We start from the raw sequence: 132,689 nt of genomic DNA on the forward strand, positions 1-132,689 counted from the left end.
TCATGTCCAGGCATCACAAAGTGGATAAAACCAGTATAGTTTTTCTTGATTATACAAACATATTATCATAGAATCATAGCAACAAAGGACCACCGGGTGGAGTTTTCTCAATTCTCAGCCAAGATGGTTTAAGCTCCTAAGGGATAATCTCTGTTTCCTCTGAAGCCGGCCACTGTGCGCTTTACTTTGAAGACACTACCGATCTGGCCAGTCAGATACAGGCAGGACACGTATTTGCAGAATGGATAGAGCAGGAGAGAATGCAAGAGAGACCTCAAATTATCTTCTCGTTGTTACCCACTCATTATCTATCTGATTCCAACCATAATGCAGTTTCTTCTCTTATTGAAATAGTTAGTTTGCTATCATGTGATTAACTGCCCAATTACTGAATATGGTCACAGAAGCTGAGGAAGCTTCATTCGAGGTGCATTGTTTATAATGACTGAATTAAATGGTCTGTGAAGCCCTCTTCTCAGCCAGGGTCCATTGTCCAAAGTGATTGAGTTTAATAGCACAGTCCACACCCACCTGGACAAACACATTGGCCAGAGTTGTCCCATCCCGCCTGCTGCTGGAATTTTAGCGGGTGGGTTGCAGCGAATGTGAAACCCCGTTGACGGTCGGGTGGGAATTTCAGGTTTTTAAACCGGTGCGGTCGGAGAATTCTGCCCATTGTATCTGGATGTCTGTGAATAGTTCAGGGGATAGACCACTCTTGAATAAATCAATTTTCTGGGTGGGCTACTTTCAGACAGCGTAATTCCTTTCTAATGGTTTTGTAATTTTGCAAGGTGAAGTCGTATAAATATTTCGCTATTTTAAGAACTGCTGTTTAAGCCACCTGGGGACATTGACAAAGTACGAATGGATTTCCATTGACTTCGATTTTGTGAAGTCTCTTTGATGCAACACATGCTCAAATGGTACTTTGATGTCACGGGCTCTCATCTCATCTCACCTCTGGAGTTCAGTTCTTTTGCCCATGTTTAGACCAAGGCTGTAATATGGTCTGGAGTCAAGTGGCCCTTGCTGAACCGAAACTGAACATTAGTGAGCTGATTATTGCTGAGTAGGTGCCATTTGGCAGTGTTGTCAATGACACCTTCCACCATCTTGGTGAAAAGCAAATTGATGGAAATATAGTTGGCTAGATTGGATTTGTCCTGCCTTTTATGGACAAGAGATACCCAGGCAAAGTATGACATTTGTGCCAGCGTTGTAGCTATACTAGAACAGCTCATCTCGGAGCAGTTAGTTCCAGACCGCAAGTCTTCAGTACTACTATTGAGATTTTGTCAGTGCCTTCAGCAGGTAGGTGGTAGTCAGCAGGAGGTTTCCTACTCCACGTTTGACATGAAACCGCAAAACTTAATGGGATCCGGAGTCAATATTCAGGACTCCCGTGGTCATTCCTGAGTGCATAACAATGTACCGTCAACTCTGATGGGTCTGTCCTGCTAGTGGGGCTGGACGTACCCAGGTACGGTGATACAGCAGTCCGGGACATTGGTTGTAATCTGTAAATAAGCCATGCACGTTGACAAAAATGAGAGTGTACACTGGCTGGATTACATGTTCAAATTCTTGAGTTAGGTTTGAACCATTAACGTTCTGACAATGTGGTAAGGTTTCAACTATGGAGTCAAACTGTAAGCTATAGCATGCTTTACTATGTTAAAGATACTAAGTGCAAATAGGTGTTGTTGTAAATGGAACGTGCCATTTTTGAATCTATCGATCAGAAGATTGTTTACAATATTCAATTATGAAGGTCACAAAAGGTCTCAATGCACCCAGAGATCACCCTGCCTCCATCTGCTGGTGATGCTGTCTCAATGCACCCAGAGCCCACCCTGCCTCCGTCTGCTGGTGATGCCGTCTCAATGCACCCAGAGCCCACCCTGCCTCCATCTGCTGGTGATGCCGAGAGACACAAATACAGAGATATATACAGAGATACAGAAAGAGACACAAATAGTGAGAAATACAGAGACAGAGAGAGACACACGGATACACAGAGAGATATATACAGAGATACAGAGAGAGAGGCACAAAAAGAGAGAAATAGAGACAGAGAGAGGGATGCACAGATAAGCAGAGAGATATACACAGAGAGACAGAAAGACACAAATAAAGAGAAATACAGAGAGACAGAGAGAGACACACAGATACACAGAGATATATACAGAGAGACAGAGACAGACACATATAGCAATACAGAGACAGAGAGAAACACACAGATAGAGAGATATATACAGAGAGACAGAGAGGGGGGAGAGAGAGAGAGACAGATACAGATAGAGACAGAGAGATGTACAAGTAAGAAAGATGAAATAGAGAGACACACACGTAAATACACGAATCGAGAAATACAAAAAGAGAGATGGAATTAGGCAAAGTCAGATCTAGCTTTGCATTCAATGTTTATTTAAAAATTCAGAGAGTATTTTACAGGAAAATTGATTTTAAAGTTAACAAAAGTACATCTGTCCTTTTCAGCTTCACACTGAGATCAGAACCCATGCGATCTGAGCTGCCCGGTATCTGTACAACTGTAACAGAGACCAGAAAGAGAAAAAACAGAGCTCAACATCACGGGAAATGAACAATTGTGAATAAGGTACAAGAAAAGTTCTTTATTTATACATGAAACTTAAACTCCAAGAAAACTATTAACTACAATTACATTACAACAAAAATCCCCTTATACATTTCACACTGAAAACTGCAATCCTGTCCACGATTGTCTCAGTTCCAGATTCAGAATGACAAACAGAGACAATTTGACTGTTACAGTCACCGAGAGCAGATATTGTGTTTGTGTCACTCAGAGATCTTCATAATCAGCTGAGGGAAATCTACAGCGTCCAAAATTCAACCCATCACTTGATCTGTAAAAGAGAGATACACCAATGATCAGATATTTATGATGTGGGACATTAGAGTTTTTAATCAGTGAAACATTGAGAGATTTTTCAAATCCCTTCTGTCAGTTTAATAACCCAGTCTGACAGCAGTTCCATTTCACACTCTCTGCTCAGTCCTTGTGTTGGGGGGGGTGGTTAGTGTGGGATCAGTGTTTGCTTTTCTCAAACTGCAGTGAGATCCCCAACAAGGGTAACAGACGTTTAAAAACTTAAACATTACAAAACTAAACCAGACAGAGAGTGATTGGGCCTCCTGCCTTCAATACAGCGATCTTCGCTCCAGAGATTGTGGGTTCAGCTCAGAGCTGAAAATACTAGGCCCTTAGCATCAAAACACACAGACACACAGAGAGAAAAACACAGAGAGACAGAGGCACAGAGAAACACAGAGACAAGAGACACACAGAGAGAAAAACACAGAGAGACAGAGACACAGAGAAACACAGAGACACACAGGGAGAAAAACACAGAGAGACAGAGACACAGAGACAAAAAACACACAGACACACAGAGAAAAACACAGAGAGACAGAGACACAGAGACAAAAAACACACAGACACACAGAGAAAAACATAGAGAGACAGAGACACAGAGACAAAAAACACACAGACACACAGAGAAAAACATAGAGAGACAGAGACACAGAGACAAAAAACACACAGACACACAGAGAAAAACACAGAGAGACAGAGACACAGAGACAAAAAACACACAGACACACAGAGAGCAAACACAGAGAGACAGAGACACAGAGACAAAAAACACACAGACACACAGAGAAAAACATAGAGAGACAGAGACACAGACAAAAAACACACAGACACACAGAGAAAAACACAGAGAGACAGAGACACAGAGACAAAAAAACACACAGACACACAGAGAGCAAACACAGAGAAACACAGACAAGAAACACACAGAGACACAGAAAAACACAGAGACAGAGACACAGAGAAACACAGACAAGAAACACAGACAGAAAACACAGAGAGACAGAGACACAGAGAAACACAGAGACAAGAGACACACAGAGAAAAACACAGAGACAGAGAGACAGAAACACAGAGACAAGAAACACACAGACACACAGAGAGAAAACACAGAGAGACAGAGACACAGAGAAACAGAGACAAGAAACACACAGAGACACAGAGAAGAACACAGAGAGACAGAGACACAGAGACAAGAAACACACAGACACACAGAGAGAAAACACAGAGAAAAACACTGAGAGACAGAGACACAGAGAAACACAGAGATAAGAGACACACAGAGAGATAGAAACCAAGAGAGACACAGGTACACAGAGGGGATAGAGACAGACAGATATGGATACAGAGAAATAGAGAGATAGAGAGGCAGAGCGATAGAGACAGAGAGACACAGATACATAGAGATAGAGAGTCATAGATACAGAGAAATACAGAGACGCAGAGAGACACACAGATACAGACAAGGAAACAGAAAGAGACACAGATACAGAGAAATACAGAGACAGAGAGATACACAGATACAGACAAAGAGACACAGATACGGAGAAATACAGAGACACAGAGACACACAGATACAGACAAGGAAACAGAAAGAGACACAGATACAGAGAAATACAGAGACAGAGAGATACACAGATACAGACAAAGAAACAGAAAGAGACACAGATACAGAGAAATACAGAGACACAGAGATACACAGATACAGACAAGGAAACACAAAGAGACACAGATACAGAAAAATAGAGAGACACAGAGAGACACGCAGACACAGACAAGGAAATTGAAGATCCTCAGAGTTATGGACAGGTTAAAGAGTGAGAAACTCTTCCCTCTCAAGAGATGGTGATGAACTAGAGGGCCCAGATTGGAAATGATGGGCAAGTGAAATGTGGAAAATCACTTCACCAAGAGGGTGTTTGGAATCTGGAACAATCTTCCTGAAAGCCTGTTCCAATATTCAATAAGATCCTGGCTGATCTGTGATCGAACTCTTTCTCTTTACCCCTTTGGACTAAGGGAAATCTATCAAACCCCAGATTGAAAATAATAACAAGTGTCTGAGTATCAATAGCCATTTGCAGAAGATTGTTTCAAACTAACCCCACACCACATCTGGCAATGTTTTCATTCCTACAATTCTCAAATTCCAAACTGAGGCTAACCCCCAAATATTCCCAAATCCTGGAATCCCCAACCAGCAGGAAAAAACTTGTTCTTTATCAGCCTCTCCCTTTCCCTCATTGTTTTCAATGTTTGATTCAATCAGCCCCCAACTTCAATTCCAGCGGTTAGGAATAATGTTTAATCTGCACCCTTCCTCAAATGTTCCCAACACAAATCCTGGAATGGGCTAAATCCAGAGTCAAATTCCCTCTGCTCTGTCCAAGGAATGTTTCAGCACAGATTTTTATTTTGAAGTTTGGGAGAAAAAAAACAGGAATCAAATAGTTCAGCATCCCAGTGTGGCCTGGGGTTTATTTCACATTCAAACATGAAGTTGAAGCTTGGAATACTGTCTGTGGCAGCGTTTGTGGATTCAGTTGTTCTCCTGCTTTTTCACTTGCCTGAAGGCTTTGAATTGTAGACATTGTTTAATCATTCCTGTCTCTCAGCACATGGAACTGGGGAATCTTCAAAGCCGACAGTCTCATGTAATTAACATCAAACTGCATCTTTATTCATCCATCCATTTCCTATCTCTGAATAGATCCCACACATTTCCAGAATGCAGGAAGCTCTCAATGGAAACTGCTTCCAATGATTCCCCAATACAATTGTTCACACTTGCCTGGAAACTACATCCCACTGACATTCCCCAAAGCAGCCACAGAAAAGGGCCTGGTTATTTTAAACATTGAACCTGAACTCACTGAGTTTACAATTCACTCACATTGTACAGAAATGTGGATCCTGTTTTGATGAGAGTGATGTGGGTATGCCGGCGTTGGACTGGCGTAAACACAGTAAAAAGTCTGACAACACCAGGTTTTAGTCCAACCTAGAGTGATCAGATTAACTCTGGAACATGAAGGTAGCCTCCGGACTGAGATGAACCACATTTCCAACAGTTCCACTATATCAGAGACATTGCTGTGTGTATTGTGTGAATCCAGCTGTGAAATATCGGGACATTTGGAGCTTCCACGGTTTCTGTCTTTTCATCATTTATTAAAGTATGTTGTTCTATCCCTTTTCAATCTAAGTTGTGTCAATTTACATTTCCCTGCTCTGAAACATCACCACCAGTTTTGTCCATTTACTAAACATGAAAAACTCTTTGCAATTTGATATTTCCAGCTACACTGCTTACAATGCTGTCTCATTTTTTGTGTCTATGGCAAACCAGGATGTGAAGCATTCAGTCACATTAACAGGTCAATAAATACATCCAAACTACCTGTATATTTCTCTGTGTGTGTTTACCATGATCTGTTTGAGTGGGGGAGCAGGCTCAATGGGGCATTTGGCCTGAAACTGCACATAATTGAGATTTAAACACTCATACATGCTGACACACACACACACACATGCACAGACACACACTTATTGACAGAGACAGATGCACAGATGCACACACACAGACACAAACACAGATGCATAAACACACACACTCATTGACACAGACAGATGCGCACACACACACATTGACACAGAGACAGATACACACACACACACACATTGACAGAGACAGATACACACACACACTCATTGACACAGACAGATGCACACACACACTCATTGACACAGAGACAGATACACACACATACACACTCATTGACACAGACAGATGCATGCACACACACATTGACACAGAGACAGATACACACACACACACACACTCATTGACACAGACAGATGCACACACACACTCATTGACACAGAGACAGATACACACACACACACACACTCATTGACACAGACAGATGCACACACACACTCATTGACACAGAGACAGATACACACACACACACACATTGACACAGAGACAGATACACACACACACACACTCAGTGACACAGACAGATGCACACACACACATTGACACAGAGACAGATGCACACACACACACACACTCTGACGCAGACAGATGCACACACACACACACACTCATTGACACAGAGACAGATGCACACACACATACACACACACAGACACAAACACAGAGGCACTCACATAGAGACAGAGAGACACACACATATTCACAGAGAGACAGACACAGATACACACACACACCCAGACACAGAGAGACAGACATACACACACACACATTCACTCACAGACACAGAGACACACACACACTCACAGGCACACAGAAACACATGTTGACATACACACACACATACAGAAACACACAACCACTCACAGACACATAAGCTCACACACAGGGAGACACACAATCTCTCTCACACACACACACACAGGGAGACACACAAGCTCACACACACACACACAGAAATACGTGCAGACACTTAGAATCTCCCCCTCACACACACAGAAACACAGAAACATAACCACGCCGACACTCTCACACACTCATTCCTATTTCTGTTTTACTCCTCACTGCCCCCAGCTATAACGTACTGGGATCTGAGCTTGAAATGCTGGAACTGATCCTGGAGGAATGAGTGGGCTCTAATAGACACCCAGAGGGTCACTTGTGTGTGAATCATAGAATGGGGACAGCACAGGAGGCCATTCAGCCCGTCAATCCAGGATGGAGAGCCTGCAAGAGCAGTTTGACTATTCCCAGTCCCCGTAACCCTGTCAATATTTTCCCCTCAGCTTCCCATTCAATCTCTTCCTGATGGAATCTCCTTCCCCCTCCGGCTCAGACACAACATTCCAGATCCCAGCATTTCCCCATCACACAATCCCAGATTCCCACAGTGCAGGAGAGACCCCTCGGCCCATCGAGTCTGTACTGACCCGTCAGAACCACCTAACATCCCCACCCAACCCCATTTCCCAGCACTTGGCCCACAGCCCTGAATGTGATGATGGGCCCAGTGATCATCCAGGGACTTTTTAAAGGGTGTGAGACAACTTGCCTCTACCCCCCCCTCCCAGGCAACACATTCCAGACCCTCCCCACCCTCTGGGTAAAACAGTTCTTCCTCACATCCCCCCTCAACCTCCTATCCCTCACCTTGAACCTGTGTCCCCCTCATCACTGACCCTTCAACTAAGGGGATCAGCTGCTCCCGATCCACACTGTTCATGTCTCTCACGGTTATTACAATCTGGGCCTTGTATCAGTAATCTCTGCCCTAAACCTCTCTCAGTTATTACAATCTGGGCCTTGTATCAGTAATCTCTGCCCTCAACCTTTCTCAGTTATTACAATCTGGGCCTTGTATCAGTAATCTCTGCCCTCAACCTCTCTCAGTTATTACAATCTGGGCCTTGTATCAGTAATCTCTGCCCTAAACCTCTCTCAGTGATTACAATCTGGGCCTTGTATCAGTAATCTCTGCCCTCAACCTCTCTCAGTTATTACAATCTGGGATAGTATCAGTAATCTCTGCCCTAAACCTCTCTCAGTGATTACAATCTGGGCCTTGTATCAGTAATCACTGCCCTAAACCTCTCTCAGTGATTACAATCTGGGCCTTGTATCAGTAATCTCTGCCCTAAACCTCTCTCAGTTATTACAATCTGGGATAGTATCAGTAATCTCTGCCCTCAACCTCTCTCAGTGATTACAATCTGGGCCTTGTATCAGTAATCTCTGCCCTAAACCTCTCTCAGTTATTACAATCTGGGCCTTGTACCAGTAATCTCTGCCCTAAAACTCTCTCAGTGATTACAATCTGGGCCTTGTATCAGTAATCTCTGCCCTCAACCTCTCTCAGTGATTACAATCTGGGCCTTGTATCAGTAATCTCTGCCCTAAACCTCTCTCAGCGATTACAATCTGGGCCTTGTATCAGTAATCTCTGCCCTAAACCTCTCTCTGTTATTACAATCTGGGCCTTGTATCAGTAATCTCTGCCCTAAACTTCTCTCAGTTATTACAATCTGGGCCTTGTATCAGTAATCTCTGCCCTAACCCCCTCTCAGTGATTACAATCTGGGATAGTACCAGTAATCTCTGCCCTAAACCTCTCTCAGTTATTATAATCTGGGCCTTGTATCAGTAATCTCTGCCCTAAACCTCTCTCAGTTATTACAATCTGGGCCTTGTATCAGTAATCTCTGCCCTAAACCTCTCTCTGTTATTACAATCTGGGCCTTGTATCAGTAATCTCTGCCCTAAACCTCTCTCAGTTATTACAATCTGGGCCTTGTATCAGTAATCTCTGTCCTAAACCTCTCTCAGTTATTACAGTCTGGGTCTTGTATCAGTAATCTCTGCCCTAAACCTCTCTCAATTATTACAATCTGGGATAGTATCAGTAATCTCTGCCCTCAACCTCTCTCAGTTATTACAATCTGGGCCTTGTATCAGTAATCTCTGCCCTGAACCTCTCTCAGTTATTACAATCTGGGATAGTATCAGTAATCTCTACCCTCAACCTCTCTCAGTGATTACAATCTGGGCCTTGTATTAGTAATCTCTGCCCTGAACCTCTCTCAGTTATTACAATCTGGGCCTTGTACCAGTAATCTCTGCCCTAAAACTCTCTCAGTGATTACAATCTGGGCCTTGTATCAGTAATCTCTGCCCTCAACCTCTCTCAGTGATTACAATCTGGGCCTTGTATCAGTAATCTCTGCCCTAAACCTCTCTCAGCGATTACAATCTGGGCCTTGTATCAGTAATCTCTGCCCTAAACCTCTCTCTGTTATTACAATCTGGGCCTTGTATCAGTAATCTCTGCCCTAAACTTCTCTCAGTTATTACAATCTGGGCCTTGTATCAGTAATCTCTGCCCTAAACCTCTCTCAGTTATTACAATCTGGGCCTTGTATCAGTAATCTCTGCCCTAACCCTCTCTCAGTGATTACAATCTGGGATAGTACCAGTAATCTCTGCCCTAAACCTCTCGCTGTTATTACAATCTGGGCCTTGTATCAGTAATCTCTGCCCTAAACCTCTCTCAGTTATTACAGTCTGGGTCTTGTATCAGTAATCTCTGCCCTAACCCCCTCTCAGTGATTACAATCTGGGATAGTACCAGTAATCTCTGCCCTAAACCTCTCTCAGTTATTATAATCTGGGCCTTGTATCAGTAATCTCTGCCCTAAACCTCTCTCAGTTATTACAATCTGGGCCTTGTATCAGTAATCTCTGTCCTAAACCTCTCTTAGTTATTACAGTCTGGGTCTTGTATCAGTAATCTCTGCCCTAAACCTCTCTCAGTTATTACAATCTGGGCCTTGTATCAGTAATCTCTGCCTTAAACCTCTCTCAGTTATTACAATCTGGGCCTTGTATCAGTAATCTCTGCCCTAAACCTCTCTCAGTTATTACAATCTGGGCCTTGTATCAGTAATCTCTGTCCTAAACCTCTCTCAATTATTACAATCTGGGATAGTATCAGTAATCTCTGCCCTCAACCTCTCTCAGTTATTACAATCTGGGCCTTGTATCAGTAATCTCTGCCCTGAACCTCTCTCAGTTATTACAATCTGGGATAGTATCAGTAATCTCTACCCTAAACCTCTCTCAGTTATTACAATCTGGGCCTTGTATTAGTAATCTCTGCCCTGAACCTCTCTCAGTTATTACAATCTGGGCTTTGTATCAGTAATCTCTGCCCTAAACCTCTCTCAGTTATTACAATCTGGGCCTTGAGAGTAACAGAGAGAGAGCGCGAGAGAGAGACAGGATAGAGAGAGAGAGAGACAGAGAGAGAGACAGGATAGAGTGAGAGTAACAGAGAGAGAGAGAGAGACAGGATAGAGAGAGAGAGAGAGAGACAGACAGAGACAGAGAGAGAGAGACAGGTTATAGAGAGAGAGTGTGTAACAGAGAGAGAGAGAGACAGGATAGAGGGAGAGAGTAACAGAGAGAGAGTAACAGAGAGAGAGAGAGGGTAGAGAGAGAGTAACAGAGAGAGAGAGAGACAGGATAGAGGGAGAGAGTAACAGAGAGAGAGTAACAGAGAGAGAGAGGGTAGAGAGAGAGAGTAACAGAGAGAGAGACAGGATAGAGAGAGAGAGAGAGACAGAGAGAGAGACAGAGAGAGAGACAGAGAGAGAGACAGAGAGAGAGACAGAGAGAGAGACAGAGAGAGAGACAGAGAGAGAGACAGAGAGAGAGACAGAGAGAGAGACAGAGAGAGAGACAGAGAGAGAGACAGAGAGAGAGACAGAGAGAGAGACAGACAGGATAGAGTGAGAGAGTAACAGAGAGAGCGAGAGAGAGACAGGATAGAGAGAGAGAGAGAGACAGAGAGAGAGAGACAGGATAGATAGAGAGAGTAACAGAGAGAGAGAGGATAGAGAGGGAGAGTAACGGAGAGAGAGAGAGAGAGGAAAGAGAGAGAGAGTAACGGAGAGAGAGAGACAGGATAGAGAGAGAGAGTAACAGAGAGAGAGACAGAGAGAGAGAGACAGGATAGAGAGAGAGAGACAGAGAGAGAGAGACAGGATAGAGAGAGAGAGACAGAGAGAGAGAGACAGGATAGAGAGAGAGAGACAGAGAGAGAGAGACAGGATAGAGAGAGACAGAGAGACAGGATAGAGAGAGAGAGAGAGACAGGATAGAGAGAGAGAGAGAGACAGGATAGAGAGAGAGAGAGAGACAGGATAGAGAGAGAGAGAGAGACAGGATAGAGAGAGAGAGAGAGACAGGATAGAGAGAGAGAGAGACAGGATAGAGAGAGAGAGAGAGACAGGATAGAGAGAGAGAGAGAGACAGGATAGAGAGAGAGAGAGAGACAGGATAGAGAGAGAGAGAGAGACAGGATAGAGAGAGAGAGAGAGACAGGATAGAGAGAGAGAGAGAGACAGGATAGAGAGAGAGAGAGAGACAGGATAGAGAGAGACAGAGAGACAGGATAGAGAGAGACAGAGAGACAGGATAGAGAGAGACAGAGAGACAGGATAGAGAGAGACAGAGAGACAGGATAGAGAGAGACAGAGAGACAGGATAGAGAGAGACAGAGAGACAGGATAGAGAGAGACAGAGAGACAGGATAGAGAGAGACAGAGAGACAGGATAGAGAGAGACAGAGAGACAGGATAGAGAGAGACAGAGAGACAGGATAGAGAGAGACAGAGAGACAGGATAGAGAGAGACAGAGAGACAGGATAGAGAGAGACAGAGAGACAGGATAGAGAGAGACAGAGAGACAGGATAGAGAGAGACAGAGAGACAGGATAGAGAGAGACAGAGAGACAGGATAGAGAGAGACAGAGAGACAGGATAGAGAGAGACAGAGAGACAGGATAGAGAGAGACAGAGAGACAGGATAGAGAGAGACAGAGAGACAGGATAGAGAGAGACAGAGAGACAGGATAGAGAGAGACAGAGAGACAGGATAGAGAGAGACAGAGAGACAGGATAGAGAGAGACAGAGAGACAGGATAGAGAGAGACAGAGAGACAGGATAGAGAGAGACAGAGAGACAGGATAGAGAGAGACAGAGAGACAGGATAGAGAGAGACAGAGAGACAGGATAGAGAGAGACAGAGAGACAGGATAGAGAGAGACAGAGAGACAGGATAGAGAGAGACAGAGAGACAGGATAGAGAGAGACAGAGAGACAGGATAGAGAGAGACAGAGAGACAGGATAGAGAGAGACAGAGAGACAGGATAGAGAGAGACAGAGAGACAGGATAGAGAGAGACAGAGAGACAGGATAGAGACAGACAGAGAGACAGGATAGAGACAGACAGAGAGACAGGATAGAGACAGACAGAGAGACAGGATAGAGACAGACAGAGAGACAGGATAGAGAGAGACAGAGAGACAGGATAGAGAGAGACAGAGAGACAGGATAGAGACAGACAGAGAGACAGGATAGAGACAGACAGAGAGACAGGATAGAGACAGACAGAGAGACAGGATAGAGACAGACAGAGAGACAGGATAGAGACAGACAGAGAGACAGGATAGAGACAGACAGAGAGACAGGATAGAGACAGACAGAGAGACAGGATAGAGACAGACAGAGAGACAGGATAGAGACAGACAGAGAGACAGGATAGAGACAGACAGAGAGACAGGATAGAGACAGACAGAGAGACAGGATAGAGACAGACAGAGAGACAGGATAGAGACAGACAGAGAGACAGGATAGAGACAGACAGAGAGACAGGATAGAGACAGACAGAGAGACAGGATAGAGACAGACAGAGAGACAGGATAGAGACAGACAGAGAGACAGGATAGAGACAGACAGAGAGACAGGATAGAGACAGACAGAGAGACAGGATAGAGACAGACAGAGAGACAGGATAGAGACAGACAGAGAGACAGGATAGAGACAGACAGAGAGACAGGATAGAGACAGACAGAGAGACAGGATAGAGACAGACAGAGAGACAGGATAGAGACAGACAGAGAGACAGGATAGAGACAGACAGAGAGACAGGATAGAGACAGACAGAGAGACAGGATAGAGACAGACAGAGAGACAGGATAGAGACAGACAGAGAGACAGGATAGAGACAGACAGAGAGACAGGATAGAGACAGACAGAGAGACAGGATAGAGACAGACAGAGAGACAGGATAGAGACAGACAGAGAGACAGGATAGAGACAGACAGAGAGACAGGATAGAGACAGACAGAGAGACAGGATAGAGACAGACAGAGAGACAGGATAGAGACAGACAGAGAGACAGGATAGAGACAGACAGAGAGACAGGATAGAGACAGACAGAGAGACAGGATAGAGACAGACAGAGAGACAGGATAGAGACAGACAGAGAGACAGGATAGAGACAGACAGAGAGACAGGATAGAGACAGACAGAGAGACAGGATAGAGACAGACAGAGAGACAGGATAGAGACAGACAGAGAGACAGGATAGAGACAGACAGAGAGACAGGATAGAGACAGACAGAGAGACAGGATAGAGACAGACAGAGAGACAGGATAGAGACAGACAGAGAGACAGGATAGAGACAGACAGAGAGACAGGATAGAGACAGACAGAGAGACAGGATAGAGACAGACAGAGAGACAGGATAGAGACAGACAGAGAGACAGGATAGAGACAGACAGAGAGACAGGATAGAGACAGACAGAGAGACAGGATAGAGACAGACAGAGAGACAGGATAGAGACAGACAGAGAGACAGGATAGAGACAGACAGAGAGACAGGATAGAGACAGACAGAGAGACAGGATAGAGACAGACAGAGAGACAGGATAGAGACAGACAGAGAGACAGGATAGAGACAGACAGAGAGACAGGATAGAGACAGACAGAGAGACAGGATAGAGACAGACAGAGAGACAGGATAGAGACAGACAGAGAGACAGGATAGAGACAGACAGAGAGACAGGATAGAGACAGACAGAGAGACAGGATAGAGACAGACAGAGAGACAGGATAGAGACAGACAGAGAGACAGGATAGAGACAGACAGAGAGACAGGATAGAGACAGACAGAGAGACAGGATAGAGACAGACAGAGAGACAGGATAGAGACAGACAGAGAGACAGGATAGAGACAGACAGAGAGACAGGATAGAGACAGACAGAGAGACAGGATAGAGACAGACAGAGAGACAGGATAGAGACAGACAGAGAGACAGGATAGAGACAGACAGAGAGACAGGATAGAGACAGACAGAGAGACAGGATAGAGACAGACAGAGAGACAGGATAGAGACAGACAGAGAGACAGGATAGAGACAGACAGAGAGACAGGATAGAGACAGACAGAGAGACAGGATAGAGACAGACAGAGAGACAGGATAGAGACAGACAGAGAGACAGGATAGAGACAGACAGAGAGACAGGATAGAGACAGACAGAGAGACAGGATAGAGACAGACAGAGAGACAGGATAGAGACAGACAGAGAGACAGGATAGAGACAGACAGAGAGACAGGATAGAGACAGACAGAGAGACAGGATAGAGACAGACAGAGAGACAGGATAGAGACAGACAGAGAGACAGGATAGAGACAGACAGAGAGACAGGATAGAGACAGACAGAGAGACAGGATAGAGACAGACAGAGAGACAGGATAGAGACAGACAGAGAGACAGGATAGAGACAGACAGAGAGACAGGATAGAGACAGACAGAGAGACAGGATAGAGACAGACAGAGAGACAGGATAGAGACGGAGAGACAGGATAGAGACGGAGAGACAGGATAGAGACGGAGAGACAGGATAGAGACGGAGAGACAGGAGAGAGACGGAGAGACAGGAGAGAGACGGAGAGACAGGAGAGAGACGGAGAGACAGGAGAGAGACGGAGAGACAGGAGAGAGACGGAGAGACAGGAGAGAGACGGAGAGACAGGAGAGAGACGGAGAGACAGGAGAGAGACGGAGAGACAGGAGAGAGACGGAGAGACAGGAGAGAGACGGAGAGACAGGAGAGAGACGGAGAGACAGGAGAGAGACGGAGAGACAGGAGAGAGACGGAGAGACAGGAGAGAGAAACAGAGAGACAGAGAGAGAGAGAGAGTAACGGAGAGAGAGAGAGTAACAGAGATAGGATAGAGAGAGAGACAGAGAGAGAGAGACAGAGAGAGAGAGACAGAGAGAGAGAGACAGAGAGAGAGAGTGTAACAGAGAGAGAGACAGGATATAGAGAGAGACAGGATATAGAGAGAGACAGGATATAGAGAGAGACAGGATATAGAGAGAGACAGGATATAGAGAGAGACAGGATATAGAGAGAGACAGGATATAGAGAGAGAGAGTAACAGAGAGAGAGAGTAACAGAGAGAGAGAGTAACAGAGAGAGAGAGTAACAGAGAGAGAGAGTAACAGAGAGAGAGAGTAACAGAGAGAGAGAGTAACAGAGAGAGAGAGTAACAGAGAGAGAGACAGGATTGGGAGAGAGAGCAACAGATAGACAGAGAGAAAGAGGATAAAGAGAGCGAGTAATAGAGAGAGAGAGAGGATAGAGGGGGAGAGTAACAGAGAGAGAGAGACAGGATAGAGAGAGAGAGTAACAGAGAGAGAGAGACAGGATTGGGAGAGAGAGTAACAGAGAGAGAGAGGATAGAGAGAGAGAGAGAGACAGGATATAGAGAGAGAGAGTAACAGAGAGAGAGAGAGAGAGAGAGTAACAGAGAGAGAGAGAGAGAGACAGGATAGAGAGAGTAACAGAGAGACAGAGAGAGACAGGATAGAGAGAGAGTAACAGAGAGACAGAAAGGATAGAGGGGGAGAGTAACACAGAGAGAGAGAGTAACAGAGAGAGAAAGAGAGAGAGACAGGAAAGAGAGAGAGAGTAACAGAGAGACAGAGAGAGAGAGCGAGGATAGAGAGTGAGAGGACAGAGAGAGAGAGAGAGTATCCTAACAGAGCGAGAGAGACAGGATAGAGAGAGAGATTAACAGAGAGAGAGAGAGAGAGAGAGAGACAGGGTTACGGAGAGAGAGAGAGAGAGACAGGGTTACGGAGAGAGAGAGAGAGAGACAGGGTTACGGAGAGAGAGAGAGAGAGACAGGGTTACGGAGAGAGAGAGAGAGAGAGACAGGGTTACGGAGAGAGAGAGAGAGAGACAGGGTTACGGAGAGAGAGAGAGAGAGACAGGGTTACGGAGAGAGAGAGAGAGAGACAGGGTTACGGAGAGAGAGAGAGAGAGACAGGGTTACGGAGAGAGAGAGAGAGAGACAGGGTTACGGAGAGAGAGAGAGAGAGACAGGGTTACGGAGAGAGAGAGAGAGAGACAGGGTTACGGAGAGAGAGAGAGAGAGACAGGGTTACGGAGAGAGAGAGAGAGAGACAGGGTTACGGAGAGAGAGAGAGAGAGACAGGGTTACGGAGAGAGAGAGAGAGAGACAGGGTTACGGAGAGAGAGAGAGAGAGACAGGGTTACGGAGAGAGAGAGAGAGAGACAGGGTTACGGAGAGAGAGAGAGAGAGACAGGGTTACGGAGAGAGAGAGAGAGAGACAGGGTTACGGAGAGAGAGAGAGAGAGACAGGGTTACGGAGAGAGAGAGAGAGAGACAGGGTTACGGAGAGAGAGAGAGAGAGACAGGGTTACGGAGAGAGAGAGAGAGAGACAGGGTTACGGAGAGAGAGAGAGAGAGACAGGGTCACAGAGAGAGAGAGACAGGGTCACAGAGAGAGAGAGACAGGGTCACAGAGAGAGAGGGTCACAGAGAGAGAGGGTCACAGAGAGAGAGGGTCACAGAGAGAGAGGGTCACAGAGAGAGAGGAAGCGATTGAGATGGAGAGGGTCACGCAGTGTTCATAGAATCCCAACAGTGCAGAAAGAGGCCATTCAGCCCATTGAGGCTGTATTGTCACCAATCCCACCCAGCTCCTATCCCCATAACCCCACATATTTAATCCCCCGACAAATTTAGCACGGCCACTCCACCTAACCCGCACATCGAGAGCTTCAAGTTTTTAGGTGTCCAGATCCCCAACAACCTGTCCTAGTCCCTCCACACAAAACTATGGTTAAGAAAGCCTCACCAACGCCACTACTTTCTCAGAAGACTGAGGGAATTTGACATGTCAGCTACAACTCTCCCCATTTTTTACAGATGCCCCATAGAAAGCATTCTTCAGAGAGAGAGAGAGGGAGATCCAGAGACAGAGACAGAGACAGAGAGACAGAAACAGGATGGGATTGTGCTGTGCGTGTTACAGAGCTGACACTGAGACACACACGAGATGGACAGTCACAGACCAGAGTGAACCATTCTCTGTAACCTACAGTGTCCCGGACATGGACGGACGCTGACACTCACACACAACAACAACAACTTGCATTTATGTAGCACCTTGAACAGAATTGTCCCTGAGATGCTTCACAGGAACCAAGAGTGAAAAATTGAGTCACAGGCGAGTTTAGGGACAGACGCCCCACAGATTAGGTGAAAAGTGATTGGTTTTAGGAATGATCCTAATGGGGAAAGGGAGGTATTAAGTGGCAAATGTGAGGTTCTCCACTTTGGGAGCAGAAAGGGGGAGGCGGATTACTGTCTGAATGGCCATAAATGAGGAGCGGGGAATGTACAAGGAGACCTGGGTGTCCCTCACACACCAATCGCTGGAGGCAAGCACGCAGGGGCAGGAGGCTGGAGAAAAGGCCAACGGATGTTGGCCTCCATAGCGAGAGGATTGGAGAACAGGAACAGGCTCTTGCTGCAATTAGACAGGGCCTTGGTGAGACCACAGCCCGAATATTGTGGACAGTTTGGCTCTCTGTATCTGAGGAAGGATGTTCTTGCTCCAGAGGGAGCCCGGAGAAGGTTTACCAGACGGATTCCTGGGATGGAGGGACTGACGAATGAGGAGAGATTGAGGGGGTTCGGATTGTATTCACTGGAGATCAGAAGAGTGAGGGGGCGATCTCATCGAAATCAATAAAATTCTAACAGGACCAGACAGGGTAGGTGCCAGAAGGATGATCCCGGTGGTGGGGGTGTCCAGAACCAGGGCTCACAGTCTGAGGATACAGGGGAGACGGTTTAGGACAGAGATGAGGAGAAATCTCTTCACCCAGAGAGGGGTCAGCCTGTGGAATTCACCAACACAGAAAGTAGTTGAGGGCAAAACATTGAATGTTTCCGAGGGGCTGTTAGATACAGCACTTGGGGCAAAAAGGATCCGGGGAAGGTTCCCTTTCCTGGCTAATCCCCCCTAACCTACACATCCCCTGACAATCAGGGACAGTTTAGCACGGCCAATTCACCGAACCTGCAGATCTGGGGCCTGGGAGAGGAAACCGGAGCACCCGGAGGAAACCCACACAGACACGGGGAGAATCTCCGTACAGACAGTGACCCAGGGCTGGGATTGAACCCCGGTCCCTGGCGCTGGGAGGCAGCAGTGCCAACCACTGTGCCAACGCCTGCTCATCAAACACTTCCAACCCAAATACAGGACACAGAGTACAATTCCCTCTGCTCTGTCCAGGGAATTTTTCATTGCAGATTTTTAGATTTATTTTAAGGAGAGAACAAACAGAACTCAGATTGTTCAGCATCCCAGTGTGAACTCGTGTTTAATTCAACCAGGATCTCAGCTCCTCAGATTGCAACATGGAGTTGAAGCTGTGAATACAGATGTGTCTCTCTCTGTCTCAGAGTTTGTGTATTCTGTCTCTTACTCACTTTGAAACTTATCTGAAGAATTTGAACGATGAACATTGCTTAATCCTTCCTGTCTTTGAACTCATGGAACTGGGGAATCTTCAAAGCTCACAATCTAATGTCATTAACAAAGAACTGTCCCCTTTATTCACCCATCCATTTCCTATCTCTGAATAAATCCCACACATTTCCAGAATGCAGGAAGCTCTCAATGGAAACTGCTTCCAATGATTCCCCAATACAATTGTTCACACTTGCCTGGAAACTACATCCCACTGACATTCCCCAAAGCAGCCACAGAAAAGGGCCTGGTTATTTTAAACATTGAACCTGAACTCACTGAGTTTACAATTCACTCACATTGTACAGAAATGTGGATCCTGTGGGGGTGACAGTTTGGGAGTAACATTTGAGAGAAACACACACACACAAAGAGAGAAACACACGCACACACAAAGAGAGAAACACACACACACACAAAGAGAGAAACACACACACACACAAAGAGAGAAACACACACACACACAAAGAGAGAAACACACACACACACAAAGAGAGAAACACACACACACACAAAGAGAGAAACACACACACACACAAATAGATGAGCACAAACACACAAAGAGAGAAACACACACACACAGAGTTAGAAACAGACACACACAAAAAGAGAGAAACACAGATACACACACACACACAGAAAAATACACACATACAAACAGATACACAAGAGAGAAATACACACACACACACAAACACACACAAATAGAGAAACACAGAGACACAAAGAGAAAAAAAAGACACACACACACAAACAAAGAGAGAAACACACACACACAAAGAGAGAAACACACACACAGAAACACAAGCACACACATACAGAAACACACACACACACAGAAAGACACAGAGAGAAGCACACGCACACACAAAGCGAGAGACACGCACACACACATAGAAAGAGAAACACACACGCAAACACACACAAACACAAAGAGAGAAACACAGATGCACAAAGAGACAAACACAAAGAGAACACACACACACACAGAAACACATGCACACAGAGAGAAACACACACACACAAAGAGAGAAACACACACACATACAGAGAGAGAGACACACAGATACAGAGTGACACACATATACAGACAGAAAGAGAGAAACACAGGGAGAAATACAGTGATAGACACACAGACGTGGAAACAGAGAGACACAGAGAGAAAAACAGAGAGGGACACACAGATACAGAGACACAGTGATACAGGGACAGAGACAAACAGATACAGAGAGACAGAGAAAAATACAGAGAGGGACACATATATAAAGAAACACACAGATACAGAGAGACACAGATACAGAGTGTCAAAGAGAGAGACACACACACAGACAGAGAGACAGACACACACAACAGAGTGAGAGAGAGAGACATAGACACAGATACTGAGAGAGACAGACAGACAGATACAGAGAGAGAGAGACAGATACAGAGAAAGACAGACAGACAGAGAGGGAGAGAGACACACACAGATACAGAGAGAGACACACACACAGACACAGAGCGAGACAAACACAGAAAGAGACACACGCAGACACAGAGAGAGAGAGACAGAGATGCTGAGAGTGAGACAGATACAGAGAGAGAAAGAGACACACAGATACAGAGTGAAAGGGGCGACTCAGATACAGACAGAGAAACAGAGACAGATAGAGAGACAGAGAGAGACACAGATACAGAGAGAGAGACAGATAAACAGAGAGACAGAGACAGAGAGAGACACACCCAGAGACAGAGAGATACCCACCCAGAGAGAGAGAGAGAGACAGAGTGAGACACAGAGAGTGAAAGAGAGAGACGCAGAGACAGAGAGTGTCACACATACAGAGGCCGAGAGAGGGAGACAGAGAGAGAGGGAGACAGAGAGAGAAAGAGAGAGACAGGGGGAGAGTGAGAGAGAGAGAGAGACAGAGAGAAAGATAGAGCCACACACAGATACAGAGAGATGGAGACATAAAGGTAGAGCGAGAGACACACAGATACAGAAAGAGAGAGACACACAGATACAGAGAGAGACACACACAGTTACAGAGAGACACAGATACAAAAAAGACAGAGACACACAGATACAGAGTGAAAGGGGCGACTCAGATACAGACAGAGAAACACAGACAGATAGAGAGACAGAGAGAGACACAGATACAGAGAGAGAAACAGATAAACAGAGAGACAGAGACAGAGAGAGACACACCCAGAGACAGAGAGATACCCACCCAGAGAGAGAGAGAGAGACAGAGTGAGACACAGAGAGTGAAAGAGAGAGACGCAGAGAGAGAGAGTGTCACACATACAGAGGCAGAGAGAGGGAGACAGAGAGAGAGGGAGACAGAGAGAGAGAGAGACAGAGAGAGAGAGAGAGAGAGACAGGGGGAGAGTGAGAGAGAGAGAGAGAGAGAGAGAGAAAAAGATAAAGCCACACACAGATACAGAGAGATGGAGACATAAAGGTAGAGCGAGAGACACACAGATACAAAAAGAGAGAGACACACAGATACAGAGAGAGACACACACAGTTACAGAGACACACAGAAACAAAAAGACAGAGACACACAGATACAGAGAGACACACACATACAGAGAGAGACACACACAGTTACAGAGACACACAGATACAAAAAGACAGAGACACACAGATACAGAGAGACACACACAGTTACAGAGACACACAGATACAAAAAGACAGAGACACACACATACAGAGAGACACACACATACAGAGAGAGAGAGAAAGAGATAGAGAGAGAGAGAGGGACGCACACACAGATACAGAGAGAGAGAGACACGCACACACAGATACAGAGACAAACACACACACAGATACAGAGAGAGAGAGACACGCACACACAGATGCAGAGAGAGAGATACACACACACACAGATTCAGAGAGAGATAGACACAACAGATACAGAGAGGGAGACATACAGACAGAGTGAGAGAGAGAGACACTCAGATACAGTGAGACACACACAGATAGAGAAAGACACACACAGATACAGAGAGACACACAGAGACGCAGAGAGAGAGACACACACACATAGATACAGACAGAGCCAGATATAAAGAGAGAGACAGATGCAGAGAGAGAGAGAGATACAGGCAGAGAGAGACACAGAGAGAGAGAGAGACATGCACACAAAGAGGGAGAGAGATAGTGACAGGGAGAGAGACAGGGAAGGAGAGAGAGAGAGACAGAGAGAGAAAGAGACAGAGAGAGAGACATAGATAGAGAGAGAGACAGGGAGAGAAAGAAACAGAGAGAGAGAGACATAGATACAGAGGGACACACATACAAGAGACACAGAGAGAGAGACACACAGATACAGAGAGACACACATATACAGACAGAAAGAGAGAAACACAGGGAGAAATACAGTGACAGACACACAGACGTGGAAACAGAGGGACACAGAGAGAAATACAGAGAGGGACACACAGATACAGAGACACAGCGATACAGAGACAGAGACAAACAGATACAGAGAGACAGAGAAAAATACAGAGAGGGACACATATATAAAGAAACACACAGATACAGAGACACACACACTCAGAGACAGAGAGAGACACACACAACAGAGTGAGAGAGAGAGACACAGGCACGGATACAGAGAGAGACAGACAGACATATACAGAGAGCGAGAGAGAGATACAGAGAAAGACAGACAGACAGAGAGGGAGAGAGACACACACAGACACAGAGAGAGAGAGACAGAGATGCTGAGAGTGAGACAGATACACAGAGAGAGAGAGAGAGAGAGACGCACAGATACAGAGTGAAAGGGGGAGACACAGATACAGACAGAGAGACACAGATAGAGAGACAGAAAGAGAGAGAGACAGACAGACAGATAGAGAGAGACACAGATACAGAGAGATAAGCAGAGAAACAGAGAGAGAGACACACACACACCCAGAGACAGAGAGATACCCATCCAGAGAGAGAGAAAGAGACAGAGTGAGACACAGAGGGTGAAAGAGAGAGACGCAAAGAGAGAGTGTCACACATGAGAGACAGAGAGAGAGAGAGAGAGACAGAGAGAAAGAGAGAGAGACACACACAGATACAGAGAGATGGAGACATACAGATAGAGCGAGAGACACAGATACAAAGAGAGAGACACACACAGATACAGAGAGACAGAGACACACAGATGCAGAGAGAGACACACAGATACAGAGAGAGACACACACAGATACAGAGAGAGAAGGAGAGAGAGATACAGAGAGAGAGTGACACACACACAGATGCAGAGAGAGATAGACACAACAGATACAGACAGAGAGACATACAGATAGAGTGAGAGAGAGACACACAGATACAGAGAGACACACACAGATACACACATAGAGAAAAAACACAAAGAAGAAAAACACACACACACACAAAGAGAGAAACACACACACAGAGAAACACGGACACAAACACAGAGAAACACACATACACATACAGAAACACACACACAGAGAAAGAGAGAAACACACATACATAAACACACACACAAAGAGAAAAACATGCATACACACAAGAGAGAAACACACACACACACAGAAAGAGAGAAACACACACACACAAAGAAAAACACACACACACAGAAACGAGAAACACACACACACACAAAGAAAAACACACACACACAGAGAAACAAGAAACACACACACACACACAAAGAGAAAAAAAAACAAGGAGAAAAAACACACACACAAACACAGACAGAGAAACACACACACAGGCAGAGAGAAACACACACACACACACACTGAAACACACACAAAGAGAGAAACACATACACGCAAAGAGAGAAACACAGACACACAAAGAGAGAAACACACACACACACAAAGAGAGAAACACACACACAAGGAGAGAAAGACACACACAAAGAGAGAAAGACACATACACACAAGAGAAAAAAACGTAAAGAGAACAAACAGACACACAAAGAGAGAGAAAGACACATACACAAAGAGAAAACAACATAAAGAGAACAGACACACACACAAAGAGAGAGAAACACACACACAAAGAGAGAGAAACACACACACAAAGAGAGAGAAACACACACACAAAGAGAGAGAAACACACACACAAAGAGAGAGAAACACACACACAAAGAGAGAGAAACACACACACAAAGAGAGAGAAACACACACACAAAGAGAGAGAAACACACACACAAAGAGAGAGAAACACACACACAAAGAGAGAGAAACACACACACAAAGAGAGAAACACACACACAAAAAGAGAGAAAACACACGCACACACAAAGAGAGAAACACACAAGCACACAAATAGATGAGCACAAACACACAAAGAGAGAAACACACACACAGAGCTAGAAACAGACACACACAAAAAGAGAGAAACACAGATACACACACACACAGAAAAATACACACATAAGAACATAAGAAATAGGAGCAGGAGTAGGCCATCCAGCCCTTCGAGCCTGCCCCGCCATTCAATAAGATCATGGCTGATCTGTTGTGGCTCAGTTCCACTTTCCCGCCCTCTCCCCATAACCCTTAATCCCCTCTCTTATCAAGAACCCATCAACCCGCTTCTTAAAAATATTTAGCGAGGCAGCCTCCACCACTTCAACGGGCAGAGAATTCCAGAGATTCACCACCCTTTGAGTGAAGAAGTTCCTCCTCAACTCCGTTCTAAACCGCCTCCCCTTTATCTTGAGGCTGTGCCCCCTAGTCCTACTGTCTTTTTTGAGCGGGAAGAGTCTCTCCACCTCTATCCTATCCATCCCATTCATCATCTTATACGTCTCAATGAGATCTCCCCTCATTCTTCTAAACTCTAACGAGTACAAGCCTAGTTTATTCAGCCTCTCCTCATAGCTCAATCCCCTCAACTCCGGTATCAGCCTAGTAAACCTCCTCTGCACTCCCTCCAGGGCCAAAATATCCTTGCGCAGGTGCGGCGCCCAAAACTGCACACAGTACTCCAGCTGCGGCCTCACCAATGCCCTATACAGCTGCAGCAAGACCTCCCCACTTTTATATTCAATCCCCCTCGCTATGAAGGCCAGCATCCCATTCGCCTTCCTGACCACCTGCTGCACCTGCAAGCTGGGTTTTTGCGACTCATGCACAAGGACCCCGAGGTCCCTCTGCACCGTCGCCTGCTGCAGTTTTTCGCCACGTAAGTAATACAAACAGATACACAAGAGAGAAACACACACACACACACAAACACACACACAAAAGAGAAGCACACACACAGAGAAACAAGCACTCAAAGAGAAAAAAAAGACACACACACGCACACAGCGAGAAACACACACACGCACACAGCGAGAAACACACACACGCACACAGCGAGAAACACACACACGCACACAGCGAGAAACACACACACGCACACAGCGAGAAACACACACACGCACACAGCGAGAAACACACACACGCACACAGCGAGAAACACACACACGCACACAGCGAGAAACACACACACGCACACAGCGAGAAACACACACACGCACACAGCGAGAAACACGCACACAGCGAGAAACACGCACACAGCGAGAAACACGCACACAGCGAGAAACACGCACACAGCGAGAAACACGCACACAGCGAGAAACACGCACACAGCGAGAAACACGCACACAGCGAGAAACACGCACACAGCGAGAAACACGCACACAGCGAGAAACACGCACACGCACAGAGCGAGAAACACGCACACGCACAGAGCGAGAAACACGCACAGAGCAACACACACACAGGAACACACAGTCACAAAGAGAGAAACACACACACACAAAGAGAGAAACACACACACACACACACACACACACACACACACACAGAAACACACACACACAGAGGAACACACACACACAGAGGAACACACACACACAGAGGAACACACACACACAAAGAGGGAAACACACACACAGAAAGAATTACACACACACATATAGACGTACAGACTAACATACAGAGAGAGAGGGTGGTGGAGGGTGAGGAGAGAAGGCAGAGAGACCAGGGGGAGGGAGGGGGTAAGTCATAAAGTCACAGAGGTTTACAGCATGGGAACAGGCCCTTTGGCCCCACTTGCCCATGCTGCCCCTTTTTTAACTCCTAAGCTAATCCCAATGGCCCACATTTGGCCCATATCCCTCTGGACCCATCTTACCCATGGAACTGTCTCAATATTTTTTAGAAGACAAGATTGTATCCCTCTCTACTATAACCTCTGGCAGCTTGTTCCAGACACTCACCACCCTCTGTGTGAAAAAAATTGTCCCTCTGGACACTTTTGTATCTCTCCCCTCTCACCTTAAACCCCTGCCGTTTCTGTGTGTGTGTGTGTGTGCTTCTCTCTTTGTGAGTCTGTATGTGTGTGTGTGTTTCTCTTTGTGTGTGTGTGTTTCTCTCTTTGCGTATGAGTGTGTTTCAGTGTGTGTGTGTGTTTTCCTCTCTTTGTGTGTGTGTGTTTCTCTCTTTGTGTGTGTGTGTGTTTCTCTCTTTGTGTGTGTGTGTTTCAGTGTGTGCGTGTTTCAGTGTGTGTTTTTCTCTGTGTCTGTGTGTGAGTATTTCTCTCTTTGTGTGTGTGTGTGTTTCTCTGTGCGTGTGTTTCTCTCTTTGTGTATGTGTGTGTGTTCCTGTGTATGTTTCTCTCTTTGCGTGTGTGTGTGTTTCTCTCCTTGTGTCTGTGTGTTTCTCTCTTTGTGTGCGTGGCTCTGTGTGTGTGTGTGTGTGTGTGTGTGTGTGTGTGTGTGTGTGTTCTCTTTGTGTGTTTCTCTCTTTGTGTGTGTGTGTGTTTCTATGTGTGTGTGTTTCTCTATTTGTGTGTCTGTGTTTCTGTGTGTGTGTTTCTGTGTGTCTGTGTTTCTCTCTTTGCGTGCGTGTGTTTCTCTCTTTGTATATGAGTGTGTTTCAGTGTGTGTGTTTTTCTCTCTTTGTGTGTGTGTTTCTCTCTTTGTGTGTTTCTCCCTATTTTCTCTATATGTGTGTGTGTGTTTTTCTGTGTGTCTGTGTTTGTGCTTCTCTGTGTATGTGTTTTCTCTCTGTGTATCTGTGTTTCTGTGTGTGTGTGTGTTTCAGTGTGTGTGTGTTTCAGTGTGTGCGTGTTTCAGAGTGTGTGTTTCTGTGTGTGTGTGTTTTTTTGTGTGTGTTTCTCTGTGTTTGTGTGTTTTTCTTTTTGTGTGTGCGTGTGTTTCTCGCTTTATGTGTGTGTTTCAATGTGTGTGTGTTTCAGTGCGTGCGTGTTTCAGTGTGTGCGTGTTTCAGTGCGTGCGTGTTTCTCTGTGTCTGTGTGTGTGTTTCTTTGTGTGCGCGTGTTTCTTTGTGTGCGCGTGTGTTTCTCTGTGTGTGCGTGTTTCAATGTGTGCGTGTTTCAGTGTGTGTATTTCACTGTGTGTGTGTGTTCCTCTGTTTCTGTGTGTGTTTCTCACTTTGTGTGTGCGAGCTTCTCGCTTTGTGTGTGTGTGTGTTTCTCTCTCTCACTCTGTTTCTCTCTTTGTGTTTGTGTGATTTTCTCTTTGTGTGTGAGTGATTCTGTGTGTGTGTGTGTGTTTCTCGCTTTGTGTGTGTTTCTCTGTCTGTGTGTGTGTTTCTCTCTTTGTGTATGTGTGTGTGTTTCTGTGTATGTTTCTCTCTTTGCGTGTGTGTGTGTTTCTCTCCTTGTGTCTGTGTGTTTCTCTCTTTGTGTGTGTTTTTCTGTGTGTGTGCGGCTCTGTGTGTGTGTTTCTCTCTTTGTGTGCACGTGTTTCTCTCGTTGTGACTGTGTCTATGTATGTGTGTGTGTGCGGTGCTCTGTGTGTGTTAGTCTGCGTTGCTCTGTGTATATGTTTCTGACTTTGTGTCTGTGTGTTTCTCTCTTTGTATGTGTGTGTGTGTGTTTCTTTCTCTTTGTGTTTGTTTCTCTTTGTGTATGTGTGTTTCTCTCTTTGTGTGTTTCTTTTCGTGTGTGTGTGTGTGTGTTTCTCTCTCTTTAACTGTGTGTATTTCTGTGTTTGTGTGTGTGTGTTGCTCTGTGTGTGTTAGTCTGCGTTGCTCTGTGTGTATGTTTCTGTATTTGTGTGTGTGTGTATCTCTCTTTGTATGTGTGTGTGTTTCTTTCTCTTTGTGTGTGTTTCTCTTTGTGTGTCTGTGTTTCTGTGTGTGTGTGTGTGTGTGTGTGTGTGTGAGTGTGCGAAGGGCTAGATGGCCTACTCCTGCTCCTATTTCTTATGTTCTTGTGTACACAGCTCCAGGGACCCGGGTTCGATTCCCAGCTTGGGTCACTGTCTGTGCGGAGTCTGTATGTTCTCCCTGTGTCTGGGTGGGTTTCCTCCAGGTGCTCTGGTTTCCTCTCACAATCTGAAAGACGTGCTGGTTAGGGTGTATTGACCCTGCTAAATTCTCCCTCAGTGCAACCCGAACAGGCGCCGGAGTGTGGGGACTAGGGGATTTTCACAGTAACTTTATTCCAGTGTTAATGTGAACCTACTTGTGACACTAATAAATAAACTTTATAGAAAAGAAACTTTCTATCTTTGATAGAGAGGTTCAGGTGATTCCATTTCATATCTTCCTGCTTTGGGGAAATGGGAGTTCTCTTTACATTTACAAGGATACAGGAAGGGAGATGTTTGAATGGAGATTCAGCTTTTTGCATGATTAAAGTGTCAATTTGTTTCCAGAAGCTGTTTACAGGGATTGTCCCGAGAGGTTGAATTGTTTCAGTAATGTCTACGTCTCCAAAACTTCAAACAGAGGAAGGAAGCAATATACAAAAGGAAAGATTGGGGGAATCACTACATTGAAGGTGTGAGGTCTCACCACTCTCTGTCTGCTTTGGTTTTGTAATCTTTACATTTTTAAACACTGAAAGCTCTTGCCCTTGTTGAGAATCTCACTGCGGTTTGGGAAAAGCAAACACTGATCCCACACTAAACCCACCCCCCAACACAGGACTGAGCAGAGAGTGTGAAATGGAACTGCTGTCAGAGTGGGTTATTTTTATAGATGGATAAGAAACATTCCTCCATTTTCAAACCTTTCTCCTGTTTCTGTAGCGTTTCGGGCTCCCCTGTGTCCCTGACTCTCCATCTCTGGGGCAACTTGGAACACTAAGGGGCAACTTAGAAATACAGAGAGACACACAGAGAGACACAGATACAGAGACAGACAGACAGATACAGAGACACACAGATACAGCGACACAGAGATACAGCGACTGTCGTGGTTCCCCAAGACGACAACTTATTTAACCCGATTGAAACAGAGAGTCTGAGTTGTAATCCTCCAAGCAGTAGACTTTATTTTCCAGCACAAGAGAATAAAGCCGGGATGTCCGGAACATTCCACTGAACCATTCTGCTTACAGTCTTTTTATACACATCACAACATAATCACATTAAGTGGAGTGACTGAACAACAATCATTGTATAGCTAACTACATTAAGTAACATACATAAGAACATAAGAACATAAGAAATAGGAGCAGGAGTAGGCCATCTGGCCCTTCGAGCCTGCCCCGCCATTCAATAAGATCATGGCTGATCTGTCGTGGCTCAGTTCCACTTTCCCGCCCTCTCCCCATAACCCTTAATCCCCTCTCTTATCAAAAACCCATCAACCCGCTTCTTAAAAATATTTAGCGAGGCAGCCTCCACCACTTCAACGGGCAGAGAATTCCAGAGATTCACCACCCTTTGAGTGAAGAAGTTCCTCCTCAACTCCGTTCTGAACCGCCCCCCCTTTATCTTGAGGCTGTGCCCCCTAGTCCTACTGTCTTTTTTGAGCGGGAAGAGTCTTTCCACCTCTATCCTATCCATCCCATTCATCATCTTATACGTCTCAATGAGATCTCCCCTCATTCTTCTAAACTCTAACGAGTACAAGCCTAGTTTATTCAGCCTCTCCTCATAGCTCAACCCCCTCAACTCCGGTATCAGCCTAGTAAACCTCCTCTGCACTCCCTCCAGGGCCAAAATATCCTTGCGCAGGTGCGGCGCCCAAAACTGCACACAGTACTCCAGCTGCGGCCTCACCAATGCCCTATACAGCTGCAGCAAGACCTCCCTACTTTTATATTCAATCCCCCTCGCTATGAAGGCCAGCATCCCATTCGCCTTCCTGACCACCTGCTGCACTTGCAGGCTGGGTTTTTGCGACTCATGCACAAGGACCCCGAGGTCCCTCTGCACCGTCGCCTGCTGCAGTTTTTCGCCACGTAAGTAATAGTCCTTCCTACCATTCTTCCTACCAAAGTGGACCACCTCACACTTGCCAACATTAAATTCCATTTGCCATTTCCTGGCCCATTCGCCCAGCCTATCTAGATCCTTCTGCAGACTCTCCACACCCTCCGCACAATTTGCCTTTCCCCCAATCTTGGTGTCATCAGCAAATTTCGACACCCTACACTCGGTTCCCTCCTCCAGATCATCTATATAAATGGTAAATAGCTGAGGCCCCAGCACCGACCCCTGGGGCACCCCACTAGTCACCAACCGCCAATCCGAATAGCACCCATTGACCCCCACTCTCTGCCTCCTATTTGACAACCAATCCTCTATCCACGCTAACACCCTACCCCCAACTCCATGTCCTCTGACCTTCTGCAGTAACCTCTTGTGAGGTACCTTATCAAACGCCTTCTGAAAATCCAGAAAGACCACATCCACCGGCTCTCCTCTATCCACCGCCCTAGACACATCCTCATAGAACTCCAGTAAATTTGTCAGACACGACTTCCCTTTAATGAAACCGTGTTGCGTCTGCCCTATCAAGCAATTCCCTTCAAGATGCCTCGCAATTTCCTCCTTAATGACGGATTCTAACATTTTACCTACCACAGACGTTAAACTAACCGGCCTGTAATTCCCCGCCTTTTGCCTGGCACCCTTCTTAAACAACGGCGTAACATTAGCCGTTTTCCAATCCTCCGGCACTTCCCCGGAATCCAGCGACGTCTGGAAAATAACCACCAAGGCATCCACTATCACCTCCGCCATTTCTTTCAGAACCCTCGGATGCATTCCATCCGGTCCTGGGGACTTGTCCACAATCAGCCCCTCCAGTCTGTCGCGCACCACCTCTCTAGTAACAGTAATGTCATTAAGACCCTCCAGTCCTACCACCTTTCCATCGCTAACACCCGGCAAATTATTCACGTCCTCCTCCGTGAAGACAGAAACAAAAAAGTTATTCAAGACCTTAGCCATATCCCCATCCCCTACCACTAGGTCCCCTTTCTCATCCGCTAAGGGACCAACGTTCACCCTAGCCAGCCTCTTCCTTTTTATATATTTATAAAAACTCTTGCTATCCTTTTTTATATTAAGCGCTAGCCCAGCTTCATAGCTTCTTCTACCCTCCTTTATCAACTTTTTTGTCAATCTTTGTTGACATTTAAACCTTTCCCAATCCTCTTCTCGCCCACTGCTCTTAGCTACTCTAAATTCCTCCGCTTTTAATTTAACACTTTCCTTCACCTCCTTCGTTATCCACGGCTTATTACCTCTCTTCCTACTGTCCTTTTTAACCATCGGAATAAATTTCTGCTGAGCACCAAGAAAGATCTCCTTAAAGATCCTCCACTGCTCCTCAGCAGACCTACCTTCCAACGCGCTCCCCCAGTCCACATTCGCCAATTCTTCTCTCATCCTACCATACTCCCCTCTATTCAAACAAAGGACACGTGTCCGGGAACCCACTTTCTCCTCCTCCATCTGCAACAGAAACTCCACCATACAATGATCACTCTCTCCAAGAGGATCCTTCACCTCAAGGTCCCTAATTCTACCCGCCTCATTACATAGCACCAGATCCAAGATAGCTCGCTCCCTCGTCGGCTCCAACACACACTGTTCCAGGAAACTATCCCGGCAGCATTCCAAGAACTCCTCCTCGAGCCCACCTCGTCCAACATGGGTCGACCAATCAATATGCAGATTGAAATCCCCCATAACTACTGCCGTCCCATTCCTGCACGCCGCACTTATTTGCGCGTTAACAGCCCGCCCCACCTCCAGATCATTATTCGGGGGCCTATAGACGACACCCACCAGCGTCTTCCTCCCTTTGCTGTTCCTAATCTCCACCCACAACGATTCCACTTTCTGCTCTTTGGCTCCGATATCATCCCTTGCTACCACCTTGATGCTGTCCTTAATCAGCAGAGCTACGCCACCCCCTCTTTCCTCCTGCCTATCCTTCCTAAACACTTGATAGCCCTGTACATTCATCTCCCAGTCCCTGTCACCTTGCAGCCACGTCTCTGTAATGGCCACCAGATCGTATCCATTTGTGTCGATCTGCGCCACCAGCTCATCCACTTTATTCCGAATGCTTCGTGCATTCAGATAAAGCGCTTTCATCCCAGCCTTCTTCTGGACCCTATTTGCCATAACGCCGCCACTTGGGACATCCTCAGCCTCTTCCCTTACCTGTACCCTATCCTTAACTGTAGACCTCCTAACATCACCTACCCTCGCACCCTCCCCCCCCCCTAATTAGTTTAAAGCCCTGTCTACAGTCCTCTTTACTCGATTCGCCAGCACTCTGGTCCCAGCACGATTCAGACCAACCCCATCCCGCCCGAACAAGTCCCACCTACCCCAATACTGGTGCCAATGCCCCATAAATTCGATCCCATTCCTCCCACACCAATCTCTGAGCCACCCATTCACTTCCTTTATCCTGTCAACCCTACGCCCGTCTGCACTCGGTTCAGGCAGTAGCCCAGAGAAGACCACCTTGTCGGTTCTACTTTTTAATTCCATTCCCAGCTTCTCATACTCCCTCCCCAGATCCTCAGTCCGCACTTTGCCTACGTCGCTGGCACCCACATGTACCACCACAACTGGGTTCTCACCCTCCCACTCCAGGTTCCTCTGCAGCCCAGCTGCGACATCCTGTACCCGAGCACCAGGCAGACAACACACCCTTCTGTGCACTTTGTCATTGTGACAAAGGACAGTGTCAATACCCTTCACCCCACTATCTCCAATCACTACTACGTTCCTTTTCCCCTTCTCTTTGCCTATGTCCTGCTGCATCACTGTACCGTGTGCAGTTTGCTCACCAACCTCACCTGCCTCGTCCTCTTCCAGAGTGGAAGCAAGAACCTCAAACCTGTTATGCAGATTAAGAGGCTGAGGCCTCCGCTCCTCACCCCCCTTCCTCCTCCCAGCAGCCCCCTTTTGTTCCTGACCCTTAGATTTAGACAGTCTAGAGGGGGTGGATGTCACTTGCACCCCATTGACAATGGCACCCTCTCTCCCCCTGATGAGCCTCAGTGTCTGTAGCTCAGAGGCCAGCTCATCCACCTTGAGCTGGAGCTCCTCCAGCAACCTGCACTTACTGCAGACATGGTCACTGGGAAGGACCCTGGGGTCCACCAGTTCCCACATCATACAGGAACCGCACATCACATGTCCCTCCATTATTCAATATAATTTGTTGTGGGAAAAAATTTTTTCCTTGTTTCTTGCTGTAGTAGTTTTGAAAAAAAAATTTTTTTTTTCCTTCTTCTTTCAACCTGGCCTTTTTACCTTCCAGCCCTTTTTGATATTAAGCCCTAATAGCTCACTCTGCTTCCCTCTCACTCCGCTGCCCGCTATCTACACCAGGCCTCCTTTTAAACTTGGCGCTGATTTAAAGCTGATGGGCCACAACTGCCTGATAATCACTCCCTCACAATTCTTAAAGCAGTAAATACAATAAGTAAATGCTTTAAACAGTTCTACAAAGAACAAAGTGCTTTAAACTTATTTTAAACAGGTTTTTAACAGGTAAAGTCTCAGCTTTCTCTCTGATGCTCCTTCCTCGTCTGCTCCAGCAAACAATGTAAGGCTTCACCGTGTGGACACTTGATAATTAAAGCTGATGGGCCACAACTGCCTGATAATCACTCCCTCACAATTCTTAAAGCAGTAAATACAATAAGTAAATGCTTTAAACAGTTCTACAAAGAACAAAGTGCTTTAAACTTATTTTAAACAGGTTTTTAACAGGTAAAGTCTTAGCTTTCTCTCTGATGCTCCTTCCTCGTCTGCTCCAGCAAACAATGTAAGGCTTCACCGTGTGGACACTTGATAATTAAAGCTGATGGGCCACAACTGCCTGATAATCACTCCCTCACAATTCTTAAAGCAGTAAATACAATAAGTAAATGCTTTAAACAGTTCTACAAAGAACAAAGTGCTTTAAACTTATTTTAAACAGGTTTTTAACAGGTAAAGTCTTAGCTTTCTCTCTGATGCTCCTTCCTCGTCTGCTCCAGCAAACAATGTAAGGCTTCACCGTGTGGACACTTGATAATTAAAGCTGATGGGCCACAACTGCCTGATAATCACTCCCTCACAATTCTTAAAGCAGTAAATACAATAAGTAAATGCTTTAAACAGTTCTACAAAGAACAAAGTGCTTTAAACTTATTTTAAACAGGTTTTTAACAGGTAAAGTCTTAGCTTTCTCTCTGATGCTCCTTCCTCGTCTGCTCCAGCAAACAATGCGTTGACCTGACTGATCATGCTGGTCTGACTACTATACTAATTATATTATATACTAATTGTATCAGGTAGCCTACATTGAGTTGGTTAATCATGCTGCTCTCAGCACATCTCACATTTTGAACCTCCTTTAGCATACCCATCTTAATTACAACGTTCAATACAAGTTCTCATACATGAGTACAAATTCTCTATTACAACGTTCAATACAAGTTCTCATACATGAGTACAAATTCTCTATTACAACGTTCAATACAAGTTCTCATACATGAGTACAAATTCTCTTACACGACACAGAGATACAGCGACACAGAGAGACACAGATACAGAGACAGATACACAGATACAGAAAGACACAGATACAGAGAGAGACAGATACAGATACAGAGAGAGATACAGAGTGTGTGCGAGAGTGAGTGTGCGTGCAAGAGAGAGTGCGCGAGAGAGAGTGTGTGCAGGAGAGAGTGTGTGCAGGAGGGAGTGTGTGCAGGAGAGAGTGTGTGCGAGAGAGAGTGTGTGCAGGAGAGAGTGTGTGCAGGAGAGAGTGTGTGCAGAAGGGAGTGTGTGCGGGAGAGAGTGTGTGCAGGAGAGAGTGTGTGCAGGAGGGAGTGTGTGCAGGAGAGAGTGTGTGTGTGACAGTGTGAGCTAATGTGTGTGTGTGTGTGTGTGACAGAGAGTGTGTGGGTGAGAGTGAGAGAGAGACTGTGTGAGAAAGAGTGTGTGTGAGAAAGAGAGTGCATGTGTGAGAGTGTGTGTGGGTGAAGAGAGTGTGTGTGAGAGAGAGAGAGAGAGAGTGAGAGAGCGTGTGAGTGTGTGTGAGAGAGAATATGTGAGAGAGAGTGTGTGTGTGTGTGTGAGTGGGAGTGTGTGTGAGAGTGTGTGTGTGTGTCAGAGTCTGTGTGTGAGAGACAATATGTGTGCGAGAGAGTGTGTGTGCAAGGGATAAAGTGTGTGCGAGAGAGAGTGTGTTTGAGAGAGAGAGATAGAGAGTGTGTGTGTGTGGAGAGAGAGTGTGAGAGCGCGTGTGCGAGAGAGTGCGTGTGCGAGAGAGAGTGTGTGTGTGAGAGAGACAGAGTGTGTAATGTGTGTAAGACTGAGTAAGTGTACAAGAGTGAGTAAGTGTACAAGAGTGAGTGAGTGCGGGTGGGAAAGTGCAGGAGTGTTAACTTTAAGTTTATTTACAAGTGTCACAAACAGGCTGACATTAACACAGCAATGAAGTTACTGTGAAAATCCCCTAGTCCTGATATCCAAGGATTTCAGTGTAAAATCCCATTGCAGATCCCGGGATAAGAATGGGATGTGATTTTGCCTGGATTCAGTAATTAGTGACTACATATCTCACAGGGAGAGAAATAGTTTTAGACTCCCCTACCTTTGGGAAAAGATATTGACGTGTGTGTGTGTGTTTCCCTCTTTGTGTGTGTGTGTGTGTGCTTCTCTCTTTGTGTGTGCGTGTGTACTTCTCTGTTTGTGAGTGTGGTTGTTTCTCTTTGTTTGCGTGTGTGCTTCACTTTGTGTGCGTGTGTGTTTCTCTTTGTGTGCGTGTGTGTTTCTCTTTGTGTGTGTGTTTCTCTCTTTGTGTGCGTGTGTGCTTCTCTTTGTGTGCGTGTGTGCTTCTCTTTGTGTGTGTGTTTCTCTCTTTGTGTGCGTGTGTGCTTCTCTTTGTGTGTGTGTGTGTGTTTCTCTTTGTGTGCGTGTGTGCTTCTCTTTGTGTGCGTGTGTGCTTCTCTTTGTGTGCGTGTGTGTTTCTCTTTGTGTGTGTGTGTGCTTCTCTTTGTGTGCGTGTGTGTTTCTCTTTGTGTGCGTGTGTGTTTCTCTTTGTGTGCGTGTGTGCTTCTCTCTTTGTGAGTGTGTGCTTCTCTTTGTGTGCGTGTGTGCTTCTCTTTGTGTGCGTGTGTGTTTCTCTTTGTGTGCGTGTGTGCTTCTCTCTTTGTGAGTGTGTGTTTCTCTTTGTGTGCGTGTGTGCTTCTCTCTTTGTGAGTGTGTGTGCTTCTCTGTTTGTGAGTGTGTGTGCTTCTCTCTTTGTGTGTGTGTGTTTCTCTTTGTGTGCGTGTGTGCTTCTCTCTTTGTGTGCGTGTGTGCTTCTCTCTTTGTGAGTGTGTGTGCTTCTCTGTTTGTGAGTGTGTGTGCTTCTCTCTTTGTGTGTGTGTGTTTCTCTTTGTGTGCGTGTGTGCTTCTCTCTTTGTGAGTGTGTGTGCTTCTCTGTTTGTGAGTGTGTGTGCTTCTCTCTTTGTGTGTGTGTTTCTCTTTGTGTGCGTGTGTGCTTCTCTCTTCGTGAGTGTGTGTGCTTCTCTGTTTGTGAGTGTGTGTGTTTCTCTTTTGTGTGCGTGTGTGTTTCTCTTTGTGTGCGTGTGTGCTTCTCTCTTTGGGTGCGTGTGTGCTTCTCTTTGTGTGTGTGTTTCTGTCTTTGTGTGCGTGTGTGTTTCTCTTTGTGTGTGTGTGTGCTTCTCTTTGTGTGTGTGTGTGCTTCTCTCTTTGTGAGTGTGTGTGCTTCTCTTTGTGTGCGTGTGTGTTTCTCTTTGTGTGCGTGTGTGCTTCTCTTTGTGTGCGTGTGTGCTTCTCTCTTTGTGAGTGTGTGTGCTTCTCTTTGTGTGTGTGTGTGTTTCTCTCTTTGTGTGTGTGTGTTTCTCTTTGTGTGCGTGTGTGCTTCTCTCTTTGTGAGTGTGTGTGCTTCTCTGTTTGTGAGTGTGTGTGTTTCTCTCTTTGTGTGTGTGTGTTTCTCTTTGTGTGCGTGTGTGCTTCTCTCTTTGTGAGTGTGTGTGCTTCTCTGTTTGTGAGTGTGTGTGTTTCTCTCTTTGTGTGTGTGTGTTTCTCTTTGTGTGCGTGTGTGCTTCTCTCTTTGTGTGTGTGTGTTCTCTTTGTGTGTGTATTTCTCTCTTACTGTGTTTCTCTCTTTGTATGAGTGTTTTTCTCTCTTTGTGTGCATGTATTTCTTTGAGCGTGTGTTTCTTTCTGTGTGTTTCTCTCTTTGTGTGTGCGCGTGTTTCTCTCTTTGTGTGTGTGAGTGTTTCTCTCCTTGTGTGTGTTTCTCTTTTTGTGTGTTGCTCTCGTGTGTGTGTGTTTCTCTCTTTGTGACTGTGTGTATTTCTGTGTGTATGTGTGTTGGTCTGTGTGTGTTTCTGTCTTTGTGTGTGTGCGTGCATGCGTTTCTCCCTTTGTGTGTCTGTGTTTCTCCCTTTGTGTGTGTTTCTTTCTCTTTGTGTGTGTGTGTGTGTGTGTGTGTGCGCGCGCAAAGGGCTAGATGGCCTACTCCTGCTCCTATTTCTTATGTTCTTGTGTACACAGCTCCAGGGACCCGGGTTCGATTCCCAGCTTGGGTCACTGTCTGTGCGGAGTCTGTATGTTCTCCCTGTGTCTGGGTGGGTTTCCTCCAGGTGCTCTGGTTTCCTCCCACAATCTGAAAGACGTGCTGGTTAGGGTGTATTGACCCTGCTAAATTCTCCCTCAGTGTAACCCGAACAGGCGCCGGAGTGTGGGGACTAGGGGATTTTCACAGTAACTTTATTCCAGTGTTAATGTGAACCTACTTGTGACACTAATAAATAAACTTTATAGAAAAGAAACTTTCTATCTTTGATAGAGAGGTTCAGGTGATTCCATTTCATATCTTCCTGCTTTGGGGAAATGGGAGTTCTCTTTACATTTACAAGGATATGGGGAGGGAGATGTTTGAATGGAGATTCAGCTTTTTGGATGATTAAAGTGTCAATTTGTTTCCAGAAGCTGTTTACAGGGATTGTCCCGAGAGATTGAATTGTTTCAGTAATGTCTACGTCTCCAATACTTCAGACAGAGGAAGGAAGCAATATACAAAAGGAAAGATTGGGGGAATCACTACATTGAAGGTGTGAGGTCTCATCACTCTCTGTCTGCTTTGGTTTTGTAATCTTTACATTTTTAAACACTGAAAGCTCTTGCCCTTGTTGAGAATCTCACTGCGGTTTGGGAAAAGCAAACACTGATCCCACACTAAACCCACCCCCCAACACAGGACTGAGCAGAGAGTGTGAAATGGAACTGCTGTCAGAGTGGGTTATTTTTATAGATGGATAAGAAACATTCCTCCATTTTCAAACCTTTCTCCTGTTTCTGTAGTGTTTCGGGCTCCCCTGTGTCCCTGACTCTCCATCTCTGGGGCAACTTGGAACACTAAGGGGCAACTTAGAAATACAGAGAGACACACAGATACAGAGACACAGAGATACAGAGATACAGAGACAGACAGATACAGAGACACAGAGAGACACACATACAGAGACAGACACAGAGATACAGGGACACAGAGATACAGAGACAGACAGATATAGAGACGCAGAGAGACACAGATACAGAGACAGACACACAGATACAGAGACACACAGGTACAGACACAGAGAGACACAGATACACAGATACAGAAAGATACAGAGAGAGACAGATACAGAGACACACACAGATACAGAGAGAAACACAGATACAGAGAGAGACAGATACAGAGAGAGACAGATACAGAGACACACATAGATACAGAGAGACACAGATACAGAGAGAAACACAGATACAGAGAAAGACACAGATACAGAGAGAAACACAGATACAGAGAGAGACACAGATACAGAGAGAGACACAGATACAGAGACAGATACAGAGAGAGACAGATACAAAGAGACACAGATACAGAGAGACACAGATACAGAGACAGAGAGACACACAGAGACACACACATAGATAGACAGATACAGAGAGAGAGAGAGAAAGACACACACAGAGATAGAGAGAGAGAGAGAAACACAGATAGAGGGAGAGTCACAGAGAGAGAGAGACTCACACAAACACAGAGTGAGACATACAGATACGGAGACAGGCACAGATAGAGAGGGAGAGAAAAACACAGAGAGAGACACGGATAGAGAGAGAGAGAGAAACAGATACAGAGAGAGGGACAGATGGAGACACAGAGAGCGAAAGAGGGAGAGACACAGAAAGAGAGAAATGGAGAGACATAGACAGAGAGAGACACACACAAAGAAAGAGATAGAGATAGATAGACAGACGGAGAGAAATGCAGGGAAAGACATAGAGAGAGACAGGGAGTGAGAAAGACAGAGAGAGGGACACACATACAGATACAGAGTGAGACATACAGATACAGAGAGAGACAGAGAGGGAGAGAAAAACTCAGATAGAGAAAGACACAGATGGATAGAAAGAGAAAGGGAGACACACACAGATACAGTGAGACAGACAGAGATACAGAAAGAGACACACACTGTTAGAGAGAGAGACACACACACAAAGATAGAGAGAGACACACATAGAGAGAGAGAGAGACACACACAGACAAAGAGAAAGAGACACAAACAGAGAGAGAGATACACACACAGATACAAAGAGAAAGAGAGACACACAGATACACAGAGAGAGATACAGATAGAGAGAATGAGAATCACAATAGAGAGAGGCAAATATAGATACAGGTAGAGAGAGAGAGAGAGATACATGCACAGATACAGAGTGAGACATACAGATACAGAGAGAGAGACACACACAGATGCAGGGAGAGAGATACAGATAGAGAGACAGAGAGAAAAACACAATAGAGAAAGAAAGAGACAGACACAGAGAGAGGGAGAGAGAGATACAGATATACAGAGAGAGACAGGTGCAGAGAGAGACACACAGATGCAGAGAGAGACACACACACATACAGATAGGGAGAGAGAGAGATGCAGATACAGAAAGAGAGAGACAGACACAAAGAGAGAGACAGGTGCAGAGAGAGAGACAGAGAGACACACACAGAAATACAGAGAGAGACAGAAATAGAGAGATAGACAGACAGACAGATAGAGAGAGACAGATATATAGAGAGAGTGTTTGATAAGGTTCCCCATGGTAAGATACTGTAGAAAATACGGATACATGGGATTGAGGGTGATTTAGCAGTTTGGATCAGGAATTGGCTCGCTGATAGGAGACAGAGGGTGGTGGTTGATAGGAAATATTCAACCTGGAGTTCAGTTACTAGTGGTGTACCTCAGGGATCTGCTTTGGGGACACTGCTGTTTGTCATCTTTATAAATGACCCTGATCTTGGGATTGGACATAGCTCAGCACAACACTGAGGGCTGAAGGGCCTGTACTGTGCTGTATTGTTCTATGAGAGAGAGAGAGAGAGAGACGCACACAGACAGAGAGGGAGAGAGAGAGAGAGAGAGTGTGTGTGTGTGTGTGTGTGAGAGAGAGAGAGTGTGTATGTGTGTCAGAGAGAGTGTGTGAGAAAGAGAGTGCGTGTGTGAGAGAGTGTGTATGAGGGAGGTCGTGTGAGAGAGTGTGTGAGAGAGTGTGTGTGAGAGAGAGTGTGTGTGAGAGAGAGTGTGTGTGAGAGAGAGTGTGTGAGAGAGAGAGTGTGTGAGAGAGTGTGTGAGAGAGAGTGTGTGTGAGAGAGAGTGTGTGTGTGAGAGAGAGTGTGTGTGAGAGAGAGTGTGTGTGAGAGAGAGTGTGTGTGAGAGTGTGTGTGAGAGTGAGAGAGAGAGTGTGTGTGAGAGAGAGTGTGTGTGAGAGAGTGTGTGAGAGAGAGTGTGTGTGTGAGAGAGTGTGTGTGTGAGAGAGTGTGTGTGTGAGAGAGTGTGTGTGAGAGAGTGTGTGTGAGAGAGGGAGTGTGTGTGAGAGAGAGAGTGTGTGTGTTAGAGAGTGTGTGTGAGAGAGAGTGTGTGAGAGAGAGTGTGTGAGAGAGAGTGTGTGAGAGAGAGTGTGTGAGAGAGAGAGTGTGTGTGTTAGAGAGTGTGCGTGAGAGAGCGCGTGCATGAGAGAGAGCGTGCGTGTGAGAGAGCGTGCGTGAGAGTGTGTGTGAGAGAGATGTGTGTGTGAGAGAGATGTGTGTGTGAGAGAGAGTATGTGTGTGAGAGAGAGTGTGTGTGTGAGAGAGACAGAGTGTGTGAGAGAGACAGAGTGTGTAATGTGTGTAAGACTGAGTAAGTGTACAAGAGTGAGTGAGTGTGCGCGGGAGAGTGCAGGAGTGTTAACTTTAAGTTTATTTACAAGTGTCACAAACAGGCTGACATTAACACAGCAATGAAGTTACTGTGAAAATGCCCTAGTCCCCACACTCTGGCTCCTGTTCGGGTTACACTGAGGGTGAATTTAGCACGGCCCAACACACCCTAACCAGGCCGTCATTCAGACTGTGGGAGGAAACCCACGCAGACACGGGGAGAACGTGCAGACTCCACACTGACAGTGACCCCAAGCTGGGAATCGAACCCGGGGACCCTGGCGTTGTGAGACAGCAGTGCTAACCCACTGTTGATAAAGGGAGAGTTAACAGAAAGTAGCTGGTGAGAATATACTGGCCAGTTTGAATCGAATCCAAATGATTCGATTCAATGATTTTCTGCAGTACATCTGCATTTTCTGCAGTACATCTGCATTTTCTGCAGATGTACTGCAGAAAATGCAGATGTATGGGATTGGGGGTGATCTAGGTAATTGGATCAGGAATTGGCTAGCAGATAGGAGACAGAGGGTGGTGGTTGATGGTAAATATTCGTCATGGAGTTCAGTTACGAGTGGTGTGCCTCAGGGATCTGTTTTGGGGCCACTGCTGTTTGTAATTTTTATTAATGATCTGGATGAGGGTATAGTTGGGTGGATTAGTAAGTTTGCTGATGACACCAAAGTCGGAGGTGTGGTAGATAGTGAGGAAGGGTGTCATAGTTTGCAGGAAGACTTAGACAGGTTGCAGAGCTGGGCCGAGAGGTGGCGGATGGAGTTTAATGTGGAGAAGTGTGAGGTAATTCATTTCGGTAGGAATAACAGATGTGTTGAGTATAGGGCTAACGGGAGGACTTTGAATAGTGTGGAGGAGCAGAGGGATCTAGGTGTATGTGTACATAGATCCCTGAAAGTTGGGAATCAAGTAGATAAGGTTGTTAAGAAGGCGTACGGTGTCTTGGCGTTTATTGGTAGGGGGATTGAATTTAGGAGTCGCAGCGTCATGTTGCAACTGTACACAACTCTGGTGCGGCCGCACTTGGAGTACTCTGTGCAGTTCTGGTCCCCACATTACAGGAAGGATGTGGAGGCTTTGGAGAGGGTGCAGAGGAGGTTTACCAGGATGTTGCCTGGTATGGAGGGGAGGTCCTATGAGGAGAGACTGAGAGATTTGGGGTTGTTTTCGCTGGAAAGAAGGCGGCTAAGAGGGGACCTTATTGAAACATATAAGATGATTAGAGGTTTAGACAGGGTAGATAGTGATAGCCTTTTTCCTAGGATGGAGAAAGCTAGCACGAGGGGGCACGACTTTAAATTAAGGGGGGGTAGTTATAGGACTGATGTCAGGGGTAGGTTCTTTACCCAGAGGGTGGTGAGGGACTGGAATGCCCTGCCAGCTGCAGTTGTAAATGCGCCTAGTTTGGGGGCGTTTAAGAGACCTGTGGATAGGTTTATGGACGAAATGGGATTGGTTTAGATTAGTGGGTTAGTGTTGTTGTTGTTTTTTTTCAAAAAAAGCTGGTCGGCGCAACATCGTGGGCCGAAGGGCCTGTTCTGCGCTGTAATGTTCTACGTTCTATGAATGAATGGGAAATGTTTAATCTAAGGAACTGATACCCGAGGATTTCAGTGTAAAATCCCATTGCAGATCCCGGGATAAGAATGGGATGTGTATTTGCCTGGATTTAGTAATTAGTGACTACATATCTCACAGGGAGAGAAATAAAACGATATTTTTCCCCCAATTGATAGGGGAGAGCTGAGTGGACAGAACTGGTCTGAGAGAGGGGGCCAGTCCTTTGGAAATGGGGGCTGTGTTCAATTCCCATTCTTTCCCTGTCTTCAGCAGGATGGGGACAGGAATTGTGAGCAGAGAGATGGCGGGGGGGGGGCAGATAGATAGACAGACACTGGCACAATCTCCAACCCACTCACTCACACCTCCCCATTCCCCCCCCACTCCACTCGCTGGGGTTGTGGGGACCGGCTACAAGGATTTTCGGGGCTGGTGTGTGGGGAATGTGGTCGGGGGGGTGTTTGAAATAGACCAACGCCACCTACCGGAATGTGGGGGGGGGGGGTGGGGGTGGGACTATGAAACTAATCGAAAGACAGGGGGTGACAGAATCCATTTCCACCCCTGCATTAACACATCAAGAGTCAGTCTGACATTGCCCCAAACTCCCCTGGGGTTGTGGGGTGGGGGGAAATTAGCATCTCATTAGAGAGACAGACATTGTAAACATGTCAGAGACTCAGTGGGGGGGGGGTTTGTATCCAGCTCACTCAGGATAAATGGGAGTCTGATAGTTGTCAGTCCCCACACCAATAATCCCCCTGTACTGAACACATTCCCACTCTGATTCAGTGTGTGTGTGTCTCAATCCGCTTTTGAACCTGCACTTTGCTTGTGTGGATATGATGCTGAATGGATTTGAATGGAAATGCTGGAACTCTGCGCTCTGAGAGTTTGTGTGTTTTATTCTGAAAATGGCCTCATGTGTTTTTTTTCCTCTCTCCCTATAACCAGTTTTTATCTCTTTTTCTCCCTGAGGAATTTTGAAAGCTGGGGACGTGTCGAGGATCCGAAGGACGGGAATGTGTGTGACGGGGACGAGGGAGAGGAGCATCTTCCAGAGGGAGGGCTGACTGAGGTCTGTCCCCCAGATTCACCCCGGGGGCGGGCTGGGGAAGGGGTGAGCTGTGTCTGTTTCTGACCCTGATCCGGATTTAATGTTTAATATCAGAGGCAGTGAGATCTGAATGGGAGTGGGATAGAGAGACAGAGAGAAACACACAGGGAGGGAACTGTCCCAATCTTTCTTACTCTCTGCTTCACAACGGACTTGTTGTGTTTGGATGCTACTGAGAGATTGTGTCACTGAGAGGGGAGATCCTGGGGGTTTGGCTGTGCTTTTTCATAGAAATATTTTCTTGTATTTTAATTATTTTCTCTCTCTTTTCCCCAAGAATGAATATTACTGAGAGATAGTGTAACTGAGAAGGGGGAATCCTGGGCTCTTGTGCTGTTTAATTTAGAAATGTTCTTTTATTTTAATATGTTTCTGTTTCTTCCCCCAAGAATTAATATGTAGATGTTACTGAGGTGGGGGAAGTCTGGGTTTCTGTGCTACTTAATTTAAACCATTTCTTGTATTCAATTAAATTTCTCTCTTTCCCCAAAGAACTAATGTCTAGTTAGACAATCTCTCTGTAAGATCTGAGAAGGGGGAATCCTGGGCTCTCGTGCTGTTTAATTTAAACCTGTTCTTGTATTTTAATGAATGATTTTCTCTTCTCCCCAGGGATTTGAATTGTGAAGACTGCAATGGGACTGGGAATCCTTCGACAAGGGGCTTTTCTCCAGCCACCTGCAAATTCCCCTCCAAGCCACTCACCACTGTAACCAAAGCTTCCTACTTACCAGCTGTCCCTTTGCCTGCCACAGAGTCCCCCTAACAACTTTTGAAAGTTTCTGTCTAATACCATCAAAATTGGCCTTGCCCCAATTTAGAATTTTAACTTTTGGACCAGACCTGTCATTCTCCATAGCTATCTTAAAACTCTTTCTCTAGCTTCCCTTTTGTTCCTAAGATATGTAAAAAATGACATTACACTACCTCTTTATGCCTTCCTAACTCCCTGTTTGAATCTTTTCTACTTTCCCTGTATTCTTCAAGTGTTTCATCTGTTTTAAGTTGTACCTTATGTATGTATCCTTTTCCTTTTTAGAACATAGAACATAGAACACTACAGCACAAACAGGCCCTTCGGCCCACGAGTTGCACCGATCACATCAACACCTACCAATCTATAGACCTATCTATAACCCCCAATCCCATAAAACCCCATATACTCATCCAGAAGTCTTTTAAAAGACCCCAGTGAGTTCGCCTCCACCACCACTGACGGCAGCCGATTCCATTCACTCACCACCCTCTGAGTGAAAAACTTACCCCTTTTGACTAGACTTACAATTTCCCTGGTCATTCACAGTTCCCAAATTCTGCCTTTCTTGTCCTTCCCTTTCACAGTCACATGCCTGTCCTGCAATCTGATCAACTACTCCTTAAAAGACTTCCATATGCCAGGTGTGGATTTACCCTCAAACAAAGCCTCCAAATCCTGCCTAATCCAGTTGTAGATGGCCTTTCCCTAATAAGCACCTTAACCCTTGGACAACACTTGTCCTTTTCCATGAGTATTGGAAACCTTACGGAATTGTGGTCACTCTTCGCCACACGTTCCCTCACTGCAATTTTGATGACTTAGCCGGTCTCATTCCCGAGTACCAGGTCCTTCTCTAGATGGATTGTTTACTTACATAGAACATAGAACATTACAGCGCAGAACAGGCCCTTCGGCCCACGATGTTGCGCCGACCAGCTTTTAAAAAAACAACACTAACCCACTAATCTAAACCAATCCCATTTCGTCCATAAACCTATCCACAGATCTCTTAAACGCCCCCAAACTAGGCGCATTTACAACTGCAGCTGGCAGGGCATTCCAGTCCCTCACCACCCTCTGGGTAAAGAACCTACCCCTGACATCAGTCTTGTAACTACCCCCCCTTAATTTAAAGCCGTGCCCCCTCGTGCTAGTTTTCTCCATCCTAGGAAAAAGGCTATCACTGTCCACCCTGTCTAAACCTCTAATCATCTTATATGTTTCAATAAGGTCCCCTCTTAGCCGCCTTCTATCCAGCGAAAACAACCCCAAATCTCTCAGTCCCTCCTCATAGGATCTCCCCTCCATACCAGGCAACATCCTGGTAAACCTCCTCTGCACCCTCTCCAAAGCCTCTACATCCTTCCTGTAATGTGGGGACCAGAACTGCACACAGTACTCCAAGTGCGGCCGCACCAGAGTTGTGTACAGTTGCAACATGACGCTGCGACTCCTAAATTCAATCCCCCTACCAATAAACGCCAAGACACCGTATGCCTTCTTAACAACCTTATCTACTTGATTCCCAACTTTCAGGGATCTATGTACACATACACCTAGATCCCTCTGCTCCTCCACACTATTCAAAGTCCTCCCGTTAGCCCTATACTCAACACATCTGTTATTCCTACCGAAATGAATTACCTCACACTTCTCCACATTAAACTCCATCCGCCACCTCGCGGCCCAGCTCTGCAACCTTTCTCAGTCACCCTGCAAACTATGACACCCTTCCTCACTATCTACCACACCTCCGACTTTGGTGTCATCAGCAAACTTACTAATCCACCCAACTATACCCTCATCCAGATCATTAATAAAAATTACAAACAGCAGTGGCCCCAAAACAGATCCCTGAGGCACACCACTCGTAACCGAACTCCATGACGAATATTTACCATCAACCACCACCCTCTGTCTCCTATCTGCTAGCCAATTCCTGATCCAATTCCCTAGATTACCCCCAATCCCATACATCTGCATTTTCTGCAGAAGCCTACCATGGTGAACCTTATCAAACGCCTTACTAAAATCCATATACACCACGTCAACTGCCTTACCCCCATCCACCTCTTTGGTCACTTTCTCAAAGAATTCGATAAGGTTACTTACGGTTCCAAAAGACTTCCTGACACTTAACAAATTCCTCACCATCCAGACCTTTAGCCCGCAGGGATTTCCAGTCAATATGTGGAAAATTAAAGTCTCCCACTACAACAACGCTATTATTTCTACATCTATCCAGAATCTGCTTACATATCCATTCTTCAACTTCCAGTAGGCTGTTGGGAACCTGCAGCTCACCCCCATCATAGTGACTGCCACCTTCCTGTTTCTCAGCTCTACCCACAGTGTCTTGTTACATGATTCTTCCAAGCTGTCTTCTCTCTGTACAGCTGACACTAGTATTGCAACTCCCGCACCTCTTTCGCTTTCCCCTCTGTTTCATTCAAAACACCTATATCCTGGAATATGTAGTCCTCTTTTAACCAAATCTCCGTTACCGCAACCACATCCAAGACGCTGGAAGATGTGGGCCACTAGGCTATCGGCCAGAATGAAGACCAGCAAGAAATACATTTGATGAAGCTCCAGCATTTTAAGTCGAGTTCCAACTCAAGGGGAGAAGGGAGTTAACACAATGTTTGCTGTTATTACTCTCCAGTACAGGCGGGGGCAGCAGAGTGTTGTCGTCGCAGGTTCGCTTGTTGCGCATGCGTGTGAGTCGAACTGAAGGCTTGCAATGGCGGACAGCGGGTGAGTTGAAGGGGCCTGAATTCAATCGGTCGCCATCGGCTGCTGAGAGAGACCGCACGGCGAGCGGAGTTGGCGTGGGTAACGATTGTGCGAATTATGGGCTTTTCATTCCTGTGAGGGAACACGATGACCCTCGCGGTCGTGGATGAGGCGGAGGACGCCCGGAAATTGTAATATCCAAACCGACCAGGCACATTCCCTCATAGTCAACAGCTAAGGAGTGCAGCACTGTCAGAGGGTCAGTGCCGAGGGAGTGCAGCACTGTCAGAGGGTCAGTGCCGAGGGAGTGCCGCAGAGTCAGAGGGTCAGTGCCGAGGGAGTGCCGCAGAGTCAGAGGGTCAGTGCCGAGGGAGTGCCGCACTGTCAGAGGGTCAGTGCCGAGGGAGTGCAGCACTGTCAGAGGGTCAGTGCCGAGGGAGTGCAGCACTGTCAGAGGGTCAGTGCCGAGGGAGTGCCGCACTGTCAGAGGGTCAGTGCCAAGGGAGTGCAGCACTGTCAGAGGGTCAGTGCCGAGGGAGTGCAGCACTGTCAGAGGGTCAGTGCCGAGGGAGTGCAGCACTGTCAGAGGGTCAGTGCCGAGGGAGTGCCGCAGAGTCAGAGGGTCAGTGCCGAGGGAGTGCCGCACTGTCAGAGGGTCAGTGCCGAGGGAGTGCAGCACTGTCAGAGGGTCAGTGCCGAGGGAGTGCAGCACTGTCAGAGGGTCAGTGCCGAGGGAGTGCCGCACTGTCGGAGGGTCAGTGCCGAGGGAGCGCAGCACTGTCGGAGGGTCAGTGCCGAGGGAGTGCCGCACTGTCGGAGGGTCGGTACCGAGGGAGCGCCGCACTGTCGGAGAGTCAGTGCAGAGGGAGCGCCGCAGTGTCGGAGGGTCAGTGCCGAGGGAGCGCCGGAGGGTCAGTGCCGAGGGAGCGCCGCACTGTTGGAGGGTCGGTGCCGAGGGAGCGCCGCACTGTCGGAGGGGCGGTGCCGAGGGAGTGCCGCAGTGTCGGAGGGTCAGTGCCGAGGGAGTGCAGCACTGTCAGAGGGTCAGTGCCGAGGGAGTGCCGCACTGTCAGAGGGTCAGTGCCAAGGGAGTGCAGCACTGTCAGAGGGTCAGTGCTGAGGGAGTGCAGCACTGTCAGAGGGTCAGTGCCGAGGGAGTGCCGCAGAGTCAGAGGGTCAGTGCCGAGGGAGTGCCGCACTGTCAGAGGGTCAGTGCCGAGGGAGTGCAGCACTGTCAGAGGGTCAGTGCCGAGGGAGTGCAGCACTGTCAGAGGGTCAGTGCCGAGGGAGTGCCGCACTGTCGGAGGGTCAGTGCCGAGGGAGCGCAGCACTGTCGGAGGGTCAGTGCCGAGGGAGTGCCGCACTGTCGGAGGGTCGGTACCGAGGGAGCGCCGCACTGTCGGAGAGTCAGTGCAGAGGGAGCGCCGCAGTGTCGGAGGGTCAGTGCCGAGGGAGCGCCGGAGGGTCGGTGCCGAGGGAGCGCCGCACTGTCGGAGGGGCGGTGCCGAGGGAGTGCCGCAGTGTCGGAGGGTCAGTGCCGAGGCAGTGCCGCACTGTCAGAGGGTCAGTGCAGAGGCAGCGCCGCACTGTCGGAGGGTCAGTGCCGAGGGAGCACAGCACTGTTGGAGGGTCGGTACCGAGGGAGCGCCGCACTGTTGGAGGGTCGGTACCGAGGGAGCGCCGCAATGTCGGAGGGTCGGTACCGAGGGAGCGCCGCATTGTCGGAGAGTCAGTGCAGAGGGAGCGCCGCAGTGTCGGAGGGTCAGTGCCGAGGGAGCGCCGGAGGGTCAGTGCCGAGGGAGCGCCACACTGTCGGAGGGTCGGTGCCGAGGGAGTGTCGGAGGGTCGGTGCCGAGGGAGTGCCACAGTGTCGGAGGGTCAGTGCCGAGGGAGTGCCGCACTGTCAGAGGGTCAGTGCCGAGGCAGTGCCGCACTGTCAGAGGGTCAGTGCCGAGGCAGTGCCGCACTGTCAGAGGGTCAGTGCCGAGGCAGTGCCGCACTGTCGGAGGGTCAGTGCCGAGGGAGCACAGCACTGTCGGAGGGTCGGTACCGAGGGAGCGCCGCACTGTCAGAGGGTCGGTACCGAGGGAGCGCCGCACTGTCGCAGAGTCAGTGCAGAGGGAGCGCCGCACTGTCAGAGGGTCAGTGCCGCAGTGTCGGAGGGTCGGTGCCGAGGGAGCGCCGCAGTGTCGGAGGGTCGGTGCCGAGGGAGCGCCGCAGTGTCGGAGGGTCGGTGCCGAGGGAGCGCCGCACTGTCGGAGGGTCGGTGCCGAGGGAGCGCCGCACTGTCGGAGGGTCGGTGCCGAGGGAGCGCCGCACTGTCGGAGGGTCGGTGCCGAGGGAGCGCCGCACTGTCGGAGGGTCGGTGCCGAGGGAGCGCCGCACTGTCGGAGGGTCGGTGCCGAGGGAGCGCCGCACTGTCGGAGGGTCGGTGCCGAGGGAGCGCCGCACTGTCGGAGGGTCGGTGCCGAGGGAGCGCCGCACTGTCGGAGGGTCGGTGCCGAGGGAGCGCCGCACTGTCGGAGGGTCGGTGCCGAGGGAGCGCCGGAGGGTCGGTGCCGAGGGAGCGCTGCGCTGCCTGGGGGAGGGTCAGTGCCGAGGGAGCGCTGCGCTGCCTGGGGGAGGGTCAGTGCGGAGAGAGCGCCGTGCTGTTGGACGGTTAGTGTTGAGGGTGCGCTGCGCTGTTTCCGCAGGTTATCGCCGAGGGCCCACTGTGCTGCGCACGTGGGCCAGCGCCGAGGGCACGTTGCGTCTCTCCAGGGGTCAGCGCAGAGGGAGTGCCATGCTGTTGAAGTCTGAGGAGCTGAACCTACGTGGAGTGTTGAGGGCACTGCACAAACATTTCCTGCAGAGTTGATGAGGCCTAGATTTTCTTGAGGATCCCAAATAATTTGCGTAATTTTGCAACCTCTGAATCCTTGTGCCTTCTGTCTGCACTGCATCCATAGTATTTTGTTTTAATCTTTCTTGCTGTTCCTCTTTACTTAAATGGCTTTCATTTCAGGTTCTCGTTTTGTTAATGAACTTGCTCTGTGAGATAACACTCTGTATTTTTCAGGGAGAAGAGGAAAATCCCACTTGTCCCAGAGAACCTACTAAAGAAAAGGAAAGCTTACCAAGCCATTAAAGCCACACAGGCTAAGCAAGCATTACAAGAAAAGCGGAAGGTTTGGAATTATTTAAAGGCACAGATAACTTTGTTTTGTACTGTCTGATTAGTTCCTTGTAGTCTCTCTACACCTCAATTCATTGCCACTCTGCCTTGCTGCCTCGAAGCCTTTCTGTTCCTGGGCCAGTCCATCAGTCTCCCTCATAGTCTTCCTCCATCACCCGTCCCTTAATGTTCCTCTCTGCATCCCCAACAGCCCCCATCTCCAGCATTCATTCCTGCCCTATCCCACTGTTGCCCATATTCGTGTGTGTCCCTCCCCTCTCCCTTTGTACCTCTTTGATTTGATTTATTATTGTCACATAAATTAACATACAGTGAAAAGTACTGTTTCTTGCATGCTATATAGACAAAACATAGAGAAGGAAACGAAAGAGTGCAGAATGTAGTGTTACAGACATAGCTAAGGTGTAGAGAAAAATTAACTTAATGCAGGGTATGTCCATTCAAAAGTCTGACAGCAGCAGGGAAGAAGCTGTTCTTTAGTCAGTTGGTATGTGATCTCAGACTTTTCATCTTATTCCCAAAGGAAGAAGGTGGAAGAGAAAATGTCCAGGCTGTGTGTGGTCCTTAATTACGCTGACTGCTTTGCCAAGGGAGCGGGAAGCGTAGACAGAGTCAATGGATGGGAGGCTGGTTTGCGTGATGGATTGGGCTACATTCACAACCTTTCATTGTTCCTTGTGGTCTTGGGCAGAGCAGGAGCCATACCAAGCTGTGGTACACCCAGAAAGAATGCTTTTTATGGTGCATCTGTAAAAGTTGGTGAGAGTCATAGCTGACATGCCAAATTTTCTTAGTCTTCTGAAAAAGTAGAGGCGTTGGGGGCTTTCTTAACTATAGTGTCAGCATGAGGGATCAGGACAGGTTGTTGGTGATCTGGATGCCTAAAAACTTGAAGCTCTCAACCCTTTCTACTTCATCCCCATTGATGTAGACATTCTCTTTACGCTTCCTGAAGTCGATGACTATCTCCTTCGTTTTGTTGACGTTGAGGGAGAGATTATTGTTGCTGCACCACTTCACCAGATTCTCTATCTCATTCCTGTACTCTGTCTTGTCATTGTTTGAGATCCAACGCACTATGGTGGTGTCGTCAGCAAACTTGAAAATCAAATTGCAGGGGATTTTCTCTCCTGCATTTTCCCTCCAACCGACCCCTGTTTGAGATGTACTTAGCCAGTTAGCTCTGCTATTAAGAACATAAGGAATAGGAGCAGGAGTAGGCCATCCAGCCCTTCGAGCCTGCCCCGCCATTCAATAAGATCGTGGCTGATCTGTCGTGGCTCAGTTCCACTTTCCCGCTTTCTCCCCATAACCCTTAATCCCCTCTCTTATCAAAAACCCATCAACCCGCGTCTTAAAAATATTTAGCGAGGCAGCCTCCACCACTTCAATGGGCAGAGAATTCCAGAGATTCACCACCCTTTGAGTGAAGAAGTTCCTCCTCAACTCCGTTCTAAACCGCTCCCCTTTTATCTTGAGGCTGTGCCCCCTAGTCCTACTGTCTTTTTTGAGCGGGAAGAGTCTCTCCACCTCTATCCTATCCATCCCATTCATCATCTTATACGTCTCAATGAGATCTCCCCTCATTCTTCTAAACTCTAACGAGTACAAGCCCAGTTTATTCAGCCTCTCCTCATAGCTCAACCCCCTCAACTCAATTACCCGGTTGTTTCTCTGTCTCTGACTAATGACAATATCCTGTAAAAGGTCCGCACTGCTGAAGCTGAAAGGTCCAAAGGTCTCTTTCAGCCCAATGTATCCCATGCTCCATGAACTGTAACCTTTTAAGTTAATGTTAATCATTCATAGAATCCTAGAAATTTCAGCGCTTAGGATCATTCAGCCCATCATCACATCTCCTCTCTTTTAAAGAGTTCACCCTTATCCCATCAATTCATACTTGTTCTTCCCATAGTCCTATTCACCAGACATGCTTCATTTCCCAGAACTGAACCGAGCAATTCTCTTTCTCTTCTTGGAGTAGACCTGATTTTAAAAAAAGGTGAGGAGCTGAATAACTGTCCCCATGTTTCTGTCCAAATCACAATGTTGTCTGATTTTTCCACATGAAGATTTTTTTATGGGAATCACAACAAGAGGAGCATTTATTTCTCATTTTTAATACCCTTGAGATGATGGTGACCCACTTTAAATACAACTGACTTAATGCTGAACCATTTCAAGATCAGTTAAAAGTCAGCCACATTGAAATCACATATAGGCTAGACCTACAAGGACAGAAAATAGAATGGAATCATAGAATAATTACAGCACCGAAGGAGACCATTTGGCTCATTGTGCATGTGCCTGCAAAAGCAACTCAGGTAGCCCTCCTTCCACTTCTTTTCCATGTAGAGCAGCAGATTCTTTCTTTTCAGGCAACTATCTAGGATCATTTAAAATTCATGATTGGATCTTACTCCACACCACCAATGCATTTCAGATCCTAAGCTTACTGTGTAAAAAATATTTCCTCAGGTTCTTTCTTTGGTTTGAATTGGAAGCAAGAATATGTCACTTGGCCCCTCAAGCTGACCTAATTGTAACTTTGACTTCACGTTCCCATCTACCTCTGATAACTAATCACTCACTTGCTAATAAAGAATCTATCTAGCTCTGCCTTAAAAATATTCAGAGACTCTGCTTTTGCCACCTTTTGAGAAAGAGGGTGAATAGTAGAAAGAGAGGTGAATAGTAGGAAGAGAGAAGAGAAGGTTGAGGACAGCACAGAAGTTAAAGAGAGCACATTAAATAGTAAAGGCAGTGTTAGTAATCCTAATACTTGACAGGTCAGGTAAAAGCAAAACAGAGAGCAAGGCAAGTCCTGATTAAACTGCATTTACTTTAATACAATTCCATTAGGTTTAAGATAGCTATGGAGAATGATAGGTTAAAGTTAAAATTCTAAATTGGGGCAAGGCCAATTTTGGTGGTATCAGACAGTTAATTGGAGGAGTCTGTGGGAAGGCAAAGGATCGTCTGTTAAGTGGGAGGTTTTCAAAAGTGTGAAAAGTGTGTTAGTTATGGTTCAGGGTAAACACATTCCTATTAGAGCGAAGGGCAAGGCTTGGCAAGGCAAGGTAAAGAAGTAGGGAACCCTGTATGACTTGGGATATTGAGGCCCTGGACAGTAAGAAGGAGGCATATAACACGCATAGGCAGCTGGGATCAAATAAATCCCTTGAAGAGTATAGAGGTTGTAGCGGGTAGAGTTAAGAGAGAAATCAGGAGGGAAAAAGGGGACACAAGATTGTTTTGGCAGGTAAGGCAAAGGCAAATCCAAAAAGTTTCTACAAATACATAAAGAGCAAAAGAGTAACCAGGTAGAGAGTAGGACGTCTTAAGGATCATCAGGTCATCTATGTGTAGATCCACAAGAGATGGGTGAGATCCTAAATTAATATTTCTCATATAGAACATAGAACATTACAGCACAGAACAGGCCCTTCGGCCCACGATGTTGCGCCGACCAGTTACAAAACAATGACCCACTAACCTAAACCAATCCCTTTTCGTCCATAAACCTATCCACGGATCTCTTAAACGCCCCCAAACTAGGCGCATTTACAACTGCAGCAGGCAGGGCATTCCAATCCCTCACCACCCTCTGGGTAAAGAACCTACCCCTGACATCCGTCCTATAACTACCCCCCCTTAATTTAAAGCCATGCCCCCTCGTGCTAGATTTCTCCATCAGAGGAAAAAGGCTATCACTATCCACCCTATCTAAACCTCTAATCATCTTATATGTTTCAATAAGATCCCCTCTTAGCCGCCTTCTTTCCAGCAAACACAACCCCAAATCCCTCAGCCTCCCCTCCATACCAGGCAACATCCTGGTAAACCTCCTCTGCACCCTCTCCAAAGCCTCCACATCCTTCCTGTAATGTGGGGACCAGAACTGCACACAGTACTCCAAGTGCGGCCGCACCAGAGTTGTGTACAGTTGCAACATAACGCTGCGACTCCTAAATTCAATCCCCCTATCAATAAACGCCAAGACACCGTATGCCTTCTTAACAACCTTATCTACTTGATTCCCAACTTTCAGGGATCTATGTACACATACACCTAGATCCCTCTGCTCATCCACACTATTCAAAGTCCTCCCGTTAGCCCTATACTCGACACATCTGTTATTCCTACCAAAGTGAATTACCTCACACTTCTCCACATTAAACTCCATCCGCCACCTCTCGGCCCAGCTCTGCAACCTGTCTAAGTCTTCCTGCAAACTATGACACCCTTCCTCACTATCTACCACACCTCTGACTTTGGTGTCATCAGCAAATTTACTAATCCACCCAACTATACCCTCATCCAGATCATTAATAAAAATTACAAACAGCAGTGGCCCCAAAACAGATCCCTGAGGCACACCACTCGTAACCGAACTCCATGATGAATATTTACCATCAACCACCACCCTCTGTCTCCTATCTGCTAGCCAATTCCTGATCCAATTCCCTAGATTACCCCCAATCCCATACATCTGCATTTTCTGCAGAAGCCTACCATGGTGAACCTTATCAAACGCCTTACTAAAATCCATATACACCACGTCCACTGCCTTACCCCCATCCACCTCTTTGGTCACTTTCTCAAAAAACTCAATAAGGTTAGTAAGGCACGACCTACCCGCCACAAAACCATGCTGACTATCTCCAATCAATTCATTACTCTCCAAATAACTATAAATCCTATCCCTAATAATTTTTTCTAAAACTTTGCCCACAACAGAAGTGAGACACACCGGTCTATAATTCCCGGGGAAGTCTCTTCCCCTTCTTAAACAATGGGACAACATTCGCTAACCTCCAATCTTCCGGTACTATACCAGAGGCCAACGACGACCTGAAGATCAGAGCCAGAGGCTCTGCAATCACTTCTCTTGCCTCCCAGAGAATCCTGGGGTAAATCCCATCCGGACCAGGGGACTTATCTATTTTCAGACCTTCCAGAATATCCAGCACATCCTCCTTATCAACTGTAACACTGTCAATTCTACTCCCCTGCAACCCAGTGTCCTCCTCAGCTATATCCATGTCCCCCTGCGTGAACACCGAAGAGAAATATTGGTTCAATGCCTCTCCAATCTCCTCCGGTTCCACACATAACTTCCCTCTGCTGTCTATAACTGGCCCTAATCTTGCCCTAACCAACCTTCTGTTCTTGACATACCTATAGAACGCCTTAGGATTCTCCTTAACCCTATCAGCCAAAGTCTTCTCATGTCCTCTTTTAGCCCTTCTTAGCTCACTCTTCAACTCCCTCCTAGCCAATCTAAAGCTTTCTAGTGCACTACCCGAGCCCTCACGTCTCATCCGAACATAAGCCTCCTTTTTCCTTTTAACCAACGAATCAACTTTTTTGGTGCACCACGGTTCCCTAGCCCTACCAATTCCTCCTTGCCTGACAGGGACATACCTATCACAGACTCGCAGTAGCTGCTCCTTGAAAAAACTCCACATTTCGGACGTTCCCAGTCCCTGTAATCTCCTAGTCCAACCTATGCTTCCTAATTCTCTCCTAATAGCCTCATAATTACCCTTCCCCCAGCTAAAACCACTGGCCCGAGGTTCATGCCTATCCCTTTCCATCACTAAGGTGAACGTAACCAAATTGTGGTCACTATCACCAAAATGCACACCAACTTCCAAGTCTAGCACCTGGTCTGGCTCATTTCCCAGCACCAAATCCAATATAGCCTCACCTCTAGTTGGCCTATCTACATACTGAGTCAAAAAACCTTCCTGCACGCTTTGTACAAAAACTGACCCCTCTAACGAGCTAGAGCTATAACAATTCCAATCAATATTAGTAAAGTTAAAATCCCCCATAACAATTACCCTATTACTTTCACTCCTAACCAGGATCGTCTCCGCAATCCTTTCCTCAACCTCTCTAGAACTTTTAGGAGGTCTATAAAAGACTCCCAACAGGGTGACCTCCCCTCTCCTATTTCTAATCTCCGCCCATACTACCTCAACAGACAAGTCCTCATCAAACTTCCTCTCTGACACTGTGATACAGTCCCTGACCAATAATGCTACCCCTCCCCCCCTTCTACCTCCTCCTCTACTCCGACTAAAACATTTGAACCCCGGGACCTGCAGCAACCATTCCTGACCCTGCTCTATCCATGTCTCTGAAATGGCCACAACATCGAAGTCCCAGGTACTGATCCACGCTGCAAGTTCATCCACTTTATTGCGAATACTCCTCGCATTAAAGTATACGCATTTCAAACCCTGCTCCACCCCACCCCTGCGATGCTGTGCATTGCAGTCCCCATCTATGCCCCCCTCACTTTCAACCCCTCTACTCAGGATCCCACCCCCCCTCCGAATCAGTTTAAACCTCCCTGCATAGCCTTCACTGTTGAGAAAATAGCATTCACTGTTGAGAAAAGCATGGATGTTAGGGAACTTGGGAAATAGTGATGTCTTGAGGGGTGTACACGCAACAGAGAAGGAGGTACTGGAATTCTTGAAGTGCATCAAGATAGACAAATTCCTGGGACCTGATGAAGTGTATCCCAGGACATTGTGGGAGGCTAGGGAGGAAATTGCAGGTCCCCTAGCCGAGATATTTGAATCATTGAATGTCACAGATGAAGTGCTTGAAGATTGGAGAGTAGCAAATGTTGTGCCTTTGTTTAAAAAGGACTGCAGGGAAAAGACTGGAAACTACAGGCCAGTGAGCCTCACATCTGCGATGGTTAAATTGTTGGGGGGTATTTTGAAAGACAGAATCCACAGGCACTTAGTGATGCAAGTACTGATTAGGGACAGTCAGCATGGCTTTGTGAGTGGAAAATCATGTCGCACAAATTTGATTGAGTTTTTTGAAGGAGTAACCAAGAAGGTAGATGAGGGCAGTGCAGTTGATGTTGTCTACATGGACTTTAGCAAGAATTCTCTGCCCGTTGAAGTGGTGGAGGCTGCCTTGCTAAATATTTTTAAGATGCGGGTTGATGGGTTTTTGATAAGAGAGGGGATTAAGGGTTATGGGGAGAGGGCGGGAAAGTGGAACTGAGCAGCGACAGATCAGCCATGATCTTATTGAATGGCGGGGCAGGCTCGAAGGGCTAGATGGCCTACTCCTGCTCCTATTTCTTATGTTCTTAATATCCTTTATACTGTCACCATGTCCTTTTCACAACTTGCTTTCCTACTGACCTTTGAGTCATTAGCAAATTTAGCAACTTCAGTCTCTCGTCCAAATTATTTGTATAAATTGTAGAAGGTTGAGGCCCCAGCACTGATCCCTGTGGCACACTATTCCTGCCAACTAGAAAATGACCCACTTATCTAGCTAATCTCCTATCCAGGCTAATAAGTTTCAACCTTGCAACATGTCTTTCTATTTTCTGCAATAACCTTTGATGTGACACTTCATCAAATGTCTTCTGGAAATATAAGTACAGTACATAAATCAGTTCCCCTTTATTCGCAGCACGTTAATTCAAATATTTTTAAATTGATTTAACAAAATTTTCCTTGCACAAAATCACATTGTCTGATTATCATCAATTTTTCTAAGTGCGCTGATATAGCTTCTAGCATTTTCCCTGTTGTTAGTTAAATGTTCGTTAACTGGCTTGCAGTTTGCTACTTTGTGACTTCTCTTTTTGAATCAAGGTGTTACATTTGCTGTGTTTCATTCTAATAAAACATTCCCTGAATATTGGCAAATTTTGGAAAATTCAATCCAATGGATCAACTATCTCACTGCCACTTCTTTTAAGGCTTTAGGATGAAGTCCTTCAGGCCACAGAAACTTGTCAGGCTACAGCTCCAACAATTTGTTCAGTACCACTTCCCTGACTATAAAGTCGTGGTCCTTCCTCCTTTCCATTTTCTGATTTCCAGCTATTTTTGGGAAATTACTTGCATCTTCAAAGTGAAGACTAATGCAAAATATCTGTTCAATTCATCTGCCATCTCGTTATTTTCTATTATTAATTCCCAGACTCACTTCCTGTAGAACTGAAGCTCAGTTTGTTAACTCTTTAATGCCCTGCCTGCTGCAGTTGTAAATGTGCCTAGTTTGGGGACGTTTAAGACATCCGTGGATAGGTTTATGGATGAAAAGGGATTGGTTTAAGTTAGAGGGTCATTGTTTTTTAACTGGTCGGTGCAACATCGTGGGCCGAAGGGCCTGTTCTGCGCTGTAATGTTCTATGTTCTATGTTCATTGCAGATTGTTGTAAAAACCCATCTGGTTCACTAATGACCTTTAGGGAAGGAAATCTGCTGTCCTTAGCTGGCCTGGCTTACACATGCTCCAGATCCATAGCATTGCAGTTGACTCTTAAATGCCCTCTAAAAAAGGGCAATGAGGCATAGGCAATAAGTGCTGGCCTAACCAGTGACACCCATTCCATGAACAAATTAAAAAAATAGATGGTAGGCCCTCTTCTTGGAATGTAACTATTCTGTGCATTTTGAGACATCCCCTTAAATGTTTGCCACTGTAGCACTATAGATCTAACCTTTCATCCACTTTACCAGTTCACTTTGTCTAGCTCTTTTTCATGCCTTTCCTAATTGCCATTATTTAAGTTCAGGCCCATTCTTTTGCCTCCTAAACTAAATGTAAAGCTCAATCATTTGATCACTGCTACATGCAGGTGCCTTCACTATTAATGAACCTTATCTCGTTGCCCAATACAAGGTCTGTTAGAGTCTTCTGTCTGGTTGGTGCCAGAATGTGCTGTTCTAAGAAACCAGTTATAATACAATTGATTCCTGAGAACTGTATTGTAACTCGGAAAATCATAAAACCGAACCAGTCTCTCTAATGTTATAAATGCGAATTGGTTCCTGAACCAAGACATGCTATCCTATGTTCAGTGAAAATAGAACATAGAACATTACAGCGCAGAACAGGCCCTTCGGCCCACGATGTTGCGCCGACCAGTTAAAAAGCAATGACCCTCTAACCTAAACCAAACCCTTTCCATCCATAAACCTATCCACGGATCTCTTAAACGCCCCCAAACTAGGCGCATTTACAACTGCAGCAGGCAGGGCATTCCAATCCCTCACCACCCTCTGGGTAAAGAACCTACCCCTGATAGGATAAATTTTGAGATCTTGTCGCAATGTAATTGCCTTACAATAGTGTATTTTCCATGATATAGTGGTGCTTACATTTTTAAAAACACTTCTGTACTGCGAGAACTAATTTGCCCTTCGTGAGCTTGTGAAAGGTGGAACATAATGGAACAAAGCAGTTGGCAAGGACCAACAGTTCACTTGCGTGGCATCATAAAGTTGAAATCGACATTGTAAAGTCAATACAGGGTGTCAGGATTTAATCGTAAGTGTGGTTCAAATCCAGGACTGCCAGTATTTGGAAAACATTCAATGAACCCCTCATTTTGGCTCTTTTGCCATTCCGATTAAATTGTCCTCTAGTGTTTGACCCTTATGGGAATGCTATGTCCCTGTGTTATATGTCAGCCCCCTTGTAATTTTGAACACTCCTTTCAAATCTTTTCTCCAGCTTTTCTGATCTGTTGTCTGAAACCCTCATCCTTGAAACCATTCTTGTAAATCTATTCTGCATTATCTCTATTGTATGGTACCTACAATTAGACACAGTGCTGCAGTGTTTTATAACCTTGCTTTTGTACTCTGTACTTGCTCCTTTCTGTGAAACCATGATACTATGTGTGGTTGCCATATAAAACCTTTTCTCAACTTGATCTTCCACCTTCAATGATTTTGTGCACGTTTTCCCCTAAGTCTCCCGCTTTAGAATTGTCTTTTATTTTGTATTACCTCTCCTTGGTCTTCACACTTATCTGCATTCAATTTTATCTGTCACATGCCGACTCATTCCATCATTCTGCATAGGTCCTCTTGAAGTCAATCACTATTGCCCTCATAGTTCACAATACTTCCAAATCTTGCGTCATCTGCAGAGTTTGAGATAGTGCCTTGTGTACTTCAATTGAAATCACAGATATAGATCAAGAAAAGCAGTGATGGTAATATTGAACCCCTGGGAAATCCCATAATATGCCCTAACGTAACCCTTCCTCTAGCCTGAAACCACAATTCTGTTCCCAGTCACTCAGTCAACTTCATATCCATCCTGTCATTGTCCCTTTTATTCTATGCATTGCGTAGCCCTTTATCAAAACTTTTGCAAGTCAGTGAACAACACAGCACAGGAACAGGCCCTTCGGCCCTACAAGCCTGCATCGATCATATGTTCCTAACTAGCCCATCCGTTTGAATCCCTGTATTCCCAGTCTGTTCATGTGGCTATCTAGATAAATCTTAAATGATCCTAGCGTGTCTGCCTCAACCACCTTGCTTGGTAATGCATTCCAGGTCCCACCACTCTCTGAGTAAAATACGTGCCCCGCATATCTGTATTGAACCTTTCTCCCCCTTACCTTGAACTTGTGACCCCTTGTGTTTGTCATTTCTGACCTGGGAAAAAGCTTCCAACTGTTCACCCTATATATGCCCCTCATAATTTGATAAACTCCTATTAGGTCGCTACTCAACCTCCATCTTTCCAGGGAGAACAACCCTAGTTCACTCAATCTCACCTCATAGCTAATACCCTCCATACCAGGCAACATCCTGGTAAACCTTATCTGCACTCTTTCCAAAGCCTCCACATCCTTCTGGTAGTGTGGCGACCAGAACTGGACGCAGTATTCCAAATGTGGTCTAATCCACGTTCTATATAACTGCAACATCATATGCCAATTTTTATACTCTGTGCCCCGTCCAATAAAGGCAAGCATGCCATATGCCTTCTTCACCACCCTTTCCACCTGTGTTGCCACCTTTAAGGATCTGTGGACTTGCACACCCAGGTCCCTCTGTGTCGATACTCCTGATGGTTCTGCCATTTATTGTGTAGCTCCCCCCTGTATTAGGATGCATCACTTTGCATTTATCTCGATGAAATTTCATCTGCCATTTCTCTGCATAATTTCCAAGCCTATCTATATCCTGCTGTATTCTCTGACGATGTCCATCGCTATCCGCAACTCCAGCAATCTTTGTGTCGTCCACAAACTTACTACTTACTAGTAAGTCATAAGAACATAAGAAGTAGGAGCACGAGTAGGCCATCTAGCCTTTCGAGCCTGCCCCGCCATTCAATAAGATCATGGCTGATCTGAAGTGGCTCAGTTCCACTTTCCCGCTTTTTCCCCATAACCCTTAATTCCCTTGTCTGCCAAAAACCTATCTACCCGTGTTTTAAATATATTTAGCGAGGTAGCCTCCAGCACTTCAATGGGCAGAGAATTCCAGAGATTCACCACTCTTTGAGTGAAGAAGTTCCTCCTCAACTCCGTTCTGAACTGCCCCCCCCCTTATGTTGAGGCTGTGCTCTCTAGTCCTGCTGTCCTTTCTGAGCGGGAAGAATCTCTCTACCTCTACCCTATCCATCCCTTTCATTATCTTATACGTCTCTATAAGATTCCCCCTCATCCTTCTAAACTCCAACGAGTACAGACCCAGTCTATTTAGTCTCTCTTCATAGTCCAACCCCCTCATCTCCAGTATCAGCCTGGTGAACCTCCTCTGCACTCCCTCCAAGGCCAAAATATCCTTGTGCAAGTGTGGCGACCAAAACTGCACACAGTACTCCAGCTGCGGCCTCACCACTGCCCTGTACTGTTGCAGCAAGATCTCCCTGCTTTTATATTCTATCCTCCTCGCTATAAAGGCGAGCATCCCATTTGCCTTCTTGATCACCTGCTGCACTTGCAGACTGGGTTTTTGCAACTCACGCACAAGGACCCCCAGGTCCCTATGCACCGTAGCATGCTGCAGCTTTTCGCCCTTTAAATAGTAATCCCTCCTACTATTATTCCTGCCAAAGTGGATAACCTCACACTTGCTAACATTGTACTCCATCTGCCAGGTCCTCGCCCACTCGCTCAGCCTATCCAGATCCCTCTGCAGACTTTCCACACCCTCCGCACAATTTGCTTTTCCACTCATCTTCGTGTCATCAGCAAATTTCGTCACCCTACACTCAGCCCCTTCCTCCAGATCATCTATATAAATGGTAAATAGCTGCAGCCCCAGCACCGATCCCTGCGGCACTCCACTAGTTACCAACCGCCAATCAGAATAGCACCCATTGATACCAACTCTCTGCCTCCTATTAGACAACCAATCCTCTATCCACGCCAACACCTTACCCCCAACTCCATGCCCCCTAACCTTCTGTAACAACCTTTTGTGCGGCACCTTATCAAACGCCTTTTGAAAATTGAGAAACACCAAATCCACCGGTTCCCCTCTGTCTACCGCACTAGTCACATCCTCATAGAATTCCAATAAATTTGTCAAACACGACTTCCCCTTAACAAATCTGTGCTGCGTCTGCTCTATCAAACAATTCTTTTCTAGGTGCCTCGCTATTTAGAACATAGAACACTACAGCACAAACAGGCCCTTCGGCCCACGAGTTGCGCCGATCACATCAACACCTACCAATCTATAGACCTATCTATAACCCCCAATCCCATTAAATCCCATATACTCATCCAGAAGTCTTTTAAAAGACCCCAGCGAGTTCGCCTCCACCACCACTGACGGCAGCCGATTCCATTCACTCACCACCCTCTGAGTGAAAAACTTACCCCTAACATCACTTCTGTACTTGCCCCCCTGCACCTTAAATCTGTGTCCTCTCGTAGCGACCATTTCAACCCGGGGAAATAGCCTCTGAGAATCCACCCTATCCCTCTCAACATTTTATAAACTTCTATCAGGTCGCCTCTCAACCTACGCCTCTCCAGGGAAAAAAGTCCCGGCTCCCTCAACCTGACTTCATAAGGCATGCCTCCCAGTCCAGGCAACATCCTTGTAAATCTCCTCTGTACCCTTTCAATAACTTCTACGTCCTTCCTATAGTGAGGCGACCAGAACTGCGCACAGTACTCCAAATGAGGCCTGACAAGGGTCTTATAAAGTTGCAGCATTATCTCCCGATTCCTAAACTCAATCCCTCGATTAATGAAGGCCAGTACACCATACGCCTTCCTGACCACATCCTCCACCTGCGAGGCCGATTTAAGAGTCCTGTGGACCCGGACCCCAAGATCCTTCTGCTCTTCAACACTACTAAGACTCCTGCCCTTGATAGTGTACTCGTTCATCCCATTGGTTCTGCCAAAATGGACGACTACACATTTATCCGCGTTGAAGTCCATCTGCCACTTCTCCGCCCAGTCCTGCATCCTATTTATGTCCTGCTGCAACTTTTGACATCCTTCCAGACCATCCACAACACCACCGACCTTCATGTCATCAGCGAACTTGCTTACCCATCCCTCCACTTCCTCTTCTAGGTCATTCATGAAAATGACAAACAGCAAGGGTCCTAGAACGGATCCCTGGGGCACTCCACTGGTGACTGACCTCCATGCCGAAAAAGACCCATCCACAACCACTCTCTGCCTTCTGCAGGCAAGCCAGTTCTGGATCCACAAGGCCAAAGGCCCTTGGATCCCATGCCCTCTCACCTTCTCAAGAAGTCTTCTCTAGAAGTATTTCTTCTTTGATGATGGATTCAAGCATTTTCCCAACAACAGACGTTAAACTAACCAGCCTATAATTCCCTGCCTTTTGCCTGCTACCTTTTTTAAACAACTGCGTAACATTAGCCGTTTTCCAATCTTCCGGCACTTCCCCATGTATATTACAATCCATGTATATTACAATCATCAACTTTCTCTGTTAACCTCATTATAAAAACTCTCACCCAAGTTAGTTAGACATGTTTTGTCCTTAACAAAGCTGTGCTGACTTCCTTTTAATTATCCACATTTATCCAAGTGACTTCAATTTTGTCATGGATATCCTTTCTAAATGCTTTCCCATCACTGGCATTAAATTTACTACCCCTTTTTTAATAAGGATGTAATATTTGCAGTTCTCTAGTTCTCTGGCACCATCACTGTATCAAAGGACAATTGACAGATTATGGGCCAGTCCTTCTGGAATTTCCATGCTCACTTCCTTCAGCAACCTTGGATGTTTCACATCTTATCAGCTACAAGTATAGTCAGCCTTTTGTAAATTCCTCTATCAGTTTTTAGCCCATTCAGTGTTTCAAATACCACTTCCTTCACTCTAATTTTAGAAGCCATGATGCGGAGATGCCGGCATTGAACTGGGGTGGGCATGGGAAGAAGTCTCATGACACCAGGTTAAAGCCCAACAGGTTTCTCTGGAATCACAAGCTTTCAGAGTGCTGCTCCTTCATCAGATGCCTGATGAAGGAGCAGCGTTCTGAAAGCTCGTGACTTCAAATAAACCTATTGGATTTTAACCTGGTGTTGTGAGACTTACTAATTTTACTACTTGATAAAGGCAGATGCAAATTATTAGTATCTTAGCCATATCCCTTGATCCCCGTCCTCGCCTAAAGGACAGTAGTGAATCAATTTGGCATGTGTATGGTTACTATTACTGGTAATAGGTTTTCATTTTGGGTTTTATTCAATTGAACTTCATTCCTCAGCTGATTTGATGGGATTTCATTTTTTGTCTCGGGATCATTAGTCCAGGCCTCTATGCCAATATATCCACACATAAAAATGGTTAAAATGTATTGAATCTATTCTCTGTCTTATCTTTGGGTCAGATTGTGTAAAACAAGCATAGTATTAAGGGAGTGCTGCATTGATCTTTCAGCTGGAGCATTGAATGAGGCCTTGTTTGCAAAAGTAGCTAATAAGGGAGAAACATGGGTAGAGTAGCCGATCTGTGTGTTTTATGAGGCGCATTGCCTAAAATTCATAGGCTATACCTGATTGCACATCATACAAAACCTTTCAAAATAATGTTAATTAATTTTAATTTAGATTTTTGAGTTGATTTTTAAAATGCCTTTGAGTGAGGCACTGAATTGTTATTTGTTCATTCGCTTATTGAAACCAATACTAGTTGCACATGTATCATTCCAGCTTCAGAAGGGGAAACAGATTCGGTTTAAACGAGTTGAGAGTTTTATAAGGGACTCCAGGCAGAAATATCGCGATGAAGTGCGATTCATTCGAATGGCAAAAAAGCCAGGCGTAACCGAAGTACCTGTGGGACAGAAGTTGGTGTTTGCAGTGCGGCTCAGACAGTGAGTATCATACAGGGAAGATAAATGTTTTCCATTTGGCGGATTTCTGATATTCGCTTCTCGAAATCTGCCATTTTAAACATATGACCTTCAGGGCTAGTCCAAATGCAGGAGTTTAAAAAAGATCACAGCTGCGCTGTCACATGGTGGTGAAGCGATAATGGCACTGGGCTTGTAATCCAGAGGCTCAGGCAAATGCTGTGAGGACTTGGGTTCCATCCCTCCACAGCAGTGGTAGAATTTCAATTCAATTAATAAAATTTGGATTAAAAGCTAGTCTCAGTAATTGTGACAGTGGAACTATCATTGAAGTTGTAAAAACTCAATCGGTTCATTAATTCATGAATGTCTTAGGGAAGAAAATTTGCCATGCATAGCTGTTCGGGCCTACATGTGACTCCAGCTTAACAGTAATGTGATTGATTCTTAACTGCCCTGCGCGATGGCCTAACAAGCCACTGAGTTCAAGGGCAATTAGGGATGGGCAACAAATATTGGCCTTCCCTGCGACACCCATATCCCATGAAAAGTCACTGAGACCAGGGACTGACTGCAGTTATGATTATGAAATAAATCCCTTCACCAAAATCCTTTCGTTTACAACTCTAACTGAAGTACAGAGGGTTCTGCCAGGCAGCAGTCTACCTCCAGGGGTGTCAAGAGGAACTGACACTACCAGTTAAGTATAAGGCAAAACTCCCTGGTTGGCCCATCAATTGGATTCTTAATCAAGGAGTTCATATTCCAATAGGCCAACTTCAATGGCCTGATTGAAGTCGTAAAAAATAGAATGAACCTATTTCTGTCAAACAGCAGTTACTGTGGCTGGTTCTGCTTGGCCTGATCCTATCTGGTCCCTCACCCTTGATTCACCCTCATTTGCTCTCTCACCCCCTGCCTCTACTCATCTGTCCCTTCTACCCCAATTACCTCTTCCCCCATCTCCTCCATCTGTTATCCCCTTTGGCCTACCACCTCCTTCCTTTCACTCCCACCTGTCTGTCCACTGTTTGTGACTAGTGCCTGATCTTTACTTCAATCAGCTAACTGTGCTCGGTTTTGGCAGGATTCACGGGGTTAGTCCAAAGGTCCGGAAAATTGTTCAGATGTTGCGGCTCCGCAAACTCTACAGTGGGACCTTTGTCAAATTGAACAAGACATCGTTGAAAATGCTGAAAATGGTGGAGCCCTATGTTGCCTGGGGGTAAGGATTCCTATAAATCTAACATCTTTGGCTTACTCATGAACTGTTAGTTTATATTTTATACACTTCATGAGAACAACAATCTAGAGTCCAAGACCTGATTTGTTGAGGAATGCTATATTTGCCTCTGTGTAAGATTGCTATTCAACAATAGAACAATGCCTGTTGTCAGATAACTGCCAATCGCACAGTAGTGGCCTGTGTAATCTGTGAAATGCTGAAATTTCTCCCATCACTATCACTGTAAACCATTTGTTTATGAGTAAATTGTAAACCGAGTCAAGAAGGAATTCAAGGATTTTGGCCCAGCAACAGGGATGAAGGAACAGCGATATAGTTCCAAGTCATAAGGTGATCCATAATGTGGAGGGGGAGCTAGAGTGTGTTGCTTTTCCATGTATCAGCTTGTTCTTATAGATGGTAGAGCATGGGTCTGAAAGGTATTGTTGAAGCATAAATGAGATTTCATGGAGTCCAGGCTTAATATTGAGGAATCCCAGACCCACCTGGGTATGCAAGTCCACAGGTCTTTGAAGGTGGCATCACAGGTGGAGAAGGTGGTGAAGAAGGCATATGGCATGCTTGCCTTTATAGGACGGGGCATAGAGTATAAAAATTGGCATTTGATGTTACAGCTGTATAGAACGTTGGTTAGATCACATTTCGAGTACTGTGTCCAGTTCTGGTCGCTACACTACCAGAAGGACGTGGAGACTTTGGAGAGAGTACAGAAAAGGTTTACCAGGATGGGGTATGGAGGGTCTTAGCCGTGAGGAGAGATTGGGTAAACTGGGCTTGTTCTCCCTGGAAAGACAGAGAATGAGGAGAGACCTAATAGAGGTGTATAAAATTATGAAGAGCATAGATAGGGTGAACAGTGGGAAGATTTTTCCCAGGTCGGAGATGACGATCACGCGGGGTCACAGGTTCAAGGTGAAGGGGGCGAGGTTTAACTCAGATATCAGAGGAATGTATTTTACACAGAGGGTGGTGGGGACCTGAAATGTGCTGCCAAGCAGGGTGGTGGAGGCGGACACGCTGGGATCGTTTAAGACTTATCTGGATAGCCACATGAACAGACTGGGAATGGAGGGATACAAACAAAAGGTCTAGCTGGACCAATGAGCGGCGCAGGCTTGGAAGGCCGAAGGGCCTGTTTCCTGTGCTGTTTTGTTCTTTGTCCCCACTATAATCATGTCTCCCATTTAAAGCACGTTCTAACAGTACCTTTTCGTTTTAGTCTAGTTGGTGCATTAGGGGCCTTCTGTAATGCACTGCTGCCATTTTCATTTTAGTGTGGTTATTGAGGGTACGACGTTGTTCCACCCATCGATTAGTGTGGTGAGATGGGAGTTAGCATGCAAAGTTATCAGATTTGTACCCCGGCACCAAACGGTTTTCTATCTCCCCAGCCCGCTTCGCTATTAGCATGAATTTGAATGCATTTCAGTGTGATATTGCACCCCTGCCCCCCCCTCACCACTGCTGCCGCCGCCCTCCAGAATCTCCCCACCTCACCAGTGAGAGATCATGCTGGCGTGAACCTTTACCGCTCTATAAAAGTCTGATTCAGGCACAGCAGAACCGAAGTGGAACAAGGTGAGTACCACTGAGCACCAATCCCCGGGATGCAGAGGGTTGCCTCAGCTGCTGCCAGGGTGCGGATGGGGTGGGAGGCTTGAATGGGTGCAGGGGTCTTTTTAAAAAGCTAATGTCTGCTTGCTGCCTCTCTTCACCTCTTCCATTCCCCAACCCTCCAGCTTTAGCAGCACTAAAGAGCGCTAACTGAATATTACAGTGGTGCTACCTCTGAATATCCTGCTACTGGGACAGGACATACCTGGGAGTGGTGATGGAGGAGCTGAGAAATTGGCTGTAAGAATTTATTCAGTGAATGACTATTAGAGGCTGTTGCTTGACTGGCCTGTGGGCTGGCTCTGTCAATTTTGGCGTAAGTCACCAGAAGTTGGTAAGAATGTGTTGAGCAAACCTGCATGTTTTAACCTCTACTAGCGAATAAAGACTCACAGTCGACTTTAAATACTTAAACATACAAGTTCCTATATTTTGTAACTACTTAGACAATAGTCAATCCTTGCAATACTTAAACCAAATACTCTCTGTTGTTACTTAACTTAAGATTGATTTCCACTTGCATATGAAACCTGGCCTGGATTTTGCCACATGGATATCAGTCTTTCTCTTAATGTTGTCTTCTTCCTGTGAGCTTTGGTTCCTGGGTTCTTACATTGCACATAAGCACTTTGTGTTAGCATTCTTATATCTCAGAAGTTCCTCGGCAACCTGTCAATGAATTGATCAGAAACCCGATTGTGATGTTCGATTAGGCCAATCGAATAGAGTCAGCACAGAAGCTCCATCATGTTTGGGCCTTAAGTGCATATAGTTTACAATGTTCCAATGCCTATATAAAAAACACTGGCTCCAAACGTTCTACAAACACATTCTTCTGCTGGGGACAAGCCATTACATCTAATACCTTGGGCAGGATTTTCTGGCCACGCTCACCCCAAATCTGGAAATTTCTAGCCAAGGTCAATGGACCTTGGACTTTTGCATGGTCCATTCCTCTCTCTCTCTCTCTCTCTCTCTCTCTCTCTTCCCCCCCCCCCCCCGTATCCTTTGATAAATTTCAGACCAGCTTGGCCGCAAGACATCCCAGCATACTTAAAAACAATTTTGACCAAGAAACAGGCTTGTTTGATTGAAAATCTTTCAGCATGCTAAAAGTTAAATCTCTGCAGGCCATTCGGTCACAGATGGTTTTGAATGGTTGATTGGAAAAGACCGTCCTTGTTGTTTACCATACTCAGTGCCCAGTAGTCTGTCTGCTTTCATTCCTCTTTGACTTTTTTTTGCAGCAGTTTCATAAACTGAGAGACTGGGCCATTTTAGTGAGCAGTTAAGTTAAATTTCTTTGGGTCTGGAGTTACATTTAGACCAGAGTGGATAAGGAAGGCAGATCAATTTTACTAAAGGATATTTGCGAACTAGGTGGGTTTATGATCGATTGTTTCATGGTTATCGTTGCTGAAACTAGCTTTTTATTCCAGATTCATTTAATTAATTGGATTTAAATTCCCCAGCTTCCATGATGATCTTTTGAACTCATGTTTCCGGTGTACAGTCCAATAATATAATCACTGTATGACCATTCCCAAAAAGAGGATTCCTCTGTGCATAAGTTGGGGAATGTGGTTATAAATGAAGGAGCTATGTAGATGAAAAAGCCCTTCTGTGACAGTGGGGAGACGTGGTCTGAATGAGAAGGGCCCTCAATGCACCAGGAGAGGACTCTATGAATGAGGAATGTTTTGTGCTCCTAGAATGGAGATGGCTTTGTGGATGTGGTGGGGCCCTAGAGAGATACTGAAGGCATTCTGTGACCTTGGTCCAAATTTTGTTCCTGTGGGACAATGATTGTAACCTGCTTCATGCTCGATGCCAACAGTGCACCAGAAAGCACATAAAGAAACACTTGCGTTTAGAAGTGTGTCTCAGCCTCAGAATGTTCCAAAATACTTTACAGCCAATAAAGGGCTTGGAAGTAAAATCACTATTGTAATATAGAACATGCAGCTTCCAAATTGTGAAGAGTATGCTCCTTCTAAGAGCAGACCAGATCATATTAGCTGAGATCCGCCAGGAAGTCCTTGACTGTAAAAGCAAGGCATTCCTGAACTGGCAGCTCTCCCAAAACTCAAGTGAGAAGAAACAAACCTCAAAGAACCCATGACCTAAAGAACAGATGGTGAGTGGAAAGAGCGCAGACTCAGTAAATTGCTAAGATCCACGACGCGTGCAGCCTCAAGGCAATTAAAACTTCATCTGGCAAAACTTGGACCTCTGTACTGGCCTCTTGTGTATCCCTGATTTTGATTTCTCTATAACTGGTAGCCATACCTTCAGCTGCCTGAGCCCTAAACTCTGGAATTCTCACCCTAAACTTCTACAATTCTCTGCATTGCTTTTCTATTTTAAGATCCTCTTTAAATCTTTGTTAGAGATTTTGGTTACCCATCCTTATGGGGTTTGGTGTTAGATTCTGTTTGGTAGTGCCCTTGTGAGGTACTTTGTAATGCTTTACTGCTTTTTTAATTCATTCGTGGGACATGGGCATCGCTGGCTGGCTGCCCTTGAACTGGGCTTGCTAGGCCATATCAAAGGGCAGTTAAGAGTCAATCATATTGTTGTGGCTCTGGAGTCACATGTAGGCCAGACCAGGTAAGAATGGTAGATTCCCTTCCCTAAAAGACGTTAGTGAACCAGATGAGTTTTTCCAACAATCGACAATGGTTTCATCATCATCAGTAGATTCTTAATTCCAGAATTTTATTGAATTCAGATTCCAACCCCTGCCATGGGGGATTCGAACCCAGGTCCACAGAACATTAGCTGAGTTTCTGGATTAATAATCTAGTGATAATACCACTAGGCCATTGTTTGCTGTTATATATATAAATGTAAGTTGTTAGTTCCAGAGCTCAAATCTGTGAAGTAGAGGTTGAATCCATGACCTGAGTCTGGCAATTGTGCTCTTGACTGAACCATAGATGACTGTGTAGAGTTAGACAGTCCAAATTACCACGTGAAAGCAAACCATGATAAATGTACAGAGAATCTGTGTATGGTGTGGTGTGCCTTGGGAACTATATCAGTGAAGTGGTTGTACTTAATTGCAGTAATGTAATAACATTAATTTGTGCAGTTAATATCTGCTGCATTATTTAGCATTTTACAGCTTGTTTTGAACTCCTCGTAGGTTTCCCAATTTGAAATCCACCCGTGAACTGATTCTAAAACGAGGCCAAGCAAAAGTCAACAAAAAGCGCACACCTCTAACTGACAACATGATCGTTGAACAGCATCTAGGTGGGTATTGATGATAACGTAACACCATCGCCAGAGGGAGTAGAGAGATTAGTTTGGATAAAGTAGAAAGAATGTACGAAATAGATTGGTATTATTCAACATTACCAAGTCTTCTTATCCAGATGAGATGCATCCTGAGTTGCTGATGGAAACTGGAGTGGAAATGTTTCCTAAAATCTTTCATTCCTTCTTCAATATGGGGCTAAAGGATTGTACATGTTGCATGCCTGTGGAATAAATCTTGTAACCACAGGCTTATCAGCCTAATGTCAGTGGGAGAACTACCAGAGATCATTGTCAAGGGCAAATTAACTCTCACTTAATAAACATAAACCTCACACCCTCCTTCCACCTCACCCCAGTAGTAAAATACTCCTGCTCCTCAATTTCATTTTTGAGATCATCAATGACTTGATTCATCTGTGTTTTTCTTCATATGGATGATGAGCTGTTTTTGACAATCCTGCAACTGATGTTTCAACGATTCCAGAACTGGTTCCAATTCAGTCAGCTGTATTTACATCTGTCTTTGCACTTGCTCACTTTCTTTATTCACATCATTGTTTGTAACTGGTTATCTTTCTTCACCTTCACCAGTTTTATATGATTGATCGAGGCTTTCGGCTGCTGCATCTCAGACTGAATAAACATCAGCTTCTCTTTCTGAACCTGTGCCAAATTGAGAGGATCAAGTCCATACGGATATTGCTCGGTTGGAACAGCATTTTTTACAACTGCCTCATTCACACAATCATTTTAATACTTCCCAGCTTATTCCCATATATTACTCCATGTGATTTTAATAACTCGTTCAGGTCATTTTGATTTTTATTCGGAAGGTAACTCGATAATTTATCCAAATTTTGATAACTTCCCGCATTTAATTTGGGGAATGCCAAACTCAGAATCACCTGGATTCATTTTTTCTCTGAGCTGTAACCACTACCACATCCTCTTTCTGCTTTTCTTCCCTATCAAAATACCATTCATATTCACATGGTGCACTCTGTAAGCTTTCCTTCTATCTGGCCGTTTTTAATCAAATAATTCACCTCAATCAATTTCCTTTTGATTTGAAAAGGCCAACTAAACCTTGCTTTTAAAGGTTCACCTACCATTGGTTGTAATACTAATACTTTATCCACACTAGCAAAACTACGAACCTTGGATTTCTTATCTGCTTTTTGTTTTATCACACACTGAGCCACTTTTGAATGCTATCTAGCCAACTCACCAATTCTTTTTCAATCTTGACCTAAAATTTTACACGGTCCAATAATGTAGTCTCAGAACACTGACTCATCAATTTTTCTTTAATCAATCTAAGTGGTCCTCTTACCTCATGACCAAAACTTAATTCAAATGGACTGAATTTAGTTGATGAATTAAATAACTTTGATGTAAAATTTGATTCTCGATTGTATTTCTGTGGGTAGTCCATATTTTCTAAAACATTTAAGTAATCCTTCTGCTATCCCTCGTGTCAGGGGATTACAAAGAATAGTATAGCACAAGAACAGGCCCTTTGTCCCTACAAGCCTGCATCGATCATGTGTTCCTAACTAGACCATCCATTTGTATCCCTCTATTCCCAGTCTGTTATATGGCTACCTAGATAAGTGTTAAATGATCCTACTATGTCTGCCTCAACCACCTTGCTTGGTAGTGCATTCCAGCCCCCACCACCCTCTGTGTAAAAAAAAAGTCCCCCACATATCTGTATTGAACCTCCCCCCCCCTTGAACTTGTGACCTCTTGTGTTTGTCATTTCTGGCTTGGGAAAAAGCTTCCAACTGTTCACCCTATGTATGCCCTTCATAATTTTATAAACTTCTATTAGGTCACCCCCTAACTTACGTCTTTCCAGGAAGAACAACCCTAGTTTACTCAATCTCACCTCATAGCTAATACCCTCCATACCAGGCAACATCCTGGTAAACCATTTCTGCACTCTCTCCAAAGCCTCCATGTCCTTTTGGTAGTGTGGCGACCAGAACTGGATGCAGTATTCCAAATGTGGCCTAACCAACGTTCTGTATAATTGCAACATCATATGTCGACTTTTATATTCTATGCCCTGTCCAGTAAAGGCAAGCATGCCATATGCCTTCTTCACCATCTTTTCCACCTATGCTGCCATCTTTAAGGATCTGTAGACTTGCATACCAGATCCCTCTATATGTCTATACTTCTGATGGTTCTGCCACTTATTGCATAGCTCCCCCTGCATTAGATCTACCAAAATGCATCACATAAGAACATAAGAAATAGGAGCAGGAGTAGGCCATCTAGCCCCTCGAGCCTGCCCCGCCATTCAATAAGATCATGGCTGATCTGAAGTGGCTTAGTTCTCATCCTCCATCTGCATCAAAAACTCCACCATATAATGATCACTCTTCCCAAGAGGATCCCTCACAACAAGGTCCCTAATTCTACCTGCCTCATTACATAACACCAGATCTAAGATAGCTCGCTCCCTCGTCGGCTCCAGCACACACTGTTCAAGGAAACTATCCCGGCAGCATTCCAAGAACTCCTCCTCAAGCCCACCGCGTCCAACATGGGTTGACCAATCAATATGTAGATTGAAATCCCCCATAATTATCGCCGCTCCATTCCTGCATGCATCATTTATTTGTGTGTTTATAGCCCGCCCCACCTCCAGGTCATTATTTGGGGGCCTATACACCACACCCACCAGTGTTTTCCTTCCCCTTGCTGTTCCTTATCTCCACCCACAACGACTTCACGTTCTGCTCTTTGGCACCTATATCTTCCCTTACAACCACCCTGATACTATCCTTAATCAGCAGAGCTACCCCTCCCCCCTTTTCCTCCCGTCTATCCTTCCTAAACACTTGATACCCCGGACATTCAGCTCCTAGTCCCTGTCACCCTGCAACCATGTTTCCGTAATGGCCACCAGATCATATCCATTTGTGCTGATCTGCGCCACCAGCTCATTCACTTTGTTCCGAACGCTTCGTGCATTCAGATAAAGTGTCTTCATCCCAGCCTTTATCTGGACCCTATTTGCAGGAACGCTACCAACCTTACGCGTGCTCCCTACTCCATTTATTAAAGAACAAAGAACAACCCAGCACAGGAAACAGGCCCTTCGGCCCAACGAGCCCACTCCGCCATTTCAACAAAGCATTTTCCTACACCTACCCTGCCCCGTGTGTTTGGGTATTACTGGGACATCCTTGACCTCTTCCCGTACCTGTACCCTCTCTTTTACTTTAGACACTGTAATTTCATCTACCCTTGCACCGTCCCCCCCCAGTTAGTTTAAAGCCCTATCTACAGTCCTAGTTATACGATTCAAACAAGAACAAAGAACAACCCAGCACGGGAAACAGGCCCTTCGGCCCAATGAGCCTGCGCCACCGCATCACCCTACACCTATTCTACCCTGCGTGTCTACGAATGGAACCCCTAACTTAGCCAGATTCAGGGGAGAATAGTGTCAATTTGGTAAACCAATCAGCCTAAGAGCACATCTTTGGGGTGTGGGAAGAAACCAGAGCGCCCGGAGGAAACCCACGCAACCACAGGGAGAATGCATAAACTCCCACAGACACAGGCCCAAATCCATGTATCTGCACAGCCAGCAGTGCTAGTCACTGAGCTGTTGCGGCGCCTGTCTACCGGTCCAGGATCAAGCACACACACCGACACGAAGTACTAGGCCACTCCCGGAACCTCCAAGAGCAGCCCACGCACGACCCACCGTGTGCATTCCCCTCGTTTGACAGCGAGGTGGACCTCCACCTGCGGAATAAAAAGACAAAAACGTTAACTTACAAGACTGCATTTCCGGTGTCTCCCGAGGTTCTGACCTTATTTAATAGCCCCTACTATAACCCTCCATCCTCGTTTCACTCACGTGTCTGTCTAAGTGAACCTTAAACAAGTCCAACGTTCCTGCCTCCACCACCCTACTCAGTAGCGCGTTCCATACCCCCACAACTCTCTGCGTAAAGAACCTTCCTCTCACATCCAAATTATACCTCTCCCCCCTCACCCTTCGCCAGATTCTCGTCCCAGCACAGTTCAGACCAACACCATCCCATCTGAACCATCCCCATCACTTTGTATTTATCTAGATTAAATTCCAATTGCCATTTCTGCGCCCAATTTTCCTAGCCTGTCTACATCCTGCTGTAATCTCTGACAATGTTCATCACTATCTGCACCTCCAGCAAACTTTGTGTCATCCGCAAACTTACTAATCAGACCAGTTACATAGAACATAGAACATAGAACATAGAACACTACAGCACAAACAGGCCCTTCGGCCCACAAGTTGCGCCGACCACATCACCTACCAACCTACAGACCTATCTATAACCCTCAATCTCATTAAACCCCATATACTCATCCAGAAGTCTTTTAAAAGACCCCAGCGAGTTCGCCTCCACCACCACTGACGGCAGCCGATTCCATTCACTCACCACCCTCTGAGTGAAAAACTTACCCCTAACATCACTTCTGAACCTCCCTCCCCGCACCTTAAATCTGTGTCCTCTCGTAGCGACCATTTCAAACCGGGGAAATAGCCTCTGAGAGTCCACCCTATCTATTCCTCTCAACATTTTGTAAACTTCTATCAGGTCGCCTCTCAACCTTCGTCTCTCCAGGGAAAAGAGTCCCAGCTCCCTCAACCTAACTTCATAAGGCATGCCTCCCAGTCCAGGCAACATCCTTGTAAATCTCCTCTGCACCCTTTCAATAGCTTCTACATCTTTCCTATAGTGAGGCGACCAGAACTGCGCACAATACTCCAAATGAGGCCTGACAAGGGTCTTATAAAGTTCCAGCATTACCTCCCGACTCCTAAACTCAATCCCTCGATTAATGAAGGCCAGTACACCATACGCCTTCTTGACCACCTCCTCCACCTGCGAGGCCGATTTAAGAGTCCTGTGGACCCGGACCCCAAGATCCTTCTGCTCCTCAACACTACTCAGACTTCTGCCCTTAATAGTGTACTCGTTCATCCCGTTGGTTCTGCCAAAATGGACGACAACACATTTATCCGCGTTGAAGTCCATCTGCCACTTCTCCGCCCAGTCCTGCATCCTATCTATGTCCTGCTGCAACTTTTGCCATCCTTCCAGATCATCCACAACACCACCGACCTTCGTGTCATCAGCGAACTTACTTACCCATCCCTCCACTTCCTCATCCAGGTCATTTATGAAAATGACAAACAACAAGGGTCCCAGAACAGATCCTTGAGGCACTCCGCTGGTGACTGACCTCCATTCAGAAAAAGCCCCATCCACAACCACTCTCTGCCTTCTGCAGGCAAGCCAGTTCTGGATCCACAAGGCCAAAGGCCCTTGGATCCCATGCCCTCTCACCTTCTCAAGAAGTCTTGCATGGGGGACCTTATCAAACGCCTTGCTGAAGTCCATGTACACTACGTCCACGGCACTTCCTTCGTCAATGTGTTCAGTCACATTATCGAAGAACTCAACTAGGCTTGTAAGGCACGACCTGCCCTTGACAAATCCATGCTGACTATTCCTGATCATGTCAAACCTCTCCAAATGTTCGTAAATCTTGTCCCTCAGAAGCCTCTCCATCAGCTTACCAACCACTGAGGTCAGACTCACCGGTCGGTAATTTCCCGGGCTATCTCTGTTCCCTTTCTTAAAAATAGGAACTACATCCGCAATCCTCCAATCCTCTGGAACCTCTCCCGTCTCCATTGACGACGCAAAGATCATCGCCAGGGGCTCTGCAATCTCTTCCCTCGCCTCCCACAGTATCCTGGGGTACATCCCATCTGGTCCCGGCGACTTATCTACCTTGATAGAATTCAAAAGTTCCAACACATCCTCCTCCTTAATATTCACGTACTCAATCCTTTCCATCTGCTGCAAATCCATAACAAAATCTCCCAGATCGGCTTCCACCGTGAATACTGAGGCGAAGTACTCGTTAAGCACCTCCGCCATTTCTTCTGGTTCCACACAAACTTTTCCCCCCTCACCTTTTATCGGTCCTATCCCTTCTCTTCTTATCCTTTTACCTTTCACATATTTATAGAAGGCCTTGGGATTCTCCTTAATCTTACTCGCCAAGGTCTTCTCATGACCCCTTCTGGCTCTCCTAATTTCCCTTTTAAGTTCCCTCCTACAGTCCTTATACTCCTCAAGATCTTTAACATCTCCTAATTCCCTGAACCTCTTGTACACCTTCCTTTTCTTCCTGACTAGGTTCAACACATCCTTTGTGCACCACGGTTCCCTCGACCCACCAAACCCCCCTCGTCTCATCGGAACGTTGTCATTCAGAGCTCTAGACACACATTCCTTGAATATCTGCCACCTTCCTTCGGTACCTTTCCCTAAGAACGCCTCCTTCCAGTTTATTTGTCCAAGTAACTTCCTGACTTCTTCGTATCTCCCCTTACCCCAGACAAACGCCTTCCTAGCCTGCCTGATCCTATCTCGTTCCAACGCAATTGTGAAGGAGATAGAATTATGGTCACCATATCCAAGATGCTCTCCTACCGAAAGATCCATCACCTGCCCTGGTTCATTCGCCAGTACCAGGTCAAGTACAGCCTCTCCCCTCGTAGGCTTGTCCACATACTGCGTCAGGAAACCCTCCTGAACACACCTAACAAACTCCTCCCCATCTATACCCCTTACCCTAGGGATATTCCAGTCGATGTTTGGGAAATTGAAGTCTCCCATCACGACAACTCTGTTATTAAAACATCTCTCCAGAATCTGTTTCCCTATTTGCACTTCAACTTCCCTGTCACTATTGGGCGGCCTATAGATTACACCCAGCAAAGTTTTTGACCCTTTGCTGTTCCTAACTTCCACCCACAGAGATTCTGTAGACAATCCCTCCACGACATCCTCTTTCTCTGTAGCCATGACACTATCCCTGATCAACAGTGCCACGCCACCACCCCTTCTGCCACCCTCCCTGTCCTTCCTGAAGCACCTGAAGCCTGGCACCTGAAGTACCCAGTCCTGTCCCTGAGACATCCAAGTCTCCGTAATGGCCACCACATCACAATCCCAAACAGCTATCCACGCCCTAAGCTCATCTACCTTATTCACTATACTCCTTGCATTAAAATATATACACTTCAGCCCCTCAGTCTGGGCATTTCCCATCTCCACCACCTGTCTAACCTCCCTCGCATACTGCCTGCGGTCCTCCCCTACCTGGGAGCGAACCTCCTCCGTCCCAGTTTCCCCAACACAGTTCCCTCCCCCCATCCTTTCTAGTTTAAAGTCCCCCCGGTAGCCTTAGCCAGTCTTCCCGCCAAGATACTAGTCCCCCTGGTATTTAAGTGCCACCCGTCCCTACTATAGAGGTCCCACCTACCCCTAAAGAGGTCCCAGTGATCTAGGAACCGAAATCCCTGCCCTCTACACCAGTCCCTCAGCCACGCATTCACCCTCCACCTCATTTCATTTCTTCCCTCATTCTCCCTTGGCACAGGCAGTAATCCTGAGATTACTACCTTCGCTTTTCTCTTCCTCAGCTGCCTACCCAGTTCCCTATAGTCCTTTTTCACAAGTGCCTCCCTCTTCTTACCTACATCAGTAGTACCTATATGTACTACTACCTCCGGTTCCTCACCCTCCCCTTTCAGGATGTCTGGGACCCGCCCAGAGACATCCTGGATCCCAGCCCCAGGGAGACAAACCACCATCCGCGACTCCCTTCTACGTCCACAAAAACGCCTGTCTGCGCCCCTCACTGTGGAGTCCCCTATTAATACTACCTTTCTGCTTCCCTTTTTGATTTTTTGGCTCACTGGCTCAGCTCCAGAGAGCTGGCCATCGCTTCCTCCCTCAGATGAGCTGTCCCCCCCAGTAGTACTCAGGCCAGAGTACTTATTTTGAAGGGGGACATCCACCGGAGTGCTCCCCATCACCCGTGTTTTCCCCTTCCTAATGGTAACCCAAGTGCCCTCATCCCGTTGCCCTGGTGTGACTACCTGCTGGTAGCTCCTTTCTATAACGTCCTCACTCTCCCTAACTAGCCGAAGGTCCTCGAGCTGCATTTGCAGCTCCTTAACCTGGTTTCGTAGGGCCTGCAACTCCACACACCGAGCACAGGTGTGGATGTCTGGCAGGCCAGGAGCCTCCAAGACCTCCCACATGTTGCATTGGCAACAACATACAGGTCTCACACCCATACTTACCCCTTATAGCAACCCAGAGGAAAAAAGGAAAAAAAAAACTTACAACTTACCTTATCTCTTTGGCCCTGTGAGCCAAAGCACTTACAGCACACACAAATACAAAAGCAGTCTTACCAGCTCTCAGACAGAGCCCCTCTCTCTCTCTCTCTTTTTTTTTAGGTTAGGGGAGGGGGGAGGGCTGGGATACTCTACCCGTGTAGAGTATCGGGAAACCCCTCCGGTCTAATTTATAGTTGGAAAAAAAAACGCGACCCGAGTGCCCTCGCAACTACTTCCGGGGTCAAACCGGGGTCAAACTTAAAAAAAAACAATCAAAAAAAAAACCACTAAAAAATAAAGTTATTTTCTAAAAGAAAAAGTCGCTTTTACTCACCCACAGCTCTCCACTCTCAAATCGCAGCCTCTCTTCAATGCTCCCACGGAACAATGAGGCTGGACCCCCGAGGTGAGTAAACTTTTAAAGGTGAAAAAAAAACGCGACCCGAGTGCCCTCGCAACTACTTCCGGGGTCAAACCGGGGTCAAACTTAAAAAAAAACAATCAAAAAAAAAAAACCACTAAAAAATAAAGTTATTTTCTAAAAGAAAAAGTCGCTTTTACTCACCCACAGCTCTCCACTCTCAAATCGCAGCCTCTCTTCAATGCTCCCACGGAACAATGAACATATTCTTCCAAATCATTTATATGTATCACATAACAACATAAGAAATAGGAGCAGGAGTAGGCCATCTAGCCCTTCGAGCCTGCCCCGCCATTCACTAAGATCATGGCTGATCTGAAGTGGATCAGTTCCACTCTCCTGCTTTCTCCCCATAACCCTTAATTCCCTTGTATGTCCAAAACCTATCTACCCGTGACTTAAATATATTTTGCGAGGTAGCTTCCACCACTTCAACAGGCAGAGAATTCCAGAGGTTCACCACCCTTTGAGTGAAGAAGTTCCTCCTCAACTCCGATCTAAACTGCACCCCCCCCCTTGTCTTGAGGCTGTGCCCTCTAGTCCTGCTATCCTTTCTAAGCGGGAAGAATCTCTCTACCCTATCCATCCCTTTCATTATCTTATACGTCTCTATAAGATCCCCCCTCATCCTTCTAAACTCCAGCAAGTACAGACCCAGTCTATTTAGTCTCTCTTCATAGTCCAACCCCCTCATCTCTGGTATCAGCCTGGTGAACCTCCTCTGCACTCCCTCCAAGGCCAAAATATCCTTGGGCAAGTGCGGCGACCAAAACTGCACACAGTACTCCAGCTGTGGCCTCACCAGTACCCTGTACAGTTGCAGCAAGACCTCCCTGATTTTATATTCTATCCCCCTCACTATAAAGGCCAGCATTCCATTCGCCTTCTTGATCACCTGCTGCACCTGCACCTGGGTTTTTGCGACTCATGCACAAGGACCCCCAGGTCCCTCGGCACTGTAGCATGCTGCAGCTTTTCGTCCTTTAAGTAGTAGTCCTTCCTACTATTATTCTGCCAAAGTGGTTAACCTCACACTTGCCAACATTGTATTCCATCTGCCAGGTCCTCGCCCACTCGCTCAGCCTATCTAGATCCCTCTGCAGACTTTCTACACTCTCCGCACAATTTGCTTTTCCACTTATCTTTGTGTCATCAGCAAATTTCGACACCTTACACTCAGCTCCCTCCTCCAGATCATCTATATAAATGGTAAACAGCTGAGGCCCCAGCACCGATCCCTGGGGCACTCCACTAGTCACCAACCGCCAATCCAAATAGCACCCATTGACACCTACTCTCTGCCTCCTATTTGACAGCCAATCCTCTATCCACGCTAATACCTTACCCCCAACTCCATGCCCCCTAACCTTCTGTAACAACCTTTTGTGCGGCACCTTATCAAACGCCTTCTGAAAAATCAAGAAACACCGCATCCACCGGTTCCCCTCCGTCCACCACACTAGACACATCCTCATTGAATTCCAATAAATTTGTCAGACACGACTTCCCCTTAACGAATCCTTGCTGCATCTGCTCTATCAAACAGTTCTTCTCAAGGTGCCTCGCTGTTTCTTCTTTGATGATGGATTCAAGCATTTTTCCTACAACAGACATTAAACTAACCAGCCTATAATTCCCTGTCTTTTGCCTGCTACCCTTTTTAAACAGCAGCGTAACATTAGCCGTTTTCCAATCTTCCGGCACTTCCCCGGAATCTCTTCCGGAAGAGATTGGAGAGGCATTGAACCAATATTTCTCTTCGGTGTTCACGCAGGGGGACATAAATGTAGCTGAGGAGAATACTGGGTTACAGGGGTGTAAACTAGACAGTATTGCAGTTGATAAGGGGGATGTGCTGGATATTCTTGAGGGTTTGAAAATAGATAAGTCCCCTGAGCCGGACGGGATTTATCCTAGGATTCTCTGGGAGGCAAGAGAGGTGATTGCAGAGCCTCTGGCTCTGATCTTCAGGTCGTCGTTGGTCTCAGGTATAGTGCTGGAAGATTGGAGAATGGCGAATGTTGTCCCATTGTTTAAGAAGGGGAACAGAGACTTCCCCGGGAATTATAGACCGGTCAGTCTTTCTTCTGTTGTGGGCAAGGTTTTAGAAAAAATTATTAGGGATAGGATTTATAGTTATTTGGAGAGTAATGAATTGATTGGAGATAGCATGGTTTTGTAGCGGGTAGGTCGTGCCTTACTAACCTTATTGAGTTTTTTGAGAAAGTGACCAAAGAGGTGGATGGGGGTAAGGCAGTTGACGTGGTGTATATGGATTTTAGTAAGGCGTTTGATAAGGTTCACCATGGAAGGCTTCTGCAGAAAATGCAGATGTATGGGATTGGGGGTAATCTAGGTAATTGGATCAGGAATTGGCTGGCAGATAGGAGACAGAGGGTGGTGGTTGATGGTAAGTATTCGTCATGGAGTTCAGTTACGAGTGGTGTGCCTCAGGGATCTGTTTTGGGGCCACTGCTGTTTGTAATTTTTATTAATGATCTGGATGAGGGTATAGTTGGGTGGATTAGTAAATTTGCTGATGACACCAAAGTCGGAGGTGTGGTAGATAGTGAGGAAGGGTGTCATAGTTTGCAGGGAGACTTGGACAGGTTGCAGAGCTGGGCCGAGAGGTGGCGGATGGAGTTTAATGCGGAGAAGTGTGAGGTAATTCACTTTGGCAGGAATAACAGATGTGTCGAGTATAGGGCTAACGGGAGGACTTTGAATAGTGTGGATGAACAGAGGGATCTAGGTGTATGTGTACATAGATCCCTGAAAGTTGGGAATCAAGTAGATAAGGTTGTTAAGAAGGCATACGGTGTCTTGGCGTTTATTGGTAGGGGGATTGAATTTAGGAGTCGCAGCGTCATGTTGCAACTGTACACAACTCTGGTGCGGCTGCACTTGGAGTATTGTGTACAGTTCTGGTCCCCACATTATAGGAAGGATGTGGAGGCTTTGGAGAGGGTGCAGAGGAGGTTTACCAGGATGTTGCCTGGTATGGAGGGGAGGTCCTATGAGGAGAGACTGAGGGATTTGGGGTTGTTTTCGCTAGAAAGAAGGCGGCTAAGAGGGAATCTTATTGAAACATATAAGATGATTAGAGGTTTAGATAGGGTGGACAGTGATAGCCTTTTTCCTCGGATGGAGAAAGCTAGCATGAGGGGGCATGGCTTTAAATTAAGGGGGGGTGGTTATAGGACGGATGTCAGGGGTAGGTTCTTTACCCAGAGGGTGGTGAGGGATTGGAATGCCCTGCCTGCTGCAGTTGTAAATGTGCCTAGTTTGGGGGCGTTTAAGAGATCCGTGGATAGGTTTATGGATGGAAAGGGATTGGTTTAGGTTAGAGGGTCATTGTTTTTTTAACTGGTCGGCGCAACATCGTGGGCTGAAGGGCCTGTTCTGCGCTGTTATGTTCCATGTTCCCCGGAATCCAGCGAGGTTAGGAAAATAATCACTAGGGCATCCACTATCACCTCCACCATTTCCTTCAGAACCCTGGGATGCATTCCATCCGGTCCTGGGGACTTGTCCACCATCAGTCCCACTAGTTTGTCAAGCACTACCTCTCTAGTGACAACGATCTCATTCAGGCCCTCAACTCCTACCATCTTTCCATCGTTAATACCCGGCAAACTATTCGCGTCCTCCTCCGTGAAGACCGAAGCAAAAAACTTATTCAAGGCCTCAGCCATTTCCTCATCCCCCACCACTAAATCCCCCCTCTCATTCTCTAAGGGTCCAACATTCACCCTAGCCAGCCTTCTCCTCTTTATATATTTATAAAAACTCTTACTATCCTTTTTTATATTTAGCGCTAGTTTAGATTCATAGTCTGTCCTTCCCTTCTTTATGAACTTCTTCGTCATTCTTTGTTGATTTTTAAACCTCTCCCAATCCTCTACTCGCCCACTACTTTTAGCCACTCTAAACGCATCAGCTTTTAATTTAATACTTTCCTTTATCTCCTTCGTTATCCAGGGCTGATTATCCCTTCTCCTACGATTCTTCTTTACCATTGGAATAAATTTCTGCTGAGCACCAAGAAAGATCTCCTTAAAGATCCTCCACTGTTCCTCAGCAGTCCTACCGACCAATCTGCGCCCCCAATCTACATTTGCCAATTCCTCTCTCATCCTATCGTACTCCCCTCTGTTCAAACAGAGGACACAGGTCTGGGCTCCTACTTTCACAAACAGCAGAGCTCCCAATATAGAGCCCTTCGGAACTTCACTAGTCACAGACCACCAATCAGAAAAAGGCCCCTCCACTGCTACCCTCTGTCTTCTATGGCCAAGCCAGTTCTGTACCCATCTAGCTAGTTCACCTTTGATCCCGTGAGTTTTAACCTTTTGCACCAGCCTGCCATGGGGGATCTTGTCAAATGCTTTACTTAAATCCATGTAGACGACCACCACGGCCCTTCCCTCATCAATCATTTTTGTCACCTCCTCAAAAAGCTCAACCAAATTTGTGAGGCATGACCTCTCTCGTACAAAACCATGTTGTCTATTGCTGATGAGACTATTCAGTTCTAAATATATATAGATCCTATCTCTAAGAATCTTCTCCAACAATTTCCCTACCACGGACATCGAGCTCAGTGGCCTACAATTACCCGAGTTATCCTTGCTACACTTCTTAAATAGCGGGACCACATTTGCTATCCTCCAATCCTTAGCAGGGTAAATATTTGGGGTTATGGGAATAGGATCTGAGTGGGATTGTAGTTGGTGTAGATTTGGTGGGCCGAATGGCCTCATCCTGCACTGTAGAGATTCTATTCTGTAATTCTTTTAGTTGTCATAGAACATAGAATACTACAGCACAAACAGGCCCTTCGGTCCACAAGTTGCACCGATCACATCTATACCTACCAAGCCATAGAACTATCTGTAACTCCCAATCCCATTAGCTCCCATATACTCATCGAGAAGTCTTTTAAAAGACCCCTGCGAGTTTGCCTCTACTGCCATCGACGGCAGCCGATGGTGGTCATATTGTGTAATGGGATGGCCTCTGGAAATCTAATAGACACATCCATTACGGTCAACAAATTTTGGTTCCCACTTTTTGTATTAGGATGGGGTTCTACGTGATCAATTTAGGCCTTTGTAGAAGATTTCTCAAATGCTGGAATGGGTATTAAGGTCCTTCTTTTATCACATCCTGAGATTTTGCTATCACATCACGTGTGACACGACCAGCAAAATTCAACCACAGCTTTATGCAGACCAGGCCATAAAAATGTTTTGTATTTTAGCTTGTGTTTTCCTTACTCCCAAATGATCTCCAACTGGTACCTTATGAGCTATTTGCAACACCTCCTTTCTATCTGCTTCATAACCTACCAGTAATGCAACTTATAGAGTCATAGAGGTCTACAGCATGGAAATAGGCTCTTTGCCCCAACTTATCCATGCCGCCCTTTTTAAGTCCCCTAAACTAATCCCAGCTGCCCGCATTTGGCCCATATACCTCTATACCCATCATACCCATGTAACTATCTAAATGCTTTTTAAAAGACAAAATTGTACCCACGTCTACAAACACCTCTGGAAGCTTGTTCCAGACACTCACCATCCTTTGTGAAAAAATTGCCCCTCTGGACCCTTTTGTGTCTCTCCTAACTCACCTTAAACCTATGCCCTCTAGTTTTAGACTCCCCTTCTTTTGGAAAAAGATATTGACTAGCTGATCTGTACTCATTATTCTATAGACCTCTATAAGATCAACCCTCAGCCTCCTACGCTCCAGAGAAAAAAGTCCCAGTCTATCCAGCCACTCCTTATAACTGAATCCATCAAGTCCCAGTAGCATCCTAGTAAACCTCTTCTGTACTCTTTCTAGCTTAATAATATTCTTTCTATAATAGGGTGACCAGAATTGCACATAGTATTCCAAGTGTGGCCTTACCAATGTCTTGTACAACTTCAACAAGACATCCCAACTCTTGTATTCAATGTTCTGAGCGATGGAACCAAGCATGCCGAATGCTTTCTTCACCACTCTGTCCACCTATAATTCCACTTTCAAGGAGCTATGAGCATATACCTCTAGATCTCTTTGTTCTGTAACTCTCCCCAGTACCCTACCATTAACTGAGAAAGTCCTGCCTTGGTTCAGTCTACCAAAATGCATCACCTCGCATTTGTCTAAATTAAACTCCATCTGCCATTTGTCAACCCACTGGCCCAACTGATCAAGGTCCCGTTGCAATTGGAGATAGCTTTCTTCACTGTCCACTATGCCACCTATCTTAGTGTCATCTGCAGACTTACTAACCATGCCTCCTATATTCTCATCCAAATCATTAACATAAATGATAAATAACAGTGGACCCAGCACTGATCCCTGAGGCAAACCGCTGGTCACAGGCCTCCAGTTTGAAAAAGAATTCTCCTCAACCACCCTCTGGCTTCTGTCAAGAAGCCAATTTTGTATCCATTTAGATACTTCACCTTGGATCCTGTGAGATTTAACCTTATGCAACAACGTACCCTGTGGTACCTTGTCAAAGGCCTTGCTAAAGTCCATGTAGACAACATTAACTGCACTGCCCTCATCTACCCCCTTGACTACCCCTTCAAAAAACTCAGTCAAATTTGTGAGACATGACTTTCCACTCAGAAAGCTATGCTGACTGTCCCTTATCAGTACTTGCATCTGATGAACTTGTGTTGATTTTTTCATCCACTTGAATATGTAAAGGTCCCCATTTTCTCATTAAGACATCATTTTTAGGGTAATGACATTCTGGTATGCACTTAGATTCTTCTTCCATGTCTGCTTTCTGATACAATTGTTTTATCACCACATCTTTCTGTTGTAATACTGCTAACTTTCCTGAACTAAAAATACTTACGTCATTCTCCACCTGTTTTTGTTCTTTTCTCAATCATTTGATCAAAAGTTGTTTCTGATTATTGAATTTCAACTTCCTTATCTTAACTCTTTGATTTCTCTTCTTCCCTTAACCTGTGGCTTTGTGAGCTTGTTACTACACGTTGATTGGGGAGCAAGTGGCCTGGTGGTATTATCGCTAGACTATTAATCCAGAAACTCAACTAATGTTACGGGGACGCGGGTTCGAATCCTGCCATGGCAGATTGTGGAATTTGTATTCAGTTAAAAAAATCTGGAATTAAGAATCTACTGATGACCATGAAACCATTGTTAATTGTCTTAAAAACCCACCTGGTTCACTTGTGTTCTTTCGGGAAGGAAATCTGCCATCCTTACCCAGTCTGGCCTACATGTGACTCTACACAGCAATGTGATTGACTCTCTCAACTTCCCTCTGAAAGGGCCTAGCAAACCACTCAGTTCTAAAGACAACTAGTGATGCCCATATCCTACAAGTGAATTTGAATAACCCCAAGATATGCTTCCTTTAACACCCCTGTGATTCGTTTTTGCAATAGTTTTTTCAACCACAGTCGGCATCACTCTGACCTGTGATCCAGCTATTGCTTTACCCAAGATAAACTATATCCCTGGGCAAGATAATTTCTCTATTACTTCTACGATCACTTCACTTTTCACCAGATTCTCCAACTTCATCTTACATAATGGAACTCTACTCTTCTCATGCTGAATTCCACTGCCTTTCTGGCAGTGCTCCTTCCAAGCTACATAACTCCTCCTCTCTCACCACCAAAGATTGACTTACCCTTTTATCTCTTTAAATTTCAACTTTTTTACCTACTCCTCCTGGTGCACATAAGTAAATCTTACCTATACAAGTAAATCCTTTAAGAGATCTGGCATTTTCTTTTCAATCAACCCTTTTTTTTCCTCTTCCACCCTTGTGTTTTCATTTTAACTTGAGATGAACTGTCTTTACTATCTCCCGCAAGATCCCTTTGCCTTTACCACCTAAAGATTTCTCTTTTTCCCAGTTCCTATTCTTCACAGGCTGAAACTGATGTCAGGAACCAAACTTTGATTTATGAACTAATGCATAATTTCGTGCTCTTTTTGCTGATATTCTCGCAGTTTTACGCATTTTCATTCTCATATTTCAATTTCAAATTGATTTTCCAGTTCCTGAAATTCTATTACTCTCTTTTTTCCTTTCCTCTGTCTCTTTTTCTTTTTGTTATGCCAGCGCTATTCTTTTCCTTTCTTTTTTCCATCCCCTTAATTTAAGCAGTTTTAATTCTTTTGCTTGTTGTTTCTCTGTCCTTGCTTTTGCTTCTAATTCAAGTAGTTTCATTTGTGATTGAATTCGGGCCATTTCCAATTATTCTAACTGGGTTTCTGGTTAATTTAAATGTTGAATTATCACTGCAATTATCTCCACTTTTCTCACCCCTTCAGGTAATATCAGCTGCACCTTGTTTGCCAATTCCAAAAGCTTTGCTTTAACCAGCTTTTGTGAACACTCTGAGTGACTTCTTCCACACTCAGAAAACGTTATGTCACTGAAAGAGCCACTATTCCATCAGGCACTCCCTATTGAAACCAATCAAATGCCACATCTGAAAAGAAAATTACACAACAGGAACAGGCCCTTCAGCCCTCCAAACTTATGCCGACCATGATGCCCTAACTAAACTCAAGGAAAAACCCTTCTGCAGTTATTCGATCTGTATCCTTCTGTTCCTTCCCTAGTCACGTACCCATTCAAATGCCTCTTAAATGTTGCCACGTACCTGCATCCACCACCTCTGGCAGCGCTTTCCAGGCACCACCACTTTCTGCATGAAAAACTTGCCCCGCACATCTCCGTTAAAATTTCTCCCCCTCAATTTGAACCTGTGTCCCCTTGTAATTGACACTTCCACCCTGGAAAAAAAGCCTCTGGCTATTCACCCTGTCTATGCCTGTCGTAATATATCAAAGAACAAAGAAATTTACAGCTCAGGAACAGGCCCTTCGGCCCTCCAAGCCTGCACCAACCATGCTACCTGACTTAACTAAAACCACTACCCTTCTGGAAGCCATATCCTCCTATCCCCATCCTATTCATGTATTTGTCAAGACGCCCCTTACAAGTCACTACTGTATCTGCTTCCACTACCTCCCCTGGCAACGAGGCACCCAGTATTCTCTGTAAATAATCTGCCTTGTATATCTCCTTTAAATCTTGTCCCTCGCACCTTAAACCTGTGCCCCCTAGTAATTGACTCTTCCACCCTGGGAAAAATCTTCTGACTATCCACTCTGTCCATGCCTCTCATAATCATGTAGACTTCTATCAGGTCACCCCTCAACCTTTGTCATTCCTGTGAGAACAAACCAAGTTTCTCCAACCTCTCCTCATAGCTAATGCCCTCAAACCAGGCAACATCCTGGTAAATCTTTTCTGTACCCTCTCCAAAGCCTTCTCATCCTTCTGATAGGGTGGCAACCAGAATTGAACACTATATTCCAAGTGCGGCCTAACTAAGGTTCTATAAAGCTGCAGCATGACTTGCCAGTTTTTAAATTCAGTGCCCCAGCAGGTGAAGGCAAGCATGCCGTATGCCTTCTTGACTACCTTCTCCACCTGCATTGCCATTCTCAGTGACCTGTGTACCTGTACACCCAGATCCCTTTGCCTATCAGTATTCTTAAGGGTTCTGCCATTTACTTTATATTTCCTTCTGTATTAGATCTTCCAAAATGCATTATCTCACATTTGTCTGGATTAAACTCCATCTGCCATCTCTCCGCCCAAGTCTCCAACTGATTTATATCCTGCTGTGTCCTCTGATGTTCCTCATCGCTATTTGCAAATCCACCAACCTTTGTGTCATCTGCAAACTTACTAATCAAACCACTTACATTTTTCTCCAAATCATTATGTATGTATATATATATATATATTACAAAAAGCAAAAGTATCAACACTGATTCCTGAGGAATGCCACTTGTCACAGCCCTCCATTCAGAAATGCACCATTGCACTGCTAGCCTCTGTCTTCTTTGACTGAGCCAGTTTTCTATCCAGAAAGGTGGCAACACAGGGTCCAGGCCTTCATCAGCTGAGCTATTGTAGACCTCTATCAGATCTCCTCTCAACCTCCATCCTTCCAGTGAAAACAATTCTAGCTTATTCAAACTCTCCTCATAGCCAACACCTTCGAGATTCGGCAAATCCTGGTGAAGCTTCTTTGCACTCTCTCCAAGCTTCTATGTCCCTTTGGTAGTGTGGTGACCAGAACTGCACGCCGTACTCCAAATGAAATATTTTATAAGCTGTAACATGATTTCCTAACTCTTGTACTCAATACCCCAGTTGAAGAAGGCATGCATGCCGTATGCCTTCTCAATCGCCTTGGTCACCTGTGTTGCCACCTTTATGGAACTATGGACCCGCATGCCCAGTTCCTTCTATATGTCAATATGCGTAAGGGTTCTGCCATTTACAGTATAATTCACACTTAAGTCTGATCCTCCAAAATATTTGTCCGGATTAAACTCCATCTGCCATTTCTGTGCCCATGTCTCCAATCCATCTATGTCCTGTAGTAACCTCTGACAACCCCCAGCACTATCAGCAACTCCATCAAACTTTGTGTCATCCACAAACGTAATAATCAGACCCCCCACATTTTCCTCCAGTTCATTTATATATACTAAGCACAATAGAGGTCCCAGCACTGATCCCTGTGGAAAACCACTAACTACAGATCTCCATTCTGAAAAACACTCTTCCACTGCTGTTCTCTGTCATCTATGACCAAGCCAGTTCTGTATCCATTGAGCCAGCCCACTCCAAATCCCACGTGATTTTAGTTTTTGTACCAGTCTGCCATGTGGGATCTGATGAAGGAGCAGTGCTCTGAAGCTTGTGATTCCAAATAAACTTGTTGGACTTCAGTCTGATATTGTGAGACTTAATATGTCCACCCCAGTCCAACATTGGCATCTCCACTTGGGACCTAGTAAACATCTTATTAAACACCATAAACAGCCCTTCCCTCATCATCAGGTGACTGTCTGTGTAGAGTTTGCACATTCTCCCCATGTCTGAGTGGGTTTCCTCCAGATGTTCCACTTTCCTCCCACAGTCCAAAGATGCGCAGGTTAGGAGGATTAGTAAGGTAAATACTTGGGGTTATGGTTTAGAGCCTGATGCAGGGTAAGGTGCTTTGTTAGAGAGTCGGTGCAGACTCGATGGGCTGAATGTCCTGTTTCTGCACTGCAGAGACTCTATGATTTTATCAATTATCTTTATCATGTCAACTCAATAAAGTTGGTGAAACGTACAAAACCATGCTGCCTGCCACTAACTAGTCCATTCTCTTCCAAATGAGCATATATCCTGTCCCTCAGTATCTTCTCCAGAAACTTCCCCACCACTGATGTCAAGCTCACCAGCCTATAATTTCCTGGATTATCATTGTCTAGTTTCCAGTCCTCTCGGACCTCACGTGTGGTCAGAGAGGATGCGAAATATCTGTTAAGCCCCCAGCAATTTCTTTCCTTGCCTCCCACAGTAACCTGGAATAGATCCCATCAAGCCTTGGGGACCTGTCTACTTTAATACATTTTAGGATACTCAACACTTTGCTATTTTGACATTCTCTAGAGCATTCACACACCTGTCCCTGACCTCAACATCCCTCATGTCCTTGTCCTTGGTGAATGCCAATACAAAGTATCATTAAGGATCTCATCCACTTCCTGGGGCTCCACGCATAATTACCCTCCATTGTCCTTGAGTGGGCCTACTCTTTCTCTTGCTACCTTCTTGCTGCTAATACTTGTATAAAAAGCCTTGGGATTCTGTTTGACCCTGATTGCTAAAGACATTTCATGGCCCCTTTTAGCCCTCCTAATTCCACGTTTAAGTTCCTTCCTACTTATTCATTATTCATTCGTGGGACATAAGAATGTAAGTAATAGGATCAGGAGTAGGCCGTCTAGCCCTTCAAGCCTGCCCCGCCATTCAATAATTTCATGGCTGATCTGAAGTGGATCAGTTCCACTTACCCGCCTGCTCCCCATAACCCTTAATTCCCTTGTCTGTCATGGGCATGGGCATTGCTGGCTGGCCAGCATTTAATGCCCATCCCTAGTTGCCCTTGTGAAGGTGTTGGTGAGTTGCCTTCTTGAATCGCTGCAGTCCATGTGCTGTGGGTTGACCCATAATGCCGTTATGGAGGGAATTCCAGGATTTTGATTCAGCGATTGCAAAGGAACGGCGATATATTTCCAGGTCAGGATGGTGAGTGGCTTGGAGGGGAACTGGCAGACTGTGGTGTTGCCATGAATATGCTGCCTGTCCTTCTAGATAGAAACGGTTATGGGTTTGGAAGATGCTGTCTGAGGGTCTTTGGTGAATTGCTGCAGTGCATCTTGTAGATAGTACACTGCTGCTGTTGAGCGATGGTGGTGGAGGGAGTGGATGTTTGTAGATTTGGTGCCAATCAAGCAGACTGCTTTGCCCTGGATGGTCTCAAGCTTCTTAAGTGTCATTGCAGCCGCACCCATCCAGGCAAGTGGGGAATATTCCATCACACTCCTGACTTGTGCCTTGTAGATGGTGGATAGGCTTTGGGGAGTCAGGAGGTGAGTTACTAGCTGCAGTATTCCTAGCCTCTGACTAGCTCTTGTAGCCACTGCATTTATGTGGTGAGTCCAGTTGAGTTTCTGGTCAATGGTAACCCCAAGGATGTTGATAGTGGGGGATTCAGTGATGGTAACACCATTGAATATCAAAGGGTGCTGGTTAGAGCGTCTATTATTGATGATGATCATTGCCTGGCATTTGTGTGGCACTTGTTATTTGCCATTTGTCAACCCAAGCCTGGATATTTTCCAGATCTTGTTGCATTTGAACATGGACTGCTTCCAATCTCCAAGAAAGAAACTTATCTTGTGGCAGATTCCAGTCTCCAGCCCCAGAGAGGGGAAAAGAGAGACACTGTTCCTCTCAAAACCAGAAGCATCGAGAGGGGCGGGAAAGTGGAACTGAGCCACGACAGATCAGCCATGATCTTATTGAATGGCGGGGCAGGCTCGAAGGGCCAGATGGCCTACTCCTGCTCCTATTTCTTATGTTCTTAAGCTTGAATATTCTGTCTTAATTCAGCTTCTGCATCACATGACCATGCCTGCCAATCATCTTAATCAAGCCCCACTTTGCAAAGTCACTGGGGAAAACTGCAGAACAGCATTGGTTCAGATTAAAACCAACTTTTTAGTCATTAGAAGCAATTATGTTGCTGCATTAACAATGCAGGATGCTGATAGACACTCTGGCTCTGAGTGCATGAAATTGTTGTAGCAGGTTTTGCGCAACAACACCTAGAAATGTTTCTTAAAGGTACATTTTCATCCCAACCACTCCGCTCTCCCGTTACATAATCCATCACATTTCTACACCTCTTCAGCTCTGAAGAAGTCGTATGGATTTGAAATGTTAACTCTGATTCTCTCTCCACAGATGCTGCCAAACTTGTTGAGTTTACCCAGTATTTTCTGTTTATATTTGACATTTTGATTTACTGCTTTGAATTTTGTCATTTTATCACTTCTGCTTCAGGCTTTCTCCTTTCATCATTATTTCCTGTTGGTTGATAATCCTTGCTTATTTCTTACTGGGTGTCACTTCCAGGAAATACCCTATCGTGGGCATCATCTCCATTTATATTAACAATCACTTGGGATTTACATCCAGATGCCCTTCCTGCATCAAAAGAGAATTGATAAATATTGGAAGCAAAGAAAATTATAGGGGTATGGGGAAGGTGCAACAGTGTGGGACTAATTGGATTGTCTGCCATAGAACTGACACAGACACAGTGGGCCCAATGGCCACCTTTAATGCTGTCATTCTATGCGTGCACTCCAATACTGGCTGAGAATGGGATCCAGTTGTGTTGTGATTCACAACAAATTTAAATAGCTGAAATACAAACATAAAGTCCTGGAAAAACTTGGCAAGTTTGGCAGCACCAGTGGAGAGAAAAACCATTAATGTCTCAAATCCAATCCGACTCCTCTTCAAAAGATTTGAGAACAAGAGGGCACAGATTTAAGGTAATTGGTAAAAGAAGTAATGGCGACATGTCATTTCATGCAGAGAGTGGTTACAATCCGGAAGGCACTGTCAGAGCATGGCGGGGCAAGTGCAATGGAGGCAGTCATAAGGGAATTGGATTGTTATCTAAAAAGGAAAAATGTTCAGGGAAGTGAGAGACTGGTACTTGAATTGCTCATTTGGAGAGCTGGTGCAGATATAATGAACTGAATGGTTTTCTGTACTAATAATTCTGTGATCATATGACCTACTGCTAGAATAAATGTCTTCATGGAGCATGAAGGTGTAAGTGAGAAAACAGATAAAGTAGTTGGTTGGAAGAATTAAGTTAAGGGTTATAGAGTTACAATAAGGTCAAAATGATCAGATACCATGGGAAGCTGTTGGATTGGAACTACTGTCTGCACTGAAGACTTAAATTTGTTTTTTCTCTAGTGCACAGTTCCTGAAAGCAGTATCTGTATTTTTATGGCCAATATATGCCCTCGTACCTTAAACAAGTAGTAGTCACACACTGGGACCCACGGTTTTCAGAGTTCTATTGGCCTCCTTTTGTCTACAGGAAAATGGGGAATGATCTGTCTTGAGGATCTGATACACGAAATCTACTGCGTAGGAAAATTCTTCAAGGAGGCCAGCAACTTTCTCTGGCCCTTCAGGCTGTCAATAGCTCGACATGCAGCAAAGGACAAAGTGGGATTTCGCAAAGAGTTCGGAGAGACGGGGGATCGTGGCAAAGGAATCAACAAACTTATTCGGCAACTCAATTAAAGGTAAAGAGACAGGTTGTAACTGACCCCTGGAGGGGGGCTTGGTGCTTATACTGATTCAAGCCCAGAAAGTTAAAGAGCAGTGATGACCCAGATGTGAAATTAACTAAGCAACTGAAAGCAGAAAGTAATGTTGAGCCTTAATTCTCACCAATCTGAAAAAAATGGAGCGATGTTCCCTGGGGAATGGAGTTGGGACTATTACTCTTTTTTGTATTTATTCATGACTTGAAATTGGGTATGCAGGTCTTAATTTCAAGGTTTGCAGATGACCCAAAACTCGGAAATATAGTAAACAGATGGATATTAACAGACTTGTACTCATTGAACTATTTGATGAAGTAACATAGTTGATAAAGGCCATGCAATGGATGTTGCCTATGCACTTTAAGGTTTGCATAAAAGATAGATGAGACTCAGTATTACAATCAGTGTCAGCTTGGATTTAAAGAAAAAATGACCTGAAGACAGAAAACAGTGAGTACTGGTACATGATTCTAGAATCATAAAATCGTACAGTGCAGAAAGAGGCCATTCAACCCATCCAGTTTGCACCAACCATAATCCCACCCAGGCCCTATCCCCATATCCCTACATATTTACCCACTAATCCCTCTAACCTATAGACCCTGGGACACTAAAAGGCAATTTAGAATGGCCAGTCAACCTTGCCCGCACATCTTTGGACTGTGGAAGAAAACTGGAGCATCCAGAGGAAACCCACCCAGACACAGGGGGAATGTGCAGACCCCACACAGACAGTGACCCGAGCCAGGAATTGAACCTGGGTCCCTGGCGCTGTGAGGCAGTTGTGCTAACCACTGTGCTATCGTGCTGCTCAGTAATTCAGTAATGTTTAGAAATACCTGATCCTCACTTTAAAATGCACTCTTTACAATTTATTTATTTAACTAACCGGGAACTTTAACTAAACAGGTAACATAACGAATAAAATAAGATTCTAATGGAATGCTGTTCAAATAAATACGACACTTATTCATTAACCAAAAGAATATAATGATAGAATTCCGTCGCTCTTAAAAAATACAACCAGGTTTCTGGCTTTCAGAATCCTCTGGAGTTCTTCTGTTGATTCTTCTGTCTGTAAGGTCTTTCTGAATTGGTACCTTTCGCGAGTTAGATGGTGCATTCTCTGAAGCAATATCTGAAGCTGGCAGAGTTGAGAGCTATTTTTTCCCTCTCGAGGATTAAGAAATGGCAGTTCTTTGGTTGCTCTCTTGTTTTTTTCCCCCCCGCATTCTCTTTTATACCTATGATGACTTATTAATTTCCCTACAATAGGATTGGTCTGATTGTCAACATGGTGCGGGGAGGAAAGTACAGAAGTGATGTTAGGGGTAAGTTTTTCACTCAGAGGGTGGTGAGTGAGTGGAATCGGCTGCCATCAGTGGTGGTGGAGGCGAACTCGCTGGGGTCTTTTAAAAGACTTCTGGATGAGTATATGTGGTTTTATGGGATTGGGGGTTATAGATAGGTGTTGATGTGATCGGCGCAACTCGTGGGCCGAAGGGCCTGTTTGTGCTGTAGTGTTCTATGTTCTATGTTCTATCTTCAAATTCAAATCTTATAGTTCTTGGTAGCTGAAACCCTGCTTCAAATTGATTGGGCAATTTTTTTTTAAAGTTGCCTTGTCAAGACTACTGCTTAACTTTTTGATACAAATATTTCAGCTGGACTCTATGTGCTTTGCATTTTAAACCTCCAAGCACTGAAACTAGGTACCAGGTTTTAAAGGGACACTGCAATTTTTTTTCCCCTCTAGCATTTTTACAATTTTGTATGTCTTCACCAATATCAAATTCCAACTTCACAAACTCAACTTTGCTATATAACAGAAAGGGCTGATGAGGGTAATGCTGTTGATGTGGTGTTCCTGGATTTTCAGAAGGTATTCATTAATGCCACATATAGCTCATGGAATAAAAGGGACAGTAGCAAAATGGATAAAAAAATTTGGCTGAAAGAGGAATTTTCGGGCTGAAGCAGATTCGTAATCAAGGTCTCAAGGGGTCAGTATTTGGACCATTGCTTTTTCTGAAATATATTAATGATCTAGGTCTTGTTGTGCCGGGGACAATTTAACATTTGCAAATGACACCAAACTGTAAACTGAGAGGAGAACAATGTGGAACTTCAAAAGGACATAGACAAGGTGGTGGAGTGGGCAGATAGTGGCAGATGAAGTTCATTGCAGAGAAGTGCAAGGTTATACATTTTGGTAGGAAGAACACAGACAGACAATATAAAATAAGCATCATGCAGGAGCAGAAGGACCTGGGTATACATTAGCATAGATCAGATAGAGTGAGTATATAAAGCAGACTGTATCCTGGGCTTTATTAATAGGGGCATAAAGTACAAGAGCAAGGGGAGTCGGTTTAGCTCAGCAGGCTAGACAACTGGTTAGTGATGCAGAGCGATGCCAATAGCTTGGGTTCAGTTCATGTAGGCCCTGCCTTCTCTACCTTGCCCCTCACCTGAGGTATGCTGACTCTCAAGTTAAATCACCACCAGTCAATTTACGGTCATTTGGGACTATGGTAACTTTATGCTGAACTTCTATGAGACATTAGTTAAATCTCAGACTGTATTGTGTACTGTTCTGAGTGGCACACAATAAGGTTGTGAACACGTTGGAGAGAGTGAAGAAAAGGTTTACAAGAATGGTTCCAGGAATGAGAAACTTCAGTTATGCAGATTAATTGGAGAGATTAGGACTGTTTTCCATTGAGAGAAGATGGGTAAGAGGAGATTTGGTCAAGGTATTCAACATCATGAGGGGGCTGAACAGAGCAGATAGGGAGAAACTGTTCCTGCTCAAGAAAGTATTGCGAACAAGAGGGCACAGATTTAAAGTGATGTGTAAATGAAGCAAATGTGATGTCAGAAAAAGCTTCTTCACATAGCGAGTTGGTCTGGAATTCTTTGCCAGGAAGTATGATGGAAGCACGTTGAGACATTCAAAGGGGCATTAGGTGATGATTATTTGAATAGAAGCAACGTGCAAGAGTATGGGAAAAGGCAGGGGAATGGCACCAATTCATAATACTCTTTTGGAAAGTTGGTGCAGAAATGATGGGCCAAATGGCCTCCTGCCCCATAATAATTCTGTGATTTAAGATGGTGATTTCCATGTTTATTTTTCCAGTTTCATGCACTGTTGCTTCGTTATGTTTTCCCTTTTTCATCCAACTTATTGATGACTTTGCTCATTTTTTCTAAGGGGCAAAACTTTCACCACAAAAACTGCTCTGTTTTCCTCCCAACGTCAGTCTCCTGCACTATTTGTGCTGCCTTTGTGAGAGTTACAACTCCCCTCATTTGCAAATGATCTGATTGGCTTTCATCTAAAACTCCAACCACTGTGCAATTACGTATTAATTCCATCTCTGAGGATCCCATAATTGCTGTTCTCCACCAGTTTCTGCAAGTAATTTATAAATGGATCCATGAGTTTGCCTGATTTCCACAATAATATACAATCCCAACGCCATAGGCTCTTATCAGGTAACCTTTTGTGCAGAACCTTATTGAATGCTTTTTGGAAATCCATTACAGAGACTTGGTTAAGGAAAGGACAGGATTGGCGGCTCAACATTTCAGGATACAGATGTTTCAGGCGCGATGGATGGGGGAGTTGCATTCCTGGTTAAGGAGAATATCACGTGTACTGTGGGAGGACACTTCGGAGAGTTCAAGCAGTGACTTAATGTGGATAGAGCTCAGGAAAGGAAGGATGTAATCACAGTGTTGGGGGTTTACTATAGGCTCCCAACAGCCAGTGGGACATAGAGGAACAGATATCAAATAGGAGGCAGAGAGTGGGGGTTAATGGCTGCTATTCGGATTGGCGGTTGGTGACTAGTGGAGTGCCCCAGGGGTCGGTGCTGGGACCTCAGCTATTTACCATTTATATAGATGATCTGGAGGAGGGAACCGAGCGTATGGTGTCGAAATTTGCTGATGACACCAAGATTGGTGGAACGGCAAATTGCGCAGAGGGTGTGGAGAGTCTGCAGAAGGATCTAGATAGGCTGGGCGAATGGGCCAGGATATGGCAAATGGAATTTAATGTTGGTAAGTGCGAGGTGGTCCACTTTGGTAGGAATAATGGTAGGAAGGACTATTACTTACGTGGCAAAAAACTGCAGCAGGCGACGGTGCAGAGGGACCTCGGGGTCCTTGTGCATGAGTCGTAAAAACCCAGCTTGCAGGTGCAGCAGGTCGTCAGGAAGGCTAATGGGATGCTGTCCTTCATAGCGAGGGGGATTGAATATAAAAGTAGGGAGGTCTTGCTGTGGCTGTATAGGGCAGTGGTGAGGCCGCAGCTGGAGTACTGTGTGCAGTTTTGGTCGCCGTACTTACACAAGGATATTTTGGCCTTGGAGAGAGTGCAGAGGAGGTTTACTAGGCTGATGCTGGAGTTGAGGGGGTTGAGCTATGAGGAGAGGCTGAATAAACTAGGCTTGTACTGGTTAGAGTTTAGAAGAATGAGGGGAGATCTCATTGAGACATATAAGATGATGAATAGGATGGATAGGATAGAGGTGGAGAGACTCTTCCCGCTCAGAAAGGACAGTAGGACTAGGGGGCACAGCCTCAAGATAAAGGGGGGGCGGATTAGAACGGAGTTGAGGAGGAACTTCTTCACTCAAAGGGTGGTGAATCTCTGGAATTCTCTGCCCGTTGTGGTGGTGGAGGCTGCCTCGCTAAATATTTTTAAGACGCGGGTTGATGGGTTTTTGATAAGCGAGGGGATTAAGGGTTATGGGGAGAGGGCAGGGATGTGGAACTGAGCCACGACAGATCAGCCATGATCTTATTGAATGGCGGGGCAGGCTCGAAGGGCTAGATGGCCTACTCCTGCTCCTATTTCTTATGTTCTTATATGTAGGCAGATTTTGGCAAACGTAACAGGGTTGTTGTGGTGGAAGATTTTAACTTCCCCTATATTGACTGGGACTGACAGTGCTAGGAGTGTGGACGAGGCAGAGTTTGTAAGGAGCATCCAGAAGGTTTTCTTGAAACAGTATGTAGGTAGTCCAACTTGGGAAGGGGCCATATGGGACCTGGTATTGGGGAATGAGCCCGGTCAGGTGGTCCACATTTCAGTAGGGGAGCAGCTTGGGAATAGTGACCACAGTTCAATAAGCTTTAAGGTACTGATGGATAAAGAAAAGTATAGTCTTAAGTTAAGGTGTTAAAATAGGGGAAGGCTAATTACAACAATATTAGACAGGAACTGAAGATTGTAGATTGGGGCAGGTGTCTGAGGGTAAATCAACATCTGGCATGTGGGAAGCTTTCAAGTGTAAGTTGATAGAGATTCAGTACTGGTGTGTTCCTGTAAGGATGCAGGATAAGTGTGGCAAGTTTTGGGAACCTTGGATAACAAGAGATATTGTGAGCCTGGTCAAAGAGAAAAAGGAAGCATTTGTCAAGGCTAGGATGCTGGGCACACACAAAGCAACTGTGGTATACAAGAAAAGTAGAAATAAACTTAAGCAAGGAGTAAGGAGGGCTAAAAGGGGTCTCAAAAAATCATTGGCCAGCAGGATTAAGGAAAATCCCAAGGTTTTTTATACATATATAAAGGACATGCATGTCCTTGATAGGTATGTCCCTGTCAGGTAGGGAGGAAATGGCCGAGTGAGGGAACCATGGTTCACAAAGGAGGTTGAATGTCTTGTCAAGAGGAAAAAGAAAGCATATGTAAGGATGAGAAAACAAGATCGAGTTGGGTCGCTTGAGGGTTACAAGGTAGCTAGGAATGAGTTAAAAAAAGAGCTTAGGAGAGAACATAAGAACATAAAATATAGGAGCAGGAGTAGGCCATCTAGCCCTTCGAGCCTGCCTCACTATTTAATAAGATCATGGCTGATCTGAAGTGGATCAGTTCCACTTTCTCCCCATAATCCTTAATTCCCTTGTCTATCAGAAATCTATCTACCCGTGACTTAAGTATATTCAGCGAGGTAGCCTCCACCACTTCAATGGACAGAGATTCACCACCCTTTGAGTGAAGAAGTTCCTCCTCAACTCCGTTCTAAACTGCACCCCCCCTCCTTATTTTGAGGCTGTGCCCTTCTTTTGAGGTTCTGCTATCCTTTCTAAGCAGGAAGAATCTCACTACCTCTACCCTATCTAGCCCCTTCATTATCTTGTAAGTCTCTATAAGATCCCCCCTCAGCCTTCTAAACTCTTAACGAGTACAGGCCCAGTCTATTCAATCTCTCTTCATAAGCTAACCCCCTCATCTCCGGTATCAGCCTGGTGAACCTTCTCTGTACTCCCTCCAAGGCCAATATATCCTTTCTCAAATGCGGGGACCAAAACTACACACAGTACTCCAGCTGCAGCCTCACCACTGCCCCGTACAGTTGCAGCAAGACCTCCTTGCTTTTATATTCTATCCCCCTCGCTATAAAGGCCAACATTCTATTCGCTTTTTTGATCACCTGCTGCACCTGCAGACTGGGTTTTTGCGATTCGTACACAAGGACCCCCAGGTCCCTCTGCACTGTAGCATGCTGCAGCTTTTCACCCTTTAAATAATAATCCCTCCTACTATTATTTCTACCAAAGTGGATAACCTCACATTTGCTAACATTATACTCCACTCGCCCACTTATTGAGCCTATCCAGATCTCTCTGCAGACTTTCCGCACTTTCCACGCAATTTGCTTTTCCAGTCATCTTCGTGTCATCAGCAAGTTTTGTTACCCTACACTCAGCCCCCTCCTCCAGATCGTCTATGTAAATGGTAAACAGTTGAGGCCCCAGCACCGATCCCTGCAGCACTCCACTAGTCACCAACTGCCAACCAGAAAAGCACCCATTGATTCCAACTCTCTGCTTCCTGTTAGACAGTCAATCCTTAATCCGCGCTAACACCTTACCCCCAACTCCGTGCACCCTAACTTTTTGCAGCAACCTTTTGTGAGGCACCTTATCAAACGCCTTCTGGAAATCTAAAAACACCACATCCACCGGTCCCCCTCTGTCTACCGCACTAGTCACATCCTCATAGAAATCCAATAAATTCGTTAAACACGACTTCCCCTTCACGAATCCATGCTGCGTCTGCTTGATCAAACTGTTCTAGGTGTCGTGCTATTTCTTCTTTGATGATAGATTCTAGCATTTTACCAGCTACGGACATTAAGCTAACTGGCCTATAATTCCCTGCCTTTTGTCTGCTACCCTTTTTAAACAGCAGCGTAACATTAGCCGTTTTCCAATCTTCTGGCACTTCCCCAGAGTCCAGCGAATTTTGATAAATAATTACTAAGGCATCCGCTATCACCTCTACCATTTCTTTCAGAACCCTGGGATGCATTCCAACCGGTCCCGGGGACTTGTCTACCTTCAGTCCCGTTAGTCTATCAGGCACTACCTCTCTAGTGACAGTAATTGCATTAAGGACCTCATCTCCTACCATTTTTCTATCTTCAATATTCGCCAAGCTATTTGTGCCCTCCCCTGTGAAGACCGACACAGAAAACTTATTTAAAGCCTCAGCCATTTCCTTGTTACCCACCGCTAAATCCCCCTTCTCGTCGTCCAAGGGTCCAACATTCACCCTCGCCAGTCTCCTTTTTATATATTTGTAAAAACTTGTACGATCATTTTTTATATTTAGAGCTAGTTTAGCTTCACACTCATCTTTCCTTTCTTTATCGCTTTCTTAGTCACTCTTTGTTGTTTTTTTTAATCTTTCCCAGTCTTCTAATTGCTGACTATTTTTAGCCTAAATAGAGCTAGGAGGGGGCATGAGAAGTCCTTGGTGGGTTGGATAAAGGAAAACCCCAAGGATTTTATTCTTATGTGAGAAATAAAAGAATGGTCAGTGTGAGGTTAGGGCCAGTCAAGAATAGTTGTGGGAACTTGTGCATGGAGTCAGAAGAGATAGGTGAGGCATTGAATGAATACTTTTCTTCAGTGTTCACTAAGGAGAGAGGCCATGTTTTTGAAGATGAGAGTGTGATACAGGCTGATAGGATGGAGGAGGTAGATGTTCTAAGGGAAGATGTATTAGCAATTTTGAAAAACCTGAGGATCGATAAGTCCCCTGGACCAGATCGAATACATCCTGGGATACTTTGGGAGGCAACAGATGAGATTGTGGAGCTTTTAGCTTTGATCTTTGGGTCGTAACTGTCCACAGGGATTGTGCCAGAGGACTGGAGAGTGACGAATGTTGTTCCTCTTCAAGAAAGGAAATAGGAATGACCCTGGTAATTATAGGCCAGTTAGTCTTACTTTGGTGGTCGGTAAGTTAATGGAAAGGGTCCTGAGGGATAGGATTTATGACCATTTGGAAAGATGCAGCTTAATCCAGGATAGCCAGCACAGTTTTGTGAGGGGTAAGTCTTGGCTCACAAACTTGATTGAATTCTTTGAGGAGGTAACTAAGTGTGTAGACAAAGGTAGAGCAGTTGATGTTGTATACATGGATTTTAGTAAGTCGTTTGATAAGGTTCCTCATAATAGGCTCATGAAGAAAGTAAGGAGGTGTGGGATAGAAGGAAATGTGGCCGATTGGATAAGTAACTGACTATCTCGTAGAAGACAGAGTGGTGGTGGAGGGAAAATTTTCCGACTGGAGGCCAGTTATCAGTGGTGTACCATAGGGATCAGTGCTGGGTCCTCTGCTATTTGTAATTTTTATCAATGACTTGGAAGAGGAGGCTGAAGGGTGGGTTAGTAAATTTGCTGATGACACCAAGTTTGGTGGAGTAGTGGATGAGGTGGGGGGCTCTTGCAGGCTGCAAAGAGACATTGATAGGATGCAGAGCTGGGCTAAAAAGTGACAGATGGAGTTTAACCCTGATAAGTGCAAAGTGATTCATTTTGGTAGGACAAACTTGAATACAGGGTCAGTGGCAGGGTTCTGAGGAATGTGGAGGAACAGAGAAATCTTGGAGTTCATATCCACAGATCTCTGAAGGTTGCCACTCAAGTGGATAGAGCCATGAAGAAGGCTTATAATGTGTTTGCGTTTATTAACAGGGGGTTTGAGTTTAAGAGTCGTGGGGTTATGCTGCAACTATGGTGAGACTACATTTGGAGTATTGTGTGCAGTCCTGGTCACCTCACCATAAGAAGGATGTGGAAGCACTGGAAAGAGTGCAGAGGAGATTTACCAGCATGCTGCCTGGTTTGGAGGGTAGATCTTATGAGGAAAGGTTGAGGGAGCTGGGGCTGTTCTCTTTAGAGTGGAGGAGGATGAGCGGCAACTTAATAGAGGTTTATAAGATGATGAGGGGGATAGATAGAGTGGGTGTTCAGAGACTATTTCGGGTGGATGTAGCTGTTACTAGGGGGCATAACTATAAGATTCATGTTGGGAGATATAGGAGGGATGTCTGAGGTAGAGAGTGGTTGGGGTGTGGAATGCACTGCCTGCTGAGATAATGGAGTCAGACACTTTAGGAACTTTCAAGCGGTTATTGGATAGGCACATGATCAAGTTTTTCAAGGAAATGAATAAGATTGATTGATGAGGGTGGGACAGTGGATGTTGTCTACATGGACTTCAGTAAGGCCTTTGACATGCTTCCTCAGTCTGGCAGATTGGTGCAGAAGGTGAAGTCGCATGGGATTGGGTGAGCTGGCAAAGTGGATACAGAACTGGCTCGGTCATAGAAGGTTGAGGGTAGCAGTGGAAGGATGCATTTTTGAGTGGAGCGCTGTGACTAGTAGCGTTCCTCAGGAATCAGTGCTGGGATCTTTGCTGTTTATAACATACATAAATGATTTGGAGGAAAATGTAACTGGTTTGATTTGTAAGTTAGCGGATGACACAAACGTTGGTGGATTTGCGGATACTGATGAGGACCATCAGAGGGTACAACAGGATATAGATCGTTGGAGAGGCGGCAGGTAGAGTTTAATTCGAACAAAGGTGAGGTAATGCATTTTGGAAGGTCTAATACATGTAGGAAATATACATTAAATGGCAGAACCCTTAACAGTACTGATAGGCAGAGGGATCTGAGTGTACAGATACACAGGTCACTGAAAATGCCTTCTTGACTACCTGTGGAGACGTTAGTCAAGAAGCCATATGGCATGCTTGCCTTCATCAGCCAGGGCATTGAGTTTAAAAATTGGCAAGCCATGTTGCAGCTTTATAGAACCATAGTTAGGCCACACTTGGAAAATAGTGTTCAATTCTGCTTGCCACATTACCAGAAAGACATGGAGGCTTTGGAGAGGGTACAGAAAAAAATTTACCAGGATGTTGCCTGGTATGGAGGGCATTAGCTATGAGGAGAGGTTAGAGGAACTTGATTTGTTCTCACTGGAAAGACAGAGGTTGAGGGGCGACCTGATAAAAGTCTACAAGATTGAGGTACATGGACAGAGTGGATAGTCAGAAGCTTTTTCCCAGGGTGGAAGAGTCAGTTATTAGGGGGCACAGGTTTAAGGTGCGAGGCAAGTTTTTTACAGAGAGTGGTGGGTGCCTGGAGCTCGCTGCTGGGGGAGGTAGAGGAAACAGATACAATAGTGACTTTTAAGGGGCGTCTTGACAAATACATGAATTGGATGGGAATAGAAGGATATTGTTCCCGCAGAACGGGAGGGGTTTTAGTTCAGTTGGGCAGCGTGGTCGGTGCAAGCTTGAAAGGCCAAAGGGTCTATTCCTCTGCTGTAATTTTCTTTGTTCTTTGTTCTAAGTGTATTACATCTGGTTCCCTGTATCTATTCTCTGTGCTGCTTGCTGCCACTTCAAAGAATTCTAATTAATTTATGAGGCATGATTTCTCCTTCGTGAAGCCATGCTGACTCTGCTTGATTGCATTATGTGTTTCTGAATGCTGTGCTATTATGTCCTTTATAATGCACTCATCCCCAATTTTCCCAATGACAGACGTTAAGTTAACTGACTTATAGTTGCGTGTGTTTGTCTCCCTCCCTTTTTAAGAGTTTTACAATCCTCTGGGACTTTCCCAGAATTTAAGGACCCTTGGTATATTCCTACCATTGCATCCATTATTTCAGTAGCTACTTCTTTTAATATCCTAAGATGCAACCCGTCGGGTCCAAGGTTTTTTAACAGACTTTAAGACCCAGTAGATTCCCTACCACTTTTTCTCCGGTAGTAATTATTATATTTATTTTCTCCCTCCTTCCTACCCTTTAGTCCCTTGATTATTTAATGTTTTTGGAATGTTATTAGTGTCTTCTACTGTTAAGACCACGTAAAGTATCTATTTAATTCCTTTGCCATTTTCAGGTTCCTCATTATTATTTCTCCAGTTTCATTGTCTAAGGGGCTTATGTTCACCTTGATATCTCTCTTCCTTTTTATATATTTAAAGAAACTCTTACTGTCTGATTTTATATTACTTGTTAGTTTCCCTCATAGTTTATCTTCTTTCCCTTTACTTTTTTTTTGTTATCTTTTGTTGGTTTATAAAATGTTCCAATCCTCTGGCTTATCACTCTAATATTTGTTACATTGGATGTTTTTTCTTTCAGTTTCATACTATCCTTAACTTATGTGGTCAACTGATGTAGCGATGCTGGCACTGGACTGGGGTGGCACAGTAAGAAGTCTCACAACATCAGGTTAAAGTCCAACAGCTTTTGGAGCGCTGCTGCTTCACCTGATAAAGGAGCAGTGCTCCAAAAGCTCGTGCCTCCAAATAAACCTGTTGGACTTTAACCTGGTGTTGTGTGGTTAATTATGATTGATTTAGCTCCTTCCTAGACTTTTTTTCTTCCTCACTGGGATATATCTTTGTTGTGAGTCATGAACTATTTTCATAAACATCTGCCATTGCTGATCAACTGTCTTTTCTGCTAAACTCCATTTCTAGTCCACTTGAGCTAACTGTCCTCTTTCCTTTGTAATTAACCTTATTTAAGTTTAACACAGTGGTCTCTGACCAACGTTTCTCATTCTCAAACCCGGTGCTAAATTCTACCATGTTAGGTTATGGTCACTATTTCTTAGGGAATCTTTTACTCTTGAGATTGTTTATTAAGCCTGCCTTGCTACACATGGTAAAAAGTCTGACAACACCAGGTTTTAGTCCAACCTATTTATTTGATAATATACTCACAAGCTTTCGAGGGGACTGCCTCTTCGTCAGGTGAATGGAGAGTTCTGGCCTCAGACAGAGCATATAAAGCACAGACAGTTTAGAGATTACTGATTAAAATGCGAATCCTTACACCTAACCTGCTGTTCAAGACCTGAAGTGGCTGATAATGTGAGTGGAAGGAGCACTGATCACAGTTTAAAGAGATGTGTATTGTCTCCAGACAGTACAGTAAGTGAGGTTTTGCAAACCCAGGCAAGTCACGGGGGTTACAGATAGTGCGACATGAACCCAAGATCCCTGTTGAGACCGTCCTCATGTGTGCGGAACTTGGCTATCAGTCTCTGTTCAGCGACTCTGCGCTGTTGTGTGTCGTGAAGGCCGCCTTGGAGAATGCTTACCCGAAGGTCAGAGGCTGAATGCCCGTGACCACTGAAGTGTTCGCCAACAGGAAGGGAACAGTCTTGCCTGGTGACTGTCGAGCGATGTTCATTCATCCGTTGTCGTAGCGTCTGCATGGTCTCCCCAATGTACCATGCTTCGGGACATCCTTTCTTGCAACGTATCAGGTAGACAATGTTGGCCGAGTTGCAAGAGTATTTACCATGTACCTGGTGGATGGTATTCTCACGTGTGATGATGGTATCCGTGTCGATGATCCGGCATGTCTTGCAGAGGTTGCTGTGACAGGGTTGTGTGGTATTGTGGTCACTTCTCCTGAAGGCTGGGTAGTTTGCTGCGAACAATGGTCTGTTTGAGGTTGTGTGGTTGTCTGAAAGCAAGAAGTGGGGGTGTGGGGATAGCCCTGGCGAGATGTTCGTCTTCATCAATGATATGTTGAAGACTCCGGAGAAGATGTCGTAGCTTCTCCGCTCCGGGGAAGTACTGGACGACGAAGGGTACTCTGTCCACTGTGTCCTGTGTTTGCCTTCTGAGGAGATCGGTGCGGTTTTTCGCTGTGGCGCATCGGAACTGCCGATCTATGAGTCGAGCACCATATCCTGTTCTTACGAGGGCATCTTTCAGGGTCTGGAGGTGTCTGTCACGATCTTCCTCATCTGAGCAAATCCTGTGTATACGGAGGGCTTGTCCATAGGGAATAGCTTCTTTAACATGTTTAGGGTGGAAACTGGAGAAGTGGAGCATTGTGAGATTGTCTGTGGGCTTGCGGTACAGTGAGGTGCTGAGGTGACCGTCCTTAATGGAGATGCGTGTGTCCAAGAATGCAACTGATTCTGGGGAATAGTCCGTGGTGAGTCTGATGGTGGGGTGGAATTTGTTGATATCATCATATAGTTGTTTCAGTGATTGTTCACCATGAGGCCAAAGGAAGAAAATGTCATCGATGTATCTAGTGTACAGCATCGGTTGAAGATTCTGTGCAGTGAAGAAGTCTTGTTCGAACCTGTGCATGAAGATGTTGGCATATTGAGGTGCAAATTTGGTCCCCATGGCTGTTCCATGTGTCTGGATGAAAAACTGGTTGTTGAAGGTGAAGACATTGTGGTCCAGGATAAAGCGGATGAGTTGTAAAATTGCATCTGGAAACTGGCAGTTGTCAGCATTGAGTACTGAGGCAGTCGCAGCAATGCCATCGTTGTGGGGGATGTTGGTGTAGAGCGCTGAGACATCCATTGTGACGAGGAGTGTCCCTGGTTCAACTGCTCCGGAAGGTCAGAGGCATTCAGCCTCTGACCTTCGGGTAAGCATTCTCCAAGGCGGCCTTCACGACACACGACAGCGCAGAGTCGCTGAACAGAGACTGATAGCCAAGTTCCGCACACATGAGGACGGTCTCAACAGGGATCTTGGTTTCATGTCGCACTATCTGTAACCCCCGTGACTTGCCTGGGTTTGCAAAACCTCACTTACTGTACTGTCTGGAGACAATACACATCTCTTTAAACTGTGATCAGTGCTCCTTCCACTCACATTATCAGCCACTTCAGGTCTTGAACAGCAGGTTAGGTGTAAGGATTCGCATTTTAATCAGTAATCTCTAAACTGTCTGTGCTTTATATGCTCTGTCTGAGGCCAGAACTCTCCATTCACCTGACGAAGAGGCAGTCCCCTCGAAAGCTTGTGAGTATATTATCAAATAAATAGGTTGGACTAAAACCTGGTGTTGTCAGACTTTTTACTGTGTTTACGCCAGTCCAACGCCGGCATACCCACATCATTGTTACACATGACCAGATCCAATGTAGCCTGATCCCTGGTTTGATCCACAGCATATTGTTCAAGGAAACTGGCCTGAATAGACTTAAGGAATTCTTCCTCTGTCAATTTGATTTTCCCAGTCCATGTGAAGATTAGTCATTTATCTCCTGATTTATTCTCCGCCCTACAATATAGCTATTGCTAGGAAGCCAATAGACCAATCCCACCAATGTCTTCTTTCTCTTGTTGTTTCTTATCTCTGCCGATATGGATTCTACATCTTCCAATCCAAGATCATTTTTTGCTGTTGTACTTCGGCATAGAGCGCAGAAAAGGCTGTTCGGCTCAGAATCACAGAATACTACAGTGCAGAAGAGGCCCTTCGGTCCATTTAGTTTGCCTATCTGACTTGCCTATCTGATTCCATAGCCTTGAATGTTATGGCATGCCAAGTACTCATCCAGGTACTTTTTAATAGGATGTGAGGCATCCTGCCTCCACCTCCCTCCGAAGCACTGCATTCCAGACCGTCACCATCCCCTGAGTAAAAATGTTTTTCCTCAAATGCCCCCTAAACCTCCCACCCCTCACTTTTAACTTGTGTCCCCTCGTAACTGACCCTTTGACTAAGGGAAACGGCTGCTCCCTATCCATCCTGTCCATTCCCTTCATAATTTTGAACACCTCAATCAAGTCGCCTCTCAGTCTTCTCTGATCCAACAAAAACAACCCAAGCCTATCCAACCTTTCTTCATAACCTAAATGTTCCATCCCAGGCAGCTTCCCAGTGAATCTCCTCTGCATCCCCTCCAGTGTTTTACGGCCTTCCTACAATGTGACGATCAGAACTACACACACTGCTCCAGCTGTGGCCTCACCAAATTCTAAACAACTCCATCATGACCTCTCTGCTTTAGTAATCTATGTAAGAAGTCTCACAACACCAGGTTAAAGTCTGGTTGGTAGCACAAGTCCAACAGGTTTATTTGCTAGTACAAGCCACTAGCTTTCGGAGCAGCTCCCAAGACTTGCCTGGGTTTGCAAAATCTCACTGACTGACCTGGCTGGAGACAATACACCTATCTTTAACCGGTGCTTACTGTTCTCTCCACTCATTTTGTCTGTACCTTTAAGACTTGATTATCTTCAGATCAGCCATGATCTTATTGAATGGCGGGGCAGGCTCAAAGGGCTAGATGGCCTACTCCTGCTCCTATTTCTTATGTTCTTATCTGTAAAGACTCGCATTCCAACCATTATTTTGTAAACTGAGGTTGTGTGTTTATATGCCCCGTTTGTGAACAGAGCTCCCACTCACCTGATGAAAGGGTAGCGCTCCGACAGCTAGTGGCTTGTGCTACCAAATAGACCTGATAGACTTTAACCTGATGTTGTGAGACTTCTTGCTGTGTTTAGCCCAGTCCAAGGCCACCATCTCTACATCATTAGTAGTCTCTGCCCTGATTGCTAAAGGCGAGTGTGCCATATGCCTTTTTCACCACTGTATTTACCTGCCTGTCCGCCTTCAGAGATCTATTGACAAACACGCCAAGGGTCTCTTTGTTCTTTGGAACTTCCCAGCGTAGTATAGTATACTTCCTTGTCAAATTATTCTTTCCAAAGTACATCACCTCACACTTTTCAGGGTTAAATTCCATCTGCCACTTATCCACCCATTTGACCATCTCGTCTATATCTCCCTCTGATCCAAGACACTCAACCTCACTGATAACCACCCAGCCAATCTTTGTGCCATCGGCAAACTTACTGATCCTACCCCCCACCTAGTCATCTATGTTATTTATATAAATGACGAACAATAGGGGGCCCAACATGGATCTTTGTAGTACACCACTGGTCACTGACCTCCAGTCACGAAAGCAGCTGTCTGTTACCACCCTCTGGTTGTGCGGTAGGAGACAATTATGAATCCATCTTGTCAGATCACCCTGTATCCTATGTGCATTAGCCTTCTTAAAATCCCACATGGGAGACTTATTATCAAAGACTTTGCAGAAATACATGTAAACTACATCAACTGCACTGCCCTCATCTATTTGGTTACATCCTCAAAAGACTCAATCAAATTTGTTAGGCATGACCTCCCTCTGACAAAATCATGCTGACTATCCCTGATCAAATGTTGCCTCTCCAAACAGAAATAGATTCTCTCCTTTGGAATCATCTCCAGTAGTTCCCCAAGCACATACATGAGACTCACTGGTCTATAGTTTCCTGGCTTGCCTTTAACATAGAACATTACAGCACAAACAGGCCCTTTGCTTCACAAGTTGCGCCGATCACATCTATACCTACCAAGCCATAGAACTATCTGTAACTCCCAATGCCATTAGATCCCATATACTCATCCAGAAGTCTTTTAAAAGACCCCAGCGAGTTCACCTCTACCACCACCAATGGCAGCCGATTCCACTCACTCATCACCTTCTGAATGAAAAACTTAGCCCTAACATCTCCTCTGTACTTGCTTCCCAGCACCTTAAACCTGTGTCCTCTCGTAGCAACCATTTCAGCCCTGGGAAATAGCCTCCGAGAATCCACCCTATCTATTCCTCTCAACATTTTATAAACCTCTATCAGGTCGCCTCTCAACCTTTGTCTCTCCAGGGAGAAGAGACCTAGCTCCCTCAACCTATCTTCATAAGGCATGCCTCCCAATCCAGGCAACATCCTTGTAAATCTCCTCTGCACCCTCTCAATAGCTTCCACATTCTTCCTGTAGTGAGGGGACCAGAACTGCGCACAGTACTCCAAGTGGGGTCTGACAAGGGTATTATAAGGTTGCAGCATTACCTCCCAATTCCTAAACTCAGTGCCTCGATTAATGAAGGCCAGTACACCATACGCCTTCTTGACCACATCCTCCACCTGCGAGGCTGATTTAAGAGTCCTATGGACCCGGACCCCAAGATCCTTCTGCTCTTCAACCCAGCTAAGACTCCTACCCTTGATATTGTACTCCTGCATCCCGTTGGTCCTGCCAAAATGGACCACTACACATTTATCCGCGTTGAAGTCCATCTGCCACTTCTCCGCACAGTCTTGCATCCTATCTATGTCACGCTGCAACTTCTGACATCCCTCCAGATTATCCACAACACCACCAACCTTCGTATCGTCGGCGAACTTACTAACCCATCCCTCCACTTCTTCATCTAGGTCATTTATGAAAATGACAAACAGCAAGGGTCCTTGAACAGATCCCTGGGGCACTCCACTGGTGACCGACCTCCATGCAGAAAAAGACCCATCCACAACTCCTCTCTGCCTTCTGCAGGCAAGCCAGTTCTGGATCCACAAGGCCAAAGCCCCTTGGATCCCATGCCCTCTCACTTTCTCAAGAAGTCTTGCATGGGGGACCTTATCAAACGCCTTGCTGAAGTCCATGTAAACCACATCCACCGCTCTTCCTTCATCAATGTGTTCGGTCACATTTTCAAAGAACTCAACTAGGCTCGTAAGGCACGACCTGCCCTTGACAAAGCCATGCTGACTATTCCTGATCATTCTAAACTTCTCTAAATGCTCATAAGTCTTGTCCCTCAGAATCCTCTCCATCAACTTACCAACCACTGAGGTCAGACTCACCAGCCGGTAATTTCCCAGGCTATCCCTGTTCCCTTTCTTGAAAATAGGAACCACATCCGCAATCCTCCAATCCTCTGGAACCTCTCCCGTCTCCATCGACGATGCAAAGATCATCGCCAGGGGCTCTGCAGTCACTTCCCTCACCTCCCACAGTAACCTGGGGTTCATCCCATCTGGTCCCGGCGACTTATCTATCTTGATAGAATTTAAAAGCTCCAACACATCCTCTTTCTTAATATCCACATACTCAATCTTTTCAGTCTGCCGCAAACCTGTAGTACAACCTCCCAGATCACTTTCCACCGTGAATGCCGAGGCAAAGTACTCATTAAGCACCTCTGCCATTTCTTCCAGTTCCGCACAGACTTTTCCCCCTTCAGCTTTTATAGGTCCTATCCCTTCTTTACAGTTACAGATAGCAGAGGGAAGTTGTGTGTGGAACCGGAAGAGATTGGAGAGGCAGTGAACCAATATTTCTCTTCGGTGTTCACGCAGGGGGACATGAATATAGCTGAGGAGGACACTGGGTTGCAGGGGTGTAAAATAGACAGTATTGCAGTCGATAAGGGGGATGTGCTGGATATTCTTGAGGGTTTGAAAATAGATAAGTCCCCTGGTCCGGATGGGATTTACCCTAGGATTCTCTGGGAGGCAAGAGAGGCGATTGCAGAGCCTCTGGCTCTGATCTTCAGGTCGTCGTTGGTCTCTGGTATAGTACCAGAAGATTGGAGGATAGCGAATGTTGTCCCATTGTTTAAGAAGGGGAACAGAGACTTCCCCGGGAATTATAGACCGGTGAGTCTTACTTCTGTTGTGGGCAAGGTTTTAGAAAAAATTATTAGGGATAGGATTTATAGTTATTTGGAGAGTAATGAATTGATTGGAGATAGTCAGCATGGTTTTGTAGCGGGTAGGTCGTGCCTTACTAACCTTATTGAGTTTTTTGAGAAAGTGACCAAAGAGGTGGATGGGGGTAAGGCAGTTGACAAGGTATATATGGATTTTAGTAAGGCGTTTGATAAGGTTCACCATAGTAGGCTTCTGCAGAAAATGCAGATGTATGGGATTGAGGGTAATCTAGGAAATTGGATCAGGAATTGGCTAGCAGATAGGAGACAGAGGGTGGTGGTTGATGGTAAATATTTGTCATGGAGTTCGGTTATGAGTGGTGTGCCTCAGGGATCTGTTTTGGGGCCACTGCTGTTCGTAATTTTTATTAATGATCTGGATGAGGGTATAGTTGGGTGGATTAGTAAATTTGCGTATGACACCAAAGTCGGAGGTGTGGTAGATTGTGAGGAAGGGTGTCATAGTTTGCAGGGAGACTTGGACAGGTATGTGTACATAGATCCCTGAAAGTTGGGAATCAAGTAGATAAGGTTGTTAAGAAGGCATACGGTGTCTTGGCGTTTATTGGTAGGGGGATTGAATTTAGGAGTCGTAGCGTCATGTTGCAACTGTACACTACTCTGGTGCGGCCGCACTTGGAGTACTGTGTGCAGTTCTGGTCCCCACATTACAGGAAGGATGTGGAGGCTTTGGAGAGGGTGCAGAGGAGGTTTACCAGGATGTTGCCTGGTATAGAGGGCAGGTCCTATGAGGAGAGACTGAGGGATTTGGGGTTGTTTTCGCTAGAAAGAAGGTGGCTAAGAGGGGATCTTATTGAAACATATAAGATGATTAGAGGTTTAGATAGGGTGGATAGTGATAGCCTTTTTCCTCGGATGGAGAAAGCTTGCACGAGGGGGCATGGCTTTAAATTAAGGGGGGGTGGTTATAGGACGGATGTCAGGGGTAGGTTCTTTACCCAGAGGGTGGTGAGGGATTGGAATGCCCTGCCTGCTGCAGTTGTAAATGCGCCTAGTTTGGGGGCGTTTAAGAGATCCGTGGATAGGTTTATGGACGAAAAGGGATTGGTTTAGGTTAGAGGGTCATTGTTTTTTAACTGGTCGGCGCAACATCGTGGGCCGAAGGGCCTGTTCTGCGCTGTAGTGTTCTATGTTCTATGTTTTCTCATCCTTTTACTTTCCACATATTTGTAGAACACCTTGGAATTCTCCTTAATTTTACCCGCCAAGGCCTTCTTATGTCCCCTTCTGGCTCTCCTCATTTCCTTTTTAAGCTCCTTTCTCCAAGCCTTATACTCCTCTAGATCCTTAACATCTCCTAGCTCTCTGAATCTTTTATACACCTTTCTTTTCTTTCTGACCAGGTTCGCCACAACCTTTGTGCACCACAACTCCCGCGAGCTACCAAAACCTCCTTGTCTCATCGGAACGTTGTCGTGCAGAGCTCCAGTCAAACATTCCTTGAAAATCCTCCACCTTCCTTCAGTACTTTTCCCCAAGAACACCTCCTTCCAGTTTACTCGTCCAATTGTCTGCCTGATGTCATCATATTTCCCCTTACTCCAGACAAACACCTTCCTAGCCTGCCTGATCCTGTCTCTTTCCAACGCTATCGTGAAGGACATAGAATTATGATCTCCATCCCCGAGATGCTCTCCCACCGAGAGATCCGTCACCTGTCCTGGTTCATTAGCCAGCACCAGGTCAAGTACAGCCTCTCCTCTCGTAGGCTTATCCACTTGCTGTGTCAGGAAACCCTCCTGAACACACCTAACAAACTCCTCCCCATCCAAACCCCTTATCCTAGGGATATTCCAGTCGATGTTTGGGAAATTGAAGTCTCCCATCACGACAACTCTGTTATTACTACATCTCTCTAGGATCTGTTTCCCTATCTGCACCTCAACTTCCCTGTCGCTATTGGGCGGCCTATAGAAAACACACAGCAAAGTTATCGACCCTTTGCTGTTCCCACCTTCCACCCACAGAGACTCCGTAGACAGTCCCTCCATGGCATCCACCTTCTGTACAGCTGTTGCACTGTCCCTGATCAACAGTGCCACTCTGCCACCTCTTTTGCCCCCCCTCCCTGTCCTTCCTGAAGCATCTGAATCCTGGCACCTGAAGAACCCAGTCCTGTCCCTGAGACATCCAAGTCTGTAATGGCCACTGCATCACATTCCCAAGCAGCAATCCACGCCCTAAGCTCATCTACTTTATTCACTACACTCCTGGCGTTAAAATAGACACACCTCAGACCCTCAGTCTGGGCACTTCCCTTCTCCATTACCCGTCTAACCTCCCTCTCATACTGTCTACAGTCCTTCTCTACCTGGGAGCTAACCTCCTCGATCTCAGCCTCCTCATCTCTATTCCCTCCCCCCAACCTTTCTAGTTTAAAGCCCCCCCAGTAGCCCTAGTCAATCTTCCTGCCAAGATATTGGTCCCCCTGGGATTCAAGTGCCACCTGTCTTTACTGAACAGGTCACACCTGCCCCTAAAGAGGTCCCAATGATCCAGGAACTGGAATCCCTGCCCCCTGCTCCAGTCCCTCAGCCACGCATTCACCCTCCACCTCATTCCATTCCTGCTTTCACTCTCCCGGGGCGCAGGCAGCAATCCTGAGATTACTACCTTCGCGTTCCTCTTTCTCACTTGTCTACCTAATTCCCTATAATCCCTTTTCATGACCCCTTCCCTCTTCCTGCCTATGTCAGCGGTACCTATATGAACCACAACCTCCGGCTCCTCACCCTCCCCTTTCAGGATGTCTGGGAAGCATCCAGAGACATCCCGGATCCCATTCCAGGGAGGCAAACCACCATCCGCGACTCCTGTTTGCATCCGCAAAAACGCCTGTCTGATCCCCTCACTATGGAGTCCCCTATTAACACTGCCTTGCTGCTCTTTTTCTTTTTTGAAGTACTGGGTAAGGCTCAGCTCCAGAGACCTGGCCCCGCTTCCTCCCCCAGGTGAGCTGTCCTCTACAGCAGTACTCAGACAGGAGTACTTATTTTGAAGAGGGACATCCACTGGCGTGCTCTCCAACACGTGAGCTTTCCCCTTCCTAACCACCCACTTGCCTTCTTCCCGTTGCCCCGGTGTGACCACTTGCCGGTAGCTCCTGTCAATTACCTCCTCATTCTCTCTAATGAGACGAAGGTCCTCGAGCTGCAGTTCCAGTTCCTTAACCTGGTCCCTTAGGGACTGCAGCTCCACATACCGAGCACAGATATGGATGTCTGGGAGAATAGGAGCCTCCAGGACTTCCCACATATTGCATTGGCAACAACATACTGGCCTCACACTCATACTTGCCCTTTTTAGAAATACAGAGAAAAAAGTAATAAAAACTTATAAACTTACCTTGCCTCACCCTTTTCGCTTAGGCCCTGTGAGTCAAAGCCTTTCCAGCTCACACAAAAAAAGACCAAAAACAAACTTACCTGTTCTCACGCCGAGCCCCCGTCTCTCTCTCTCTCTCTTTCTTAGGTTAGAGGAGGTGGGAGGGTGGGGTACTCTACCTGTGAAGAGTATTGGGATTCCTCACCAGTCCAACTCATGGTAAGGGAAAAAAAAACTACCTAAGTCCCTTTGCAAACTATCCGGTTTCCGGTATAAAATTTAAAAAAAAACTAGCAAAGTTAATTTTAAAATTGGCTTTAACTTACCCACAAGCTCTCCTCTTACAAATCGCTGCCTGTCTTCAGTGCTCCCAAGGAACAATGTCTTTACAACCTTTCTTAAACACTGGGATCACATTAATTGTTCTCCAGTCTTCTGGCACCTCCCTAGTGAAAAGTCTGACAACACCAGGTTTAAGTCCAACCGATTTATTTGATAGTAAACTCACAAGCTTTCGAGGTTAAGCTGTTCTTCAGGTGAATGGAGAGTTCTGGCCTCAGACAGAGCATATAAAGCACAGAGAAGAGCTTAACCTCGAAAGCTTGTGAGTTTACTATCAAATAAATCGGTTGGACTTAACCCTGGTGTCGTCAGACTTTTTACTGTGTTTACCCCAGTCCAACACCAGCATATCCACATCATGACCTCCCTAGTGGCCAGAGAGGAATTAAAAATTTGGGCCCCTGCAATTTCCTTCCTTGCCTCCCACAATAGCATGGAACACCATTCATCCGGACCTGGATGTTTGTCCACTTTCAAGCCTGTCAATACCTTGTCACTCCCAATGATAATTTTCTCTCAAGTCTCCTAGTCTCTCTCCCTGTGTTTCATTACTATCTCCTCATTCTTATGGGTGAAGACAGATGTGAAATATTCATTTAACACCCTACCAACATCCTCTGCCTCCACCAACAGATTGCCCCAAAGCTCATCAGCCCTTATTCCATCTCAGAAGTTATCCCACCACCCTTTCCTTCCTGCTGTCCTTAGGAAAAGTCACATACCTCAATACTTAGTTCCCAGCTTTGATCTCCTTGTAACCACATTTCTGTGCATAAAATTATACAGTAAGAAGCCTCATAACACCAGGTTAGAGTCCAACCAGTTTATTTGATAGTAATCCCACAAACTTTCGGAAACGGTGTTCCTTCGTCGGGTTTGCGTGGAACCTTCCACACTCCTGACGAAGGAACACCGTTTCCGAAAGTTTGTGGGATTACCATCAAATAAACTGGTTGGACTGTAACCTGGTGTTGTGAGACTTCGTACTGTGTTTACCCCAGTCCAATGCCGGCATCTCTACATCATAAAATTATACTCATTAATCTCAAATTGTGCTGTTAACTCACCCATTTTGTGCTGAATACTATGTGCATTTAAGTAAAAAGCTGTTAATGTTATACTTTTACCCCTTTGATCCTATTTGCTGTTTTTTTTATGTTTGTATATTATATCCCTTCCTGTCACATTCATGCTAAATTGGCCCTTAGTGTCAGGGAGGCTATCTAGGGTAAACGCCTGGGCTTTTGGGAATAGGCCTGGTTGGAATTGTTGTTGGTGCAGACTCGATGGGCCGAAAGGCCTCCTTCTGCACTATAGGATTCTATGAATGGAGCAGAAGTCCCAAACCCTGGAACAAGGCAAAAAAAACAGCCATCTGGCGTCTTGTTCTATGCTGCAGTGAACAGTGGCAATCGCCTTCACTATACTGTCCCCTTCCATCACTACATGTGATCTCTCCACTGGAATGACTTCCTGCACCACGTTGCCATGGTCACTCAGCTCGTCCATCCTGCAGCCCCCATTCTCATTCAGACAAGCTGAGAAAACTTCATACCTGTTGGACAGTTGCAGAGCTAACATTCCTGCCCCCTCAGTCCTCTTACATGCCTCGGCTGCAGTTACACTCCTCTCTCCACCCAAACCCTGAGCACTTTCCAAACCAGAGAACCCTTTCCTAAGGGATATGACCACCTCCTGAAACAAAGTGTATTTATGTAACTATTATGCAATGTCATATCAATACTTATATCAATATCAGGTGCTGCACCATTTGTTACTCTTGTATCTAACATTGTTTCTTATGTCAATTTGTTCTTTTTCCCCCCGCAGGTCCAATATGAATAAATTACCTGGCATTGAATTTATTTGTCTATACTATGTATAGTAAATGCAACAAATAGACTTATCTTCAACTTTGAAATGTAACTTTGTCAGTAATATTGGAACAGAAGAGCAGAAGAGTTGGGGCAGGGTTCGTGATTGTTGTGACCAGTATCTAGGATGGAGAAATGAACATCTATATGGGTTGGAAAAATTTACAATCTGTTGAACTGTTATAATTTTGATTATATGAAATTTTTATCTAACCTGTTAATGGATTTGAATGCTATTAAATATCAATGTGTTTGAACAAATCTTTTATTCATTCCTGATAAATGAATGTTGCCAACTCTCAATTGTTCTGGTAATTACATTGAGATTTTTAGCAATATTTAACAATGGATTGTGTTAACAATAGCTTGGGTCTCTATCATTGACTGATACTGGGAATTGTTTGGTTTTGCACAAAGAACAAAGAAAATTACAGCACAGGAATAGGCCCTTCAGCCCTCCAAACCTGCACTGACCATGCTGCCAACTGAACTAAAACCCCCTACCCTTCCGGGGATCATATCCCTCTATTCCCATCCTATTAAAACATTACAGCGCAGTACAGGCCCTTCGGCCCTCAATGTTGCACCGACCAATGGAACCAATCTAATAACCCTCTAACCTAAACTATTCCAATGTTATCCATATGCCTATCCACTGACCATTTGAATGCCCTCAAAGTTGGCAAGTCCACAACTGCTGCAGGCAGGGCATTCCACGTCCTTACTACCCTCTGAGTTAAGAACTTACCTCTGACATCCGTCCTACAATTACCACTCCTTAATTTAAAGCTACGTCCCCTCATGTTAGCCATCACCATCCGAGGAAAAAGGGTCTCACTATCCACCCTATCTAACCCTCTGATCATCTTGGATGCCTCAATTAGGTCACCTCTTAACCTTCTTTCTAATGAAAATAACCTTAAGTCCCTCAGCCTTTCTTCATAAGACCTTCGCACCATACCAGGCAACATCCTGGTAAATCTCCTCTGCACCCTTTCCAATGCCTCCACATCCTCCTTATAATGCAGCGACCAGAACTGTACGCAATACTCCAAGTACTCCTCACGGCTCCGAAATTCAATCCCTCTACCAATAAAAGCTAACACATCATACGCCTTCTTAACAACCTTATCAACCTGGGTGCCAACTTTCAGGGATCTGTGCACATGTACACCGAGATCTTTCTGCTCGTCGACACTACCAAGAGTCCTTCCATTAGCCCTATATTCTGCACTCCTGTTACTCTTACCAAAGTGAATCACCTCACACTTTTCCGCATTAAACTCCATTTGCCACCTCTCAGCCCAGCTCTTATTCATGTATTTGTCAAGATGCCCCTTAAAAATCACTACCATATCTACTTGCACTACCTCCCTTGGCAATGAGTTCCAGGCACCCTCTTCTTTGTGTAAAAAATCTGCCTCATACATCTCCTTTAAACCTTGCCCCTTGCATCTTAAACCTGTGCCCCCTAGTACTTGACTCTTCCAGTCTTGGGAAATAGCTTCTGACTATCCACTCTGTTCATGCCTCTCATAATCTTGTAGACTTTTTTATCAGGTCACCCCTTAACCTCCATCGTTTCAGTGAGAACAAACAAAGTTTCTTTAACTTCTCCTTATAGCTAATGCTCTCCATACCAGGCAACATCCTGGTAAATCTTTTCTGTACCCTCTCCAAAGCCTCCGCATTCTCCTGGTAGTGTGGCGACCAGAACTGAACACTATATTCCATGTGCAGCCTAACTAAGGTTCTGTAAAGCTGAAACATAGTTGCCAACTTGTAAACTCAATGTCCCGGCAAATGAAGGTAAGCATGCCTTTTGCCTTCTTGACTACCTTCTCCACCCGCATTGCACTTTGAGTGATCTGTACACCCAGATCCCTTTGCCTATCAATACTCTTAAGTGTTCTGCCATTTACTGTACATTCCCTATCTGTATTAGACCTTCCAAAATGCATTACCTCACATTTGTCTGGATTAAGTTCCATCTGCCATCTCTCCACTCAAGTCTCCAACCGATCTGTATCCTGCTGTATCCTCTGATGGCCCAGATTGCTATCTGCAAATCCATCATAGAAACTTACAGCACAGACGCAGGCCCTTTGGCCCTTCTTGGCTGTGCCAAACCATTTTTCTGCCTAGTCCCATTGACCTGGACAATATCCCTCCACACCCCTCTCATCCATGTACCTGTCCAAGTTTTTCTTAAATGTTAAAAGTGAGCCCGTATTCACCACTTCATCTGGCAGCTCATTCCACACTCTCACCAATCTCTGTGTGAAGAAGCCCCCCCCAATATTCCCTTTAAACTTTTCACCCTTAACCCATGTTCTCTAGATTTTTTTCTCCCCTAGCCTCAGTGGAAAAAGCCTGCTTGCATTCAGTCTATCTATACCCATCAGAACTTTATACACCTCTATCAAATCTCCCCTCATTCTTCTACGCTCCAGTTTCTCAAGTTCCGGCAACATCCTTGTAAACCTTCCTTTAACCTTATTAATATCCTTCCTGTAATTAGGTGACTAAAACTGCACACTATACTCAAAATTTAGCCTCACTAATGTCTTATACAACCTCACCATAACATTTCAACTCTTACACTCAATACTTTGATTTATAAAGGCTAGTGTTCCAAAAGCACTCTATGACCCTATCTACCACTTTTAGGGAATTATGTATCTGTATTCCCAAATTCCTCTGTTCTACTACACTCTTCAGTGTCCTAACATTTAACATGTATGTTCTGTCTTGGTTTGTCCTTCCAAAGTGCAATACCTCACACTTGTCTGCATTAACCTCCCATCTGCCATTTTTCAGCCCATTTTTCTAGCTGGTCCAAATCCCTCTGCAAGCTTTGAAAACCTTTCTCACTGTCCACTACACCTCCAATCTTTATAGCATCAGCAAATTTGCTGATCCAATTTACCACATTATCATCCAAACTGTTGATATAGATGACAAACAACAATGGACCCAGCACTGATCCCTGTGGCACACCGCTAGTCATAGGCTTCCACTCAGAGGAGCAATCCTCCACTACCACTCACTGGCTTCTCCCATTGATGTGGAGATGCTGGTGTTGTACTGGGTTAAAACAGAAAGAACTCTCACAACACCAGCTTAAAGTCCAACAAGTTTATTTGTAGCAAACGCCCCAAGCTTTCAGAACATGTTGTTCCTTTGTCAGGAACTCCCAGCCACCTGACGAAGGAACAATGTGTTCCGAAAGCTTGGGGCGTTTGCTGCAAATAAACTTGTTGGACTTTAAGCTGATGTTGTGAGATTTCTTTCTGTTCTTCCATTGAGCCAATGTTTAATCCAATTTACTACCTCTCCATGCATACCTAGTAACTGAACCTTCCTAATTAACCTCCCTTGCGGGCCCTTGTCAAAGGCCTTACTGAAGTCCACGTAGACAACATCCACTGCCTTCCCTTCATCCACTTTCCTGGTAACCTCTTCGAAAAAATCTAATAGATTGGTTAAACATTATCTATCACGCACTAAGCCATGTTGACTCTCCCTAATAAGTCCCTGTCTATCCAAGTATTTGTAGATCCTATCTCTTAGTACTCCTTCCAATAATTTACCTACTACTGACGTCAAGCTTACTAACCTTTGTGTCGTCCGCAAACTTACAAATCAAACCAGTTACATTTTCCTCCAAATCATATATATACAAACAGCAAAGATCCCAGCACTGATCCCTGAGGAACACCACTTATCACAGCCCTCCATTCAGAAATGCATCCTTCCACTGCTACCCTCTCATCTTTGACTGAGCCAGTTTTATATCCATCTTGCAAACTGACCTGATCCCATGCAACTTCATTTTCTGCACCAGTCTGCCATGACGGACCTTGTCAAATACCTTACTGAAGTCCATGTAGACAACATCCACTGCCCTACCCTCGTCATCTTCGTCGCTTCTTCGAAAAACTCAATCAAGTTCGTGAGGCACAACCTTCCCTTCACAAAACTATGTTGCCTCTCATTAATACATCACTTATTTCCAAGTGGAAGTAAATCCTGTCTCAAAGAATCCTCTTCAATAATTTCTCTACCACTGATGTAAGGCTCACCAGCCTGTAATTACCCGGATTATTCTTGCTACCCTTCTTAAACAAAGGAACAACATTGGCTATTATCCAGTCGTCTGGGACCTCCCCTGTAGCCAGTGAGGATACAAAGATTTCTCTCAAGGCCCCCGCAATTTCCTCCCTTGCCTCTCTCGGTATTCTGGGGTATACCCCATCAGGCCCTGGGACTTGTCTCCCTTAAATGTTTTTTAAGAACCCCAATACCACCTCCTTTTTGATCTCAACATGACCCAAATTATCTACACGTTCTTTCCCAGACTCATCATTCACCAAGTCCTTCTCTTTGGTGAATATTGACGCAAAGTACTCAGTTAATATCTTGTCCACTTCCTCTGGTTCCATGCATAGATTCCCTCCCTAGTGCTTGAGTGGGCCAACCCTCTCCCTTGCTACCCTCTTGTTTTTTACGTCTGTATGAAAAGCCGTGGGATTGTCCTTAATCCTGCTGGTCAGTGCTTTTTCGTGACCCCTTTTGGTCCTTCTTACTCTTTGTATTCCACACCTGCTTCATGTGTTCTCAGTCTCCTAGCTTTAACAAATGCTTCCTTTTTCTCTTTGACTAGGCTCACAGTATCTCTCGTTATCCAAGGTTCCCAAAACTTGCCATACTTATCCTTCCTCCTAACAGGAATGTGCCAGTCCTGAATCCCTATCAACTTATACTTGAAAGCCTCCCCCACATGCCAGGTGTTGATTTACCCTCAAACATCTGCCCCCAATCTACATTCTTCACTTCCTCCCTAATATTGTTATAATTAGCCTTCCCCCAATTTAGCACCTTGAGGACTACACTTATCGTTATCCATTAGTACCTTAAAGCTTACTGAATTGTGGTAACTGTTCCCAAACTGCTCCTCTACTATTGACCACCTGGCTAGGCTCATTCCTCAATGCCAGGTCTAGTATGATCCCTTCCCAAACTGGACTGTCTACATACTGTTTCAAGAAGCCCTCGTGGATGCTCCTTACAAACTTTGCCCCATCTACACCCCTAGCACTAAGTGAGACCCAGTCAATATGAGAAAATGAAAATCTCCCACCACATCAACCCTGTTATTTTTACACCTTGCTAAAATCTGCCAACATATCTGTTCCTCTATCCTGCTGGCAGTTGGGTGGCCTATAGTAAACCCCCAACATTGTGACTACACCTTTCCTGTTCCTGAGTTCTACCCATATTGCCTCAGTGTATGAGCCCTGCAAGATGTCCTCCCGGAGTACAGCTGTAATATTCTCAACTAGTAGTGCAACTCCCCCACCCCTTTTATATCCCCCTGTATCCTGCCTGAAACATCTGTATCTTGGAATGTTAAGCTGCCGATCCGATCCTATCCTTCCCTTAACCAAGTCTCTAATGCAACAATGTTGTAGTTCCTCGCACTAATCCAAGCTCTAAGTTCATCTCCCTTACCTGTCAAACTTCTCACATTGAAACAGATGCACTTCACCTGTTGATGGTGTTGTGGATAGTCTGGAGGGATGTCAGAAGTTGCAGCGAGACATAGATAGGATGCAACACTGGACGGAGAAGTGGCAGGTGGACTTCAACACGGATAAATGTGTAATGGTCCATTTTGGCGGGTCCAATGGGATAAAGGAGTATAATATCAACGGTAAGACTCTTAGCAGTGTTGAGGAGCAGAAGGACCTTGGGGTCCGGGTCCATAGGACTCTTGTCGGCGCAACATAAAGGGCCAAAGGGCCTGTACTGCGCTGTAATGTTCTAAATCGGCCTCGCAAGTGGAGGATATGGTCAAGAAGGCGTATGGTGTGCTAGCCTTCATTAATCAAGGGATTGAGTTTAGGAGTTGGGAGGTAATGCTGCAACTTTATAAGACCCTTGTCAGACCCCACTTGGAGTACTGTGCGCAGTTCTGGTCGCCTCACTACAAGAAGGATGTGGAAGCTATTGAGAGGGTGCAGAGGAGATTTACAAGGACGTTGCCTGGATTGGGAGGCATGCCTTATGAAGATAGGTTGAGGGAGCTAGGTCTTTTCTCCCTGGAGAGACGAAGATTGAGAGGCGATCTGATAAAGGTTTATAAAATGTTGAGAGGAATAGATAGGGTGGATTCTCGGAGGCTATTTCCCAGGGCTGAAATGGTTGCTATGAGAGGACACAGATTTAAGGTGCTGGGGAGCAGGTAGAGAGGAGATGTCAGGGGTAAGTTTTTCACTCAGAGGGTGGTGAGTGAGTGGAATCGGCTGCCATTGGTGGAGGTGGAGGCGAACTCGCTGGGGTCTTTTAAGAGACTTCTGGATGAGTACATGGGATTTAATGGGATTGAGAGTTATAGATAGGCCTGGTAGGTATGGATATGATCAGCGCAACTTGTGGGCCGAAGGACCTGTTTGTGCTGTAGTGTTCTATGTTCAGTCCACCAGACCCTTTTTGATTAGCAACCCCAAACTGCCTGCTGTTTCTTTGAGTCTTACTGGCCCTACTTTCTTGTTCCCTTTCAGCTAATTCACCTTTGCGTTGGTTCCCACCCCCCTGCCAACCTAGTTTAAATCCTCCCATCTTAAATCCTCCCACTTTTAAATCGGCCTCGTAGGTGGAGGATGTGGTCAAGAAGGCGTATGGTGTACTAGCCTTCATCAATCAAGGGATTGAGTTTAGGAGTCGGGAGATAATGCTACAGCTTTATAAGACCCTAGTCAGACCCCACTTGGAGTACTGTGCACAGTTCTGGTCGCCTCATTACAGGAAGGATGTGGAAGCTATTGAGAGGGTGCAGAGGAGATTTACAAGGATGTTGCCTGGATTGGGTGGTGTGCCTTATGAGGATACGTTGAGGGAGCTTGGTCTTTTCTCCCTGGAGAGACAAAGGATGAGAGGTGACCTGATAGAGGTTTATGAGATGTTGAGAGGTATAGATCGGGTGGATTCTCAGAGGCTATTTCCCAGGGCCGAAATGGTCGCTACGAGAGGACACAGGTTTAAGGTGCTGGGGAGTAGGTACAGAGGAGATGTTGGGGTAAGTTTTTCACTCAGAGGATGGTGGGTGAGTGGAATCGTCTGCCGTCGGTGGTGGTGGAGGTGAATTCATTGGGGTCTTTTAAGAGACTTCTGGATGAGTAACATGGGATTGAGGGCTATAGATAGGCGTAGTAGGTAGGGATGTGATCGGCGCAACTTGTGGGCCGAAGGGCCTGTTTGTGATGTAGTTTTCTGTGTTCTATGTGGCACAAGCAAATCTCCCGACCAGAATATTTATGTCCTTCCAGTTTAGATGCAACCCGTCCTCCTCCTTGTACAGGTCCCATCTGCCCTAGAAGAGACCCCAATTTGGTTAATGTTGTAAAATCCTGTTTGGGCAGAACTTAGTAAGCAGATTTCAGATTCTCCGAGGTAAATCCACTGACGAACAGATTCCAGCCAATTATGTCAATCAAATGATTTGTCCTGTCATTATACTAGAACATGGAACATCTCATGGTCAACGCTCCCTTTAAAAGTCAGTTGTGTGTGGCACCTTTTTTGTCAGTGCAAAGTTCCTTTAAAAATGTTGATGCAGCCATAATAACACATTAATTGACACTTCCACCCTGGGAAAAAGTCTCTGACTATTCATCTTGTCCATGTCTCTCTTAATTTTGTAGACCTCTATCAGGTTTCCCTCTGACCCTCTGTCTTTCCAGTGAAAACAATCCTAGATTTTTCAATATTTCCTTACAGCACAGTAAGAAGTCTCATAATACCAGATAATAAGTCTCATAATACCAGTACCATAATAAAGTCCTTACAGTCAAAGCCTTTGAGACCAGGCAATAGCCTGGTGAACCTTCTTTGCACTTTCTCCAAAGTTTCCATGTCCTTCTGTTAGTGTGGCAACCAGAACTGCATGCAGTACTCCAAATGCAGTCTAACCAAGGTTTCATATAGCTGCAACATAACTGGCCAACTCTTGCACTGAGTGCTCCAGCCAATAAAGACAAGCATGTCATATGCTTTTTTAATCTCTTTGGCCACCTGTGTTGTCACTTTTAGAGAACAATGCAGACACCATAAATTTATTTGTGTAAACAACCCACATATTCCAGAAAAAAACTTGTGCGAATATACTGATTCACATACACAAAGTAAACAAGTTACTTAGTTTATTTTGCATGGGTCGAACGTTTTTTACTTTTAGTTTTGTACTGCTAAAAGGTTACTTACTGCTGTAAGGGGTTAACACCAAAGTCAACCAAGCCAGTTTTTCAGTAGAAAATCATGAAGTCAACACAGGTGATCTGCCAAGCACCCAAGTAAGATGGGGGTCTAAAGACTTCCTAAAGTGTCAATGTTTAATCCTAGGTTAAATCTTTGGCATTCTATTTGACTGGAGAGAAGGGTCAAAAGTTCTATTGTCTTATCAACATTTGAGCAATGAAAAGTCATGGCTGACATGTTCACCCATGTCCTCCATAAGATTAGTATGAAGTCTCACAGCACCAGGTTAAAGTCCAACAGGTTTATTTAGAATCATAAGCTTTTGGAGAAAGGAGCAGTGCTCCAAAAGCTCATGAGTCCAAATAAACCTATTGGACCGTAACCTGGTGTTGTGAGACTTCTTACTGTGCCCACCCCAGTTCAACGTCGGCATCTCCACATCATGGCTCCACAAGTTTAGCACTGGTTTGTTTCAGCGATAACTAGTGAATTGTTAACAGCAGTAAATTGTTGATTACTTTTTGATATTTGTTAGAGGGAGCGAACAAACTGAGTCTTGGAGGCTGTACAACGCTTCAGCAAAACAGTTTATTCAAGCTTGTTCAACATGCATGAGGGAGAACACTCAGAACTACAATTCAGGATTGCTTGTGAGCTACTGTGTCCCCTTGGCTTCTTACAACATTCTTGTACCTTTTCGCATTACAATATTTACACGCAAAATTCCAATCTAGTCATCATCTATTATCCTAAGTTCTGCTTTCGTCACATTGTGCGATATCAATTGTCCTGCGTAACTTCATCTTTAACCGTTCTCTTTCATAGCCTGTGTTGATCACGTCTACCTCATTGTAATAGCAATTCACTACAAGTACTTTCAAACATGTAAATTTCACCTACAGACATCAATTACCACAGTTATCATCTCTTCATCCATTTCCCTGATGCAGGTGGCATTGTGGCTCAGTGGTTAGCACTGCTGCCTCACAAGATCAGGGACCCGGTTCAGTTCGCAGCTTGGGTCACTGTGCAGTCTGCAAATTCTCCCTGCGTCTGCGTGGGTTTCCTCCAGATATCCTGGTTTCCCCCCTCAGTCTGAAAGGTGTGCTAGTTGGGTGCATTGGCCATCTAAATTCTCCCTTAGTGTAACTGAACAGGTGACATATGTCGTGGTTCCCCAAGACGACAACTTATTTAACCCGATTGAAACAGAGAGTCTGAGTTGTAATCCTCCAAGCAATGGACTTTATTTCCAGTACAACAGAAATAAAGCCGGGATGTCCGGAACACTCCATCGAGCCATCGGCTTACAGTCTTTTTAAGCACATTTCAGCTCCATACCTCAAGATCCTTATCTCGCTTTTACGACCCACTGACCCTTTATCTGTCTTGCTTGAGATTGATCACCCCCTGTTTCCTCTCTTTTCTTCTTGAAACCATGGTGGTTATATCCCTTGCTTTTATCTTTACGACTCTGCTTGTACACTAATAGTGGTTTAGCTGACTTAGGCCGAATGTGAAGAAAACATGCTCACTTTATTACTTTCTTTTTATTACGGTCAATCTCAAGCTGGACAGATGGGTTGTGTCCATTGTCCCCTAAGGGACTATTGGTTGCATTTGCTAGTAAGTAACTGCTATACTGCTGCTCTGGGCCTCCTGCTTTGATCACATTTGCTACACTTGATTATATTAGGTTACAAATCAGCTATACTTGATGACCCATCCTACCCATCCTAATTCTACTTCAAGGAAGACATTCTAATACTATCCTTGCTTCCGTATTTCATATCCAGTTTAGGTACAATTATTCAGTACAAATTCTCTAAGTACTAACATGCTTACATATTGAGTACAAATTTCCTTACATATCCCCCCTTTGAGACTATCCCCTAGTCTCATTCCAATTATCAAGGCCATCGCAGATAGTCCCCCTGTTTGACCCCGTTCACATGCACATATTTAATCACACTTGTAGGCAACGTGGGGGAGCCGAGTATTTTGGTCAGGGATTAATGTCCCCATTCTAGTCTTATCATGGCCTGTCTAGCAAAAGTCCGAATTTTTTAGGTTGCTCCCCCAGATTGCCTGCCCTTAACAGTCATCAGCCAAAAACCTTCCCACCCTTGTCTAGGGAAGGGAAAAAGACTGATTCCTGTGTACAGACTAAGTCTCTTGGTCTCCGTAGGCATCGGTGAGGTTGTAGAACGATCCTCCACTAGTGCAGCTATCTCGCAAACTGACAGGTTTCAATTTCAACCAGGGTCATTGTGAATTCATCCAGCGGGGGCAGTTCAATGTTTCCCCATTCCTTAGTTGTTCCTCCCGAACGTGGGTTGCCTGTTACTTGTGTCACCATTTGTCGCACTGCCAATCTAGCAAGGAGGGATCTCAAGACAGGTAAAAAACAGCAAAATATTAATCCCAGGATGGTTATTGTCATGGCTGTCACAACTCCAGCTTTAGCAAACCAGGCCCCCCCATCTTCCTAACATATTGTCCAGCCAATTCCATACCCCATGCCCGAACCCAGCATTCTCCTTCACCTCTCTCCTGAGATTTTTCAGCTTATTCATGGCCTGTGTGAATGACCCCTCTGGGCCAGTGTTATTAGGGATAAATGTGCAACACTGGTCCCCAAACATAACACACACTCCTCCTTTTTCCGCCAGAAGCCAATCTAATGTTTTATTCCCCTACCTCCCCGATTCTGCATCTCTATGCTCTCTACACTCCATTTTCCTTTACTGTGGGTCAAGGAAGTCCCTGAGGGAAATAGTCTCCAAATCCCAGGTGGGGAAAGAGGCCCCTTCCCCTTCCCCACCTCCCTTGGTGCCTTGGCTAACAAGTCCAGGCTGGATACTTGCATCATCAGCCAGCTCATGCACAGAACCACTTTCACCATCCTCCGCTCCTTTTTTTCTGTTTTGGCTCTGTCTCTGTTCCCCAAGATTCCCCCTGTGTAGTTCTACTTCTTCCTCACTGCTACTCAAATCCAGATGATTGATGTTTTCAACCTCCCTTCTCTCCCCTGCCCCTGGTACCGTTCTGGTGCAATGGTTTAAGTGATACCACAATGTACTGCCTTCTACTTGTATCGCCGTGGGAGAAACTTTGGTCACTTCAAACGGTCCCTCTCGCCTCGGTTCGTTCCAACGCCTTCGAAACTTCCTGATGTATACTCGATCTCCAGGTTTGATCTGGTGTTCTGCTGCAGGACTCTCCTCTTCCTTGGCTTTTTCCTGTTCAAATATAGTTCTATGTATAATAGTTAATTGCTGTATATACTCTCTTGTGTCCTGATCTAAGCACTCCAATGAGGGGCCCCCTGCCCCCCTTATCTTTGGTACCGGCATTACTCTTCCTGTCATCATTTCGTGCGGACTCAAATGTGTGATTCTGTTTTCCTGACTTCTGTACTGCATTAAAGCCAATGGCAGAGCATCTATCCAGTTTTTCCCTGTCTCGCTGCAAATCTTACTTATTTTAGCCTTAAGAGTTCCGTTTGCCCTCTCCACCATTCCCTGGGACTGAGGATGATACACACATCCAAATTTCTGCTTTATCCGTAATGCTGAGAGAGTCTCTCTCAGCACCCTTCCGATAAAAGCAGACCCATTGTCGGAACTTAATTGCATGGGTATGCCAAACCTTGGGATAATTTCTTTTGACAGGAAGTTAATTACCGTTCCAGATCCTTGATCTTTGGATGGCGTTGCTTCTATCCATCTACTGAATCTGTCAATAATCACCAGCATATATCTTTTCCCTCTTACCACCTTTCCCATATCCACATAATCCATGCATAAGTGTTTGAAGGGTCCTTCGGGAATGGGTATGTGCCCTATTGGGGCAGTAATGCCCTTTCTGATATTATTCTGAGCACACACCTCACACTGACTTAGTATGTAATCAATTGAGTTCTGTAGATATGGGGACCAAAATCCTTCTTTTTTGATCTTTCTGGTCACTTCCCCCCTTGCGCAGTGATCAACCCCATGTGCTTCGCTGATTAGTACGGTTAGTAGCGGTGTGGGTGCTATGATCAACCCCTCCCCATTTCTCCATATTTTATCTTGCTGTCCCTGCAAGGCTCCCCTATCCTTCCACATTGTCTGTTCAGCCACAGAGGCTTCTTCCTGCGCTTGGGCTACATCTTCTAATGTAATTTGGGGTTCGATGTTTCCCTGACCTGGCCCTGGATGCGATCTTGCTATTTCTACCGGGGCTATCGTAGCTTCGGCACATCCTGATGCCTCTTTAGCTGCTTTATCGGCTTTGGAGTTTCCCTGTGTAATGCTATCTGTTCCCTTTTTATGTGCCTGACACTTGATTATAGCTAGTTCTCTTGGATTCATCATGGCCCGTATTAATGTTCTGATTTGACCTTCGTGTAGTATTGGTCCTCCTCCGCTTTTCATAAATCCTCTTTGCCTCCATATTGCCCCAAATAGGTGACAGACCCCGTGGGCATAGGCCGAATCAGTATAAATCTCCACCGCTTCCCCGTTTGCCAACTCACATGCTCTGGTCAATGCCTTAAGCTCCGCCAACTGAGCTGAGCATGGCTGCTCACATTCTTTCGCCTCTATCACCTCAAATGTGTCCCCCTTCTGTTCAACTATTGCATAACCA

At 45.5% G+C, this 132,689-nt stretch overlaps 1 protein-coding gene and 1 gene segment (V, D, J or C); both read left to right on the forward strand.

The window, feature by feature from the left end:
- The window catches only part of LOC145350486 (Ig heavy chain C region, secreted form-like), a 63,827-nt gene extending 18,947 nt beyond the window's left edge, over nucleotides 1-44,880 (forward strand). Inside the window, 1 exon segment of the C gene segment in view lies at nucleotides 44,866-44,880. Within this exon segment, the coding sequence occupies nucleotides 44,866-44,880 (15 nt within the window).
- Nucleotides 44,881-47,684: 2,804 nt separating this feature from the next.
- On the forward strand, nucleotides 47,685-120,056 carry rpl7l1 (ribosomal protein L7-like 1). The gene is made up of 7 exons (XM_080200887.1): nucleotides 47,685-47,767; nucleotides 50,805-50,913; nucleotides 65,887-66,050; nucleotides 67,117-67,254; nucleotides 72,038-72,147; nucleotides 95,336-95,546; nucleotides 119,752-120,056. Exons 1-6 carry the CDS (start codon nucleotides 47,754-47,756, stop codon nucleotides 95,542-95,544), a joined length of 744 nt encoding a protein of 247 aa, XP_080057013.1. The 5' UTR covers nucleotides 47,685-47,753; the 3' UTR covers nucleotides 95,545-95,546; nucleotides 119,752-120,056.
- Nucleotides 120,057-132,689: the final 12,633 nt, after the last annotated feature.

This window comes from Carcharhinus amblyrhynchos, chromosome 12 (assembly GCF_965287045.1).
Source record: "Carcharhinus amblyrhynchos chromosome 12, sCarAmb.v2.hapA, whole genome shotgun sequence".
NCBI classification, from domain to species: domain Eukaryota; kingdom Metazoa; phylum Chordata; class Chondrichthyes; order Carcharhiniformes; family Carcharhinidae; genus Carcharhinus; species Carcharhinus amblyrhynchos.

Coding starts and splice junctions, on each gene's coding strand:
- rpl7l1 (XM_080200887.1), top strand. Junction 50,914..65,886: donor CATTACAAGAAAAGCGGAAG/GTTTGGAATTAT, acceptor GTATCATTCCAG/CTTCAGAAGGGGAAACAGAT. Junction 66,051..67,116: donor TTTGCAGTGCGGCTCAGACA/GTGAGTATCATA, acceptor CGGTTTTGGCAG/GATTCACGGGGTTAGTCCAA.